At 41.7% G+C, this 115,578-nt stretch overlaps 4 protein-coding genes across 8 annotated transcripts; 2 read left to right on the top strand and 2 right to left on the bottom strand.

The window, feature by feature from the left end:
* Nucleotides 1–7,124: 7,124 nt before the first annotated feature.
* Nucleotides 7,125–24,283, bottom strand: PEX5 (peroxisomal biogenesis factor 5). Of its 4 annotated transcripts, none has more exons than XM_070938406.1 (16): nucleotides 24,259–24,283; nucleotides 22,564–22,752; nucleotides 21,453–21,488; nucleotides 21,198–21,330; nucleotides 20,862–20,996; nucleotides 18,685–18,790; nucleotides 16,410–16,500; nucleotides 14,737–14,859; nucleotides 14,410–14,502; nucleotides 14,197–14,316; nucleotides 12,958–13,101; nucleotides 11,854–11,924; nucleotides 11,340–11,555; nucleotides 11,067–11,232; nucleotides 10,220–10,377; nucleotides 7,125–8,286 (listed from the first exon to the last, which is right to left on the bottom strand). In XM_070938406.1, exons 2-16 carry the CDS (start codon nucleotides 22,711–22,713, stop codon nucleotides 8,085–8,087), a joined length of 1,944 nt encoding a protein of 647 aa, XP_070794507.1. In that variant the 5' UTR covers nucleotides 22,714–22,752; nucleotides 24,259–24,283; the 3' UTR covers nucleotides 7,125–8,084. The 4 variants fall into 4 exon arrangements, with proteins under 4 accessions (XP_070794507.1, XP_070794508.1, XP_070794509.1 ...); XM_070938407.1 differs by lacking the exon at nucleotides 24,259–24,283 and adding an exon at nucleotides 24,214–24,241; XM_070938408.1 differs by lacking the exon at nucleotides 14,737–14,859.
* A 15,550-nt stretch (nucleotides 24,284–39,833) lies between these two features.
* Nucleotides 39,834–51,041, top strand: LOC139311017 (solute carrier family 25 member 36-A-like). Its single transcript, XM_070935333.1, has 7 exons — nucleotides 39,834–40,229; nucleotides 46,571–46,747; nucleotides 47,351–47,428; nucleotides 47,657–47,757; nucleotides 47,982–48,048; nucleotides 49,236–49,519; nucleotides 49,617–51,041. The coding sequence occupies exons 1-7, from the start codon at nucleotides 40,138–40,140 to the stop codon at nucleotides 49,811–49,813; spliced, it is 996 nt and encodes a 331-aa protein (XP_070791434.1). The 5' UTR covers nucleotides 39,834–40,137; the 3' UTR covers nucleotides 49,814–51,041.
* A 3,287-nt stretch (nucleotides 51,042–54,328) lies between these two features.
* Nucleotides 54,329–93,772, bottom strand: CLSTN3 (calsyntenin 3). 2 transcript variants are annotated; one of them, XM_070938410.1, is made up of 18 exons: nucleotides 93,571–93,772; nucleotides 88,250–88,372; nucleotides 84,071–84,266; nucleotides 82,263–82,471; nucleotides 81,658–81,807; nucleotides 74,282–74,467; nucleotides 73,355–73,624; nucleotides 69,014–69,126; nucleotides 68,755–68,917; nucleotides 66,588–66,644; nucleotides 65,947–66,104; nucleotides 65,618–65,766; nucleotides 63,717–63,943; nucleotides 62,340–62,510; nucleotides 59,339–59,484; nucleotides 59,100–59,235; nucleotides 55,393–55,610; nucleotides 54,329–55,311 (listed from the first exon to the last, which is right to left on the bottom strand). In XM_070938410.1, the coding sequence occupies exons 1-18, from the start codon at nucleotides 93,656–93,658 to the stop codon at nucleotides 55,144–55,146; spliced, it is 2,928 nt and encodes a 975-aa protein (XP_070794511.1). In that variant the 5' UTR covers nucleotides 93,659–93,772; the 3' UTR covers nucleotides 54,329–55,143. The 2 variants fall into 2 exon arrangements, with proteins under 2 accessions (XP_070794511.1, XP_070794512.1); XM_070938411.1 differs by lacking the exon at nucleotides 66,588–66,644.
* Nucleotides 93,773–96,014: 2,242 nt separating this feature from the next.
* RBP5 (retinol binding protein 5) lies at nucleotides 96,015–102,225 on the top strand. Its single transcript, XM_070935334.1, has 4 exons — nucleotides 96,015–96,283; nucleotides 97,464–97,642; nucleotides 99,631–99,732; nucleotides 101,930–102,225. The coding sequence occupies exons 1-4, from the start codon at nucleotides 96,211–96,213 to the stop codon at nucleotides 101,981–101,983; spliced, it is 408 nt and encodes a 135-aa protein (XP_070791435.1). The 5' UTR covers nucleotides 96,015–96,210; the 3' UTR covers nucleotides 101,984–102,225.
* The last annotated feature ends 13,353 nt before the right edge of the window (nucleotides 102,226–115,578 follow it).

Raw genomic sequence — 115,578 nt, forward strand, 5'->3', positions numbered from 1 at the left:
CCATATTCCTAAGACAGTGTTTCTCAACCTTGGCAATTTTAAGATGTTCAGATTCAACTCCTAGAATTCCCCAGCTAATTGAAGTTCACATATCTTAAAGTTGCCAAAATTGAGAAACACTGTCGAAGAGAAAATACAGAGAGTGAAAATGTGTCCTTTATTTCTTGTCAGCCCTGGATGGTATTTCTACCCTAGCAGGCCTTTAGTGCAGGGGTCTCCAACCTTGGCAACTTTAAGCCTGGCAGACTTCAAAGCTGGCTGGGGAATTCTGGGAGTTGAAGTCCACCAGGTTTAAAGTTCCCAAGGTTGGAAACTCCTGCTTTAGTGCATCAAGAGCTTCAAATGGAGAAGAGCAGATCTAAGAAGTTGTGTGTCCCACAAATTAGAAAAATAAACAAACGAAAAGTTTAGGAAATAAGAGCATAGCACACAGCAGCACGAGGATAATAGTTGAGCTAACCAGATTCTGTTATGAATCTGGCTATAGAACCAGATTCGATTATGAAAAGCTATTAACAAAGTAAGCTAGTTAAATATAATGTAGTCATGTTTTCAAAATGTATCAATTGAATCATACTTCAATAGAAAAAAAATGCAGATAGTTTAATCTTCTGTGACTTTAGAAATGTTTTTAATGGGCAAATAAATGGCAGGTATAGTTAAATGTTACGTTTTGCCACATGTGGAATGAATGTCAGAGATTGGTCATTCTAATGTCTACAATTCCTACATTTTAAAATGTGTTTTACATACAGAAGTTGCCAAGCTGAGTTCCATAAGCTCCTATTCATACAGAAAGAACTGAGAAAGAAGCCAAGAGTAATATTAAGTCTGATTGTAATGAATTCTGATTGAATCTTCTGCTGGACCTGTATTTGCATAGCATAAGAGGGACCCCTCTTTTTCCAAAAGATCTACAGATTAATCACTTCACATTTTTCCACACACAGGAAATATAAATATAAATAAAGCAATGTTCTATGTCCATTGACAAATGCAATGGAAAGCTCCATTTGAATTGTGAGAGCATATTGCACAGTGGCTGGGTTAGTGCACTATGCTAAAGTAGGCATGCACCAAGATTTGGGCTGCAGGTACAAGGACTGCTGGTAGCTGGCATCCAATTCAGGGAACTAACTTCTTCTGGGAGCATCTGGATGGTTGAAGTCAGGTGTGGTATGTCTATGCCAAGCCCAAGCCAATTGTATTCTAGCTTAGTATGATATGTAAACTCTGCCCAATTGTACTATATTTAATTAACCCCAATGAATCAAGTCAATGCAATATGCAGCCTTATTAGCCTGCTTATCATAGATTGCAAGCAGTTGCTAAAGAGAATCAATTGTTCGAGGGGAAATGTAGATATTTCTCTATTTGTAATGCCTTTTTATGGAGTATACTCTAGTGCTTTGGAATTAACTATCCATTTATTCAGGGGTGAATGGAAGGTAATTTAGGATCTACTGAATGGTGGTGGCAGATTTGTAGTAGATTGGCAGGGATTTATGGCTTCGATTCATTGAACAAGATTTACCAGAGAATGACTGCCCCTTTCCAAAAAATGAGAGCTAAAGTGAAACCACTTGGACAAGCCATGAAAGGATTTTTGCATAGTCTACAGATGAGCTCTCACTCAGTTCTGGTACTCCAAACAAATCTCTGTGCTTGCTCAGCAGCTGCTTAGATGTCCCATGTTTGGGTGTGTATACACATGCACAGAAAGAAGAAAAACATTAATCAGATGCAAAAATTAAAGAAATAGGAAAAAAACACACACATGCAAATCAGGAAGGCATATTAGAGCAAATGTACAGTATACATAACAAGAAAACCCAATCCTTAAACAGCAAAACAACCTTGACCTATTATCATTGTTTGGACCTTCCACACATAGGTAGAAGACCTGTCCATATGTAGAAAGAAAACATATAACTATATCCAAAGTTTTATTACTTTATCCAGGACTATTATTATATAATTTTAATACTATGTCATTAATACCATGGCTTCTGGTTGGGAATAACAAGAAACAAATAAGTATACATTTGGATTTAAGTCACTAGTTAACTTACATAGTTATGAGAGACAGAAGGTCCATCAGGAACTAATGTTTTAATATCTTTGGACAAAGATATTACCTTGGATGTAAAAGGTATATATATTTTTCTGTGATTGCTTCAGTGACAATAAGAAATTTGTAGTGGATCTCCTAAGAATGCTGGTGAATAGAAGAAACTTATCATGGACTTGATTAACTCCCCAAATCTTATCATCCCGCATACCAAAAGCTGTTCTTAAAAGTCTTCAAATCCTGTCAACCGGATTTCTTCATCAAATCTAATTTAATCCTGAAGCGGCAGATTTTGAGGAAAAAGAAAATTTAGGTTATGATTTGGGAGTCTAACAAAAAAACCAAATACAAAATGGCCTTCAGTGTTATGTATATGGTAGTTAAAATGCCCCTGGATTATTTCAAGTTTCAGTGCATTCTGAAAACATTAAATAATTGATGTGAGATATAAACACATGGTTATGCTCTTTTCCCTTGAAATTTTCAGAATGCTTGTAAATATAAGCCTAGATGATGCAGACCTTACACCTCATATTGAGGCTATAGAAAGTCATAAAATTAAGCCTGTCTGTCCCTAATAGCTTAATACATAACAAGAATTTAATGTATCTTTACCAGAGCATTAAGGATTTTATTATCAAGATTATTTTGAACTGAAAGGGTCTGAAAAACCAACTTTTTGTCTGCTAGAAACCTCAGGGGGGTTTTATTTCTAAGTTTACTGATGCTGTTTTTTCCCCAGACAAATAAATCTACATTCAGATTGAATGGTTTATTTAGGGCAGAATGGCTTCCATGTGCTAGTCCTGAACTAGTCCTGGAAGCCTTTCATATTAGTCAACAGCCACCTCTCCAGCATGCATTTGAAAGCTTCCTTTGCTGTAATTCCACACAGCAAGTAAAGGTTGCCCTGGTTTGGTTCAAAATAAACAACAGGAATCCTAAGGCTGAAGACAGAAAAGCCATTTCATGTGGCTTTAAAATCTTAAAATATTCTTGTGACTTTAAAGTTGGATGAATGAAAGCAGATTGGTATCATTTGGGTTCTTCAACCAACTGTTTATGCTTGGTCATAAGGTGGATTGAGTATCCTGTTTTCTTCATCGGATGTTAGACTCACACATATACATATATACCAGTGGTGCTATTCAGCTGGTTCTATCCGGTAGCGGTGGCTGCGGGTGGCTCCACCCATCCACCCGGATGTCATCACATCTTGTTCTTGACACTATGCACATGCGCAGAAGGTCCTGCGCATGCATGGAGGTAGTGCGTGCGAATGAAGCAAGCATGAGTGCTGCCATTTGCAAACTGGTAGCAAAGGTAAGTGAATACCACTCCTGATATATACAATGTTTCCCTGAAAATAAGACCCTGTCTTATATTTTTTTGAACCCTGAAATAAGTGCTTGGCCTTATTGCCATGCGCTCAAAAGCCCAATTGGGCTTATTATCAGGGGATGTCTTATTTGGGGGGAAACAGGGTACATATAAGTACACATATCTGCTTGTTCGATGTATTATATGTTTCAGTTTTTATTCAGGAGCTCAAGAAGGTATTCATAGTATTTCATCTTCAATTCTACCCTCGCTGTCGTCCTACAAGAAAACCTAACGGGGGGTGGGGGGGGATAGTACTCTGTGAGGCTGATGACAGGACATTTGATCTTAAGAGTCTCCCCAGTTCTATTCCAGGGCTCTTAAGTACGGTATGACAGTTTGGAGAGCTTGGAGGTTTCCATTAGGAAAGCCACTGAGAAAAATTCAGAGACCATACCCCAAATGGCACTAGTGAGCTATATATGTTAGCAGTGTTCCATATACCTCCTGAATATCTTAATTACTTTGTAGATATTTAAAAATAATCTTGCAAGGCGTAAGGGCGGTAAAAGCAATTTGCAACAAGCCATAGTTTCTTTCTTGTGAATGGTGGTCATACATTTGCCACTGGGGAGAAAAATGGGCCAAACGCAGGTTTTCTTCCTGAAATGTGTGGATTTCTTTGTAAAGAAGCTGGGGGAGGTCACCTCCATCAAGGTAGTTATGAATGTTCCAAACTTGACTAACCTATTTAACATTCATTGATATCTTCATCTGTTTCTACCGAGTCACACTGCTGATAGTGGTTGTTGGACAGGAACTGAGTTTCATATCTAGCAAATGCCATCATACAAAATGATTTGTTTGCTTCCCCCACTTGCAGTTGGTGCAAATACCTTGAGCAATAATTTCTGTCTGCATGCCACTTTGCTGTACCTTCATAACAACACTAGTGATATTAGTGAATTAATTACTAAGGTCTAGCTAGACATGACATTTTAAAAGGGATTAAAAATATGTTTAGTCAATTAAGCTGCTTTTAACGTATATAAAAACGAAAAATAGTTTCCTTAGTTCTTAAGAAATTGAATAGTTTCCCTTTGATCATATCAAAGATTTATCTAAGCCATAATCCTGTTCCTCAGAGCTATCCCACAAATGCTTCTAAAAGCTAAGTATGAAAACAATATTCTATTGTTGCTTCTCCCTGGCATATGCTGTCTGGTTCGCATTTTCTAGGATAATCACATGAAATGGCTGTTAAAAATGTCTTTATGTATCTGTCTGCTCCTCTTTTAAAGTCATCTGTACACATGGCCATCATATCTTCAAATATCTCCATACATTTTAACATGTATTCTAATTTCATGTTAAAACCTGTATGGCTTTGCCATGAATGCATTCCCATCCCTTTCTTTGGTGTCATCCTGAGCTCTAATGTAAGAAAAGGAGTGATTTCTCTCTCCGCCGGTACTCATTACTGTATCTCACGTCATTTGTTCTCTAAAACAAAATTAAAAAGGGCTGCTTTGGAAGCATTGCGCACAGACAATGGAAGTTAAATTGGATTTTTCAAAGTACTCTAATGTGAAAAGAAATTTAAGAAATAATCAAGATTTTATATGCAGTCAAAGTCCAATAACTGTTCTAATTTTCAAATGTAGTATGAGGACTGAATAATAATAATAAACCCAACTTCTGGGCATCACTATAGGTTGTAAATCTACCAACATCTTGCAACTGCACACAGACAGGCAGACACACACACACACACACACACACACACACACACACACACACACACACAAGAGGGAAAGCAGTAGATGTGCAGCACACAGCACACACAGCACTCGAGAGATGTCAAAATAGGCAGCCTTAACTACACCAGCTTTATTTCTTCACAATGGCTCAATCATTCCCTTGACTCTTTTCTCTGAGCCATATAAAACGAGCTTTGTTTAAAATAAAAAAAGATCAGTATCATAAGCAGCTGTAGGTTTCTGCAACCAGCACTTGACCTTACACCACTAGGTTTGTCTGTTTTGTAATACACCACCAAGTTTCACTACTGGTTGTTTAAAGGGATGCCAAGTCTATTCTTGTATATTACAGTTAACATTTGTATTGCTTGTAATGTTTATACCATATGGCTGTGCATGTCCTCAAATCAAAGAGTACGGTTGCCTCCTGTATTTTGCAGATGTAAAATAAGCTGATAATGTGTGCCTTTTGGAGAGCTAAATAAAAGAGGACCTCTCCCAGCCTTTTAAGACTTTTTTTTTTGTACTTGCTCTTGCCTAAAAATCCTTTAAAATTAAATCATTCAGAATTACCTGTTAGAAACATGGCTAAAACTCACCCTAGAAACAAAACAGGAAACTGCAGCTAATATTAAACATAAACCATTTAATGGGGGAGGGGGAGAAACAGTGGTGGGTGGCCCCCAGTTCGCACCGGTTCTATAGAACCGATAGTAAAACCGGCGGGAGGCTCCACCTACTGACCCCAACGTCATCAGAGCTCATGCGCAGAAGAGCGCACATGCAAAGTGAGCGAGCGAGCGCGGCCCCATTGTGAACCAGTAGTAAAGGTAAGTAGAACCCACTCCTGGGGGGAAACCCTCGAAATTAAGGATGTTTAGAAAAAGCAGCTTCACTAATAACGTTCGAGTTTGAAATAAGACCTCCTTACATATATTTGGTAATTGTTAATGTCTGGAGGAGTCAATGTGCATCCTCTGAACTGTGTAATAAGAAAATCAGCATCGTTCAGCTCTGTATCTATTCTAGTATTAAAATGTTGGTGGGAAAGCAAAGGAAGCATTCAGCTTCCTCCTCATGCTGGTCCTTGCCCAGAGTCAATAAAAATAGATAGGAAGCTGAATAATATATTTTAGATACTGGCTGAGTTTATTCATCATGCAAAATCATAAATCAAAGGAAAAGAAGGCCAAAATGAAAGATAACCTAGTGGCCTTTTTCATTTTGGGGTCTGGAAAAATCCTCTAGAATATTTCTTTAATAGCCATTTCTTGAGCTTTATTCCTTTTAAAGGAGATCTCAATACAATAAAATGCATGATAAAAGCTCTGAAAGGACTGGTTTTATAAGGCATTCCAAATGAATACCTTCCAATCTCCCCTAAATGGCCTTGGGCCTGTAATTTTAGTAACTCACAGCTTTCACCACCTGTAAATACCGTGTTTCCCCGAAAATAAGACGGTGTCTTATATTTTTTTGAACCACGAAATAAGCGTTTGACCTTATTTTCGAGGTGGTCTTATTATTTTGGGGCACGTGGAGCAAGACAGGGCTCCTCTTGCCATTTTACCTGATTTCCAGCTCTGTCTCCCTAACCCTAACCAGAGGCAATGGCAGGGACTGGCTGTGTATGCAGTTAAATATTTTCAGGGAGGGCTTATTTTCATGGGAGGGCTAATTTCAGGGAGGGCGCATATGCTCAAAAACCTGATTGGGTTTATTATCCAGGGAGGTCTTATTTTGGGGGAAACGGTATTAATAAAGTTCACCTAAACCTAAGAATGACTGAGGAAGCCAATTATGTCAGAAATGAGTGAAACACCTCAGAAACCTAGCTGTAAGTTGTGCAAAAAGCGTGAATTGTAATAGAAAGGGAGATTTTTCAAATATATGCAAGTTAACAGTGATAGTGGTCAGATGATGGTCCCTGATGTTTCCTGGCAAACAATGGACAAAATGAAAACCTGACAGCGTAATTTGGCAGGTTTTATTTTTTCACTTTCTATTATACAAAATACTTTACAATTTAAAAACATTTTCCCAACAAAAATCATATACATATATTTATAAAGAGCCAATTACACCAAAGGGAAAAGCCTGATGAAGAGAAATAGCCCACCCACTTTATTTATAAGGAACCAAAATGGCAGAGGGGTAATTAAGGGAAAGTTCTTGGCCCACACTTTGTGTTTCTGATAACTGCCAAGTCTGCTGTTTCCCAGATACATTCTTACTTTAATAAATACACGGCTGCTCCTTTCCCATCTCTGGGGTGGTGACATCGGCTAGGTTGCTACTTCATAAGCAGTGCTCATTCCCTTTCTGTTGTCCTTTTAACATTAGCAGCACTTTTCAAGTCCAGAGTCCAAAATTTGTATTTTGATTCATCCTTTTGCAAAAGGGCTTTTCAACAAAATCATCTTAACCGGATGTGCAAAGAACATAAATACTCTGCATAAATATTCTGTGAGAGATTTAGCAGGCAAAACTAATATCCATCAAGGGCCACAAATCCTTTCTTTGTATCACAGAGACTGATCTATAAGAAAAAAGCCCACTACTTTTAAATCTGTGCCTAGAAGACACCACTGCAGGGAAATCTAAATACTTTTCTGCTCAAAGGGCTTTTTTTTTTTTTCCTAAACTAAATTTTGCAGGCTGGGACAGGCACACAGTAGGTACCATTCCTTGCTGGATTTGCATAGGTTAAGGAAGCTTAATTTGACAGAAATATGATCCAGCACAACATGTAAACCAGTGACCTGCCCTAAAAAGGAGACAGAAAATAGGTGTATATGTTGTTTTCAGGGACAGCTTGAGAATTAAAAGAGAAGTGTCCCTGACTCAGCCATGTTTGTCTGGGTGGGAAGAGAAAGAAGGGACTGGTATGGGGGAGGGCTCCTCCTGCATTCACAAGGGAGCCCATCAATGAGTCACTGCTGAATAGCAAAAGCCTGTAGGAGGGTAGGAAGGTCATGGGCATCTGCTGCTTCATAGAGGTTGCTGTGGCCCAGCATGGAGAGGGCCATACGGAGGGTGCTCCAGATGTTGTCAGACATGGCTCCCTGTTGGCCCCGTGGCCCGCGACTCTTCTGCTGCATCTGCAAGGCTTCCAAGAAGTGTTCTATAGCCTCTCTGTCAAGACAGCAGTATATGGTAATGAAGGGAGTTAAAGGGGATCAAGAATAGCTCACAATCAAGACTTGCCCCACAAAGATTAGCCATGGGGAGAAAGAGGGAGCAGTTCTAAGGCTTTCTTTTCCCATACACCTTAGCTTAGTCGTTCTTTGTTGATTTTGCCAACACAAATACTTAACTCTGGATCATTTTCTATTTGATTTTTACCACCACCTTTGTTATTTTAAAGGTAACTCAAAGCAGTGAACATATCGAATGCTCCTATTTACCCAACAACCACCCTGTGAGGTAAGCTGAACCGAGTGTGTGTGACTGGCCCAAAATCATCCAGTCAGCTTTCAGGCCTACAGCAGGCGCAGAGTTCATAAGGCCAGCACCTTAACCACTATCCTCAATAAATAAATGAACACATATAATGTTTTTGATTCATTTGCTTAATTGGGTTCTCTTGATCTACTTTTAGAACTTGTATGGAAAACAGATAAATAAATAAATAAATAAATAAATAAATAAATAAATAAATAAATAAATAAATAAATAAATAAATAAATAAATTTCTATACTGCCCTTCTCCCGAAGGACTCAGGGCAGTGTACAGCCAATTTAAAAACACAAGAAACAACAATGATTAAAAATTAAAATAATTAAATAAATTTGGCCAGATTAAAACCCCAAAAATTTTAAATACCACAATTAAAATTATTATGTTGATAGCCCAGCCTGGCGGAACAACAGGGTCTTCAATGCGCAACGAAACACCCGGAGGTCGGAGATCTTACGTATTTCCGGGGGCAGTTCATTCCACAGGGCTGGGGCTCCCACAGAGAAGGCCCTCCCCCTGGGTGTCGCCAGCCAACATAACTTGGCTGATGGCACCCTGAGGAGACCCTCTCTGTGGGAGCGGACTGGTCGGTGGGAGGCTATTGGTGGCAGAAGATGGTCTCGAAGGTACCCGGGTCCTATGCCATGGAGCGCTTTAAAGGTGGTAACCAACACCTTGAATCACACCCGGAAGACCACTGGGAGCCAGCGCAGCTCACACAGGAGGGGTGTCACGCGGGCACAACGGGTTGCGCCCATAACCACCCGCGCGGCCGCATTCTAGACCAGTTGGAGCCTCCGAGTGCTCTTCAAGGGGAGCCCCATGTAGAGAGCATTACAATAGTCCAGCTGGGAGGTGACAAGGGCCTGAGTGACCGTGCGCAAGGCGTCCCGGTCCAGAAAGGGCTGCAACTGGCGGATCAGGCGAATCTGATAAAAGGCCCCCCTGGCCACGGCCGTCATGTGCTCTTCTAAAGACAGCCGTGCGTCCAAGAGGACACCCAGATTGCGAGCCCTCTCTGTGGGGGGCGAAGATTCACCCCCAATAGTCAGCAATGGCACCTGCTGACTATATCGGGACGCCGGCAGCCACAGCCACTCGGTCTTGGACGGGTTGAGTCTGAGCCTGTTTCTCCCCATCCAGACCCGCACGGCCTCCAGGCAGCGAGACATCACATCAAGGGCATCGTTGGGGTGGTCTGGGGTGGAGATGTACAGCTGAGTATCATCAGCGTACAGATGACACTTCACCCCAAAACCACGGATGATCTCACCCAGCGGCTTCACATAAATGTTGAACAGAAGGGGCGAGAGGGCCGACCCCTGTGATCACGTTTTAGGTCATATTTATCCAGAAATATTGAAAAGGTTCACAAACTTTTAAGCACCACAGTAGATGAGACACACCAAAAGCCAGTGAATATGACTTTTTGAAAGAGGAGGTGAAATGAGTGAAGGCACTATGAGTCAACTGGGATGCCAATTTCTCTGGGAAATACTTTCAGAGTTGCCTGATCCAACACTCACATTATAGCTCAAGTCTATGGTGGCGTCATCTAATCAAAAGCAGCAGTAGAATCAACCTCAGCTTTAAAGCTACCCAACTCACCTATGGGCCCCTAAGTTGATACAACTAATGCCTAGGTTGTAGCGAGAACGTATATAGCCAGGCTGCAGTTCCAGTGCCTGCCGGTAAGCAGCTACAGCTTCCTCACTCCGGTTCCCGTTGGCTAAGGTAGCTCCCAACTTGTTCCAAAGGAGATGATCCTAGAAGGAACCAGGTTCAGTCAGACTTGGTAGAACAACTTTTGTTTTTCCTCCCCTCTCCTCCCCTTCCCATTCTTCTCAAACTTTCAAGACTATTTGCTTAGTCTTGATCTTTTTATCACTGTGCTTTTCTATAGTCCTCCCTCCCATATTCCCCTTCAATAAGAATCCTGTGAAGTAGATTGGACTGACAGCGATTGTCTTAGTCATTCTACATTTATCTCTTTTCCTTTCAACGGATAAAGATTGCAGGGGAAGTAGGTTAGCTAAGGGGTTGAGATAATGTCTAAAAAAAAAAACAGCTCTTGGCTCTGCCATAGCCTTTTTGGGGGTGGGGGCAGATATTTCTCTCTCACACCCATCAGTCATGGCCAAAGGAAACAGATTCACCTCCTTTGCAAGATTGTGGTAAAGGCTGCTTGAGAATGACAGAAGTGCTCTAGCTTTTGAAAGCATTCCTAAATGCTTCTCTTAGTTTTTACTGAGACGGTTGTCGCATCAAGTGACCTGCACTTCGAAATTGATGGGAAAATACCACTTTTGGTATTTTCCTATCGATTTCCATATCACTTTTGGTATGGAAGAGTCTTAAGAACCGACTCCTGCAGTCAGAAGCAGCCTCAAGCGAGAAAACAATGCCACCTTCTCCTACTACCCCTTTTCCTCTCCCCCCGCCGTGCCTTCCTTACATTTGGCCGTGAACTCAGGGCAGCAGTGAAGCAATCCACAGCTTTCTCATACTCGCCACTCAGATTGAAGAGAACACCCAGACCACACTGCACATCAGGGTCCACCACATCGGGGTTGCTACGGACAGCTGCCAAGAACAATTCCTTCACCTCGTGAAAAAGTGAGCTGAGGAAGGGAAGAGCGAAGAGACCAATGTGGTAGGAAGGGCAATTGCCAGTCCCATCTTGCTTCATTTGCCCAGTTCCCATTTATTGCTCATTCTGCAGACTCACTCAGTTAGGAGGGAACCCAGAATACGTTTGGAGGGCCCCAGACCTGGGCTAGAATTTTCCCCTTCTGGTTCTTTTCCCATCAGATGAACGTAGGCTGGTTTGTGGTGCAACCAGTCGCGCAAGGTTTCACATGCTTGCTTCTGCAGCGATTCATTGGTAAAACTGACAGCTAAAGCCATGAGTGCAGTGAGGTTTCCGGGCTGCAACTCCAGGCACCTAGGGGGAAATCATACAGGTAAAACTGTATGCATCTGCAGCTGGTGCAACCCTATCCCTTTGATTTGCCAATCCAATTCTTTCTGTGCTAAGAAAGAAACTCCTGCTGACTCCACTTCAAAGGGCCAACTGCAAACAATGGATTTAGTTTTGTTTCAGGTGAGGAGAAGATGCAAGGGTACAGTTTAAGTTCACCACACATCCTCAAACAGTCAGCATCATTGGCCTTTAGACTTTGGACTACCACACTGGAAGGTCCCAAGGCCTCACACTTCTGCTGGTCAGGAAGGCTACTCACTGTCGGAGGGCACTTATTGCAGCAAGCTCTTGTTCATTCTCAGCTTGGGTGGTTCCCAGGTACTGCCAAGCCTAACACAAAGACATGACAAAAACAAGAGTTCTGTTCAGAGCTGCATGGAAGAGTGGGGCAATGTTTGCAAACCTTCTTTTCTCCTCCCCATCTTTTTTGTTACTGCAGGGGGAAAATATTTCTGGGGAGGAGGAGACACACACTTGATAGCACATCAAAAGCAACCAGCTGGTCCAGAGCGCCAGTTGACTTCAGCATTCTCAAGCAGCTGCTCGGGGAACGATCAGAATAGATGAGAAGGATGAGGTATAAGGCAAAATTCCAATTAGTGCCTGAAGCAGCCACTTCTTTCCTTCTCATAGTTAACCCGGCTTGGGGAAAACATTCAGAAATCATGACCCAGAAGGTGGCATGCACCCAGCACTGTCCAGGAAGGAGACTGAAGAACTAAAGTCTGATCTGAAGCAACTCTGCTCCAGTTCTGCTAAAGAGGAACATGATGTCAAAACTGACTCATCTTCGTTACCTGCACCTGATTTTAGCTCACAGTTTGCCAAACAGAAACAGGAGGGTTTTTTTTGGGGGGGGGGGTAAATTCCTAGGGAGAGGGGAGGGCTAAGGAATGCATGAGAGCCTTCTGTGGCCTGAGAGGAGATACCCACCAAGGTCAAGTCCTGAAAATTTTTGAAACTGCTCAGACTGTTTTCCCAAAACAAAAGCACTGCATGTAATTGGTGGACAATCAACTGTGGGTAGACCAGGGAAGAAAAGGGAGTTTTACCTATGCCGGTTTTCGTGGGAAAACCTCAGAACTGACTTTGCTTCTGCTGTACCTTTGGATGGATCTTTTACTAAAGTTTTATTCTTGGTGAACTTTCTGGACCAGGAATTCCATTTTTAGAATGTGCCAACTGGAACGATTGACACACGAGTCCTTGGCACCCAAGTAAAGAACACCCACCTCCAGTTACAAACGTCACAAAGGAATATATCTAATTTCACACAATCAGAGTTGGTCCTTCCTGCAGCACACAGGGGCCATTTGACTGCCATTTGACATAAGCCGAGAGATGCTGGCCCTCATTCACTCACCTCCATATGGTCAGGCTTTTGTTGCACAGCAGCCTCAAAGAATAAGACAGCGTTGGGGAGATGCCCCTCCTTCAAACATTTCAGCCCCTCCTCAAAAGCATGCGGGTGGTCCCGTACAGGGTTATCTTCTTCAAACTGGTATCCCTACAAGGGAGGAAGAACAAAACATTAGTTGCTTCTAAAGGCTGCTCCCCGGGTGTAAGGAAAGAGATAGGACACATGGCTACTCCACAGCAGAGTTTGCTGTTTATTTAAGGAACAACAAGAGGAAGGACTAGTCCATCTGCTTTTCTCTTCTGCTTGCAAGCCCAGACTGGTGCATCTTTCCTTGCCAATTAATCAGCGAGTGTGGGACAGCACTGAAGAAGGTAAGTGGAGTCTTAGGTGCAGAGGGGTAAGTAAGCAGAGAGCATCCTCTATCTCTTGACACACCTTCTACCTTCTGCAGGAAAATGAGCATAGCTCTCTTGCCTCCAAAATTCTAGAAATCATATGATGAAAAACTAACACTTGTAGAGAAGACGGAAGCAGGTAACTGCATCTAGCCATCCTCAAAATGTGCCCTTTGAACACTTTGCCAATATGGCCCCACCGCCTGCCTCAGGGCCCAGCTTCTCTCTTTTGGCTCTGGGGGGGTCCGAAGTGGCAAGCCACTGAAGGATGCATTTGGATGACCACCCAGAGCCAAGATGCACTGAAATGAGAAAAATCTGGAGGGAGGCACAGTTAGCAGGAGAGGAAGAATATGGTGCAAAGAAAAAGTTACACTCTGTTTACTCCATGTTATTTTTTAAAATAAGGATCTATTTATGCTTTCTATAGACAGCATTTCAGCTTGTTAGTTCTCAACCTTATTTTTAAATAAAATTTGCTATCCACACACTAACTAGTAAGAGTTGTACAATCAAAAAGAAAAGTGATAACAGAAACAGAAGTTAGAAAGGAGGAGATATAAAAAAAGGAAATGGTAAAGTGGAGAGTTGTTAAAGAAGATGATGTTAAGTGTTAAGTATTAATGTTATTATATTATTATGTTATTATATTATCAATATGATGGTGATGAATATCACAACAAAGATGTATAATGTGATTATCTAAACATAACTGTACCCAGAACACACACAGTTTGATGAAAATTGAATGTTATATAAATAAAATAAATAAAACATATTAAAAAAAAACAAAAAGAAAAGTGAGGGACAGACAGGACAAAGCACAGCATTCCTTCTACATCAGTACCTTGTCGTAAGTGGAGCTGGCAAGATCATCATATTCTGATAGCCAAGGATGAGCTTCTGCATCTCGCTTGGCCATCTCTTCCCACTCAGCCTGCAATTTGTCCCAAAAATCCACATCTGACTAGAGAAAGGAGAGAAAGAAAATATCCAGTTTCCTCAATTAAATGCATTAAAAGTCTCCCTATGGCAGAAGAAGGAGAGCCATGCCCATTACCTCCACGGCAGTCTTGGCTTGCTCAAATTCTGGATCCAGGTCCAGCGCATTCCCAGTGTGTGCAAACTGATCTACCCAGGCTTCAGATGTATCCTAAGAAGAGAAGACAGAGAGGAAAAAATCTTCCAAAAGACAGCTAAATAATGGAAAGCAACATACAACATTCAGGCTATTTTAACAGAATTATGAAGGGAATGACTCTTGTCTTGCTCCTTGTCTACAGATGCTCTGCTCAGTTCTGGGCCCCAAAACCACTTACTGGCTATATGGAGCAAGCTGCCATGAGTTCTCCTGCTGAAAGCAGCAAGCAGCAGCCAGGAATCCTACCTGCTGCTGAATAAACTCAGTTGCCCATTGCTCTGCCTTATCCTGGTCCCTGGGATTAATGGTCACCCGATTGGCCTCGATGGATACCCTCCCATCTCCAATCTGGCGAACAAATTTTAGGAACTGCATGAAGAAAGGAGACACAGGTAGAGATCATCATTATTCATGTCCTTACACCTCCAAAATGTATCTTTTGCCTGGTTAGCCTGCATCTGGCCTGAGCAGACATTTCAAGAAAAGGCAAGAGATTTGTTCAGCTTTACTGGGCACATGGGAATCAGTGATAATTTAAAATAATTGCACAACACTAGCAATAAATCTCTAGAAAACCCTCCCAAAAGGTTACTATAAAGCCCCAAACCCAGGTTAAGTCCTGCTACAGAAGTGCCCCTTTTCACCCAGTCTCATCCAAAATTTATCTTGCACTGATAACAAGAGTAAATCTGGCCTGACAGTTCCTAAGTAATCCTTAAGAAAACGAATGCTGACCTATCATGAATGATTGCAGAGGGGAAGCAGTGTCTGTGTTACGAAAAACTCCATTATGACACTAAGGACAAGAACTACTAAGATGATCATGCCTTGTAAGGGATTCACTGATGAAAGGCAGAAGGCTGCAGCAGAGAGACGAGGTTCCAAGCATGGTTACATTTAACCCCTCATTTCCTAATGGGTTTTACTCATAATTGCCCAGCAGGTTTCATACATGAGCAAGGATTTCACTAGGAGAAATGCTAAAACTCTAGCCATTATATTACACTCTTGGCAACGAAGCACCAATCTTCTAAGACAGCCTTCCCAAATGGAGTAGTCTTCAGAACTGCTAGGTTGGCTGGAAGATGATAAATTTTGAAACCCAACGCATCCAGAGATAAGAAAGGCTATCCTTAAGAAAATCAAGAGATGTGGAATCCTTCATTTTCCATATGAGGTTACAATAGTAAATCAATCCAACGAAGCACAGAGGGTGGGAAGCCTTGGCATTTCCATTTTTCACAGGGGTGGGAAATGTGTAACCCATAACAAGCCCTCTCCCCTCATTTTGCTGCCACTGGTAACTCAACCAGTCAGAGGGTCAGCAGGCTGGAGAAAACCCAGGTGATTCATGGCAATGCACACTGAGTGCTTTAAACCAAGACATCTGGAAGAAAAGACAAGGCACAAGGAAGCAAAGAAGGGGCGGAGGGGGCTTGTCTGTATAATGCAGAGGTGGGTTTCAGCAGGTTCTGACCAGTTCTGGAGAACCGGTAGCGGAAATTTTGAGTAATTTTGACTGGCCCTGCCCCCATCTATTCTCTGCCTCCCGACTCCCAGCTGATCGGGAGGAAATGGGGATTTTGCAGTAACCTTCTCTGGAGGGAATGGAGATTTTACAGTATCCTTCCCCTGGAGTGGGGTGGGAATGGAGATTTTACAGTATCCTTCCCCTGCCACACCCATCAAGCCATGCCCACCAAGCCACACCCACAGAACAGGTAGTAAAAAATTTTTAATCCCACCACTGGTATAAGAGTACACATATGGCCCTTGAAACTGAAAATGTTGCTAGCTAGTGGTGTTCAAGTGAGTTATAGGACCAAATAAGCCGGCATGCACATACCCACAATTATTTTCTCTCCAGCCTTACAACTGTGCGTTATTCCTTTTGAAGAAAATGCCAGTCACATTTTTACCTCAGAATCATTTAGCTTGGGATCATCCACTTTTGAAAGAAAATCATTAGCTGTTTTTTTCAGATCGTCTTCAGGCTGGTATTCCTCATACCTACAACCAGAACAAACCAGGCAGAGACAGGATAAACCAAAACAATGCTATGTTCAAAAGTGATTTGACCCATCGGTTTATATGCACTAGATTTTTATTTATTATTTATCCCATGTTCCAGTTTGCAATTCAAACCCTAGTTTGAATTTTAACATAAAAACACAACATGACATTTTAACTTTAAAAAATTAACATAGATCAGGGCAGTCTACAAATACCATAAAAAATAAAATAAAAAACAAACTCCAGTCAATTTCATCTACAGAAGAAAATTAGAAGCACATAACCTCAACCCTTACAACATGACTATAACTATAACTAAAATAATTCACAAACCATAACAAAACTGTTTTGTTTCTAGGGGTAAGTAGACAAAAGTCTATGTTCCAGGCGTTCCCTAACAAGGCCCTAAAAAGATCTTAGTGTTCACACAGAGACATAATAGAACAAACAAGCTTTTTATTATCTGGAAGCTTCAAGGAGTACACAAATACACTGATTTGCATCCAGAATAAACTGGCTCCTAAAGGGTATTTTAATCTCTGAAAAAATGTGTTTCACTTATCTAGCCCAGGTAAATATAGTAGCTTAGTTCAATTGATACCTTAGTTTAAATATATGAAGTGTAGTTGAATACAACCCAAAAAGAGAATGTAGCTGGGAATCAACCAAAATGAACATGTAACACAGATACCACCTGAACATCCAAAGATAAGGCTGGATTTAATGCTACCCTGAATTGTCTACAAGGTCCTTCAAGGGATATGCAACAATTATCTCTATTTAGATGAATTTCCTACATTAACACTGCCATTTATTTGACTGAACTCACTTGATAAAACTCTATCTCATCTATTGATCTTAGTCACTGCATACATAGTCAAACCTGAATCTGAGCAGAGTTGAAATATAAACTGAATTTGATCTTACCCCAAATCCTTAGATAACATCATTCAGTATTTCAAGTGGATGCCAAATTCAGCACCACAAATACCATGAGGCACATTTTGGAAACATTTGTCTAGATATGAATATATGGGTCTCTGGAATACAGTGTACCCACTCACTGTCTGAAAGCTGCTCCTATTGGATACTTTATCAAATTGTCTTTGACATCAGCTTCTAATTCTGCTTTCTTCACAGAAGGTCGGGGCAAGCTATGAAATGAATTGCCATCAGAGTTTATGCAAGCAGCCTCATTGCTAATTCACTAGTTAAGAGGAGTGCAAGAGATAAGGCATGGCTGCATTTGAATTTGAATGTCCGACTCTGTATGTATTACAACTCCACTTTGAACATATATCACATATCACTGAAGACAAAAAAGTAAACTCCATGTGTGTTCTCCAACTTTTGGCTTTCAACTCTTCAAAATTGCTGAATCTAATCCATCTTCAGAGTATTTTATACATTTATCAAGAAAGAGACAATATACAGCCTGGATAGTCAGGCAGTCAGCAATGGAAACCCAATGTGCTTAAGAAAATGCTGTACAGGTAGTCCTCAACATATGACAGTTGAACCTCAAATTTCTGTTGTTAAATGAGACATCTATTAAGTGAATTTTGCCCCATTTTTCAACCTTTCTTGCCATAGTTGTTAAGTGAATCACTGTAGTTGGTAAGTTAGTAGTCCGGTTGTTAAGTGAATCTGGCTTCCCCATTGACTTTGCTTGTCAGAAGGTTGCAAAATGTGATCACATGACCCCGGGACACTGCAATGGTCATAAGTGTAAAACAGTTGCCATGCATCTGAATTTTGATCACATGATCATGGGGATGCTGGAAAGATCATAACTTTGAAAAATGGTCATAAGACACATTTTTCAGTGCTGTTGTAACTTTGAACAGTCACCTAATGTTGTAAATTGAGGACTACCTGTACTTCTTTCCAATGTGACAGGGCTAATACAGGACAACAATTCAGTAAACTTCAGTAAACCTCCATTGTTTAGAATATCTTTCATAAATTCTGAAATTCTGTCCCACTATTAAAAATCCTCTGAACTGAGGACTATTTGATCCCGGCACTCCTGTTGCCGCTGGATTTTCAGAAAGATAAACTACTGAATGGCAAAAATGGACCTGCCAATGTTGAACTTGGAAAGCCTTACCAGGTATCTGAATAAGACTCTGTCCAAGGGGTTCACATGTAATTATGGGAAGAAGCCACAGAGATACTCACCATTTATCAGCCGACGTCTGATCTTCTGATTCACCCAGCCATAGCTTCTCCTCCGACTGCTCCAAATACTCTTCTGCCCATTTGGCAGGAGATACGGATAATGGATCTACCGTATGTAGAAATGGGATAAGAGTAAGTTAACTGAACAGCCTGGGAGAAGGAAGAAGAGGCACTGAAAGGCAACAAGCATTATCAAGCATCATTGCACATAAATACCTACTATCCCACTCAAAATCAGCTTCAATTATCCTAGCTAATGCCCTAGAGCTAATACCCTAGCTCCGTGATGGCGAACCAATGGCATGCGTGCCACAGGTGGCACGCAGAGCCATATAAGTGGGCACGCCAGCTCAGCTCTGGGGCGCATGCACGCGCCGGCCAGCTGATTTTCGGGCCTTCTGGGCCCACCAGAAGTAGGGAAACAGGCTGTTTCCTGCCTCTGGAGGGCCGGGGGGGGGGGGGGGGGGGGGAAGGCCCATTTTTCTTTCTTACTTGGCTCCAGATCCTCTCTGTGTATCTGGGCAAAAACAGCCTTTCCCACTCCCTTGGAGGCCCTATGGAGGCTCAAAGGGCCCATTTCCCCACTCCCGGTGGGACAGGAAGTGACTTTTTTCCTGTCCCCAGCCTCCAGAGACTCCTAGAGAGGCTCCTACAGACTCCTAAAGAGGTTCTGGAGGCTGGGAACAGCAAAAAATGTCACTTCCTGTCCCACCGGGAATTGGGAAATGGGCCTTTTCAGCCTCCGTAGGGCCTCCAAGGGAGTGGGAAAGGCTGTTTTCGCCGTTCCCAGATACACAGAGAGGATCTGGAACCAGGTAAGAAAGTAAAACCAGGCCATCATGTGCCAGGAGCGGGGGCGGGGGGGAGGGGGTTGCGCACACATGTGCGTGGGCACGTGCGCGTGCAACCCTCCCCCGCCCCCCCCCTCCTGGCATGCGATGGCAAAAAGTTTAGCCATCACTGCCCTAGCTAATACCCAGAAATATGAGCTATTACATAAAATAATGCCATGGTGTTCCAGCTGGGAAATTGTTATCTTAGTCACCATCACCCATTCTAATTTGGAAAAAGTTCAGAGAAATGCAACTGGGATTGGGAAAATGATTTCAAAAACCCAGCTGAAGGGAATCAGGAAAGCACACAGATAAGACTGAAGCAGAGTCCCAGTAGCAATTCAGCCTTGTCTACCAGGGCAAAGGGAAAAAAGTGACTTGCAACATATTTAATTTGGATATAACAAGACTAGACAAAACATTTAACTACGCAAATAACAGGACAAGATTCCAAGAAAGTTTATCACACAATCTTTCTTCTCTAAGAGGCAGTACAATTGTACCTTTAAGACCGTCTTGAAAAATTACCTGTCTATTCAGAATGCCATTTATGTATTCAAAGAAGCTCTAGTTGAGCAAATCCTACGCTACAATAAACATGTATTCAGGTGGCACATGATTGTTATTTTAACTGCAACTCACCCAGAATTTATTAGATTTATATGCAATTTTTTATCTAACGCAAAGTAGGGGATCTCCCTTTTATCCCATGGCTGAGAATGGAATTAAACCTGAATCCCTTTGTTAATATGCTATACTGACCTCTCAAAATGTATTTTTCTAGAAACATATGTTTTCTAGAAAAACAAACATTTCTAGGCCTACAGACTTAGTCTTCAGAAGGCAAGACAGAAGAAAAAAAAAGAGTGCCAAAAAGAAGGTAAACAAGAATTGCATGGGGAAAAGGAGATATACTTTAGTACTGTGTTTCCCCGAAAATAAGACCCTGTCTTATATTTTTTTGAACCCCGAAATAAGCGCTCGGCTTATTTTCAAGGTGGTCTTATTATTTTGGGGCGCATGGAGCAAGATGGGGCTCCTCTTGCCATCTTACCTGATTTCCAGCTCTGTCTCCCTAATCATAACCAGAGGAAATAGCGGGGACCGGATGTGCATGTGTTTAAATATTTTCGGGGAGGGGGAGTATTTTAGAGCATGCGCTCAAAAGCCCAATTGGGCTTATTATCCGGTGAGGTCTTGATTTCAGGGAAACAGGAAACTATGCAGGAAAGATCCTTTATACTGCCAATCCTGCGCCCATTCCGTTTACAGGTGCTTTGTTTTTCCCACCCTGCTCCATTAGATGCAATAGAGATGCCCACATCTTCCCAATAGCAGCCTTACCTGTAACCTCGGCAATGAACTCCTGGGACCAATCGGCATCATCATAATCTGCGGAAACGTCAACTGCATTATCAGATGCACCAAGGAAGTCCTGTGCCCAGTTCTCCGAGAGAGCCAGCGCTGCCACCCCTGGAGCTGAGGAACAAGAATGAGTCCCAATAAGCGTCCCAATACACATACAAACACACACACCAGTCCATACAGGTGAGACCACTACCAAACTGCTTTTTTCTATAATTCACAGCACTCTCCATCTCTTTTTAGAAACAAAAGACCAGAGCCTGTCCTACTTGCCTTAGTCAAGAAGATGTTTGGCTCTTCCCTGTTCACACTTACCTCTCTGTGGGGCCTGTCGGAAATTAGATTGTTCAATTTCCTGCATCTCAGCCAACAGATCATCCATCTTGAATGTTTGTGGGCCGCGGGAGAGCATGGGACCATTCTGCTCTTGAAGGAACTCTGCCACCAGCTGTCAGAGAAAATGATATAAGAATTTTCATAGGCAAATGTACATTAGAGGAGGAAAATAAAGTCATAGAACAAGTCAAGGATGCCAAGGAAGAAAGAAACAAGACATATGGGAAGGCTTACATCATCTCCAGTGGCTCTTCCAAGAGGTTTGGGCACCTAGAAAACAGAAGAGATGAGGTTATTGTTTTAAGCTTCCTCTTCCCTCTGAAGTTCCATTTCACTTTGCTCTTGTACAACTCTTTTAGGCAATGAGAATGGTCAATTTTAAACCAGATGGAACTGTACATGGGAAAAGAAGATATAACTGTGGTTCCACTCTCTCCACCCATCCTCAAGGAAGGATCCCTGCAGGACTAAATATGGGAGATGCAGATTATTGGCAATATTTATTACCAGTTTTCAGTTCCATCCATGCACTATGAATGTGAACCTAGCTTCGTCTGAATAACATTGTGTCTACATAAAATATCTGTGGCAAATATGAGATTTGAAGCAGGAATTTTCCAGATCAACTTTTAACCAGCTCTTGAAACTACCACTGTGAAAAAATTTTTTCAAAGTCTACTGACCCTACGTATGTAGTGATAACTACCCTATAAGAAACCTAAAACCATTCAAGCCACACTATTCCACGATCTGATTCACAGCTGAATTTATATACTGTATTAAATCACATTTTTTTAATGATAATTTGTTGAATAAGCCACAATGGCTGAGTTAACTCATTGTGCTAAGCTACACAAGTTACAGTTTAGTGCAATTATAAATTCAAACATAAATGCATTTTATATCTAAAATTCCTAATTAAATGGCAGTATATGATGACTGTGACAAAGAATGAAAAAAAGAGAATACAGATATCTTCAACCTATGGATTCAGAGAGAGTTTCTAAAGGTACAGTGAATTGTTGGAGCCAACTAATAAGTCTTGGCTCAAACAAAGGTGAAATTCATACTCTTTGATGCAATAAAAAATAGATGCAATAGGAAAAAATATTCTGTACAAAACTGAGGAAAATGCAAGGCAATAGAGACAACAGACAAGATGGATGTATGGCATCAAAGTGATTAGCAGAAAGTCCAGAAATGGGACATGAATCAACATACTGAATGCTTTGTACCATCACCAGAAGTTGAATTCATTTCAGGGCCCAAAAATCCTAAATCAGCTTTATACCTTTTGCAAGACAGAGCAATAGCACCCTAAACAGTCTAAGTGTGTTAAACTTACCACATCTGCTACTGGACCAGTGGGAGGCCACACTAGGGAGCCCTGGAGTCCTTCTTGTTGCAGGCCCTTGTCCTGAGTGAAGTGGCTAGCCAGCTTCATCAGAGGATTAGAGCCCCCACACTCTGGCTCCACCAACTCCCTCATTGCCATGGTAGGTGGTAGAGAACGTGACACCCACACGACCCTCACCTGTCCAAAGAATAAACATTTGCACAGATTATATTTATTTACAGTATATATAAAATTGTCTGCATGATTAGATTATCTGGTAGGGCAACTTCAAAAAGGCTCATGGAATGCAATTGCTGCAGCAGATGGAACAGAGATGTCAATTTCCTTTCTAGAAGTAAAGAATTTTGGAGAACCATTCCTAAAATCTATCTAAGTCATATCCAAATTTATTTAAGTCATATCCATATATTTACTTACTTTATATGTGTGCTTACCTATTTACATACCGTGTTTCCCCAAAAATAAGATCCTGTCTTATATTTTTTTGAACCCTGAAATAAGCACTTGGCCTTATTGCCCTGCGCTCAAAAGCCCGATTGGGCTTATTATCAGGGGATGTCTTATTTTGGGGGGAACAGAGTAAAATATATAATATAGAGTTTTATAGTGATTAATGTTGACATTACTTAACAACAAAAGATAATCCAGGAAGTCTCAGCTAACCAACCATTATTGCGCAAAATGACAATCAATGAACTATGGTTTGTTACCTTGCCATATCAGGTATTATTAGATCAGTGAGCAGATGTCTGATCTATGGCCAGCACAAGACATGGTGCAGCTCATCATGTAATACAAAATCATAATGTCAGGGTGATTAATCCAAGCCCTCATCCCAACCCCTCCCCCCAGTAACCACAAATTGAGCTGGAGCTCAAACCCAACTGTTATTGTTAGAATGGTACTCAAACACCACTTACACTGACATTATTCCTGTTTACTGGAGTTTATATAAACCAGCAAAGCACAATGTCTGTGTTCATACAACATGCTAAGGCAAATTATGGCGATTATCGTTTGGTTTAGCATGTTGCACAACTCTTGGCTTAAAGCTCTACAATTACCAGCCACTCCAAAGTACATTTTACCTACACACCCACAAATGAATTAAGTGACTATAACAAACACATCTCACGTAAACATATTAACCCAGAAAGCCCGGCCGTAGAGAGTATTCCCTTTCCAGCCTACGTTTAATCAATGGCAAAATCTAAGCTACGTTCTCTAGTGTTACCTAGCCGCCACTGAATCATCACCAGTATACACGCATCTTGATCACTTCATATATTCCGAGAAGCGAGCTAGACTGAAAGCCAAGTTCTGGAGCTTTCCCAGGACGGTGTCAATTGAGACACCAAGAGGCTTTCTATACTATCCTAATAGACGGCACTGAAAAAACCCGAAAGCGAGAGCGCAAGCCGGACTTGATTTCAAGAACCTCCTCGACTGAATAGCCAGTCTCCGCCGCCGGAAAAGGTTTGGGGCTGAAACCAACCAGCTCGCCAGGCTTCCAAGGCCTTGCTCCTCTCTACTTCAGTGCTCGCATTTCCCAGCAGCCGTATAGAGCCCTTGCGAAGGATCTCCACCTCCTCCCCCAAGTGAGCCGGATCGGGTCAGCGAACAATCTGGGGTACGTACCGGGAATCTCCCGCTCCCCTTCCTCTTATCCAATGCAATACGTACCTGCACGTCCCCGTGCCTGCTTCGTTCCTACAACATTCGCAAAAAGAAGAAAGGAGGCGGAGACAGTTCTTAAAGGGCCAGCGCCGCAGTAACTGCAATGGGGAAGCAACGGCGACTCCGGGGCTTTTGCCACGCAAAGCCAACCACGTTGGGAATATTGACGTCCGGAGAAGATTTGGTTTTGATGCAGAACTAAACCAAAAAAAAAATATCAATAGAGTCCAATGGCATTTCTGGGTCAGATTACGATTTCAGTTTTGTTTAACCCCGAGTAAACCGGCTTAGAAATCGAATGATGATTTTGCAGTGAAGGTAACTGCCGGACACCCATGTCGCGGCTTTGAGTGTAGTGGATATTTTATCCGACTATGTTTCAGTAACTTCTTCCAATGCATTCAGAATTAAAGCTGTGCAAGAAAATATACAAGTGCAAGGTCAGTTCATCTTCTTTTGGCTCTGGTATAGGCTCTGGAAGGAATTGCTATTTTAAAGTAAAGTGTAAAGAAATGGGTGAAATAATCTTAACAGAATTAGGAACTTTTTTCTGAGTAACATCTAAAAAACCTTGATATCAAATCCAAATCACTTATAAATCTTGAGGACTTGAAACCACAGATATCATGCATAATGAGGAACTTAAAGTGTCATAAATAGAACTGGTTTTTAACTCTGATGTACTGTAACTACTACCATGCTTAACACTACACATACCAGGCTAATTTTCACAGGGAATGGAATATTTATTTATTTATTTTATTTTATTTATTTTTCAAATTTCTATACCACCCTTCTCCTTTTGGACTCAGGGCGGTGAACAGCCAAGATAAAAACATTTATACACAAAAGTTAAAAATAAATTTAAAATAATTAAATAAATTTGGCCCGTAATTTAAAACTTTTCAATTAAAATCCATATCAAATTTTAAAACCAACCATAAAATCAGGACAGCCCGGCTAACTGAAAAAAATAGGTTTTTAGGGCCCGACGAAAAATCCGGAGGTCGGAGATCACTTGTATCTCTGGGGGTAGATTGTTCCAGAGGGTAGGTGCCACCACAGAGAAGGCTCTCTCCCTGGGGGTCACCAGCCGACATAGTCTGGTCGACGGCACCCTGAGGAGGCCCTCTCTGTGGGAGCAAACTGGCTGGTCAGAGGCAATTGGTGGCAGAAGGCGGTCCCGTAAGTACCCCGGCCCTAAACCATGGAGCGCTTTAAAGGTGATCACCAACACCTTGAAGCGCACCCGGAAGTCCACCGGAAGCCAATGCAGCTCGCGCAGGAGAGGAGTCACATGGGAGCGCCCTGTCCTCCCATAATCCCCTGCGCAGCCGCCTTCTGCACCAGTTGGAGCCTCCGGGTGTACCCCAAGGGGAGCCCCATGTAGAGAGCGTTACAATAGTCCAGACGAGAAGTGACGAGTGCTTGAGTGATAGTGCGTAGGGAGTCCCGATCCAGAAAGGGGCGCAACTGGCGTATCAGGCGAACCTGATAAAAAGCCCCCCTGGCCACGGCCGTCATATGCTCTTCTAAAGACAGCCATGTGTCCAGGAGGACACCCAAGTTGCGGGCCATTTCCGTGGGGGCCAATGATTTGCCCCCAATAACCAGCGATGGCGCCAGCTGGCTATACCGGGATGCCGGCAGCCACAGCCACTCGGTCTTGGAAGGGTTGAGTCGAAGCCTGTTTCTCCCCATCCAGACCCGCACGGCCTCCAGGCACTGGGACATCACTTCCAAGGCATTGTTGGGATGGTCTGGGGTGGAGATGTACAGCTGAGTATCATCAGCGTACTGATGGAACTCCACCCCAAAACCACGGATGATCTCATCCAGCGGCTTCACATAAATGTTGAACAGGAGGGGCAAGAGGACCGACCCTTGTGGCACCCCACAAACAAGGCGCCTTGGGGTCGACCACTGCCCCCCTCTCAACACAGATTGTGACCGGTCGGAGAGATAGGAGGAGAACCACCGCAAAATGGTGCCCCCCACTCCCAATCCCTCCAGCCGGCACAACATGATACCATGGTCGATGGTATCAAAAGCCGCTGAGAGATCTAATAGGACTAGGATAGAGGAGTAACCCCTATCCCGAGCCCTCCAGAGATCATCCACCAACGCGACCAATGCCGTTTCCGTGCTGTACCCAGGTCTGAAGCCGGACTGGAGCAGATCCAAATAGACAGCTTCATCCAGGTACTGGGGAAGCTGTCGCGCCACCACACTCTCAACAACCTTTGCAATAAAATGAAGGTTGGAGACTGGACGATAGTTAGCTAAAACAGCCAGATCCAGGGATGGCTTCTTGAGGAGGGGTCTCACAACCGCCTTTTTCAAGGCGGCCGGCAGGACACCCTCACTCAAAGAAGCGTTAATAATCCCCTGGAGCCAGCCTCGTGTAACCTCCCGGGAAGCCAGCACCAACCAGGAGGGACACGGGTCCAATAAACATGTGGTCGCGTTCAGCCATCCCAAGATCCTATCCACGTCCTTGGGAGCCACAGGATCGAACTCCTCCAGATAACACTCTCAAGGCCTGCCTCAGTCATCTCATTTGAACTAACCCAGTCAGCGGCCAAGTCTTCCCGAATCTGAGTTATTTTATCATACAGATAACTGTACAAAATTCTCAGCTTGGCCCTGCAAGGGGTCATCCCACGCTCCCAGATGGAGAAGGGAGCGGGTCACCCTGAACAGGGCGGCCGGGTGGTTATCTGATGACACGATAAGAGTGGCAAAATAGCTAGATTTCGCCGCTTTTATCGCCACTAGGTAGGTCTTAATATGAGACCTTACCAGTGTCAAGTCAGATTCGGATCGGCAGCCCTCCAACCACTCTCTAGGCGTCTTTTCCGGCGCTTCATCTCCCTCAGCTCCTCAGAGAACCAAGGAGCTAAGTGAGTTCGGTGCCAGGTCAGAGGCCGCAAAGGCACGATCTGGTCCAAAGCCCCAGCGGCCGCGCTATCCCAGGCAGCCACCAGGTATTTAGCCGAGTCATGAGCTAGAGTCTCAGGAAAAGGCCCAAGCTCCATCTGGAACCTATCAGGATCCATCAGGCGCCTGGGGCGGAACCACCTGGTCGGCTCCGCCTCCCTGCGACGGGGTGCGGTGGTCAGAAAGTCAAGTCGAAAGAGCGAGTGGTCAGACCATGACAAGGGTTCAATACCTATACCCCCTGTCTCAAGGCCACTCAACCACTGACCAGAGATAAAAACTAAGTCCAGAGTGTGTCCCCCTATGTGAGTAGGGCCGTGAATTACTTGGGTCAGGTCCATGGCCGTCATGGAAGCCATGAACTCCTGAGCTACCTCAGACGTTTCACCGATAGATGGCAGGTTGAAATCCCCCATGACCACAAGTCTGGGGGTATCAGCCGCCACCTCGGCTATGATGTTGAGGAGTTCGGGCAGGGTCGTTGCCACGTGGCAGGGAGCCAGGTATGTGATCAACAAACCCATCTGCACCCCAAGACCCCACTTCACAAAAAGGGACTCACATCTGGCTATCTGAGGTACAGTGGTCTCCCTCGGATCAAGACCTTCTCTTAGAATGACCGCTACCCCCCCCCCCACCCCTGCCCTGAGCTCTCAGCTGATGAAATGCACGGAAGCCTGGTGGGCACATCTCTACGAGGGGAACCCCCCCCATGGCCCAGCCAGGTCTCCGTAATACCTGCCAGATCCGCTCCCCCCTCCTGAATAAGGTCACAAATGAGGGGGGCTTTATTTATTTATTTATTTATTTATTTATTTATTTATTTATTTATTTATTTATTTATTTATTTAATTTGTTTAAATTTCTATACCGCCCTTCTCCAGAATAGGACTCAGGGCGGTGAACAGCCAAAGTAAGAAACAATACATACAAAATTTAAAAACAATTTAAAATAATTAAATATTATTGGCCGTAAATTAAAATAACCCAATTTAAAATCAATTTAAAATTAACTCAAGCCAGCCCCGCTAGTTGAAATAAATGGGTTTTCAGGGCCCGACGAAAAATCCGGAGGTCTGTTATTGTACGTATCTCTGGGGGGAGGTTGTTCCAGAGGGTGGGCACCGCCACAGAGCAGGCTTTCCCCCTGGGGGTGGTCAGCCGACATTGTCTGGCGGACGGCACCCTGAGGAGGCCCACTCTGTGCGAGCGTACTGGCCGGTGGGAGGCTATTGGTGGCAGAAGGCGGTCTCGTAAGTACCCCGGCCCTAAGCCATGGAGCACTTTAAAGGTGGTCACCAACACCTTGAAGCGCACCCGGAAGACCACCGGGAGCCAGTGCAGCTCACGCAGGAGAGGTGTTACATGGGAGCGCCTCGTCGCCCCCATAATCCCCCGTGTGGCCGCGTTCTGGACCAGCTGGAGCCTCCGGGTGCACCCCAGGGGGAGCCCCATGTAGAGAGCATTGCAGTAGTCCAGGCGGGAAGTGACGAGTGCCTGAGTGACTGTGCGTAGGGAGTCCCGATATAGAAAGGGGCGCAACTGGCGTATCAGGCGGACCTGATAAAAAGCTCCCCTGGCCACGGCCGTCAAATGATCTTCTAACGACAGCTGTGCATCCAGGAGGACGCCCAAGTTACGAGCCCTCTTCGTGGGGGCGAGTGATTCGCCCCCAATAGCCAGCGATGGCGTCAGCTGGCTATATCGGGACGCCGGAAGCCACAGCCACTCGGTCTTGGAGGGGTTGAGTCGGAGCCTGTTTCTCCCCATCCAGGCCCGCACAGCCTCCAGGCACTGGGACATCACTTCAAGGGCATCGTTGGGGTGGCCTGGGGTGGAGATGTACAGCTGGGTGTCATCAGCGTACTGATGGAACTCCACCCCGAAGCCACGGATGATCTCACCAAGCGGCTTTACATAAATGTTGAACAGAAGGGGCGAGAGGACCGACCCTTGTGGCACCTCACAAGCAAGGTGCCTCGGGGTCGACCGCTGCCCCCCTGTCAACACAGATTGCGACCAGTCAGAGAGGTAGGCGGAGAACCACCGCAGAACGGTGCCCCCCACCCCCAACCCCGCCAACCGGTGCAACATGATACCATGGTTGATGGTATCAAAAGCCACTGAGAGGTCTAACAGGACCAGGATAGAAGAGCAACCCCTATCCCGAGCCCTCCAGAGATCATCCACCAATGCGACCAATGCCGTTTCCATGCTGTGCCCAGGCCGGAAGCCGGACTGGAGCGGGTCTAGATAGACAGCTTCATCCAGGTATCGGGGAAGCTGTTGCGCCACCACACTCTCAACAACCTTCGCAACAAAGCGAAGGTTGGAGACTGGACGATAGTTAGCCAAAACAGCCGGATCCAGAGAGGGCTTCTTGAGGAGGGGCCTCACAACCGCTTCTTTCAAAGCGGCCGGCAGGACCCCCTCACTCAAAGAAGCGTTAACAATCTTCTGGAACCAGCCTCGTGTCACCTCCCGGGAAGCCAGTACCAACCAGGAGGGGCACGGGTCCAATAAACATGTGGTTGCGTTCAGCCGTCCCAGGACCCTGTCCATGTCCTCGGGAGCCACAGGATCGAACTCCCCCCAGATAACACTCTCAAGACCTGTCTCAGTCATCCTGTCCGGACATACCCAGTCAGAGGCCAGCCCTTCCCGAATCTGAGCGATTTTGTCATACAGATACTGCACAAAGTCCTCAGCTCGGCCCTGCAAGGGGTCATCCCGCACTTCCAGATGGAGGAGGGAGCGGGTCACCCTAAACAGGGCAGCCGGGCGATTATCTGATGACGCGATAAGAGCGGCAAAATAGCTAGATTTCGCCGCTTTTATCGCCACTAGGTAGGTCTTAATATGAGACCTCACCAGTGTTTGGTCGGATTCGGAGCGGCTGGTCCTCCAACTCCATTTACTATGGACCTGGCATTACACAACATCAGCCAGAGACTTGGGTCCTGAGACTCTAAGCAACCTGGGGAACGGGAAGAGCTAAGGGGACCGGGGCATGCAATCGCTCGGAGATAGCGAGTGTGTGTCCCCACCACATGATACGGCCCCCTGTTCCCGCCATACCTGCCCCTCCCACTCAGCGTATTAATAGAGAAGCCTTCAACGGAGGGCATTCTAACAGTCCCCTTTCCCCCAGAGTCCATGCCCCCTATGGCACCATTAACTGCCAGGCCAGTCCCCATCCCCCGTGGGTTTTCCCCCAAACCCACATAACCTTCCCATCCCCCAGAACCCCTTAAAAGTCTATTTAAAAATGTCCTTTAAAAAACCCTCAATCCCCTTTTTGCGACGTGCCACCTCTCAGGGTCCCAAAACCCATCATTAAGGTGGGCCCTCGATAACATAGAGGGCCAAGCCTGCGAGAGGGGGGAGTCTCGCAGCGCAAGAAGCTTTGCCCTAGAATACATTTAAGAACACTGGAGTGATAACACAGATTTGGCCTAGACATGGCCTAGGGGTCTATAATGATGGTCTTCAATGTCCAGGAAGCAAGGCTAAGTTAATCGGAAGAATCACCACTACCCTCTCACGGTAATGGGTAGGAGTCCTCACGTTCTGTCCAACTGGGGGAACTATCCAAACCACCCTCTCACGGCGGTTGGCCATCCTAATCAAGGCAGGTTGAAAAAGTCCAAAACCACCCTCTCACAGTGGTTTGGCCCTATTGGCCCTGAAAGATGAATGTCCCATTAGCGGCGAACGTAGTATGGAACCGGCTCCATCAATCCTCCCATAACTGTCTTGTCTTCTGTACAGCCAGGAAACAGGACGAAAAACAGAGCCAGGTCCCAAAACTCTGGAAGTAAAAATGTCCACGTTGAAGTCAGTCAAAAGTGTCTTACAAAGGCAGATGGAAAACAGGTTGGGGGGAGGGGAACGTCTCCATCAAGGGTTCCATTTGCAGTCTTAGCCTCCAATGATATCAATAAGGAGGACCTCACCCCTAAAATAGGGGTGGAATTAATCTGCAAGAGTTCTTCAAAACCATGATGGAGGGCCCCACCAGCGTAGAACCCCTCGCCAACCTCGACACCTGAAACTCCGGCCGACCCGCTAGCCAACCGGGGTTCCGCTGGCGCCATCGTCATCGACACAAGACCTCCAACAGCCTCCCCACCGGGCCCCCCGTCCCACAGACGCCCCCCTCCTCCCACCAGGCGTCCGCGGTCCGCAGTCCGGCGAGGGTCAGCCCCAGCACCAGAGCAGCTAGCAGCGCCAGCGCTGCCCTGGCCTCAAGCCCACGGGCCATCCGGCCGGAACCAGGCCCACCACCATCCACCATCCGCCATCGCTCACCGCCATCCTCCACCGCAGATGCCGCCGCCCATGGTCGCCCACAGCCGCCGCCGCCACCCCTCCCACGCCACCGCTGCCGATTTAAATCACAAGAATATTTATGAAAGTTTAAATCATGTCTCAAAAGTCACTAATTCCCCATCCTATTGCAAAGAATTATTTTCTTCATTAATATGAATATTAGTATTAGAAAAGGATAAGTTGAATAAGTATTTATAAAAATATGCTGCTTTACCTTTCATCTGTTCATAATAATTATTTTCTCAAGTAGCAGCTAATCTCAGCTTTCCCCAAATTAGATTTGTTAAAACTACAAATCCTTTTACATCAACTATTCGGTTGGAGATAGCAAAAGTTGCCATCCACCATAATTAATCATTCCTTGTTATAAAGGCTATAACCTACAGCCAAAATAAAAGATGATTTTAAAAAAGAGGACAAAAAGGAAAACAGAACAAGATTCATATGTTTGGATTTGTGTGACAATTTCTTTACAATAATTACATTTTTACTCTTCTAACAAACTAAGTTTAAGTTAAATGGCTCGTGTAGAGTGATCTCCATTGAACTGTAACACTAAACCAATTTAAGGAAGTGATTTTATGCCAAATGATTCAATTTAACCAGTTTCTTAGTTTTTCCTGCACAAGTCCTTTTGCCAGATGGAAGTAGGGCTACGTACTGCTTCAGTCCAGAATGTCTCTTTAAACTTTTAACTTTTCTGTTAAAAGTTCACTGAACAATGTCCTTTAGAACAGTATAATAAAGTAAACCTGAAATGCTGCCGTAGTCAAGATGCTGATCTGTTGACTAACCTTCTCCAGAAGCATAAACTTTTTGCTGAAAAGTACTTTAGTCCACAAGTAGTTTATTCAAGTGGCCTAATTCCCTAGGTCCTACACATCCTGAACAGTAAGGTCACCACCCTGATTGGGCTTAAGACAAGCCTGTTTGTTGTACCTGCAAACTTAATAAGGCTTCCAGCATTGGTCTCAAAAATCATTTTTCAAGCAGCTTAAATGTTATGGTCACTTCTCAGACAAAGATTTAGAAGACAATAATCTGCAAACTCCTTCCTAATTAAGTGAAAAGCTCAGTTCACACCAGAGTGGTTCCACTCTTGTGAGATTGTCACGGGCACTTTTTAATGCAAAAAACAGGTCCAGAAGAAGACACCAATGTAACTCTTACACAGCTCAATCTAACAGATTCTCATGGAAACTGGGATGAGAGGCTACTTTCTGTTTGAGGTGCCCCAACAGTTATACCTATGGAGCCCTAGCATTGAGCCTCTCCAAAGCTGCAACAGAACAGAGAAATATCTTGTATAACTTTGTGGTTTTGTTATTTCAGCTGAATGGCATTTCTAATCCTGTTTTTTATGAGCTCCCATAAAGAATCAATTACTTTATGAAACAGACATTATAGGAGGAGAGTTGTGTTTGTCTATGGTACCACTTTCTAACTAACAAATTATTATTAACAGGCATAAGCTGTAAGTAAGCTACATCGGAATGGCAAGGCTGATGTAGGATTTAAATTGGGAGAAGGGGGGAGGGGTGAGGGGGTACAAAAGAAAGGGCGGGTATGCAGATGGAAGTTACATCTGAGACAGGTGAAAGTACATTATCAATTAACAATTGTTAATGTGTTAAACACCCACATTGTTTGTTGAGACCTTCTGAGATTGCCTGAAAATTCTGAGATGAGCTCAACATTTCAAGTTCAATGGTGCTATTAAAGTCCCACTTTTCGAAAGCAGTTGCTTGGTTTGTTTGTTTTTTTGTTTTTTTTGTTTTTAAATTTGAAGTCTGCTATGGAGACTTCCGGGAGGTTGAAATGCTGATAGGTTTGTCTATTTGAAGGCTCAACAAATACAGTGAGTTTTCATCTACCTCTATTATGGAGATGAATATTAGTGACCCAGAATGCCACAAACCACTTTTACCAGACCCTAACCCCAATAAGTCCCTAACCATAATCAGAATAATCACTTCTGGAAAATGAAAACTACCCCCAAGTGGCAGACATACTCTTCACCTCAGTGGAACATATTTAAGAGCATCTTACTGAATTGCAGAAAAATATCTAAAATGAAATATATAAACATTTTAAACAAATATGACATGATGGTGCAGTCTAATAAAAGGCTGTTTAGTTCTAATGCAGGTAGCAAATCTTTTTGTTATAGTTTTACAAAGAGTGCCTTATTTTGCAGTTCTTTAGGCAATAACTCTACCTGTAGAATTCAAAAAGAAGAAAACTTGAGTAGCACAATTTGACCGGAATTGCGTGGTCTATCCTTTATTGTATAAGAGGAAAAATAGCAAGGGATAAACAGAGAAGGGGGATTATTGTCTCTCTTCTGCAATTTTGAATTAGCATTATTTTCTTGTGGCTTATACCTTTCTTCCTGTTTACCATGAATGATAATCTGCATTTTAATCTTATACTACTTATGATCAAAAAGTGGTCTAGATTGTGAAAACACTAGACTTGTCCACTGGAAGATTTTCTTGATCCCATGGAAAATCCCCCTCTATGATGTTCCTTTAATCTCTGCACCTCCCTCTGGCAGTTGTGATCTGCTCTTGGCCCCGTAAGGTTGACCTTGGCCCCTTAAGACTTTCTCTCTTCCTGCTGTTTATTCCTAGTAGCCCTTACCAGTAGTCCTCAATTTACAACCACAACTGACCCCAAAATTTGTGTTATTGAGCCACTTAAGTGGGTTTGCCCCATTTTATGATTTTTCATGCCACAGTTGTTAAATGAATCACTGCGGTTGTTAAGTTAATTAGACGGTTGTTACAGTAAGTGAATCTGGCTTCCCCATTGACTTTGCTTGTCAAAAGGTTGCAAAAGGTGATCCCAATAAAGGAGAATATTTCAACCCTGGGTCCTCATGAGGGGTCCTCATTTCAACCCTGAGCTACAGGTGATCATATGAACCCAGGACACTGCAACTGTCATAAATACGAACCAGTTGCCAAGCATCTGAATTTTGATCATGTGACAATGTGGATGCTGCAATAGTCATTAAGTGTGAAAAATAGTCATAGGTCACTTTTTTTCAGTGCCGTTGTAACTTTTCAGTGCCGTTGTAACAATCACTAAAGGAATGGTTGTAAGTCAAGGAGTACCTGTATTGACCTGCTGAAATCAATGATGAACATGTGCTAAAGCCTTCCAATGGTAAAGATCTCATAAAGACTTGTCCCTTTAGGAACCCCCAGAAATCCCTGGACCCTCATTCTTTCCCTAGTTTCCTGCAGGCTTATATTGTTCTACCTGTTTTGCACATGAATATTTGAAAAGGATTATCATAACTGGCGTAGTTTGCTTAGAATTAACCCATCAGAGTTCTGGTTGCCTAAATCCATTGAAGTGCCCAGCAGTCCAACCTCATTAGAGCCTTGATCATGATACAGCTGTTAATCAGCTAGTTACCTTAAGCTGCTTTATACTACATGCCTTGAGAATGTCAGATTTGCCATACCATTTTTTTATTTTAATAAAATATTAGTATCTTTTATGCATTCTGATGTAATTTCATATACATATAGGCTATAGATAGGCCATATTATAAAGACTAATTACAATTAATCCTCACATAGTGACCAAAGTTACCATGGGGCCACCGCCACCCCATAGCTACTTACAACCTGGTCCCAGAGTTCTGATGGCCACAGCCCCCCAATCATGTGACTATATTTTGGATACTTGCCAACTGGCTGGCATTTATGACTGTCACTGTTACAATGTCCCCCAATCACATGACAACAATTTTTTGGCATCTTTTGTCAGTTTCCAGTGTTTACTTTCAGTTTTCAGAAAAAAAAAAAAAAACATTGAAGAAAATGACAAAAAAGGTCATAAAATCAGGTGTGATCATATGGGGACCCTGGGCTCAATTATAGTAGTGGGTCATGGATTACATGCGTATCATAAAGGGAACATCTTCACATTGCACTCCTGATAACTTCCTAGATAGATCCATGCCATTTTTCATGCCTTTTTTCTTTTTAGAATTTTATTAAAAGTTTATTATAAAATACACATTTTTAAAAAGATCATAAGGGAATAGAGAAAAGTGAAAGAAAGGAAAGGAGGTAAGGTTAAAAAAAAAACCAATATCTTCCACCTTTTTTCAATGCAAGAGAATAGAAAATACAGCTGCAGTCACAACTTTTTGCTTTCCATATTTAGTATTAACCATTTCTAAACACAATAATCAAAATCTAAAATGGAAGTTTCATTTTTTTTTCTGTTAAAGCATAAAGTTCAGAAGCAGTTTCCAAGTGGAAACAAACAGGATATGATCTTTTGTTTAATTAAAGCAGTTAATTTAGCCATTTCTGCCAACTCTATCACTTTTTTTATCCATTCATCCATTGTGGGAATTGACATGCCTTTCCATTTTTGCGCAGATCGGATTCTGTCAGTGGTCAATGTATATAACAACAGTCTTCCTTTTTCCCAAGTTTTTTATTTAATAATCCTAAGAGAAAAACTTTTGATTTCAACTTTATATTTAAAATTCTGAATCTTTCTTCTTTTCTTAAATGTTTTCCAAGCCTGTTTTCCTCCCTGCACTCTTTAACATGAGCATCAAGAGGAAACAGAAAGATGAGTATCCACAGAAATATTAGAGTGGTAAAATTTGCCATGCATTTGCTATATTAAGCTTTCATTCACCGATATATTGGCCACAATGTCCAGATCATAGAAGAAATTCCTATATAACCTAAAGCAGCAGTCCAGAGAACTCTGCAGTATCTGTTTCTTGACATGGGTGACCTTGAAAGGCTGAAAAAGGCTGATACAAATAGACATTCAGCTGTTCCTTTTACATTCATTTAATATACTTGTGTAATTAAACTGCTGTCATACCCAATAGTACCTTATTTGCTCTTTGAACATACGGTAATTATTTTTCACTACAGAATGCTTACTTCAAAATTTGAGGGCTTTTATTTTTATTTTATCAAAAAAAATGGAAGCATGCCAAGTGAATATTACATTTATAAAAAAATATTTTCGTGCCATTAGATTACAGATCACATATTGTTTTTGATAATAAAGAGTCTTTCTTCTGGACCTGATGTTCCAGGCACACAAAAGAAAACAGTCAGCACTGATGAAATTAGCAACTGAAATATTATTTTCACTGAAATCATTAAACAGTTGGACCCCTTTCTTCAGTTTTACATCAGCCTTTTTAACACAAACACATGCTAAAATTACTGCATCAAAGGACTAGAGACATGTTTCAGCTTATCCATATTTTTAGTTTTATTAATTTTTTTAACCTCAGGCAAGAACATTCACCATTTTCCACTGTGGGAGACTTGGCTCCTTCATTTGTTTTCCAAAAATGTATGTGAGATAAAACCTTTTCCATAAAAAAACCCTTAACGTATTCCATAAAAGGTTTGAAACAAATCATCAACAACATAGTTTTTCTTTGTGCAATAAAACTTTTTTTCTCCTGGCAAGTTTATACCTTAGTTGATAATCTACTTTTAGTATAATGTCATTTGTTTTTCACACCTTCACAATTATTTTATTAAACATATTGAGCTATCCATGAACAAATTATGACTTGTGTTTCAAAATATAATTGATAATTGACAGCCTTTATTGTGATTTAAAATAGTTCTTAGTCCTTTAAATACATAATGGATCCTTTCGACTGAAAGAGGTGAGAGAAATTTCATATTGCCTTGTTGCAACCCACCTTATATGCTAAATTGTAATGCCACAAAACTTTAATATGAATAATATATGTGGAAATATAATTTTTCACACCAAGAGCTTCAGTATCAAATGGTAAAATGGCAACTGCATTTTGAATGCTATTCTGTCCTACAATATGTGTAGGACAGAATAGCATTCAAAATACAATATGTGTGGCACAATTACAATAATTTGTTCTGATTTTCTATTTGAATCCCTTTTCTTCACATCTCGAGAATTGTATTATAATCATCAAAGCAAAAGTCTAACTTTCCCACAATAGTCATGCTTTTTGAGAATACAAAGGTGATTTGTCATTATTTTGGAGATTTCCCTCGGAAGCCACGAAGTCAATGTTTTAACATTCATGTCTGTCTGGTCTAAACAAAGGCACCCAACCATAGACACAATTTTATGTCCTTTTTGTTTTAAGCATCAACTATTAAGCAAGTTTAGATTTGCTCAACATTTCAAGTCTTTCAGAACATATACCAGTAGGTGCAATTCCAAAATAGTAACATCACATTTTGCTTAAGCAATTTAGGTGCAAAATATTTTGCTATCATTTGGAACTGGCCCCTTAACTCCACCCCTCTCCCCTTTGAATGCCTGCTAGAAGAGGCAGTTTCCTTATGGTACGAATACACAACTTGGGGGTGTTTTGTTGCAAGCCATCTACATGGAGAAGACATCTGACCTAATTTATATCTCCTTTCTACTTCTTGCAATTTTGATTTTTCAAAAGCAGAGAGGAGGAACCAAAGGACAGGAGGAAAAGGACTTTTTTTGAGTGGTTGCAAAGTAACAGAGCTTTTAGCTCTTGGCAAGGAGTCACCTCCAAACTCCCTGCATGGTAGGAGAATGGGGAGCTGCTTCCCAGATCAGGTATGTAGTTTTCCATATGTGTAATACTGCTTATAAAGTCAGCTTGAATCCAGAAAACAACCACTCTCACCCTCAGCCCAGTTATTTGGGCCTAAAGTTAGCCCACAAGTCTTGGGAAGGGAGGCTCAGTAATCAGTCTCTGCGGACATTTTAAAGTTAATATTGTAAACTTTATTAAATGTGCATTTTTGTATTAAGTTAATCTCTTTAACAGTTGAATAATGAATGTAATAAAATCAGCCTTTATGGTACAAACTGTGGATATAAAACTTATGCAGAGATAAATAGCAATTAATACTTTGAACTGTTAACATCACTTCAGCTAGGCAGCTCTCTATTTGGGGAAGTACTTTGAAAATACACCAGAGATGGTCTGTCTTTCATAAATAATTGAGTCAATTAAAGGTCTTCACTTAGGCCTTCTAATTCCTGTTTATAAATTCTGGGAGAACATGTTCAAATTTTGCAGAGTGGACACCTGCATCGAACAATAAATGTTCAATAGTAAAACTATACGATCCTCCCGAAATTCCACCTGAAACCCAATTGAAATCTTACCCCTCTCGCCTCCCAACCATAAAATTGCCTTTATATTAAAACCGTTATATATAAACTTATAATATCAAACATTATATTAAAAACTTCTGACCTCTCTCCAAAACAAATAAAAATCTCATCCTATGCCTCAAACCATTTTCACCGATTTTACATTAAATATAGCTCCTGATACTTTGGTTCTCTCCGCTCGTCCCCTTTAGGTCAAACAGGTAAGAGACCAGTCCTGTTAAAATCCCTTCTGCACTACCGGTATATTCCAGCTCAGCCACATAAAAAACAGATCCCACCAGCTTGAGTTCAGCCGCCGTAAAGCAGTTTGAGCAGACGTATGTTGCGATCAAGAGGCGGAGCTGCAGCAACAGCGGACAACAGCCGCCAATCACAATCACGCACAAAAGAGCCGGCTTCAAATAGTTTGTTCGGCCAAGCCAGCCGGACCGTACCATTTAACGGGGGGGGGAGGGTGAAAGGGAGACGGGCCACCTCGACCCCCTCCTATATTCAGCGGCAGAGTCTTGCTGTAGCAGTGGAGCCATTTTTTATGTTCGATATTGATGCTGCTTCGTCTTGCTGGGAAATCCTTGTGAGATCCAGCAGCCAGGATGCACCACGACGAGGCTAATATATATTGCACCCCAAAATATGTTGCATTTTGCTAGGCCATACGAAATAAATAAACGATGCAGTAGCATTTTTGGATTATTATGTGAGAAAGGTGCAACTAAGCACCGACAACTTCCACTTTATTTGCCTCGAATTACCTGGCGGCAAAAAGCAATTCTGCCCATTGGTGGCATTCCAAGCAGGCCTGAATCGCGGCCTTCCTTCTCCCAGTGGCTTCACCTCTCATTACTGTGGGACCCTGAGAGGCTGCCACAAAGAAGAGGCGGTCAATTTATTTTCCAAAGCACCAGAGGGCAGGACAAGAATGGATGGAAGCTAATCAAGAAAGAAGCAACCTGGAATTAAGGAGAAACTTCCTAACAGTGAGGACAATTAACCAGTGAAACGATCTGCCTTGAGAAGTTGTGGGTGCTTCACAACTGTAAGTTTTTAAGAAGAGACTGGGCAGTCATTTGTCTGAAATGGTTAGAGGGTCTCCAGCTTGAGCAGGGGGCTGGACTAGAAGACCTCCAAGGTCCCTTCCAGTCTATCCTGATTGAGTATAGAAGAAGCTGCCCAGAGGAAGTGGAGCCAAGCAATTGAAAACTCGCCGAGAGCTTCGATTTGCGCGGAGAAGGAGGCGCCGGTCCTGCGTCAGCCGGGGCAAGGCGGGACTTGTGACACTCCCTCGGCCCCAACGCGCGAGAAAGTCTGCGTTACCGGCAGTATCGGACGAGGATTCCCGCAGGCTGCAGTGACTCCAAAAAAGGAGCCGGGCCTTGTGGAGCGCAGAAAAAAGCCTGCACTGCAATCCAGGCTCCACCAGCCGTGCCGAAGAGACGGGTGGGCGGAATGAGTCTTCGGCGGGAGCCCAGCCGGGCACATTGGCGCGAGTCAAGAGGGATGGCCCGCCACAGCACGGCTCTGCATCTCGTGGCAGGCGGGTGAGTAAGCCTACGGGCTTCTGAGCAAGATCCTGCGCGTGGGGCTCCGACGCGCGCCCTCTTGGCCCAGCGGCATTTGCTGCAGCGCAGACGGCTGGGCTGGCAAGAGCAGCGTGTTCGGGCGAGACCAAAGTACGTGCTTGCCAGCTAGGTGACCTTCGCAGTCCTGGCCATCTCTTAATAAGCATGGCGGGGGTTCTGAACACCACTGCTAAAAATTGGCTGGGCTGCGTGCCGCTGTGAACCAGTGACGTATACATTTTAGTAAAGGCGCGAAAGCTGCACGAACTTTCTCTAGAAGTCTCTTTCCTTGGACAGTGTGCGAGGAGGTTCAGAATCAATTGCTTTCTTATCGGCATTGCTGCTCAGCTTTCGTTATAACTGAGTTAGGATTTGTTGCACACCAGCTTCTCTGTTGGTGAGATGAGTTAAAATGAGCCGGCAGCGACTCTGAAACACTCCCAGAAATTTCGTTTTCCCCTACTCAAGTGGCAGAGTCAGGATGAATGCTACTGGTAGGAAATCTTCCATAAGTTTTTTTTAGCCAGAGGTATCCTTTTTCACCCTGCCCTCCTAGCCGCGTTTGGAGAAAGAGACCCGGATATACTGTGAACACGTGGGCAGCTTTTCAAGTACCCATCCCTTCACTACTATTGAAATCAATAAGAGATCAATTTATTTTGCCCAACTTAGAGAAGGTTTAAAACTACACCAGTGATGGGGGTGTGACTAAGGTCTGGACAAGATTGGCTATGAAGTCAGTGTACACCTCCTCTATGCCTTCCCCTGACTCTCCCGCTTAACCTATTCTTTGCCGATGGACTGTTCCATTAGCTTCCTGAAAGCAGTCATTTATAACTCTGGCAGTTCTTCAGAACTGTTATCTTTTATTTAGAGATTTAGAAATGCTGGGAATTGCCCTGAAGGTCAAGAAAAGCTCAACTAGAGCACATGAACACTCCAAAATGCTAATGTCTTCCAAGGCACAGGGGTACCAGGCAGAAAAGTACCAGGCACAGAAACCAGAAAGAAGGCTGGGGCTCAGGTCAATGCAACTGGCTGGAAGAGAAAGTTTTGAATTATTTCCGTTTGTTTTGAAGCATTGCTTAGACTTAGAGCAATAAACAATGAAAAGTAAGTTGTGAATGCTGTAAAAATGCTGAAAAAGAGGAGTAGATGCATATTTGGAGAAAAGTTAAAAATAAATATGGGGTAGTTTGTGGATGAAGAGGCTATCTGACATGTTTAATATATGTGTGGAAATTGCATCTATGCCTGAATATTTTTAAAAAATGCCATTATTCCCCCAGTGTTTTTCAACTTAAACAACTTTAAGTTTGTGGAATCTATTCCCAGAATTCTGGGAGTTGAAGCCCCCACATGGCTTAGTAGAGGGAATATTAATTGCCATTTTTGGCAACATGAGTTCCCAGTATGACTGCTGGAAAGTTTGTAGCGGTGAGTCATGCTATTCCAGTTTTCAAGCCACTGTCACAATCTGCTCTTCTGACCCACCATATTTCTCAGGGGTCGGCAATTAATTTTCCCAAGGGGCCACATGAGAAACTGGGACTGTTATGAAGGGCTGCCAGCACTGATGTTCTGCTGGCACCTCCCACCAATGATATCTGCCCCCTGCTTCTGCCACCCACCTCCACAGGCCAAATGTAGCACAGATCTAATATTTCTGCTATTTTGGGGACAAAATCCCAAGAGGACTGAAAAGATTTGATCCCCAAAGATAAGTTACCAAGTTTTATCAGTGAAAACCAAACATAAACAGAGGGAACTCCTTGATATTTGAGCAGAAGAAAGAGGAGGTGTGGATAGGAAGAATCCGAATAACAGTATTTCAGCATTTTTCAGCAAAGAATCCTCTAAGTACAAATAATATTTTTCTGCTATAGAAATTATTCTGTCTCTTAGCATAGAAACTGTTACCATGGTGCCTATGCTCATGCACTACTGTTTCTATTCTCTTTCCAAATAAAAATAATATTGGCCTGCATGATTGGTTTCCTACTCTGATCTACCTTGGAAAGCTGACATGGTTGTTGCCTTACAATTAGAGTTCCTTTTACACTCATATCAGACTCTATTTCTTGTATTCCAGTTCTGCAGCCACATTTACTTTACATTCAGGCTGCACAAATCCTGACAATAGCTAGTTGACATCCAAGAGACATAGAAAACCCACATTCTTTGCAGTTATCTAGGTTGAAAGGCAAATGATCCTTTGGCAAAATATTGGGGGCGAGGGGGAATTGGATGGAACTTTTTGGCATAGCCCAACACATGTTTTACATGGCAATTAATGGAAGCTTTTCCTGTGGCTGATGACATTGGGCAGGACTCGAACTACTATCACTTTCCTTTGTGTCGTGCAATTCAGGTAGTCCTTGACTTACTAGCACAATTGGGATGGGAATTTCTGTCACTGTGAGGTGGTTGTTCAGCGATTGACACCTGATTTTGATATTTTTTGCCGTTATTGTCATTAAAAGAATCCTATGCTTAATCCCATTAAGCAAATCCAGTTTCCCCCATTGACTTAGTTTGTCAGAAACTGCCTGGGAAGGTTAAAAACAGTAATTACGTGACCATGCAACCAGTGTAAATCAGGGTGGATTTGATTTAAATCGAGTTGATTTAAATCACAGTTTAAATCATGATTTAAATCACTAGTAAAAAGGCTTGATTTAAATCAACTCAATTTAAATCATAATTTTTAAAGAGCAACTGTCATCTCTGCTACTCCTTTGACCCACTGTTGACTCACCAATAGTCCCAGTGTTGCAGAATATACAGCCTCATGCTACCTAACTAAGCTCCATTTCATGCTGAATAAACTAAATTATTGATGTATCTTAAATAGAAAACTATCTTACGATTGATTTTTACCCCAAAAGTTTTTTATTAAAATAAATTCGATAAAAATAAAAAAAAATCTGATTTTTTTTTTATTTTTTTAAAAAAATCATTGATTTTTATCCATCCTGGTGTGGATATATGTTGGTTACCAAGTGATATAAATATATGTTGGTTACCAAGTGCCTGAATGCTGTAGTGGTCATAAGTACAAGGACCTATTATAAATAACTTTTTTGAGCACTATTGTACCTTCAAACAGTTGCTAAACAAATTTAATTAATTTAATTTAATTAATTAAATTTATATGCCGCCCCTCTCCAAAGACTCAGGGCAGCATATGATCGTAAATTGACAACTACCCATAGAGCTCTACTGTGAATGCATATTAAGAGCATATTGTAGGGGAAGAATGGTTTATGCTGAAATGATTTCCTACAGCTCTGGAGAGGGAAGCATGGCAAAGAGATTATGTGGGAGAGTCTATTTCTCCACTAGTAGTTGATTATAGTTTTATTGAAAAGCTGCCCTGGTATCTTGCTACTCTCTGTGCTTTGCACTGGCTGGTATCTGAAAAAAACACTTCAGTGCTACATAGTTAATTATAATTTCTCAGTATAACTTTCCATTATATTGAGGAAAAGAACAAAGAAGGCCGTGAAACTTTATAGACCAATAAAGGTATGAAGGTGCTGCAGAATTCCTTTCCTGGAAGTATTTAATCAGATGCTATTGTAGATTCCATAGTACCAGAATTCTGCACTAGATAGGGTGGGACTAGATGAACTTTAAGGTCTCTTCCAACCCTTACTTTATATGATTTCTTGATGGTTTTGATGTAGTAAATTAATATACAATAGCTGCTCCTCTAGGTAGGACTTGGCACTGAATTGTTCATATTGTGTTACTATCCTGGTCAAGATTAATTTAGGTGCCTGTGACCAATTTACTTACAGGTAATCCTAAACTTAAGACCACAATTGAGCCTAAAATTTCTGTTGCTAAGTGAGACATTTGTTAAGTGAATTTTGCCCCATTTTATGACCTTGCTTGCCACATTTGTTAAGTGAATCACTGCAGTTGTTAAATTAGTAACATAGTTGTTAAGTGAATCTGGGTTCCCCATTGGCTCCTTCTCAGAAGGTTTGCAAAAGGTGACCACATGACCCGGGACACTGCAATCGTCATAAATATGAGTCAGTTGCCAAGTGCCTGAATTTTGATCATGTGACCATGGCGATGCTACAACTGTCATGAAAGTGAGAAACGGCCACTATTTTCAGTGCTGTTGTAACTTTGAATCGTCACTAAATGAACTGTTGTAAGTCAAGGACTACCTGTATTACAAATTTTAAAAAGGTTTTCCCAGGATGGGTTTTTTTCTCTTCATTCTCTATCTTTCCACAGGATCCCAAGTTGATTTTTCTGTTATCTGGCTTAGAGCTACCTTTTGGACTTGACACAATCTCTGTCCAAACTGCGGCCTTATGCAATATTCATTGTTGATGACCCTGAAAGTCAGCCCGCAGGGGGTTTTTTTGTCTTACGGTGCTATATTAAAAAGAAAAGAGTCTGTTGACACCATTTCTGGTTTCCTACATTAATTAAAATACAGATTAGGATCTTGTTCAACCAAAAATAATGAGATGGGTTACAATTTTTTCCCTTTTTTCACATGTTACTAGTTACATATATATACAGATGTGTACAATACCAAACTTGTGAATTGAATCCTCCTTAAAGTCCTTGAATCAAAGCAGGGCCCTTGGGATCTCTTTAGATTCCATAATTATGATATGGTAAGAGATCGCAATTGGTCCCGGGGAGTTATGCCACTATTGAGCCTTTTGCCCTTAACCCCTTTGTCTTCCTGGTTTCTTTCTGCCTATGGAAAGGCTTTGCTTAGATTCGATATTCTTCAGTCCAATAGCCTATTTTACCTCTTTGGCCACATCAGTGTTGTTACTTTTGGTTCTATGATTGGCCACTCATTCCTTGCTCACTAATGGAATGGTGAGAAATTGTGTAGCCCAGATTTTATTCCGTGCAATTACATTTTCTTGCCATTTCCTTTTCTCTCTGGAGCTAGTTTGCAGAGGCCAGCTTAATGGAGGCTGCTCCAATAACTGCTGTTCCTTCTTTCTGCCATTCTTCTGCTAGTATGGGGGCAGATGACTACAGAGGGGAAGGTTAAAAAGTCAGCAAGAGTTCCCCATACTGCCAGAGATATTAGAATTAGTAAGTTTTTTCTTAGAGTGTTAAAAAATATCCAGCAATTGTAGAAGCCCAAATTATAGCGAAGTAGAAAAAGAGTTGTACGAACAGGCACCAAAAAGTAATTTCTAAGCCTGATTTTTTTTTATAAACAAGCAGATGAATGTAAACCTACCCAATTGCTAGTTAACAAGGCTTTTTCTTAGCAAATCACAAGGTGAAGTTGAGTGTTATGATTAAGAAGCTGTTCTAGAAACTCTGAGATTGTGAATTATAGTTTTACTTTGGGCATGAAACACAGCTGGGTGATTTTGGCCCAGTCTTTACACCAACCTACATCACAGAGTTGTTAATTGTTGTGCAAAAAAAATAAGAGAAAAAAGCATTCTGTATACCATATTGAATTGTACAAGATAAAGTTGGGATATAAATATTTATGCATATATAAAATAGCAAAAGCTGCATTATTGCCTGAACATAGTCAATTCCATAGTACATATGGCCAAAGATTGAACAAAAAGAAGATTATTTATTGGATGACTACTGATTATTTACTGGGGTAAAGAACAGTTGCCAAAGTGCACAGTAGCAGAAATCCTGCAAGCTGTGGCAAGACATGCAGGCAGCAAAATAAAGCTTGTTGAGCAATTTCTAGAAGCAAAGTTCACAAGTTTGGGTTTTCTCCCCCCCCTTTGGCATTTGCTTGGAACCATGGAACCAAGACGTCAGCATGTTAATCAACTGCAAATCTGGAAGCTGACGCATATTAATACAGCAGAGCAGTCCATGGAGAAAATAAAAATATAGGAGAGAGATGAAAATGGTGAGAGCTCCTGTGTCAGTCCTGGTGGACATAATCACACATACGATATTCCTACTTTCCCAATCAGTTTTCTTTTGATTATCATTCTTAACTGAAATGTCTAATCTGTAGACATTTCTAAAGCATCAAAGAATAAGATGCTTTGAATACAGATGCATTAATTGAGCTTGCAGTCAGAATAAAATGAGGGATTCTTGATTCTTTTTCTCTATCTTCATCTCAAATTATCTTTGGTAACAGAAGTTTATTGTCCTTTTGGTTAATATGCCAAACAATGAATGACTAAATTTTCTACTGGACATAACAGATAGCAGGTATATTTTTGTCCCTAAATATATGCTCAATCAATTTTGACAATTTTGGGTGTGTGTGTGTGTAATACGCCCTTGATTGGTGAACCATGTTGATTGTGCATTTCTTTTCTGTACTCCCACAGGTTAGGAGGAACAGCAGGAGCCATTTTGACTTGCCCATTGGAAGTGGTGAAGACCCGCCTACAATCCTCCACCTTGGCCCCAAGACCTGTTTGCCTACCTGCAGTACAGTTGCAAGGAGTGAATGGAACATTTGTCCGCCCAGGACTCCCCAGGATTGGCTTTCTTGAACTACTAAGGTGAACAATGTGGGAGAACAGATCTGTGTTACATGCAGTGGTGCGATTCAAATAATTTAACAACTGGTTCTCTGCCCTAATGACCAGCTAGGTGGGCATGGCCATGGTGGACGTGGCCAGGGATATGACAGGCAGCACTCAGCCTCCTGCAAAAAAGGACCGCAGGGGGGGACGTGCCACACCCTGTTTTGGGCCTAGTAGGCCTCCCTGCAGCCTCCTGGGAGTGAAAACAGGTTGCAGGGGGGGGGCGCACCACACCCCCATGCCCCGTTTTGGGCCTAGTAGGCCTCTCTGCAGCCTCCTGGGAGCGAAAATGTGCTGTGGGGGGCCTACGCCGCACCCCTCTGCATCACATTATGGGCCTAGTAGACCTCCCTGCACTTACCTGGGAGCCAAAAAGGGGCACGTGGGGACTCCTGGGAGGGGAGGGGAGGGGGCCAGCCAACAATTTAACTACCAGTTCATCCAAACTGGCCCGAACTGGCTGAATCCCACCACTGGTTACATGGGGAGCCTTGCTGATGTTCTCAGAAATTTCCAACTCTCCTCTACCTTGAAAGACAGGACAGAAAGTAATGTGCTCATTTACTCCTTTCTGAACAGAATCATTCTAGAGAAGGAAGGTGTTCGCTCCCTGTTTCGAGGCTTGGGACCTAATCTTATTGGAGTTGCTCCTTCCAGGTAAGATGGTTTGATGGAACAGGTAATTTATTTCTAATGATCCAAGCATAACTTTACAGAGCTTCTTATTGTAAGCCCCTACATATTATCAGAGGGTTCAGGTCCTTTTGATGCATGGCATCAATGGACTCTAAAAAAGCCCATGGCCTTTATATTGTTTTCTTGGTTTGTCATCCAAATTCAACTTTGCTTGGATTTTGAGATGCAATTTCCCCTTTCTACTTCTAGGGCCATTTATTTTGCTGCATATTCGGGAGCTAAGGAGAGACTCAACACGGTGCTTATGCCAGAGTCCAAGAAAGTTCACATGATTTCAGCAGCCTGTGCAGGTAAATTAATATCCCATGCATACAAATATGGGTTGCCACTAATCATTAAATGCCTTACCCTTAGTGAATAATCAGTATATACATCAGTATACATCAGCCTTTCTCAACCTTTTTACCTGGGAGGAATCTTTGAAATAATGTTCAGGTCTTAAGGACTTTTATAATCAATGTTTTATGTTGGCCCCTTTGACTTTTCTTCATCTGCTGTCATCTGCTGTCTGCAGGCATCACATCCGCCACTTTGACCAATCCTATCTGGTTAGTGAAGACTAGGATGCAACTGGAGCGCAGGTAAGGGCAGTGGGAAATGCACCTGTACAGGATCCTATTTGAGTCATGATCATTTCCAGGCAACATAAAAAACATTAGTTGCTTTTAAAACAACTAATTGCAAATGTAAAAAGGGAGATTTGTCAACTGTTACAACTAATCAGAGTACAAATACAGGTAGTCCTTGACTTATGACCACAATTAGGGCCCAAAATTTCTGTTGCTAACTGAGACAGTTCTTAAGTGAATTTTGCCTCATTTTACAACCTTTCTTGCCACAGTTAAGTAACTCACTGCAGTGGTTAAGTTAGTAACACGGTTGTTAAATGAATCTGACTTCCTCATTGACTTTGCTTGTAGGAAGGCCGCAAAAGGGGATCATGTGACACTGAGACACTGCAACTGTCATAAATATGCATTAGTTGCCAAGTGTCCAAATTTTGATCACCTGACCATGCTGCAACAGTGAAAAACTGTCATAAGACCTTTTTTTTCAGTGCCGTTGTAACTTTGAACAGTCACTAAATGAACTGTTTTAAATCGAGGACTACCTGTAGATTATCCTGCGCTTAAGCACAACATTCAGAGTTCTAGGAACTCCAGCCTTTTTTTAAATTTCCCTTAGAGTTACAAATAAATGCTTGAATGCCTTGGGCATTTCAGAAGCTCGATATGCACAATATTTTCCATGGTTAAAATTTCAGTTCTTACAGAGTCCCCCCGTGTCTCCTGAAGTCTACATTATGTAAAATACCATGTTTCTCGAAAAAGAAAGCCAGGTCTTATTTTCTTTTGACCCCCCCAAAAAACAGCTAGGCCTTCTTTTTGTGGGGTTCTAGTTATTGACTCACCTCGCGGTGGTGGCACTGACAGCCCCACCCAGCAGAAGCCCGCTGCCAGCCCACTTCTTCTGCAGCCACTTGCCACCACTCACACGCATCGCCCCGGCCTCCGTTTTATCTTTAGATGCCTGCCGGAAGGCATCTGCAGCTGATAACAGAGCTCCGGATAAGTAAATAAAGGAAATCTTCCAAAACAGGTTATTTTTTAAAATTGCTTGATTTGTCTGATTTAAATAGGTTGCAGAATGTAGGTGTTTGAATTCAAGTTTTAGCTGCAGCATTAGATACCCATTTTTAATATTGAAAAAGCATAGCCAGCGACATTGACAATACGAAGCAAAATCTTTCCTTCCTTCCTTCCTTTAGAGGCAGAAACGAGAGGTGCACCAGTGGCCTTCAGTGTGCCATGCGTGTCTACTACAAAGAAGGTCTGCGTGGCTTTTACCGCGGGGTTACTGCCTCCTATGCTGGTGTCACTGAAACAGTGATTCACTTTGTGCTTTACGAGGCTTTGAAGCAGCGACTCAGGGAACATCAGCTGCTCTTGACTCCATCAGTTGTCTTATCGCTCAGTGGTCAAGACTTCTGCGGGCTGATGGCAGCAGCGGCTTTCTCCAAAACATGTGCTTCGTGCATTGCCTATCCACATGGTGAGTTGCTCTGAGCTTCATGCTCTCCATTGAACCCATCTGACCATAACGAGCTTCCTGCCATCCTTACACTCATTTTCTGTTTTACTTTCCACAGAGGTTGTTCGAACACGGCTACGTGAGGAAGGATATCGTTACCGCTCCTTTGTGCAAACTCTCCAGCTTGTGGCCAGAGAAGAAGGCCCCTTAGCTCTTTATCGTGGACTTTCAGCTCATCTTCTTCGTCAGATCCCCAATGCTGCAATTATTATGGTTACCTATGAGCTGATTATTCACTTGGCAACCAAAATGTGATTCCTTTCTATTCTTGCCAGGTGGCTTAAGCTGTTAAAGGCTTTGAAGGGCACGGTGGTTTAATGGGTGCACTTCCCCATTCCATTACAGCACATAAACCCTGTAAGAAAAGCCTAAAAAGTTAGGAGCCTTCTGTAATGGGTGGTTTTGAAGGCTTGGTAAGTGAAAGACACGTTCAGCTGCTCTTGGCCTTTATCAGGCATTTAAAGGCACGGACAAAAGAGCACATACAGATCACAAACCAGGACAGGTGTGGAATTTACTATGCAGATACGTTTAGAAGAAAACATCTCTGGGTGAATGCTTCCAAGGTCTCACAAGCCAGATGATCAATAGGCCCATCATGCAGTTTAGTGCACTGAAAGTGTTATGCTGTACTCTTCGTAGGGCTGGAACTGATCTGGTCAACTGAGTGGGAAAATAGTTTTTAAGAGAAACAGTACAAAGAAGACTGGACTTTTTATTGGAAGGAGATTAGTAGATTTGGATCTCAAATCAGCTAGTGATAAGACCTTTATAGATACAGCAATGTTTCTGTTTTGAGCCTACCAGAATAACAAGTTGTTTATCCTCTAGGCAGGAGTCCCCAACCCCTGGGCTGCAGCCCACTACCAGGCCGCGGCCCATTCAGAACTGGGCTGTGCAAGCAGCAGGTAAGTGTGTGCACGCGCACACGAAGTGTCATTTTGCATTAGTGGTGGACACCCGCCTTCATGCGCAAAGCAACATTAGCTCCAGCGGCGTGTGCGTGTGCCTGGCACTCATGCAAATGGTGCTTTATGCACTCTCACCCGCCTACAGCTCAGAACCATCCTCTTCCCCCACTGCCAGTCTGTCAAGCTGGAAAGGTTGGGGACCGCTGCTCTAAAGGTTGGTGGGGAACTTGTGCCCTCCCACTTCATGTTTTTCTCCATGTTCATAGGAAACATAGTGACATTAAGGACTGCAAAATGAGTTCCTTGAGATAATGCTGTTCATGGACTACCTTTGTGTTTAACTTCTCAGGCTTTGTTTACACTTCTTGATTTGTAGATTTTAACTTCCCTAACAGGGTAAAAAAAAAAATCAAGTGGAGAAGAAATATGTTGGCAGCTATTCAGAATTCTCCATGTGGGAGAGAGTTGTACAATGTCAGTGAAGAGAATATTCTGAAATTGGACTCTAGCACACCCTCCAGTTGAAAGCTTGTGCTGGGATTTCTGTCTGTATGAGGTTTTTAAAAATACAAAAAAAGAGTTATGAATAAAACTGCAGTTTTGAGAGTTTGTTCATACGCACTATGACATATTTTAAGAAATGAAACCAGGCTTTAAGAGAGATTGATTGGGGTTTTTATCCCACCACAATTTTGCAACTTCTAGTACTTATTTATCATAAATTAATATAAAAGAGAAATGGAAGGGAGTGACCTCCCCTTTGATTATTTCAGGTGGCATCCACAAATGGAAGCTCTGGCCTAAGAATTTCCACTTGTGAAAAATTAAAAGAATCCCATGGATTTCTCATCTCAACTCTCACACCTTTAGAATAAGCTCTTTAGCTCAGGTTTTCCAGGGTCCCCCTGAGACTTTGACTATCCTCCCTGTAGGAACCTTTCACTCCTAATAGGTGCCACCCAATTCTGGAGCAACACAGAGTCAGGATTTTCAAACTCTGTTTTCCATTGAATCCTTGGGTTCTGTAAGAAGTTGATGCTATTTCCTAAGAGACTAAAGGCAAAGAGAAAAAAGTTTACTTGAACTTCGCAAATTTACTACAGTACTAAGGCTTTCCTTCTAGATTGAGTTCTGAGTTTAAATTTTGAGAGAGAGAGGGAGATACACACAGATACAGAGATATACACACGTATATAGCTGAATATGTAGTCGTAGGTGCTGCCTGTGATGTGGGAGACTCAGGTTCAAATCCTGGGTAGTACCTATCTTACTAGTAGGGTCCTTGAACAAAGATCCTCTAAAATCTTCACTTGCCAACCTCAAAATATGACTGACATGAACTAGGAGAGTCACGTCAGCTCGGACATTGCCTGGATTAACAAAGTCCATGTCAGATGTTGAGGAACCAGGACGATCTGATAAGTGGGCTACTGAAGCAAACCATACTTTGATGAGACTCGAGAACCTGGAACTGATGGAATGCTAGTACAACAGCAGACGTAATGAAAAGGATATATGAAGCGTATGAAGAAATTATGGATATACGGAAGACCTGCATCCATACTGAGAAATTGCTAGTTATCCTATGCTTCAACACAGTGAAGAGGAAGCTGCTATTAGTTTGAAATAGGCCAGCCATACATTACATTCCAGACTCAAGAAAAGCCAGAAAAATGATGATTTGCAGCCAAACCTTGAAGCTGGAATGTCACTACTGAGTATGAGAAACTGGAGAATTGCCAGACTCTGAAGAAGGAACTGGAGAGGAAGTAGAAAGTCATGCTAAAGTGGTCCCAATGATGGTAGGAGCACTTGGGGCTGTGACACCTAAATTGGGAGAGTGGCTCCAACAGATCCAAGGAACGATGTCCAAGCTCTTCGCCCAGAAGAGTGCAGTGCTAAGAAAAGCTAAGATAATATGCAGAATCCTCAGACTCTCAAGAGTTCTGGTAGAGGGCCAGAGATTGAGGAAGACATGCACCATCCACAACTGTGAGAAGGGTCTCTCTGTGTATGTGTGTGCGTGCGTGTATACACTATAATATACAATTATATATTTCTGACATGCAAACATAGTTACATAGACACTATATATCTATACCTACGTACACATGTATATAAATATTCTGGAATATATACACCACACACACACAAAGTAACACTTCTGATTTAGGTTACCAGTTCTTTGACCAAGTAGCCTTGTCCAGCTTTTTTTTTTTTTAAATTTGATTTATATGCCACCCTTCTCCGGAGACTCAGGGCGGCTTACAATGCGCTAAGCAATAGCCTTCATCCTTTTGTATATTTTATACAAAGTCAGCTTATTGCCCCCACAAACTGGGTCCTCAATTTACCTACCTTAGAAAGGATGGAAGACTGAGTCAACCTTGAGCCTGGCGAAATTCAAACCTGCAGTAATTGCAGGCAGCTGGTCTTAATAGCAGGGTGCTTTAGACTACTGTACTACCAAGGCTTCCCTAAAAGTCTTGAGCTCTGCACATTCTACTGTTGTGCTTGCTAAATAAATCCTGCAATTCACAGACTTTAGGCAAAGGAGACTTCTGAAGTGGTCAACGGTTTTGCTCAGTGACTTCCCAGCTAGTTACCCAAGTTTAACTCTCATTCACTTTTCCATTCCATTTTCACATATTCTCTCCCTTTTCCTAACAGAAGATCCTGTGCTCTGGCCTGACCTCCTATACCTTCCAGGCTCTGTTGGTAGACCAGAGCTTCCTGTGGCTGGGAAAGGAACAGAGGGAGCAAGATCCAGCTATGATTGGGAGAAGGATCCTCACTCACACACACACACACACACACACACACACACACAAGCATACACACATTTCCCTCACTTTTCTGGGCTTTAAAAGTTGAAATTTACTGGTACTCACCTTTCCAAGCAGAGTTTGAGCTCAACACTCAAAACCCCTTCAAAACCGTTGTTCCAAATGGTCAAGGTCCAGGAAAACTCACCCACAGACTCAATGGGTCTGCTACCAGCAAGAGAGGCTTACCTGGGCCAGGTCCATTGATCAGGTTAGCTTAGAGTCCCATGTTTGGGTGCCAAATTGTTGGAAGAAATGTCCATCTGGGTTCAGTTCCAAGTGGGGAGAAAGACACTGGAAACATGGAGGCTGTTTGGAAAGATGGTTTAATGGTGGACAGGAGCACATGGTTTGAGGTCCTGGGCAACTGAGCACATGGAGAGGGAGAGGGAGGGAGGGAGAGAGAGATTGATTGATTTATACCCTCTCTTGGGCTTTGAATGTGCTTCCTATTCCTGTTGCAAGGGCATGTATTCTGATTGGTTGTCAGGCTTCCATGGGGCCATGCAGGGGTAACTTTGTAGGCTGTCTTGAGTCCCAGGCTTGGTTGAACCTTGCTGGGTGATGCAATCTTCCCAGGTGCCATGTGATGAGATGGGTAGAGGGCTAATTCTATTATGTCCTAAGGGTGAAGGTCTTTTATTTTGTAGATAAACAGGCCCAGCCTTTTGACTTGTAGATAGGTTGGTCACAGTCTTTCTGGGGCTATTAACAAAGGTGGGGGCTGCTTTCCAAAAGCATGTTTCTCCTTTTCTCATCCAAGGACGTATAATATTCTGCCTTTTTAATATTTCCTAGAATATTTCATTCTTCTAGGAGAAGGGTGGGTGCTAACTTTCTATACCTAAAAGTCTTGAGCTCTGCACATTCTACTCTTCTGCTTGCCAAATAAATCCTGCAGTTCACTTTGCCCTTGTATCCCTTTGCCCTATTTTCACTACACCAGGTAAAAGCTTTTGCAAGACAACAAAGCTTGTTTCAGAAAAAAGAGGCTCCAAAACGCAGAGTATACATTTTTAAAATCCTTTTTTATTTTAAAATGTGTTCCATTCCCTTTTCCATATCATATTTCCTTCACTTGCTTGAATATTATTGACAATTTTACAAAGCGACACAAGCTGCAGGGGTTTTTATTTTTTGTTTCTTTGCATCAAACAAGAATCTCAAACAACAACATTGAAAAAATATACAATATTATATATATATAGTATTTTGGGAATTCTGATGTAACCCTTGTGTTGTCCCTCCCTGCTCCTTTCTCATTTCTCTCTGCTTTGCTTACATAGCATGCCAATTCATTTTAGCCTTCTCAAGTGTGGTGGCAATCCTAAACTGGGAATTGAGTCAAGGGGCCCTGCCCCACCAGTCCAAGCAAAAAGCTTGTAAGTTGAGAAGAAGTAGGAATTTTAGAAGAGAGAAGGGCTCTTCTTCTGAGCCCTGCTGTTTGATTGTTTTTAATGAAGATCAACATGGATACACTTTGGGCCCAGGGAAGCACTAACCTCAAGAGGCAGAGCAGAGCCAGAGCAAAATCAGTGGCTAACATAGGATAAAATATACAGTAATGCTCTCGGCAGAGCTCCCACTTGTTTCAATGAGCTAAGGAACTTCCTTGAAGATTGACCCCCAATGGTAATTTAGAGGGAGAAGATGCCAACTACGTCTTTTGCCTCATGCACCAAAACTGTCCTCGCCAGTCCACTGTGCAAACAATGGAAAAAACAGGAGGAAGGGGAGGGGGTAAAATGTAAATAGAGAAAATGTGTAGAAACAGGCCATATCCCCAATTATTAAATATAAGCACGACCTTTTGGTGGTGGTCCGCTTTTACCCCATCCATTATATCCCTCTAGTAGCGACGAGAGGCATCATGCTTGCCCACAATGCGCCGCTCATCGATGGCATTGCTGGCTAGGCTGTCTGGTGATTCAGAATCGCTGCTGTCTTCCTCTTCAGCTGCTTCCCTGGCTTTGGATTCATTGGCCTCTGCTGCTCTTTCCTGGCAGCTCTGATATGACTGCGGAAGAGAAAGGATGCAGGGAGTGATCCAAGTTAAAACATGGCCTCTTCCCACCCATCCATCCCGTCTTTCACTCACCTCCATGGGGTTGACAATAATGGTGAGAGCAGAGTCATCCCAGAACATCTCGTTCTCCTTGGCCCTGGCACTCCCCTGGCTTCCTGCAGACTCCCCAGCGCCCTCCCGTTCACTCCCTCGCCTGTGCAAGGAATGGATGCGCAGCACACCCAGGATTACCATCAGTGCCAGGAAGCCCACGCACACCACAATGATTATAGTGGCAGCACTAGGAACCACTGCAGAATAGAAAAGAGAAGAGAGAGCCCAAATCAGTTGGGGAAATAATGTTTGGTGGGCACTTTTGAGGGGGAGGGTCATATAAAACGCATAAACAACTTTTTGCAGGAGGCAAAAATCTATTAGAGAATGAAAATGTAAGAGAGATGGCATGAATATACAAAAAGGATCCCCAAATTAGTGGTAGGTTCAAAGGCTTGATCGCTGTATTAGAATCAGAAATCATAGAAAGCAAAGGTAAGTGGAAAATATTACTAACAAAAATTGAAATAGCAGTAGAACTGTTTAAAACCTTTCAAGATGGTATAGTTGCCTGTGCTCATAAGCAGGTATGGAAAAGCAGCTGCTTGTGCCTATAAAAAATAAAGGTAAAGGAGTCCCTGCAGATTTTACTCTTCTAGTTGACTAGTGGGTGCGCTTCTCTGTTTCAAGGGCCACTGAGCCAGTGCTGTCTGAAGACATTTCTGCGGTCCTGTGGCTAGCATGATGTCACGGAGCACTATTACCTCCTCACCGAAGTGGTACCTATTTATCTACTCACATCTGCATGCTTTCGAACTGCTAGGTTGGATAGAGTGGGTATGGGACCTCACCCCATCACACAACTCAGGTCTCGAACCTGGGCTGCCAGTTTTCCAGCTGACGAGCCCAGCATCTTAACCACTGAGCCTTCACCCTGTCCTCTGTGCCTGTTAAGCAGGTGTGGGGAAAATGGTGGGCAAGGGAGGGAATCCATTTTCCTTCTCCCCGTTTTACTTAAAAGAGGAACTCAGAGGAACATTTGAGGCCAAACCACCCACACAGAATCCAGTTGCCTTCATTCTTCTTTATCTTCACCCAGGTTTACAAAAGTCAGGTTACACTGTCTTCGAAGAGACAGTGACAGGAAGTGCTACAGTAATTCTGTAATGGAGAAAATAAATGTAGCAAATAAAAAAGTTTGGTTTAGTAGTTAACTAAACCAAGTTTAGTAGTTTGTAGTGCCAGGCTACAAACCAGTGAGTTCTAGACCCATCTTAGGTATGAAGCCTGCTGGCTGATCTTCAGGCTCCCTCTCAGCCTTAGGAAGGAAACAATGGCAAACCATTTCCAAAAACTCTTGCCAAGAAAACTGCAGGGACTAGTCCAGGCAGTCACAAGGAAAAACTGACTCAAGGGCATAAAAGGAAAAGTTTTTTACCTCCCTATCTTTTGGACATGACCAGGGTCAATCTGAATTCCTTTCTTTGCTTAATTCTATCAGACCCAAACTGATCTCCTTGCAAGCCCAAATAACCAAAGAACATGAACCGTGAGTCCAAGGACAGCCCAAGTAAAGCAATTCCAACATCCCAAGCTCAATCAGCCTGATGTCCTCAACACTCCCTCTCCCTCCTGTTTCCCAACCCTGCTGCTGCTCCTGAAAGGGCAGTTTTGCCCAACAATAGAAATAACCGCAGGGACAGAGACAAGAACCTGCCTAGCTTTCCTTAAATTGCCCAGCAAATCAGAGTTTCCTTCCCCTTCTATAAAAATCTTCACTTTCTTGTTGTTCGGGGGGGGGGGGGTTGTCCCTCTTTCTATACTTCTCAAAACAGTTCAGCCTCAAGGTTATGAAGTTATTAAACTGCTAAATAAGAATTGCAAAAAAAATAACTTTGTTAATCATTTAAGTGACTATGATGCCATTAAAACAACAAATGCTTTATGGCCAAGGGTCTCTTCCCTCCAATCACCAGGACCCAAAGATTAATCATAGCAATGCAGTTTTGCTCAAATATATTCTGAATGCAATTATTGGCTGTTCGTGAAATCTGGGCAAGTGGTCTTATTTTACCTGTACATTGGGCTTAATTTATTCCTTGATGAATGTAAGACTCTCTTGAAAGATTCTTTCTCGATTTACAGACTTCCTAAGGTATTCCCTCTCCATAATTGGTCTGAATAAAATTATATGGATGAATCCATTTGAGGTCTGCTGGGTCTCATCTGTTTGGGCCCTAAAATTGTATCTGCTAACCTGCTTTCTCTTGTTATCATGTCATAGTCTGTACTTAGTATATCAACATGTTTTAATGTGATGACTTATCAAGGCAAGCATGGAAACCAATTAGGGGATATACAAGGGATAAAAAAGAAACATGAGACACCAAAACAAAATCAGCACGACCAATCTACAAAGCAGAATGAAAACCGACCAGTTGACACACAATCTGTAGAAAGGAAACCAGGATGGAAGTCAAACCCACAAAAAGAAAACAAAAAAAGAAATAGGTTGTATAAAAATAGAAATTTCTAACTCAAGCAACAGTGAAGCCAGTGACTTTAAAATATGAATAATTATGTGAAAACATAGAGGAGGCGACATATTGGTCAATATCATCCTGAGGATAGTGGCAGATCTCTGCATTGCCGTAATTTTGGGACGTGGAAAGAGCCTCAAATTGATGGATTTGAATTATCTACTTTGAAATTTCTTTTTGTGTTGATAAATATATTATAATTATCTTGAATCATAAGGCAAGAGAATCATGCTGGGGCATGCAGAAGATCCGGTTGTTACCCACTACGATGATGGAAATCAATAATCCTGATGAAACCCACAATTATTATTATATGGAATATAATTATAATGTCACTCGGGTGGTTGTTTTTACTTTTATACATATAAGAAGATATTTATTACTGATGGGGGCAGATATGATTGAAGATCTTGAATAAACTGTTGCATCAGTAAGCTATGTTACCCTATTATGGATGTTGGTTTTAACAATCCAGTGGAAAGACCTCAAAGAAGATATTATATGGACTATAAATTTAAAGTTATTGTCTTTTCTTTTTTTTTATTTAGATATAATGGAATATATATATATATATATTTAAGTAGTGTGGGCAGTGAATTAAAGATATTAAGAATTGTTGTGTATGGTAAATTTGCAGGACAGTGGGTGAATAAGCTAACTACAGACTGATTAGTTTAAGAAAAGGGATTTTTAAGTGATATATTTAGGGGAGTGGAGGAAATGGATAGAGTGGAATAAATGTTAAATTAGATTTTAAGGGGAGGCCGCTTTGAAATGTTATAGTAATATATATAGAAGATTAAATATTAAAGTAGGATTTATCGTATAGTTTTAAAGTGGAAGGTGGTTTTGAATTGTTGTAATAATATATAGATATAAAACACTATTATGTTAAATTAGAAGTTATTTTATAATAGTTATAGTATAATGTTTTTTTTTTTTTTTTTGTTCTCTTCTTTTCTGAAACGTATGGATAAAGGGGGATGTTATGATATTTATAATATTTTTAGTAAGTAAAGGTCAGTATTTTGAGGAGGGAGTAAGTAATCTGTTATGAATTAGGGGTTTTTTTTGTTACGAAGAAGTCACAGGGGGGGATGGGTGGGGAGGGGGGGTTAGGGAGGGGGAGGGAGAGGGGGGGGAAAAAGGGGGAAAAATTTGTATTTGAAAACTTTTTCAATAAAAAAAAAAAAAACATGTACATACTGGAATTACGATGAACATTAGCCAGACTGTGCCCAGAGAGCTCTGGAGGCAGATGGTGGCCTCGATGTGTGAACTGCTGGCCACTCATAATGTGGTTGGGATGAGCGCCTCGATTCATATTGTGGAGGACATTCACCTGCAGAGAGAAATTAACTAGGTTCAAATTACTTTATATCCAACTGGCTCTACTTCAGTTATTCATGACTTCTGAGTGTCACATACTCTCTTGTGAAACTTACCTCAACAGTGAACTCATTGCTGGAGTAACGCCCATTCATCTCAGTGCAAGAAAGACGAAACTTTCTTTCATAAAGGGCTGCTCCACGGCGGATGCAATAGGAGATCTGGTGAAGGATTTCTTCATACACAGCTATGCTCTCCACCCCTAGATGTGGGAAAAGAACATCAAGACTCAGGTGTGAAAAAGGATGGCAAGTGGACCATGTTCAGAATTGGCTGTTTTTCTGCTCTGTGTTTCATGAGATGTTATTATATTTTACTTTATATTAAATTTATAAACTGCCTAGGGATGGGATGGGATGGGATGGGATGGGAAGAGGAGGGGGAGGGGGAGGGAGGGAAAGGGAGGGGAAGGGAAGGGAGGGGAGGGGAGGAGATTAGAAGGCTAACTAAATTTAATTTACAAATAAAGAAAATGCCTGGTGTGAAATACTATGAAAGACATAATGGAAAAAAACAGGAAATTGGCTACTTAACCTTTACTTTGCCACTGCTTTTTCATTCCCTCCTCTGTTCATATTTCCCAGGACAGAAAAATCTAGACTGTTTATCTCACTAGCATCTAGAATCCTGCAGCAGGAAATGATCTATGCAGCCAATTTACAACTATTTTTTAACCCATCACTTAACTTTATCACAAGCTGCACATGAGGCCACCCAAACTCGTCCTTCTAGTGCCGTGATGGTGAGCCTATAGCACGCATGCAACAGGTGACACGCAGCGCCTTCTCTGTGGGCACATGAGCCATCGCCCCAGTTCAGCTCCACCATGCATGTGCGTGTGCCTCCCACCAGCCAGGTGATCATCGGGGGCGGGGCATGTGTGTGGGGGGGTCTGCATATGCAGGGGCCAGGTGCATATGCAGGGGCTGCATGTGTATTGCATTTTGGGGCTTCACACGTGCATTTTGGGCACTCGGTCTGGAAAAGGTTAGCCATCACTGTTCTAGTGGTTTTCCCTCCTCAGTGCTCCATTTCTCCCCAAGACCGATTTTATTACTGTTTTGAGTTAATTGTGACTTTTAGGTGCTGTATGGGCAGTGGGAGGCAATTTAGTGTTAGGGAAGCAACTGGAAAAACTTCCACTCAGGAAACTGAAAAGAACCTGGAAGAGACGTGGGATAAAGAGAGAAAAAGCCCTGCAGGCATGGGTGCCAGCTCAGAAATCAGTCTTATAGACAAGCCAATAAGCAAAGCAACCGTAATTGGCCACCTGGAGAAACACAGAGAAAGAGATACTGCATTGAAAAAAAGGGGTTTTGATTTGTCAAAATGGAGGACTAGATTATTTTGTCTGCAGTACAAAATCATCATGTTGCTGCAAGAGCTCTCTTCAGTCCAGTTGGGGTTGGACCAAGATAATAGCAACAGCATCCGCCTAAAGAAGTATTGGGATTTTGTGTTGTGCTAAATTGGGAGGATGGCAGCCTGGGTTATGCGAAAGATCAGTCAAGGAATTAATGTAGAGATTGAAAAGGGAAGGGGCCAAAATGCATCCCTGATGACTCCTTTTTTTAAACTTACTGAACCAAATAAAGTCCCTCGGGGGATACACCTCACTTTTAACAACGAATTGGGGCATAAATTTGTGTGAGGTAGAGGAGACGTCTAATGGTACTTTTTAATTTTTCCCAGAGGGTATTTCTGGATATTGAGTCAAAGTCTTTTTAAAGTTGAAAAAAGCCCCGAAAAAGGAAGATTTCTTTTTAGATGTTTATTTTTGTACACAGTGATAAAACATCAAAATATGATCAATTGTTCACCTCCCCTCTCTGAATCCAGCCTGCCTTCAATTATGCCCTCTGAGATTATCCAGGTTTGTAGGTTAGGTGCTCAGCATATAACTTGCTAACAACACTCAATAGACTTATGGGCCTTTGGTTACATGAGTCATTTTTATTGCCCTTTTTAGAGATTGGTACAATAATTGCCATTCCCCAGTCTCTTGGCATATAACCAGTCTGGTCTATAAAGGTGAAGAGAAATGGGGGTGCCCACCAGCTACGGCTCTTTTTAATTATTTCTAGCAGAACACAATCAGCATCAGGAGTGCATTAATAATAAACTTTTCACCAGTTGCTCCACAGAATGCCTAATATGGTCTGCAATGCATATGGCACTTAGGAAGAAATCCGAATGCCTCAAGGAGAAGAATAAGAAGTTGAAAACTTCCCTCTTATACTCCTCTGTTAGTAGAGCTTTGAGAACAGTGAAGCCTCTAGCATTGGAGCTCTCTGACTGTCAAGGCAGAACTGTTCCCCCATTTGACATTCTCAGTCATGTGAATTATACATACAGGGCCAAAGGTCCTCTCTCTGCCATTGCCAATGTCTGAGCAGAGACTAGCAGATAACTATCCAAACAAAATAAAGGGTAGTTGGGGTAGTATTTGGAATATAATGGATTTGGTTACCTCTTTCCCATTGCCTACCACCCTAAAATGGAATTTCTCTTAATAGTTTGTTTCCAAACCATTATTGTACTGGAGCTAAGCTAAGGAAAAAATAAGACTAGAGAGAGAGAGATGTTTTACACATACCACATCAATATAATTTATTTGCATTAACATTTGTAATGTGTACTATAATAAAGTGTAAAATATGAAATGTGACATGATACAATATATTATATAATATCGCTTTGTCTAGATCAGAGTTTCTGAACCTTGACAACTTTAAGATGTGTGGATTTCAATTCCCAGAATTTTCAGTCTACATGTTCTTGGGAGGCATGCTGGCTGGGGAATTCTGGAAGTTGAAGTCCAAACATCTTAAATATGCCAAAACTGAGAAACACTGGTCTAGAAGATTAGGACATATATGACTTTAAAACAAGGATGTGCTACTATTTCTGCTAGTTTGACCATGTATATGTAACAGTTGCTGGTTGACAGAACAAGAGTTTTAGTTTCTTTAGGGACTTTGAGCATTTCAGGATGTTGACACAAAGGAGATGAATAATGCCAGAAGAAAGAGAACTATTCAGGTGATGCATTCATACCTGTGACAGTGAGATAGGCTGAAGTATTCATGAGCTCCAGACCTCGCTGCTGGAGGGATGCTCCGTCCAAGACAAGATATTCTCGTTCAGGATCCAGTTCTTCTCCAATCAGGGAGATCTCACAACCATCAAGGTTGTGAACAATCTCATCTGACATTCGTGTATCTGCCACTGCCAGGAAGAAAAAATATTAAGAAAGAAAATAAAATATGTAATTGTTGTATGAAGAGAAAAAATCATTAACTTTATAAAAAGCTGAGGTGTGTAGAATTTGCACCGGAAGCCCAGGCAAATCATATTTTGGGCAAGATAAATTATTTTGAATATCAAAATAATGGCTCTAATGAGAACACAATGTTTAATTTCAAGACAATAATTAGCTGCTTTCCTGCAGTTTTGCAAGCAGAATGAGGAAAATGTTCCACTTCTGAACTCACCAAGATAATAGAATTAATGAAACCACTGCAGGCAAACAATGGCTGGTTTTATGCAAGCCATTGTTTCAAAAGTTTAATTTTCTCTTTATATGGTCATCATCATATTGTAAGGATCACTGTCATAACACTTGTAAAATGCACTATATAAACAGTAAGCACTCTTACATGTTTTGGGAAGTCTGGCTAACAATGAACATATCTATATATCAGTTTAAAACTTTTACAGTAAAACATACTTCTTTCTAATATGATGGGATCACTCAAAAGGTTTCCTATTGTTGCTGTGTTCTCTTTGCTGCTCCCCCTATCTTATCTCTATGTTTCTTAATTTAAGCACGTATTAATTTCATATCTTGCATAATCTTGCCTTGTGGCTCTCTCCTCCCTTTCCTTCTGCTGTTGGTAAACTTAACAATAAGTTCATTGTGCTTTATAACCTTTTGCTATTTTTTGCTTCCATCCGTCTTTCTTCTCTGAGAGGAAAGGAAAGGCTAGGTTTAGTTTATATATTTCATTAAACTACTGTTTGGTTAACTATGATTTATTAGACAAACCACTATTACACTAAATTAATCACAAGCATTCCAAAAACGTCATCATCCCCCAGCTATATCTTGGGGTTCTGAAAACCTTCATGATCAAACCATTAACATTTGGTGGGCCAATTTTCAACTGTACAGTGTTTAGCCCTCAAATACCTATGCTAAACTTCTGCTAGGTTTGTTTTAAGTAAAACATCATCCAAAGCAAAAACATTTCTTCCAACTCGTTCCATAGCATTGATGCTACTTATTAGCACTGCTACACTCCTAGGACCCTCCAAAGCCACCAACAGTTTGGGGTCTTTCAGCAAAATTGTTTTCTCTTTCCAATGCCTGGCTCTTCTTTGCCCTGCCGTGTCCCACAGCATCTGTGTCAGAAGACGTGTCCCTCAACTGACCTGTGCCATGCCAGCTCTCATCTTTCTTGGCCTCCACCTGGTGCGAAATGGAGCAAGAAATCTGGAGGTCGGGAAAAAGGAGGACTCCCTCCGCATCTTCAAAGTCAGAAGCAGGCCGGGCAAAGTGGGAACTGCCACGCAGTGAGATCTGTGGAGCATCTGGCTGAAGCACAACCACGTAGCCTTCCACATCTGGTATAGAGACACACGATTCTTCACTAAAGCACCTAAGAGGATAAGAAAAAATCCATGAGGTCTTCCTTGCCTCGTTCTCTGCCAAGGTGCATGCGATCTAAATTGGGTGCATGGCTGTTTATTTTAAAAGGAAGTCTGCAGTGTATCCCAGCCTTGGCATACTCCTTGGCAGTTGACAGCACTTAACATTGACAAAAATTAAATAAAAAAGAAATTCATTTTAAAAGATAAAAACAGAGAAAGACAGCAGCCTAAAAACAAAGGGACAGCTATCACAAATAGGTCGATCACACAGTTTGGCCTGCTGAAGCTTCTGACTTATTTAATTATATATTTGCTTTCGCCCTGCTTTTTAAACAATTTTTGTATACAGATGGCTTATAAACTAAGCAGATCAGGATTTCTGGAATGTAAAATGAAGTGATTATACATAAATAGGCATTTATATCTACTTTGGTCTGGGTTAATCGTTCTGAGCTGGTGATTTTCACTGACAGTTTAGCAACAGAATCTTGGCTCCCTGGCCAATGACTGAGACTAGAATGTCCTGCTCACTCCTAGGGCAATTACCATTAGCTGCTGCGCATTCTCTCTGGCAGACAAAAAGAATCACCCAATTGTGTTTGTGGTACCATTGCATATTCTTCTCCAGTAGAAAAATAGTTCTGCTGTTCTGTTTAGATTATTTGTATAAGAGCTGGAGCTATCAGTCAGAGGAGAAGGAGAAGATTTTTATTAGTCTGTCTTATCCTCTGCTTGTTCAGTGTAAATTCAATACTTTCACCTGAAAGCCTTTTTGCATTTCTAATCAAGAGAGCCAGTTTGAACTCAGGAGGCTTGTTCTTCCTTAGGCATGAAAGCCATCTGGGTGACTTTGGGGTGACTTTGGGCCAGTCAGTCACTCTGAGTTCAACCTATTACTAGACATATAAATCCTTAAGCAAAGAGCATAGAGCAAAACAAAGACAGGATAAAAATCAAATAAATAAATAAATATAAATAAAATAATCAGGAGCAAATACAATGCAGATAAGGAAACACACATAAACACATTCTTGGTTTCATTCTCATTTGTTCCATAAAACCAACAGCTAAATTTAGAGCTTTAACTGTCATCTTTTAGCTCCAAGTGGTTGTTCAAAACAACAGTTTTAGGGTTAGGAGTTAGGCCCCCATCTTTTTACCTCCTTATTTTCCCAATTCAAATCTTACCAACCTTCAAGAAAATAAGACAAAGAGAGAGGGCTAAGTCCCATCATCTGATCCCCTGCTCAGTTCTCCAGAGGCTTCGGACTGAAAACAAACTGATTTCCAGTATCTCATTATCCTGGCATATCACTAACATGTACCTAAAGTTGGGAAAATACATAGCTCACATTTTTCACAGATGATGTTCTAAGAACAAATAATCAGTTGTGAAAGACTGTGAACCTCACATGATTTCTCCTTCCACTACATAATTTTTCCACCTTCCATAAAGAAACCATTACCAAAAGATGTGTTTTCCCTTTGCCTCCATCTTTTCCCCCTACATCCCCGCCCTTTCCTTACCCTAAAAAGCCTCAGTTGCCTCTTTAAAGCACATGCACACCAAAAGCAAAGAAGTAAACTGACAATTGGGGTGACAGAATAGCACTGGCTCCGGAATATAAACAAGAGTTACAGCTGCCGGGAGGCTGTTGCATAGCTTCAGTGATCCTACTTACTTGACAGCGGTGGTCAGTTTGAGAGGCCGGACTCCAGGAGTAGCAAAGCGCAGGGAATTCATATAGGCCACATGCTGAATTGCCCGGTTGAAAGTTTCCACATCATCCCCCTCCAAAATAAGAAGGGACTGAGAGGGGTTGACATGCACCTGTGGGGAGAAGAGAAAGGTGGCTGTGAGGCAGCTTTGCTGGAAGTATTAAGGGCTGCCATCAAGAGACATGAGGAGACTCTCCGGTGGGCAGGAGCAGGCACGATCCGGGAAGCCAAGCCAAGGTGCTAACAGGGCAGGAAGGAAGATCATGCCACCAGAAGGCAGGGGAAGGTATACCTTCATCCCTTTGCCAAGGCTGTCAAAGTCGCTGTAGTCCAGCCCTTCACGACAGGCATAGAGACACTCTATCACCTCCCGGCTCTCAAGGCTGCCAGGGCGAATAGTGAAGCCAGCCAGATAACCATGGAAGAAGTGATGAATCGGCAGAGAGTCTCCTAAAGGAGGATACAGGAGGAGGGGTGGTGTGAGAGACAGGTGAAGAGACAGGAGAAAAGAGAAGAGAAAAGGAGGAAGCATGGGAAGAGCAACAGCAAGGGAGAGGGAAAGAGTCTTGGATATGCAGCCAGATGAGAAGCAGAGCAACTGCCCCATAGAAGATGGAGGGTGGCATATTGTGCAGAGCCAGTTTTCTCTTGGTGCTTTCAGAGAAGAATCGGTTCCCCAAAGATATCCCACCTCTTAACACCAACCATAGCTCAGATTCGGTGAAAATTTTAACTGTGTTCTGTCTCGGCTTCAGTCCCTCTCACAAGCTGCAAAACCACCATCCTATCCAGAAGCTGCTACACTGCTAGGTTATCATGGTGCCAAGACTTTCTTCCCAGATGTGAAGGGAAGGAAAAGATTGTGGGGAAGGGAAATCTCATGCATGAACAATGATGAGAGCCATGCTTGGTGGCACAAGGAATGTCGTGTACCTTGTCCCAAATCAGTGGAGTTCTCATTCCCTTTTATTTTTTCCTTGTTTCTCTCCTCTGCACAAGGAAAAACAAAATCAAAACACTGAATGAGAGTCATCCTGTAAGGGTTGTCTGTGACCAAGGAAGGCTTAGTATATTACTAAATCAAAAGCTAACGTTAAACACTTGAGATCTGAGAAATGAGCTTGCTGCTTCTAAACACTAAAATTATTCAGAGGCACAACTACATGGTGTGAATATGTGAGGGGTTAGTGGGGAGAGGCCACAAAATCTTTCCAGAGCTTTCTACTTCCAAGCTAGGGTTTTGGAAAGCTGAAACGTTTTTGGCTACGAAAACACAATACTGATTGTTTCCATTCCTTTACAGCCAGATACGTCACTAAATTGACTAAAACAAACTTTCTGTCTGGAATTAATCTAAACTGTGGTCAGCCAATTACAGTATTTTATGGGCTTGGGCTTGAATAATACCGTATTTTCCGGCGTATAAGACGACTTTTTAACACATGAAAATCTTCTCAAAAGTCGGGGGTCGTCTTATACGCCGGGTGTCGTTCTCCTGTAACCAGGCTCCTGTAACCAAAAGACTCTGACGAGCCTTAAATGGCTCTGGCGATCGAAGCTCTGACGATCCCAGCTTTGCTTGCTAATCAGGCAACTCAGCTGGGATGCCAGAGCCATGTTAAAGGAAAAAACTTTTTTCTTTTTACGTGGCTCTGCAAGCTCTGACGATCCCAGCTGAGTTGCCTGCCGATCAGGCAACGCAGCTGGGATCGCCAGAGCCATCGATCCAAGCTCTGACGATCCCAGCTGCGTTGCCTGCTAATCAGGCAACTCAGCTGGGATCGCCAGAGCCCAGAGCCCTGTAAAAGGAAAAGTTTTCCCCCTCCAGCTTGCTTACCTTAGCTGCTTTGCCTTGCTTCGCTTGCCTGAATCCATTCCATCAGCAAGCCACTCCCTGCCTGCAATCATGCAGGCAGGAGTTGTGGACTTCAACTCCCAGAATTCCTCAGCCAGCAAAACAAAGCTGGCTGAGGAATTCTGGGAGTTGAAGTCTACAAGTCTTAAAGTTGCCAAGGTTGGAGATCCCTGTTCTATTGGGTAAGTTTTTTTCCCCTTTGGGAGCTTTAAAAAAAATAGTCAATTGGGGTTTTTTTTAGTTCTTCTTTTTTAGACCTAGCCATTTAAAGCTTAGGAAGTTTTAAATTTAGCTTTCATATAAAAATAAAAATAAAATAAAATAAAATAAAGTAATATTTGTGCAGCTTTCTGAGATTTAGTGTGTTTCTGTAGTGTTTCACTCTAACTACACAAACACACAAAATCTCACAAAGCTGTATGTAGAATTTTGTGTGTGTAAAGTGTGAAAGTTGGTTTTTTGGGCTTTTTGTGGCTGTGTGAGGTTCCTGCTTGTTTCAGGGGCCATTTTGGGTCTAGCACAGCTGCTTTTACATTGTGGGTGAGCCAGTTGTGGTGTTGTGTTGTGTTGTGTTGTGTTGTGTTGTGTTGTGTGTGTGTAAAGTGTGAAAGTAGTTTTTTTGGGGGCTTTTTGTGGCTGTGTGAGGTTCCTGCTTGTTTCAGGGGCCATTTTGGGTCTAGCACAGCTGTTTTTACATTGTGGGTGAGCCAGTTGATGTTTTTTAATTTTTATTTGGTGTGCGTTGGAAGAGGGGCAGTCTTATACGGCGAGTATAGCCCAAACCCTATATTTTAACAGGAAAAGTCAGGGGTCGTCTTATACGCCCAGTCGTCTTATACGCCGGAAAATACGGTACTCGTATGACTATTGAAACCATTTCATTACATTATCTGGTAGAATTAAGCCTCCTTTGATTTAAGAAAAGAAAACTCCACTTGCACACCTAACCAACACCATCCCTTTATCCACTCCAGCTCTGGGAATATTTATATTGTTTTTGTAGTAAAACACCCAATAGACACATCTTCATGTAAAACTAACGGATGTGTTGATCCCTAGTGAAGCTATTCATAGTGTAATTTATGCTGTTAACTGGACAAATATACTTAAGTTTGATAATGGTTTTCTTTTTCTTTTTGCAAAAGGTTCTGTTTACTTGCTTCTTTCCTGGAAGTGTTTTTTTACTTTACATCTCTCTTTCCTTCTGGCCGCTTTTTATTTCTGCCATTAATGGACCTTACTTACCAGACCAACATGCTCCAATCATAAGGGAAGATTCACGTCGTGGTGGGTGGATGAGACCATTGTCATGGATCAGAGCAGGGTCATAGGAGACACCATCTACATAAAGTGTAACGGTGGGGAACTCCAGGTTCAGAGCATAATGGTGCCACTCATCATCACAGACCTGCGGCCAGAAAAAAGGGCACACTCCTGTGAGCCTGGTGCAAGCAAGAAAGAGAGGGACATGGAGACATCAAGATACCAGCAGCCGTCTTCTCACCTGCTCCAGTTTCCAGAGGAACTTGACGGGTCTTGCACTCTCCAGCAACGGCCAATACAGGAAAGCAATGCGACAGCCATGGACAGTTAAGGAGTAATGGGAGTACCCATCTTCTGCAGGTAGAGAGAAAGGAAACCAGGTGAATCAGCAACACTGTGATCTGCTTGTCCCAATTTATTGAGATTATTTGCAGTGTCATTGATTTTTTAGTTCTCCTTATTTACCAGGAACAAGCTGTGATATCTGCTACTTGAGCCCAAAATAACACAGATTGCTCATTTTTAGAATGGTACAGCCAGTACACCTTTTCCCTTAAGCTCTCAAAACAGCTGTATATGTCTAACTCTTCCAAACATAATTGCTTTCTCCAGTGAGACATACACTGTAACAATAAAAAAATTTCACTGCTCCCATTCAGAATGGAAATCAAGTAAGCCTTGTGTGTAAGGGCATGAGTAAAAGGAAACTAGGCCGCCAAAGAACAAGGTGGCTGGGTACCATCAAAGCTGATACTAGCCAGAGCATAGAAAAACTCAAAGAAATAGTGCAAGATTGGAAGATATGGAGAGACCTGGCACATAGAATCGCCACGAATAGGACAGGACTGAATGGATAACATCAACATCAACATCAGTGCATTTCATGTATGGTTTTACTTGTATTGACCACCAGGAGGCAGTGCATGAACATTTTGTCCTATTTGGAATTCACCAGATACACATAGCCACAGATCCTTCTATAGCAGGGATCCCAACCTGTGGGCCATAGACCATGAGGGGATTGCCACCAGGCCACATAAATGGTCTGCAACTGCGTGTGCATCCTCACTTGCATGAGCAGTGGGTGAGCATGGGCACGGGTACTTCATTTGCATGAGTGATAGGCCCACATACACGCCCGCTTGCTGGCCTATTCCCCCCCCCCCTCCGAGTCCGTAAAGCCAGAAATGTTGGGGAACTCTGTTCTATAGGATTCAAAACCTTTGGAACTCACAGGCCCTTAAACTTTAGCTATATAGTGCATTATATAGCTAAAGTTTAGCTATATAGACAGCTATTATAGAGCTGTGGTGGTGCAGTGGTTAGAATGCAGTACTGCAGGCTACTTCTGCTGCCTGCCGGCTGCCTGCAATTTGGCAGTTCAAATCTCACCAGGCTCAAGGTTGACTCAGCCTTCCATCCTTCCGAGATTGGTAAAATGAGGACCCAGATTGTTGGGGGCAATAGGCTGACCTGTAAACCTCTTAGAGAGGCCAGTAAAGCACTGTGAAGCGGTATATAAGTGCTATTGCTATTAGCTTTAAAAGTGATCCAAGCCTTGGTGCTCAGTGGTATTGTAGGAAGGCTTACTATACAGAGAGAAATTATCTTTAAGATAGTATGTATAATCCACCTTCTTTTTTCTTAAACTCTCAAACCAGAAAGATATCGCTGTTACCACATATCATGCCCTCATGAAAGGGGAGTTTCTCTATTTTTATATAATGTATATCTGTGGTGTTTCTATTTATAGTCATAATCAAGAGGCAGTATGTGACCAGTTTAATACTGTTTGGGACTGCTTCTTGTAAAATTTCATATAAAACTCTGAAGGGTAGGGGAAGTCACCTAAAACCTCATGCATGAAGGGATGACATAGTCTTTATTTCTCTGTGTACAGGGCCCCAAAGAGGATGAAAGCAGTCACATATTGCCTCCTAGTGGTCAGTGTTAGTATAGCATGACTATATTTCCATGCCACGATAAACGGAATCGAGGGAGAATTTTGGCTTTCAAACAGAAAGACCTGAATGCTAGAATTAGCTCAGTAATGACAATATATCATTCCAGTGTTTTGGCCTGCTTGTTCCAGAAGCAGAGAAAGATATTTAAGTATAAAGTACAGTAAAGAATAATCTTCAGCAGCCTATAACAGGATAAGGGAAAGCTGAAAGTGTTTATGAGCAGAAAAGCATTGTTTGCATTTCGTTTTGACCTGGGTAATGTTGAAATCTCATTTTCATGAAAGTGACACATTCATTTTCACAATATTAGGGAACATTCTCTTCCTTTTAGTTAGGTGGAGAATGAAATTGAGAGAGATGATTTCAACCTCCACTCTGCTTCCAGCACCAATTTTATTGATGTCACTCATTTGTGGTATACAACAGGTAAAAAAGCAAGCAACCAACCAGTGTATAATAAAAGTCTGTGCTTGGTTTTCAAGGAAGAATAACTGTCCAATGTTAACAAAGAAGTTAACAAGTGGCTCTTATTTTAACTTATTTCACTGTACACCTTTCACAATTACAGCTAGTCCTCGGTTTATGGCCATTTATTTGATGACCACTTGAAGTTGCAGTGGTGCTGAAGAAAGTTACTTACAACCAGTCCTCCCAGTTCCGACCATTGCAGCAACTGTGCCGTCACATGATCAAAATTAGAGCATTTGGCAATCAGCAAATATTTACAATGACTGCGGCATCCCAAGATTACATGGTAGCCATTTGCAACCGTCCCAAGGATTTCCATCAAGCAAAATCAGCTGGATTCATTTAATGACTATGTAGTTCCCTATGTAGTTCCCTACATCCTGTGTAGTGATTCTCTGAATGACTGCAGCAAAAGATTGTAAAATCAGGCATTTCTCACTTAACAACTGCATCGCTTAGCGATGGAAGGTCCAGTTTCAATTCAGGTCGTAAGTCAAGGACTCCTATATGCACTTTCACTGAGAGCCTACAGAAATTCCTCCTGAAGATCAAATGTAATTTCCTGATCCTCTTCAGTTGTCATGATTTCATATCTACATGTTGCAAACACGTTAGACATGATAGCCAAGAAATCTGAGGTGCAGAAACCCATTTTGATCCGATTTTGGCACCCCAGACAGAGAGAAGGGCTCTGGTCTCAAAAGTAGCAAAGACTTTGCCCTGTGTGGGCCTGCAAACCAAAGATGCTTTTACCCACATACCAACACACATGCTTCATTTACTCGTACACAAAGTGCAATTAGCGCTCATTGTGAGTGGAAACTATTTTAACACGCATTACATTACAGAGTTGAGAATGAATGCATTATCCCCATGCTCCTTCCTCATAGCAATCAGGTATTAAAATCCATTCACTTAGGTCAATTGAGATCATTCCAAAGCCTCACTTAGCTGCAACCTCTCTGTGGCAAGGCGAGACTCAGCAACTTGGAAGAGCTGGGGAAGAACCCACAAAGACTCCTGGGTTCCTACAGGATGCCACAATAGCAAAAGAGAAGGCATTGTGAAGCACACTGCCAATATCATCCTGAGTGCGAAAGCAGTGGGAACCAATGCCAACAGCCACAAATGGTTTTATTCAATAGCAAAGGTGAGTTTTGATGGGAGATCAGCACTTTGGGAAAAGGTGGGTTATCTAGTAGTCTCCGTCTCCCCACCCCCGTGAAATTGCCACTTCAATAAAAAGCTTTACACAACTTGAACTAATAAAGGTAGTCCTGAACATACGACCACAACTGAGCCCCAAAATTTCCACTGCTAAGCAAGCTAGTTGTGAGTTTTGCCTCATTTTATGACCTTTCTTGCTACAGTTATTGCTGTTGTTAAGTGAATCTGGTTTCCCCATTGACTTCGCTTGTCAGAAGGTGGCAAAAAGTGTCACATGACCCTGGGACACTGTAGCCGTCATAAATATATTCCAGTTGCCAAGTGTCTGATGCTTGATCACGTGACCACGGAGACCCTGCAATGGTCATAAGTATGAACAATGGTCACACGTCATATTTCTCGGTGCCATTGTAAGGCCAAATCATCATTAAACAAATGGTTGTAAGTTGAAGACTACCTGCGATGAGAGCTACAGTAATATTCAATTTAATAGACCATCTGTGACAGGGAAGTGTGTCTGTTAAATCTGGCTGTCTGTTAAAACCAAATGCCTATCTCTGACACAATTTCTACCAGTGGCTAATTGATGTTTTTATGCAAAATATGTAACTGGATGCAAATGATGTAAAATACCCATAGAATGAATTTGCACATTTCTACTATTATATCTAAACAACAACAAGATACATGTAATAAATAGTTTCATAGTATGGCCAGGTTTCATTTTTTTTCACTAAATCTGCCTATGCTGAATCTGTCAATGAGCTAGAAAGGCTGATTACTTTCTATGGCCCAGCTCTCCCAACATCTTAACTGGGTAAATGGACAAGTTAGTTTACTGTGGAAACATAAGGAAGTGTCAGCCTTAAAGTCCTCACTTCAATGGAAATACACAAATGCCCAATAGGTTTATAGCTCCTGAACTCTCTGACCTACTGGGTAATCGCTTCTGATGCTGGACTAGGTCAATAAAAGAGTCTTACCACTCCTCATGGTGCTGCAGATGACCGTCTCCTCCTCCTTCTTGCCCTTGTTTGGCATCACCCCATGTTTCACCCACAGGGACAAGGTAAAATGGTCACTCAGTCCTTCAAGAGCTCCGGTTCCACTGCCCATGGGCACCTGGGTTGCCTGGCTGCCGTTGAACCAATAGATGAGGCTGCTGTCCTGGCTGTAATGGACTGAAAGGCGTGCTGTCCAATTGGCCATGGGGCCTGGCACTGGCAGAAGGTCTACTTCACCTCGGGCAGCACCTGGAGGGACAAGAGAGGACAATCAGAATGGGGAAGGTCCATCTGATGGTGCCTTCTTTTGGGATAAAATCGATAAGAGATTTTGATGTTTAAAATGGAAAACCTATAGAGTTTCCTACCACCTCCTGCAAATTAACATGAGACAACTTTCGTTCTTAAGCAAAGATCTCCAAAATTGGCAACTTGTGGACCTCAACACCCAGATTTCTTGAGCTAGCATGGCTGGCTGAGGAATTCTAGGAGTTGAAGTCCACAAGTCTTAAAGCTGCCAAATTTGGAGAACCTTGTTCTTAAGCAACCCCTATGAAATTACAGCAGTGGCAGTGGCACAAAGAAATCTCCTTTTGCTTTGGGTTGAATTTGCACAGAGAAACTTCCCAATAGGTTGTGGTCTTCAAATCTTGTGTCTGTCACTTTTAACAATACCTCAATGTCTTTCTAATTAGCCATAGTTTAGAAACTCCATCATCAGACTTTCTGAGTGAAACATTCTAGAGACCTTGATTCATTGCCTACTCTTGAGAAGGTTGACCTAATTTAGGTAAAGATACTTTTAGAATATATTCCTATACATTCTCTCTCCCTCCCTCCCTCTCTCATACACACACACACACATATTTCTCCTCCAAAATAACTGGATAGGAAGTGAATACATACCACAGAGTTTACGCAGTGACTTCTCAGAATAATTGTCCCGATCACAACCTTTGGCCACATGATTTGTCTGTAACTCTACAGTAGCTTGGATGTTCCACAGAGGCTCATCACACGTCTCCAGATGGATGCTGGGGAAAAGGGCAAGACTGCCTGTTCCTGGGATGTACTCAATTCTCTTATTCCAACCTGTTGCAGATTAAATTATGTTAGGACATAGTGCTAGAGATTTTCCTCTGCTAGCTACTCCAGTTTAGACAAGTGTCTCAGTTTCCTTTAAAAAATAATAATCCACAATTATTCTAATTACATACAGATTATATTTTACCCACTTTTCCCTCTAGGAAGCTGAGGCAGCAGGGGTGAAGGCCTTTTCAGTTCTATTTAGAAATTAGTTCATTTGTGTATTAGAAAAAGGATGTTTCTGCTGGTAATAAAGACATACAGTAGTATTCAAGACTCAGTCTTTTGACTGAGAGTTATAAGGACATTAGGGTATAACAGTGTGCAAAGTTTGATGTCAGGTGTGAAAGATCAAGTCCACCTGTGAAGGTCCAGTTAAACTGATTTATTGCTACTCATGCCTAGGCATGGGAATATTTTCAACTAAAGCTGTTAGAAGCTAGATACTGGTCAATGGAATGTAAGGGTAGGTGGACTTAGCTGATTGTAGGCTGATCCCTCTTTTAACTCCGCCTCCAAGTTCTGCCACTCCTTCCTCTATATTTGGCATGGCAGCACAGGACTGACCTTCTCTGGGTTCAGATGCTTACAGGATTAGGGTTACTTTAGCCTCCCACTAAATTTGGGACTTGTTCTTGCAATTAACTGCTTCCAGTCCAGTTTGCCATCCAAAGCCTAACATTAATCTCATTGAATCCTATGAGGGGCAATCTTCTTATACTCGATCAGGGTGTCTGATTCTCTTCCACTAACTGTTGGACAAGTCTCCCCAACTTTGTCCAATATAAAAATCAATGGAACCTACATCAGAACCAATTGATTTGCACAATCACCCAGATAACACAATAGATGGAACAAATCCAACCACTGTTGGCTTCTGCTGCAACATGAATTTACACACACTTCTTACATAAGGCATTCTCATTGCATTCTGACACACCCAACTCTCACTTCCATATAACTAAATGGGCAGAAGTATATTCTTATAGATAACCATTTTATGCATCTTTCAACAAAAAATCATTCTTCACAAGAGATTATTTACCAACCGCTACCTTTTAACATTTATATGTCTTAGACTTCGCACATCTGTTTCTCTATCTTTAGAAAACACTCTACCAAGGAATACAGATTTCCTGTAATATTTTGCCATTTATGTATTACTTGCAATATTCCTTTCATTATCCCTATTAAGCACCACTTTATTTTCAGATTCATACTCCTTGTGGCATTATACAATTTAACAATTCCTGCAGATCATTTAGATTTTCAATCAATATTCTTGTCCCTGAGGCATGTACTTGTAATATCACCACAAGTATTTCTTACAAATATATTCATAAATGCATCAAAGGGACATCACACAGCCTTACCTGATTCCAGGCTTAGTGTTGAATCGCTTGCTAAGAATTCTTTTTATTCTCGTGTATAATTTACTTCCATCACATACCACTCATATTGCATTCAGCAATCAACTTTCAGCTCCATAAACATTTCATAATTCAAGTCTATCCATTTTCCCATACAAACAAATGAATAATTACATCAAAACATTTGTTTTACATGTTCATAGACTGCATGCTGCTACTTCTCAAATCTTACTCATTGTAGTTTCCCATTCCTCCAATTGGAATTCTGCCATGCATCTTTCCTGGCACGCTTTAATCTTGTTACCTTTCCATTTGTTTAAGGGAACAATCCTGGCATTCTTCCAATCATCAGGCAGGGATGTAGTCTTCGCCCAGAGACACCCTCCAATTATACCAATTACAAGACATTTGCAGTCTTTTCATTTTTCAACATGCTCACAGCATTTGTTACTTCTTTTTCATCATTGTTTCTTACAAACATTTACAAGATTTGTTTCAATTTCAATCTGACATATAGGTAGTCCTTGACTTATGACCACAATTCGGACCAGAATTTCCTTTGCTAAATGATGCAATTGTAAAGCATGATTGCATCACTTGGCAATGGCAATCCCTGCAGACCTGGTTGCTGTCATTAACTGAATCCCAGGGTAGTTAGGCAAGGCAGCTTCCTGCTGGCTTCCCTTAACCAAAGTCAGTGGGGAAGCTGGCAGGAAGTCACAGGCCAGCAGGCAGGTAAGTGGCTGCTGTTGAGTTGGTGGGGGGGGGGAAATGAGCTGGTGCATGGAGGGTGCAAAAGTTACTGTAGGGGTCAGGGAGGGTATGTGGCAACATATGGCAGTGCACAAGAAATATCAAGTGGGTCAGGGAGCATGTGTGGTGGTGCACAAGAGGCACTGTGTCCTGAGGAGGGTGCACAAGTGTGCATGGGATGATGTGAAGCAGTGGGTGTGTGAGGCAGCAAACAGGTTGAGGAGGGTGCATGGGAAGCACAAGAGGTGCCATGTGAATCAGGGAGGGTGCATGAGTGTGCATGGGATGGTGTGCTGGGGTACATGTGATGCATCCCACAGGCTGGAGTGGGTGCATGAGAGGTACTACATGCATCAGGGAGGGTACAAGGGTGCACAGGTCAGGGAGGGTGCACAAGAGGTGCCCTGCAAGTTGGGCAGGGTGCCCAGGAAAGAGAAAAGACACTTTTTGTCTTTTTGCAATCTTCCCTGCCCACTTCCCCATTTATGACATGACCGTGGGGATGCTAAAATGACTGTAATCCTCAGAATCACTCAAAACCAATATTAAATCAGCACCATTTTGAACAGTCACTGAACAAATGATCATAAGTCCTGGTCTACCTGTATTGCAATCATTCCCACACAATTGTTACATTTTCTGACTTTAGTTTCATCTCAAATAATGTAATTGCTTTTTATGTAATCCCATTAACTCTGCTTGAAGCTCTTTGTTAGCTATTCCCCACTTCCAAAACAAAATTGCTCTGCAGCTTCTCCACCTCGTCTTTTTCACCATTACTTCCTCTTAACAAAAACTTAATTCTCTATACATATATTATCTTCATGATTTGTACATGCATTTTCTCATCCACAATCTCTTTCACTTCATCATCCCACCAATTCTACCTTCACTAGTGCCAGGTTTACTCCCACATGTCTTTTAGCCCAGGGGTCCCCACCCCCAGGCCATGAACTGGTACCAGAGTCATGACTTGTTAGAAACTGGGCTGCACAGCTGGAGATGAGTGGCAGGCAAGCGAGTGAAACTGAACTCATCCCCCACCCCAGGTTCATGGAAAAATTGTCTTCCACGAAATTGGTCCCTGGTGCCCAAAAGGTTGGAGACTACTATTTTAACACAAAAAGGACATGTATGTTTTGTTTCCCAACACACCCAAAAGTCATGATCATATGGTTGTTATTGCTAAGTTTATTTTTATATTGCTCTTCCTCCTTTCTGATGTAGCATGATAAAAAGCCTTGATCTTTGGTCATCTCTAAGAAACAATCCTAAATTTCCTAATAAATTCCTAGTTGGGCAGTTTGTGATGAAATTAATATTTCCTTTGCTCAAGGAAGGCCCCCTTGAGAATATCTTGGTGATCTTAGAATGGCTTTTGGAGTTGCCATTCTGATGTCAGCATCAAGTTCCTTCATTCTTTTGTTTAGAGTCTGGCTGGTTTATCCAACACAATGTGTGTCCAGAGCTGACAAAGAGCATATGTCATACTGAAGAATGACATTGTGGAGGACATTATAAAGTTCTGTTTGCCAGAATAGATTTTGGGGAAAAATTGGCATCTGGGTTTATTGCTATTGGTGGCAGAAAGAAATATTGGTTCTGTATAAGGGAGATATTTTTCCCCTGGGGCAGAGTTAAGAATTAATAGAATTCTTCTAGCTTCACATTTCTTCTTTTCAATGTTCTCGGGAGATATAGTGAGGCATAAAAGCCTCTCTTTTTTACCAACCTCCCAAGACACATGGCTTTTCCTCACCTTTTGTTCTATCTCCATTTAACTTCCTTTTTGTTGACTTTTTTTAAAAAAATCTGAAATACTTCCTTTAATATGATTTGATGGCATTGTTCTATTTAATCTGTACATTTGCTGATAATGTCATCTGCTGGTATTTTAAATGTTGCACTGTTAGTTGACATACTGTATTATTAAACGCTGTGTGAATACTAGTGAATAAGAGGTGAACAGAGCAACACTCTATCCATTACTCATTAACAGACCTATTTTGTTGAGATCAGTGTGTATAGCTGGTCTGAGGTGGACCAAGGACTACTGTGAAGATATAAGCATCAATGTGAAATATAGGACAGTTTCCATTAATGTTAAACAAATCTCCTGCTGGAATGTAAATATTTATGTATGTATGTATGTATGTATGTATGTATGTATGTATGTATGTATGTATTATCTATAAAAATGACAGAGTGACTCTAGGCAGTGAACAATAAAGCCAGTAATTAAAACATTGTGCAAAAAACACTTAAAACAATTCATAGCCCTATATTGACTACCAAAGTCAAAGCACTTCACCTTCCTGATTCAATTTGATATGTTGGGAATAGCTCAGACTGGAAACAGCAGTTTTCCATAGTGGAATGTACGACCTCAAACCTCATGCCTGAAAACCACAAGTATCATTTTGGAATTCAAAAGAACAGGAATGAGATTCAGCAAAGACAAAGGTTTCAGGAAGTTGTAGGGAAATGTTTTGTTTAATTTCTACCTGTAACTAATTAAAACAATTATTCACCACAAACAAATAAGTGTTCTATTTTTAGAATGCAGGACTTACCTTGTCATGTACAGTAAACATACTCTTTTTATAAACTTTTTTTTAATAGGGATGGGATTGAATTAACAAGAAAGATTTCTTAAATAAATGCATTGAATACATTTGACCAGACTACCCACATATATTTTATAGAACTTTGACTTCAAATGCTGATTCCAAATCCAAAATTTTTAATTTAATCTTTTCTTAAAATTTTTATTTTATTTATTTATTTATTTAAATTTATATATATATATAAATTTATATAACATATAAAATGTTTCATAAGATGCTGAAACAAACTGTTGGTATCACAAAAGGTCAGCAAATAGTGAATTATTTAATTAATTATTACAGATAGTTCTCACTGGGACTGGAATATTTATTTATTAAGAGATGTGGTCATAAAGAGTGATGTCACGTGACTGCTTTGCTTAATGATAGAAATGCCGGCAGTCCCTGATGCCTTTGTTAAGTGAGGATTGCAGATTGCTAAGTGAGGAGTTCCTTGTGACTTCCTGCTGGCTTCCAACAAGCAAAGTCAATGGAAACCGACAGGAAATTGCAAGTTTCAGGCAATTTGCAAGCAGGAAGGAGGGCAGGTAAGGACTGCTGCAGTGCGACATGAGCATAACCAAGTGTGTGTGTGTGTGTGTGTGTGTGTGTGTGTGTGTGTGGAGAGGTAACTGCTGCTGGTTGCAAGAGGATGCACTGGTAGCTGCTGCAGCTCTGGGTGAATGCGGCTGGGCAGGCATACGCTAAGACTCTGTGTAGGATCTTGCTGTAGGTTGATGCATGCTGCAAAGTACAAGAAATTAGCCAGGGTCCTCAGGAGAAAAAGCATGGGAGTGAAAGCAACTCACAGGAGCAACTTGTGACCTTTTCTGAAGGTTTTCCTATTGACTTTATTTTGGAAAACCATCGTTAAGTGCAAACTGGTTACCAAGTACCCGAATCATGCAGTGATACTTTCAAAATAATTTAACTAGATTTTGATACTGCATATCTTGGTAGAGAGCCATTTACTACTCAATCTTATGTATCAAAATATTTCAGGCAGCCAATGAGATACAACAATCCTACTAAGGAGACCCAGAATCTCTTTAGTGCTAGTTATTAAGATTTTTTAAAAGAAAATCACAAGCCAAATAATTTTTAAATGCATATTCTGTGCCATTTAAACTTGAATAAATGCCTTCCCTACTGAAAACTCAAAACATATCCCTTCTTATAATCCTTTTACATGTCTCTTCTGAATAAAACAAAGAGGAAATTCATATTATTAAACAAGTGGACAAGATCTGGATTAAGAATGAAACCAAGCTGCACCACTGTTTAAAACAGGGGTCCCCAAGCCCCGGTCTGTGAACCGGCACCGGGCCAGGGCATGCCTGAAACTGGGCTGTGCAAACAAGTGAAGCCCCATCTGTGGCGTGCAGGCAGCACATGAAACCACAGCCCCTCCAGTCTTCGGAAGAACCTCACTCCACAGAACTGGTCCCTGGTGCCCAAAAGGTTGGGGGCCACTGGTTTAAAATATCTATGGTACCACCATCATCAGTAGCATCAAACAAAATATGATTAGTTTGCTAGCAAGTTACAAATACAGAGTAGTTTGGATTTTGTTTCAAAAACATTTATATCCTAAACTGAATTAAGATTGAAAAATATATAACCAATTTATTGGTTGGATTACTCAATTACTGAATTAATTATAGTTTTTAATTGATTAAAAATAGTGGGATATGATTAGGCAACAGATTTCATTAAAATTATTTTAAAAAGAATGATAAAAATGTCAACTGTTTTTATAATGTAGTTCATTATCTAAACATTTATACACACAAATGCATGTATGCACTTATGCATACAATCCTATATAAATGCATCTATGTATGATAATCTATGCCCATACTTCTGCCACCAGTAGCCTCCCACCGGCCAGTCCACTCCCACAGAGAGGGTCTCGTCAGGGTGCCGTCAGCCAAGTTATGTTGGCTGGCGACACCCAGGGGGAGGGCCTTCTCTGTGGGAGCCCCTGCCCTGTGGAATGAACTGCCCCTGGAAATGCGTAAGATCTCCGACCTCCGTGTATTTTGCTGTGCCCTCAATACCCTGTTGTTCCGCTAGGCCGCGCTATCAATGTAATGATTTTTAAATTGGGTGTTTTAAATTTTTGGGGTTTTAAATTTGAGCCAAAATTATTTAATAATTTTAATTATTTTTAACTGATGTCTGTCTTTGTGCTTTTAATAGGCTGTACACCACCCTGAGTCCTTCAGGAGAAGGGCGGTATGGAAGTAAAATTATTTATTTATTTATTTATTTATTTATTTATTTATTTATTTATTTATTTAATTATTTAATTATTTATTGAATATGAAAAAAACAGGCAGTGCACAGTGAATAATCCCCTCTAAGTAAAAAAGGAAGAAAAATTATGGCAAAGAATTCAGATGACCAGAGATGGAATCAAAAGGATAAACAGGTAATGCATATGCCTCTGAAAAGAGCTTCATACCTTGCCAACTAGGTTTACAGGTGGGTTTCACCTGAATTTCAACCTCAGCATCATCAGAGGCCCGTTTCTTGCCACAGTCATAGGCTGTCACTGTGAACTTATACAGGCGCTCTCCACTGTACTGTAGTTTCTCTGTGTTCTCAATATTCCCTGGTAGAAACAATACAGTCCCAACATTAGCAGACCAAAGAACACCACAGGAAGGCAAAAGAGAAAAAGGAAAAGGCAGATAAAGGAGCACAAAAAAGCAAGAACCATTTAAAAGAGTATAATAAAAAGAAACTTCATGTTGAAAGCAAAACAGAAAACTGTTCTTTTAAGTCATATATATATATGCATGTGAGTGGATTTAGTCTGTGGAAGTGGGGGGAGAGAGAACAGCATTATATTTGTTTTCCATTAAAAAAAACTCACAAAGATCTAAAACCTTAATGTGACCCCCAGATAACTTTAATTTCCACTTTTAAGGGGGGGGGAGGAATCCCAAGCAATTCTGTCATTCATGAGTGTTTATACTTTACATAGGCTTGTTCCACAGCTGTGCCTAAAACTGCTTTCCAACATCTGGGTCAATTCAACCTCCAGAAAGTCATTCAGGTTCTTACCATCATTGTCAATCAGGAAGGGAACATTAGGAGTCAAGATCTCATAGTAGCAGATCTGGCTGTACTGAGGGGAGCAGTCACCATCAATAGCTTCTACCCGCAGGATGCGATCATAGAGTTTCCCTTCCGTCACGGCCACGCGATAAAGCTTATCCACGAAGACTGGAGCAAACTCGTTGACATCGTTCACCCGTACGTGCACTGTGGCCCTGGGTGGAGGAAGGGGGAGTAGTAAGCAACTAGGTCCAGAGACCCTTTCTTAAAGGAGAAAAAAGCTAGGCTCTAACAATTCGTCCATCTACCTCTATACTATTAGTGTACATTGTCTCAAAGGTGTTTTTCAAAAGGCAACTGGACTTCCTTGGTTTTATTTTCCTTGAAGACATTTCACTTCTTATCCAAGATGCTTTTTCAGAGAAGTGAAAAAGCTTTTTGAATGAGAAGCAAAGCATCTTCAAGTGGGGGGGGGGAACCCCAAGAAAGTCCAGTTGCCTTTTGAAAAGCACTTGTGGGACAGCCATGATCTGGATGATTGAGAAACTCTGTAGACATATTATTGTACATTGATTTACCTGATCAGACTGTTACAAAGATCAGTAAGGCCAGATTGTGTGTGTACTATACTTCATAAGACTCCTATAAGGATGTCTCAGGAGACCCCCTATATTCTTACTATAATGCTAGTGAACATTTTTTGAGAAGACAGCTTTTAGGCCTTCCCATCAAGAGAATTACACTTCCAGCAGGATTTATATTTTTCATGCAAAGCTTTGTAAGTAGTCAAACTAAGGGAGAAATGGTCCAACTGGTCCAGAATGTGGCCGTGCGGATGGTTATGGATGCGACTCGGTACATCCACATAACACCCCTCCTGCACAAGCTGCACTGGCTCCCGATGGTCTTCCGGGTGCGATTCAAGGTGTTGGTCACCACCTTTAAAGCGCTCCATGGCTTAGGACCAGGGTATATACGAGACCGCCTTCTGCCATCAACAACCTCCCACCGGCCAATACGCTCCCACAGAGAGGGGCTCCTCAGGGTGCCGTCGGCCAAACAATGCCGACTGGTGACACCCAAGGGGAGAGCCTTCTCTGTGGGGGCACTAGCCCTCTGGAATGAGCTGCCCTTAGAGCTCCATCTTAGCCTCGACCTGCGTACTTTTCGCTGCGCCCTTAAGACCCTCTTGTTCCAGCAAGCCGGACTGACCTAATACTAATTTTATTAGGGGTGTATGTGTGTTTTAATTTGTGGGCCAATTTTATATATTGATTTTAATTTGGTTTTAAATTTTATAAATTTATGTGTTTTAATATGGCTGTACACTGCCCTGAGTCCTTCGGGAGAAGGGCGGTATAGAAATCTAGTAAACTTCAAACTTCAAATAGTCTTAGAGTGGACTTTTCAAGAAGAAAATAATAAGCATAGGAGGAATTAAACCCTTTAACTGCTAGCATCCATTCTCATTTGCAGGTCTTCCACTGCCATATTGAAATGAATGTGGAAGACATGGGCAAGACCTTTGCTTAGATGACAAGTAATTCTTCATAAGCTTTGAATTGTTTTGAGAGAAGCATTTTAAATTAAACACTAGATTCTACTGATATACACATTACGTTACACCAGCTAATGTGAGCAGCAGGAAGAAAACACAGAATTAAATACAAGAAACTCTTAAACATCTCACTGCAAGCCAAGAAGCAATTCTACCCACTTCCTGAATAAACCAGTTCTCCCACGACTAGTAGAGTCCAAGAGATTTAGCAGGTTCAGCGGGAAGTCACTGCAGCACTGAATCCAATAAGTCTTACTTGTGGGACTTCTTGGTGTTGGCACCATCAGGACCTTCACCACAGTCATAGGCCTGGATGGTGAAAGTATGTTCTTTATGAGCTTCACAATCCACCGGCTCTTTTGCCCGGATCAACCCCTCGCCTGTGGCTTTGTCAAGGATCACTGCTTCAAAAGGCACTCCTGCCCCATGGATCCGGAATCCACAGATCTCGCCTAGTGTCCCAAAAGCAAATAATACAAAGAAAAAAAAAAGAGATATTAAGAAAAAAGGAAACATAGGAAGGAAACATTATCTTTTAATTCTCTTCTGTCCTTCTCTCTTCTACCCTGTTCATTAGCATGAAATAAGCTGGCAACTTTCTCAAACAGAAAAGCTGGATAATAAAATTGGCAGAGGAAAAGACAGGGAGTTTAATCCATACCTAGTTGGATTCTTTTGAAATATTATTACGCCCAAGCCCCATTAAAACCTGGTAGCATTTTGAGTATTTCCAGGTTATTTCAGCAGCATAAGTGCTAAGAAACTTCTCAGTAGACTGTGCTTGACCTAGTGGAGAAGCACAATTAGGATTGGCTGATTTGCTTTTTATTTCCAATATCCAAATTAAAGATTCACACTGTTATCCAACATTCACCAGTTCAATAGATTGCAAGTGTTGGAAGAAGCTAACAGTGTCTTCTGAGATCGGTAGGTTTTAATAACACAGAAGTAGAATTAACAAGAGGCACCTTTACTGGGACCTGGGAATTACCTCCTTCTGTAGTGGTTATTCAGTACCATTTCCTGGGAAGCCCATTCATCTGAAGCTAATCAATATAGATTCCTTGCTGATTGAGAATGGACAGCCAATTCAATTACTGGATCTGGAGCCATGGGAGGAGAAGACAATGACCTAGATCCAGTTCACAAATCACTCTAGGACAGGTCTTTTCCAACTCTGCAGCTGGCAACATCCATCAATATTAAATGAATTTGAGCAATCTCCTACCCAGACAAAGCAGGAATGAATATTGACAGCATTTATGCTTTGCTAGGGTAAGCAAGAATAGTCCAAGCCCCCTCCAAATCATTGGGGATATTATATATATAATTATTGAGCTCATACTCTGCTAAACCAGTAACAAATTACATGTGAATCTAGACACAGTTTAAGACATAGCATGCAAACTTAATAACTGTGGCTTATTATCTGCTGTTTTTAATCTAAGATAATTAAAATATGTTGATTATTAAAATTTTGTAAGCTGCTCTGGGAAAACTGCATTTTCACTAATATATAGACATATAAAACAAAATGTTTCTCTTACAAGATCAGCATTACTGATCACTGTCGTTTATGGCCCAGTAATGGAAATATGTGGGAAACCCAATTAGAAAAAAACCTCTTGTCATTAGAATTAAAGAATGGATATATACAATAATTTCAAATACTCAAACCAAATTTGATTGTGGTCCTCTGTATGTGTGGGGCCTGAATAAATGATTCTCCTCACCCTTCACAAAAGCAATTTAATGAAATTCACTGGTTCTTGGTCCATTTCTGATCCCAAATACAAGATTTTGAATCCCTGCTGCTTCAGTATCTAGAGTGCTTTTTTTCCTTTCTTTATCCTAAAGCAGAATTTCCCAACCCTGGCAATTTCCAGACATGTGGATTATTGCCATGTGGACAGTTATAATTGCTGCTGGCTCTTCCTGGTAATTTAAGTCTAGCACCCGTTGCTATTCTGGTGTCAAATATGATTTGATTCTCTCAGGTTTTTTCATCTATTAAATGCATATTGCAATATAGGGGCATTTTTAGTTTTTTTTTTCAATGTATTTCTGACTTTTCTGCCCATTTAATATTAATCTCCATTATGGTTTACTGTTGCATTTAAATTACTTTTCTTTTTTAAAGAAAGCCATGCTAAGTATGCTTTGGAACCTGTTTGAAGATTTCCTGTTTTATGCACTTTGTAAAAGAAAAGAAATGAAACCTGTGATGAGGCAGATGCTCCGTGCTGCTCTCTTTTATGTGGAGCTATTTCCAACATAAATGGGCCTCTGGCACATCATGTCTCCCAACACAATTTATAAAGCCTGTCGAATAGTGTTAATTGGAAAGCACTATTCAAGCATTCAGAAAAGGAGAATATACTTGCTACAAACATTCCCAATCAGCTCTGCCTCAGAACATCTCTGTATACAACACAACTGTCTGCAGGAGAAATGCCTTTCTGTTTGAATGTACTGTGTTCATTTCCATTCGAGCAACAACCCTGATAATACAAGCCTTCTGCTTGTGTATAGATCAGAATGTTTACAATTGCACATGAACATCTTCTGCAAACATCCATGCTTTACAGGTATGTCCTTCTGTGGCAAACATCATTCTAAAGGACAATGAGTTTAGGATTGAGAGATAGCACTCACATACAGAACAAGCTTCTTTGACAAACGAGCAAACACAGATGTAGTCCGGAGAGGGAAATGAATTCACTGCCACCATATTTCCTATATGTCAGAAACTTCGCTCTTACTACCAACCCCTAACTTGATCAGGAACAGTTTTATGCATCCATCCATTAGGAAATGCCACTAAGTTATAATATTTGAAGACTGCTTATATTATGGAAAGTACTATAGTTTAGACCAGTAGTGGGATTCAGCCAGTTTGCACCACTTCGGGAGAACCGGTTGTTAACTTTCTGAGCAGTTTGGCAAACTGGTTGTTGGAAGAAATCATTACGGCAGAGAACCAGTTGTTAAATTACTTGAATCCCACTACTGGCTTAGACTTTACATTGGAACATTCCAACATTAAAACATTAGATTTCAGCCTGCAATATTATGTGAGAGCTTTCCTTTTAAAAAAAAATAAAAATGGAACACTTCATGAATTTGTGTTTCATCCTTGTGCATTATGTGAGATCTTTCCATGGAACATCACAATATACAACTCCTAAGGCAAGTCTCATTGTCAGATATTTCTATATATGAGAAAGTCTAATAACTTCAAAGATTTTTTTCATTCCTCGCTGCCAGGCAATTTCACTAATCCATCTTAGTCCATCATATTTATTGATTCTGCTCTGCGAGTTTAGATTATATATTGCACAAATTATCTTGAACTGCAGATTTCTCGAACTTCCTAGCAAAAGAATTAGTCATTTTTGGCAGGAAATGCAGACAACTCTGCTAACATGTTTTAGAGGAACAATAGCAGAATTGTCATAGGTTTGGAAGACCAGTGTGCAATCTTTATTAAAAGGGGGGGGGATGATAGGAAATACTCTGTTAATACACATGCTTTATTAATGCCGAGAGGAGGACCAGGTGAATTTATGCCATCCACAGACCATGAGATGCTGAAACCTTGAGAGGCAATGCTTAGAGGCTAGCTTTCTTTAATCTCTCCTTGAAGTGATATCTCGTGCTGAATTATTACCCTCATCCGTATGTATCATTGATTTCTTATATTTGTATGGATTTACTCTGTTTCATACAGAAAGAGCCATCAAAGGATACATTTCTAGATGGAGGCTATTCTTTCTTAAATAACTGGGTTAATTAGGTGGTTGGTTTGGTTTGTAAGAAAAACAGATTACAGTAGTGATACAAAAAGATGGGAAGATTACAAATGAAAAATACTTGTCTTGTTATAAAATACTTGAGGCAGGACAACTGCCAAATAAAAAAGGATGCCTGATCTGGGTGGAAAAACCTGGAACTTGGTCTAAATGAAAAGAAATGGACTCTTTGGTCCATACCTTCAATTTTAACTCCTTCTTCCAAAACCCTAACAAGGGAGGAGGGAGGTGATAGTGAAAAAAGGTTAAAATGATTGAGACCTAGCATACTTCAGGTCACAAAGACTGTGGCTTAATTCCCAGTCTGGGATGTTAATCTGGATCAGGCTTCCTTACGTCTATTCTTTAGTAAGGAGGGGAAAAATACATGCCAGCTAATTCATTATTTAATCACATTGAATTTGACCTTTCCTTATGCAACTATAGTGACTGATTGACAGAGGCTTCATCATAGCATTTTTGTTTGGCTTTGACTTGCTACATGGACCCGTACATTTGTAGACTATGGTTTAGGCTTTGGTGCAGTGTATAAAACAAGTCATTTCAAAGCCACAGTTAATCTTTGGCTATGTATTTGAATTTAGCTAATGAAAAACCTATGAGCTCTTCTGCCAGTGACATACCTGCATAGCGCAATGGTGCATCCTTGTCCAGAGCGAAGAGTGGAGGATTCAGTAGGACAGTGTTGTCATTCTCCATAACAATGCCTTGATACTCAGCTTCAATCCAAGGCTTGTGCTTGTTGGCTAAGAGCATTGGGAGTGCAAAAAGGATGATAAACACAAAAATCAATATCCTCTGAGTTCTTACCCAATGACATTTATAATGCCTCTCATTATATCTCACTGGCAAAGAGTGAATCCTCTTAATTGTTTTCTCAACTTGCATTTCATTCTGCCCCAGAATGAGCAGAGCAAACACTTGAAAAACCCACACAATCCTGCCCCTGCCAATCACCTTAGTAATAATCAAGGCTGCAAATTGTGCACAGTTCATGCAGGGAATGTGTATTGGGGCCAATATTCAGTAAGAACCATTGCAGCATGACTGTACAGGTAGTTCTCAACTTACGACCGTTCATTTAGTGACCATTCAAAGTTACAATGGCACTGAAAAAAAGAGACTTATGACTGTTTTTCACACTTAGGATCATTGCAGCATCCCAATGGTCACATAATCAAAATGCTTGGCAACCGACTCATATTTATGATGATTGCAGTGTCCTGGGGGGCTTGTGTGATTACCTTTTGTAACCTTTCGACAAGCAAAGTCAGTGGGGAAGTCACATTCACTTAATAACTATGTTATTAAGTTAACAACAGCAGTGATTCACTTAACTGTGTTAAGGAAGGTCGTAAAATGGGGCAAAATCACTTAACAGATGTCTTACTTAGCAACAGCAATTTTGGGGTCAATTGTGGTTGTGAGGCGAAGATTACTTGTCGTAGTTAGATGGGGGCCTCAGAACGGGAGAATCTACTAGTCACATACGATCAACAGAACAAGATCAACATTCTGTGCCTTATTTTTTAAGCATGTCATCTATCAGCAGGGGCTGAAGCAAATCAAGGAAAGATTTTTTCCCCCCCAAGCAACTCTGAATAGGAGCTCAAAATGCTCCTCGGTGACAATGGGCCTCTCTAGAAAGTAGCCCAGTGCTTGTGCTGACATTTAAGCTAATTCACAGGGTCTGGGTGAGGTTAAATGGAGAAGGAGGTCACACAATGCCACCCTGAGCCCCCGTGGAAAGGATTAGAAAAATGTATCATAATCCAGCCCAGAAAGGAGTGGTACATCCTGGTTACATCCTAAATCCTGCTGGTTTCCACTTGCCAGAGCAGAAAATATGGGGGATATTTACTGAGGCTTTTCAGCTCAGAGAATTGTGATAGATTGGAACAATGTCAATAGCAGATTTTCACTTGCAGAACTCTCAGTAGCGAAGGCCCCCTCCTTCTGGCAGGGTATCAAGAGAAGTATCAAAGGATTAGGAAGGTATTTTAATTCCTTAACGTGTTGCTTAAAGGGACAGATATTATTTTACAATAGCAGCTTTCTCTTTTATTTGGCTACGGTTTTTTTTATTATTATAAAGGACATTATGGCTAAAAAGCAAAGAGAATGCCTAAGAATTAGCTGATGATTTTATATGGCTGTCATCACATCAGAGTCTTTAAAAACATATTTAATAATCTTTATACAGCAAATGCTCAACACTATTCAGAATGTAGATAATTTGAAAAATATCCTTATATTTTCTTTAGTTTCATAGGGACATGCACTTACACACATATGTATACTTTCTGTCCAAATTGATTTTTTAAAAGTATAATTCAAAAGACTAAAATTAATATAATAAGATTAGTATTAATGCCTAGGTAGAAATCATAATACTCAGCGTATTTCTACACATTATAAATCTTGTAAGTTAAATCCTTTCTGATTGGTGAATATCTTGAAATATGTACATTTTAATTCAGGGTTCAGTTAAGAAAAACACACAGGGGAGATTGAATTAGAAGGTAGCTTAAAACATCACAATTTGTTTGCTCTGACATAGTAACTCTAAAAAGAGAGCTTTCAACAGACACTTTTAACAAATGAAGGCAGATATATGTGTCCCAGGATAATGTTGCAGGATCTAATCTGGGTCGGTCACCAGGAGAGAAGTTCCCTGAGGATGGGCTGCAGCACAAGTCTGAAAACTCAGGAGACTAAAGCTCTGGTCTTGGTGACTGACCCAGGTTGGATCCTGCAGACATATTTATCACCATCATTTTAAAAATCCCATCAGGATATGTACATTTGTAATCACATTCATCACAAAAAAGCCCTTTGCTCTCCAAGAATAGATTATCTGGATTTCCGTAGTAGAAAGATGTGAAGGGATGGCAGAAAAAATAAAAGAGGAAATGAAGTTACTTATATTTAGTTTTCTTTCATCATGACAAGATTAATTGAAGGCTTCAAGCAAAAAGCAGATTTCCAACATTCCCATCTAAGGGGACCCGATGGCTCAGACATCCTCACTCATGCCCTCTCTATATTCTTCCACAGTCCTTGTGTCTCTTGCTCTGTCCTGGCATATGCCATTTTCCTTCTGGCCTCACTTCATGGCCTGAAATGCTAATCTTGTTGGCTGGAGCCAGTCCAGACTCAACAGTGAGGCTGCAGCCAGCAGGAGGCTCCGAAAAATGTCACAAGCCCAGAAATAGCAAATTAATCTTCATCACACAACCTCCAGGGCAGGGAAAATGGAAGATGGAGATGAGAGAAAGAAGGGGAGAAATTGTTATAAATTAACACTCCTCCTAACTAACCAATCCCTAGTAAACTGGGTCTCTAGAATTAGATCACACTGTCCTAGTTACAACCCCCATCTCTCCACATTAAATCCTACAGATACATAGAGTTGTGTTCCATTCATTCATGACTGAGCAATCCTATGACTACTTTAGGGACATTCAGAATTTAAGGACATTTTCCACAGGAGATTATTAGGAACTTTAGATAAAGCATCCGCCTGTGCAGCAGAATCCCATCTCTGATTTGCAACTGACATTAATGACCCTCAAACAGTTGAAGGTTATTTCCATGAGAATATTTCAAGTGAAATCATTAGAAATGACCCTGTAAGGTGAGCAAACCTTCTCAGAAAAAGGACTTAAAGAGTCAAAGTGGAGGCAGATATATTGGGCACAGGTGTATAGTCATCTGCTTTGACTACCCTAAAGTTGCTATATAAGAACATGGAGGGTTTATAGGGATAATCTTCCTGGCAGGCTGGTCAGTGTTTAGCATGAAGGAAATGCCATTTGGATTTTCCAGTTCAAGTACTTTGATGTATCTCATAGTGCCCTATGCCAGTTTCAAGATTATTTGCTGCTCTTTTATCCTTGGTAATTTCTTGATGGGTTCTTTAGCCAAAAATGCAAGCAGATTCTTGCATGAGAAGTAAAGCCAAACTTTACTTTGTGATAGTATGTGTTTAGAATCAAGATCATGGACCAGCAAGGACCATGTAGTCAAAAATATATTTTGTTGAGTATTAGAACACAGCATCACAAGCACTGGTCAGAAAATGAAAACCTCTCACAGATCACAGAGAAATAATACGTAACAGATTCTGTGGTATTAATTTCAAGATAACAGTTGTGGCCATTAGCTCCAGTGGCTTTTGAACTGGCTTAGACAAATCCATTCCTATCAGCCACAATTAATGCTAAACAGCAAAGAGATGGCCTAGGAGAACAGAGGTGGAGACAAAGAACAGGTGCAAAACATCATCTTCAGGTTCTGCCTGTTCGTCTCCAGAGGCTTCCAATTAGCCAGTGTTCAAAAGGGGTTGTGGGACTAGATGGTTTAATTTAGCCAAGAAGTTCTTTTGAAGCACTTATATTCATCAGATGGTATCATAGCTGAATTGAAAAGATGCCTGAAAAGGGCTTCAGTTAGAGTCTTTAAAGCACTTTGCAGCCAACCAAGACTGGAAGAATGAAAAATAAGGTAAATCAGAACATGAGAGGTTTTTTTTAAAAATGCTATACTGCAGCAGAGAATTCTGAAGCTCTGGGGTTACGGGCGGCAGAAGAATGTAAATCGGAGTATTCATCTCGCCAGATTGTTTTCAGAGCTGCCATATTTAAACAAATAAATAATCGAGCCCAAGTTGCATTCTTGCCATGTCTCTAAGGTATCTTACTCATATGACCTGACCCTCTTTGGTACCCTTGTAACACAAAACTCTTGCCCTGCGGCCTTTGCTTCAAGGGGGATGATTGCAATGGAAGGACAATGAGCTGGTGAAAGGAGAATAAAACCTCTACTATTCCTACCAGCCACCTGAAGAGCCCTGGTTTGACTGTTTCTCAAGGAACGCAAGGCCAAGTCAACCCTCAGTGGCTACGTGCATTTAGAATTGGGTACCAGGGAGAGAGATTCCACTCTATCTGCAGAGCCAACAAGCGCACTGAATCCTAATGCTGCTGCATTGCCCTCCCCCTCCCTGATGCCAATTTTTAAGGAAGAAAGCCATGGTAATAGAAATCAAATGCTTTTTCACACTCCGTCTCTTTCCTTTGCTGCAAGCTGAAAGATGACTCAGTCTCCCCAAAATATGCAGGACCTTTAGCTTCTTCCTTTAGTTTCCATGCGATATTACTCTATTTCCCACAAGAACTCTTGTTCTTACATTAAGACCTGTAAGCCTAGATCAACCTACACATCTCTCTCATTTTCAGGCACCCAGATATGCGTGCGGATATATGTCCTGGGTTCGTGTTCAGAATACTGAAGCTTCTGTAGAGTAGCATCCCTCTCTCTGTTCAGCAGTTCACCCATTTATAAATGCAATGGTTTCCCTCTCCTTTGCTTGAAATTAGTAGATTTTGCAACCATGAACTGAACGGACTGGCAAACCCACTAAGACCCTAAGGCTGCAAGGAAGAGAAGATGGCAACTAGCCTAGAAACCGAGAGGGGGGGTAGCAAAGCAGCTTCATCACGTTTTGATCCTAAGAGACTGGAATACAGGAGCAGCCCTGGGAATTGCTGGGCGTGTGATAAAACGATAGGCAGAAAATGAACCTAGGGGAGAGATAAACAGGAGATGTAGTGGTGGGTTGGTGTGCAATCCAAGGAAGCAAAGCAAGGGAAAAGGGCTCTGATGCTACAGAAGGAAGCAAGTGAGAAGATCCAGAGGAGCAAAATAGCAAAAGCAGAGAAGCAGCGGGCAGCCCCACGGTTAGCGCCAAGCCCTATTTCTCTACCCGCTTCTCAGCGTTCCCGGGGAATGGATGGGCTGGATTAGAAGGCAGGAGAAGAGCTGCGCTCCAGCTTTGACCAGATGGGAGAGGCATGGCGGGGGCTCCAAGAGCTTCCCAGCCACACACACCCACCCAGCCCAGCCCTCTCCTTGGGGAGTCCGGGCGCCTCGACTGGCTCACCTTTGTTGCCGAGGGTGCAGGAGACAAGGAGGAGGAGGAGGAGGAGGAGGAGGCGAGAGGCGGAGGCGAGGGGCATCCCCCAGCCCATTTTAGAAAAGCCTTGAAAATACCGCTCGCTGTCCGGGATAGGCTCGGTCTCGTTCGCCGAAGGAGAGTGCCTTGACGGCTGTCGCTACGATCTGCTCCCACCCAGACCCAGGGGTCGGCTGTCGAGGCACTGCCCGGGACGGGGCGCCAGCTGGAGCTCCCGGACGCCTCCTTTCTCCGGTCCGGCCCAGCCCCTGTACTGCAGCATGATGTCAGCAGCGCCCGACGCTGATTGATGGGCCCTCGCAGCCAATACGAGGGGCGCCCCAGCCAGGTGCTGCAGGAGAAGGAGGGGACCGAGACTTAGGGGTAGGGGGGGCGTGGGAAGGCCAGAAGGGAGGTAGGATTGTCTTTTTCTGTGGGAGGGGGAGGAGGGCGGACACGTGTATGCACGCGAGCGTCCTGCCTCGTGCAGGCAAATAAACTAGGAACTTTAGAGGGACTTGCAGTTGGAAATGTGGGGGGTCTTTTTCCCCTCGCTTCCCCAACCCCGTTTTCCGTCTGATTTGCTAGCAGGGAACTCGAGGAGTCAGGGAAAAGAAATACACGCCTAGTTCGTGCACCGCAACTTGAAACCCGAAGGACGCTGCTGGAAGAAAGGTCTCCCTCCCCCCCCCCAAACTCTCTCGCGCTCGATCTACTCTAGATTGGGCTGGCCACAGAAGCATCTCTCTGCTTTAGGATCTGACAGTGGCGTGAGAAAGTTCGCAGTAAGACCTCTAGGTGTCTGCAACTATCTTGCTATGGTGGGGAATACGGAGCAAATGTTGGTTCACGCGTGAATGTTCCCAGCCTGACATCTTACCGTGCCGTGTTGGCAGATGAAAGAGTAACAGCTCCCCCCCTCCCCCGTGAAATAAACCCTCCTGCCTGTGATGATCCTTCTCACACTAACTCCCATTTGCAGTCTATCTTCCCTTCAACTGATAAACCAGATGTGTGTATCAGTGCGCAGACCACACTTCAGTTGCCTTTGGAGACGAGCCAGTCGCTCAAAGGCAAAGAGTAATTTCCCACAGGCACTTCCAAGCCGGGATGACTGGAAGATTATTGAAATTTGACTGTGAGTAATTCACAGAACTATTGTCTGCGGTAAGATGCATCCCCGTGATTCATTCACACATAAATACATCAACGGATGTGCAGATGCATGTGTAAATCAGCCTGAAGAAGGTGCTGGAGGGGGAATTGTTTTCTTGGGCAACCTAAAATAGCTGTGATTTGACCATGAGCAGAATAATTTGCTCTTGGCTGTAAATTCAATACACAGAGTTGAGCCAGTCTCTTGTTTTACCTTCACTCCCCCACAGAGATACCACCGACTGCCTTTGCTAGAGTGTATACAGGGTTACCATATACATGTGATACCTCATAACGATTTTAAAACACAATGTATAAACCTGAGACAGGCAAACCCAGTTTCAGAATTCTTTCCAAAAACGACGAAGAAATGTTCTGGTTTATACTCCGGTCTGGGAATGAGCAGAGTGCTTTTCCCTCTTCAGAACAACTTCTCCCACCGTCCTTCTAGAAGTAACCACAAAAGTTGGCGGAGTTTTTGGGGACAGCCTAGAAAACTGGGAAGCCATTTTGATGGCTTCAGTGACCAAGGCTGGACAGGGGTATCCCAAGTGAGCAACCTCTTCTCCTCATGCCTGTCATTAAACTGTCGTTAAACTCTACGCTGTGTCTTCACAATGTGCAGATGACCCATGTGGATTCAAATCAGAGATGATTGAACTGGCTGGGATCACATAGCACCATGAACTATTGCTAACTGCACTGTCAGGGTTGCCCAACAGCAAGAACGTCAACCAATAGGTGCCCTTAGGCAGACAATTCTTTGGAAAGAGGAAGTGTGCAGAATGCAACGGTGGTAACTGCTGGCGCTCCATAGAGAACTATTGAAATAGTTAGAAATTTCTGCCTGCTGATCGTAACTAGAATAGTCTTCCAGTCAAGCTCAGCTCCTAGTGATTTCAAGGAAACATCAACGCAGTTTTCTTGGGAAGAGTACGGAAACAGTTTTTGCCATTGCCTTGACCGGGATGTCCTTCAACGTACCCTTCTCCCGTAGCTTTGGGATTTACAAGTGGTCTCCTATCCACTTAGGAACCAGGCAGTGGAGCCTGATTAACTTGCGCTTTTGAAAGAGAGAGTGGAACTTTGCAAAGGTCGCCGTGTTTCTCTTGTTGTTGTTTTTCCCCCTCGTGGTTTTGGGTGATATAATGAGGAGAAGGAGAAAAGCGAGAAGAAGAAAAGGCTCCTGGCCCCCCTTCCCCCGCCCGCGCGGGCTGGAGCGGAGTGACTCTTAGGGCGGCGGGACTCGGCACTCCCGCGGCGCTACATAAAAGGCCGAGGGAGGGCTGGGAAAGAAGTCGAAGTCGAGGCGGCGGACCCAGCAAAGCTCCGGGTGCGGGCTCTTTTCAGCTGCCGCCTCTCTTCTTCCCCGTCTTTCTTTCCTTCCTTCCTTCTTTCCTTCCCTTCCTTTCTGTGAGCCTTCCTCCCGCTGCCCGTTTTCTTCCCGTGCCTTCGTCGTCCTCTTGCGCTGCGATGCCTCCCAATCTCAGCGGCTACTACCGCTTCGTGTCTCAGGACAATATGGAGAATTATCTCCGTGCCTTGGGTAAGCGAACCTTCCTCTCTCTCTCTCTCTCTGTCTCGGTTTTGTTGTTTGTTTTTTCCCCTCTCCCGGCCGCCAAATGGCTCCCGATCAGTTTGCCATGTTGGTGATGAAAGCTGGCGGGACTGGTTGGCGCCCAGAGCGCTTTCTCGCGGCTCCACATGGTTTAGGGCAGGGGTCTCCAACCTTGGCAACTTTCAGCCTGGGGGACTTCAACTTGGCTGGGGAATTCTGGGAGTTGAAGTCCCTCAGGCTGAAAGTTGCCAAGGTTGGAGACCCCTGGTTTAGGGGAACCGCCAACCCTCAGATGACAGTAATCTGGGCAAAGTTAAACTCCAGTATCTCTTTTTACTCCTAAAAGGTTGTGGTAATCTCCTCTTTCTAGGACTTTTCTTGATGGCACCAATCTAATCTACCTTGCCCGATTTCAGGAGGGCTAAGCAGAGGTGCTCCTGACCAGAACTTGGATGGCAAAGCACTAGGGAGGAGTAGAGCTGACCTTCCGACAGAATACAGGAAAGCTGAAATGCCTTGGCAAATCACTTCCCCCTTATCAAAAAAAAACTACTGGGATGAGTTTACATCATCACGAGGGGCAATGCCTGATTCATGGAACTCTTGCCCTTCCCCAACAATTTATAATCAGTATCGATTTATATCACGAACCCCCAATTCATTGTGTCTCTAGAGGACCACAGCACTTTCAAATGCAACCTTACTGCTGTATTAGAGATGGGGGAGACAAATCTGCTTGGTGGCTTCAAATTAATTCCTGGCAGAAGTGAGATTTAAATGGGGATTTCCTGATTTGTACCTCAGGGGTTTAGTCATTGCCCTGTTTTTTAGGGCGGAGAAAAGACTTGGCTATTTAAACAATTGAGTTAAAAGAATGATTTGTCTTTGATGCAGATTTGTGTCTTTTACTATGTTTGCTGCCTTGGATTGCTGAGGGGGAAGAAGGGAAGGAAGGTGTAAATTAAACTGAGATTCTTGTTTTCATCTTCCTTTATTATGTGGCCAATACATACAGGGAATACATACATACAATGCATACAGGGAAAATGGATAGCAAGGACATGGTTTTATGCATTGTTACTTGCTACTTATTCCCATTGCCTTTGGGGTACACAGACACCGTCCTTCAACATTTATTTAACTTTGGTCCTTGTAATCTCCCGGTTAGATATCAATGTGGCCCTGAGGAAGCTGGTTTGTCTCCTGAAGCCAGACAAGGAGATTGTCCACACTGGTGACCATATGACTATTCGCACTTTAACTTCTCTGAAAAACTATGTCATGGACTTTGACCTTGGGGTTGAGTTTGAAGAGGATCTGGGGCCAGTAGATGGACGCAAGTGCCAGGTAAGAGAAAAAGGCTTTGGTGAAATGCAGGGAGAAATTGGGTCAGTGCCTTTCCATAAGAAAGAGCTGCTGGGTAGAAGAAACACATTGTTTACACTCAGATTCTTGATCCGGAGTTGAACTGGATCAACAAAATTCTTCAGAGGCTGATTTTCTGCCAATTTCCAAGCAAGCAATAGGGAGTTAATTTACACATTAATTCAATCTCATTTATACAACTAACCCACTTTTATGAGTAGTCAGTTTACACCAGGACTTTTAAAACTATTTTTATGAGCAGTCTGTGTGCTGGTTGCAGAATTTCCTGCTCCCAAGACCTATAAATCTCTCATGATAAACTGCTCACGTGATGAAATAATTTGAACAAGTTTTTAATGCAAGATAGAGCTTATCCATTATGTAAAATAAGCTCCATTTTAGCTGGCAAAAATTGTGATTGGTGGTAAAATGCATGTTGTAACAGACACTTAATAATGTCTCTTTCTTTCTGCAATACCAGGCAAGCAACAAAGAAACAAATAGGAAATTTATTAAAATCCTGATAACTCTGGATTGAATTCAGACTAATGCTGAGTAGTTTTGTAGGTAGAGCCAGGCACACCACTACAGCTTAATGAATACTTTAATTTATTTTGTGAATGAATCATTTCATCCATTTTCATAAATGAAAGATGGATAAACTATTCATCAGCTAAACCAACCTGGTCTTCTTTAAAACACATGGGATTATAGTTCCCATCGTTCTCAGCCAGCTTGCTTAGATTGGGCTAAGCATACTGTACTGCCTTAAAAAAACTTTCTTGAAAGGAAGTTACAATGCAAGGGAAAGGACAATGAATAACCCCTACATACATTTTAGGGTTTAGATAAAATATCTCAAGTGCCTGGAGTTATTATGGCAATCTTCAACAACACTGGAAGTAAGCCAGTATTTCTTCAGATTGCTCATGGAGTTCAGAGAAAATGAATGGCTGAACTAAGAAATAAAATTTGGATTTAAAAAATGATTAACCCATATATGTGACTTTGAACCTTGAAAAAGTTAGCAGTGAGAATTGTGAGTATGTCTAGTATTTTCTGGTTAAGAGCTAAACTTCATACCCAGCTTTGGGTGTTTTCAAGTCAGAAGACAAAGAAAAGTCTCAGTGTTAATGGGATAAGTTGCACATCACCTGTAATCCACATTCAGCACATATTTCTCTTTCCATAGATTGGCCTTCCCCAGGCTAGGATCCCATGGCCCAGAGGGTCTACAATTTAATTGTATTGTTGTGCTGGCTCTGAATGTCAAAAGTTGTGATTTCTCACTTCTCAAGTGCATTATGTTAGAGAAGAGAGGCGTTGCTTTTATTTTGTTTTGTTTTGTTTTTCTTGGTTAAAGAATTGGGAAGAAATCCCTTGTCTTGGATTGGTCTAGAGTCCTTATTTCAAAATAAAGCTTAGGGATGAAGATGGAAGATAGGATTAGGGCTTCTCTCCCCTCCAGCTATCTGGAACAATGGCTTCCTTTTGCATTATGGGAAGTCCTGATTTTTTCTTAACAGAGTGGCTCAGTTCTGGGGAAATCGGCACGCCCTGAGGGGAAAAAAATCAGAACAGTTACGAACACAAATGTTTGGAAGCTTAAATTCTGTCATGTACATGCTTTAGTCATGAAGTAAAAAGGCAGCTTATTTGGGGTCTGCATCTATTGAGGTTTAGGCAGAATAGTTCCCATGGGGATTTGCACACATAAGATTTTTAGGCATGTCTTCACTTCCCATTTCTGTCTGTAACAAAATCAACAATGCGGTTAAGATAAGACTTTCTCCTGGCGTCCTGGAAGGCTGCTTGAACAGAGCCTGCATTACCCTGAGCTGCTGTTATTTTACGGCATGTTCTGTCTTGTTTCCAGCAGAAGGCCCTTTCCTATTTCAAGTGATGTCATTGACCCTTTCTCTTTTCTCTTCCCCCCCCCCTCTCAACTTGCTCCCTCCCGCTGCTTTCAGACAACTGTTTCCTGGGATGGAGATCAGCTGGTATGTGAACAGAAGGGAGAGAAACAGAACCGGGGTTGGAGGCACTGGCTAGAAGGGGATCAACTGCATCTGGTAAGGAGGAGTAAGCAATTTTCCTACTTCCGCCCCACATTTTTGAAAGCACAGAATGGGTCTTCTTCCCTACTCCCAGCTCAGAAAAACAAAGAAGTCAGCCAACTTCTGTGTGCTTCCTCAGGGAGGCAATGGCCTCTTAACAAAAACATCCTTCCCAAGAGTTCAAAAGTTCAGTCGGCTGAGCAAGGGAGCCACCCATCGTCCGCACTCTTCTTTGAAATTTGACCACGGCTCCTGGGGCACCAGGGAAGGAGAGGAAATCAAAGCAGAGCATCCCTGTGCCTGACACTCAGAATTTTAGCCTTGGTGCTAGTAAACAGCATGGTTTTTTTTTTTTTACAGGTAAGTGGTTCCAGGGGCAGTTTGGCAGAGATGGGCTTTTAGGCATCTTTCTGAGCTGTGTCCTCTCTATGCAGTTCATGGCCTTCCCCTCTAGCACAGGCTGCTGTGTCAAGTATGTAAGGAATGCTGACATCTGGACTGAATAAATACTCAGAAAACTTGTAAAAACCTGAATTGTGATGATTGTGCAGAGAAAAGGTGGGTTGCAATATGTTCTGAGAGATAGCCTGGTCTGACTGAAAAGTGCGCCACAAATTTCCAGCAAATATAAAATGCCTTGAAAGTCAGGGGTAATTTGATGAGAGAGTGAGAAAGAAGATTCTTGGTAGTATAAGATAAACATCCCTCTCCCCAAATCTCCCCATCCAAAAACAATCCTAAGCATTCTTTACTTTAAAAGCACTTAATGTTTTTGCATTTTTAAATAATCATACTAACTATAGTGTACTTTACAATAATGATAACTTAATTATGAAGCCACATCTCTAATAATGGAATATTAGACTAATAATAAAAGTACTAAATTAGGCATTCTCTTCAGTCTCATCCTAAACCATCTGGACAGAATACCCTAACTACAATTCTACAGTATTCTTCAGCTCACTGGCACTCCCTAAAAGCTAGAAAGTTAGAAAAGATTAAATAAATCCAAGCACAACCAACTGCAGACTTTCACCAGGGAACAGCTAGGTGAAAATTCATTTGCATTTTTCAGCATGAAATAGGTAGGTGTTTCCCCAGCCAGTCACTGGGGAATTCTGGGAGTTGAAGTCCTCATGTCTTAAAGTTGCTAAGGCTGAGAAACACTCCTCTAATGCTTCCAACTAAGAGGTGGAGTTAAGTAATTTTAGACTCTGAATTTAGTGGTTTTGCCCCTTTTGGAATATGCCAGCTCTGGTAGGTAGCGGCTACTTGCTCCAGAATCCTCCCCTGGTGGCATTCCTGATTGAAACAAGCTTTTTCTGTACTATAGTACAAATCCTTGGATCATACATTCTGAAAGAAACAGTAAAGTACTTAAGATTGTAATGGTACAAATCCATCTTGGAAGTTTTCCTTTGAAATTAAATGGGCATGAATACACTTATAAAATTTTTCTTTTCTTCAGTGAATGTTGAGCTGCTCAACTTCCTAATGGATTGTCTCTCCTGTTGATGGTGGTGGAGGGGGTGACAGGTTTGCCTTATCTAGTTGAATCAACAACCTGTAATATTTGACCAAGTAGCTACTTTCAAAAGCAAGAAGGGGCCCCAAGCAGGGTAGAAACTCATCACAAGACACATAGTACAACAGAAATGTCATTTGGTTGACTCTTTCCCTGCTCCCTTCTTTTAGGATAATTAGATTACTTTTGTAGATTTGAAAGCAGCCGGTTACTAAAAGTATCCACGAGAAATCCTTTTGTAGGCCTTTGAAGTTTGCCGTGTATCATTCCCCCTTTCCCCAGTATCTGACACAACAGCCTCATGCTTCAAAATCTTTTTTGTGAATGTGTCCATTTTTCTGAATGTATCTATTTTGAGCAATACAAACAGTTTTTGTAAATTCTTTTTTTTCTGCTGAAAAGTAGCTTGGGACATTGTTTTCAACACTTCCCTTTAATATATGCATAGAGAATTATATATCTGGAAAACTGAATTAATGAAGAAGGTTGTCTGTAGGTTTGGAAGGTACAAAGCAGAGATGTTCACACTGAGATTTCTGTTGTATTTCTATTGATGGCAATTGTTTTTGTGCTAGGTACAAATAAAAACCAAACTGAACCTATTTGTTGGCTGGCAGATGACAATTTCCTCTAGGGATTCAAGCATAACTGTATTTCCTGCTTCTTGACTGACCTTTTTTCTTCTAGCGCATGACAGCAGAGAATGAGGTTTGTGTCCAGGTTTTCCAGAAAGTGAAGTGACCTCAAACATCGTGCCTACCTTGTGTGATGTGCCAACTTCCAGATGGACCTGGTATTGGAAAGTAAACCAGATGTAGAATTAAGCAAACTATTCATATCTTTTCCTAATCTTTCATCTTTGGATTAAAACAATACAGATGACCAAATGTGTGCATTTTTTTATTGATGACTTGAGACATATAAGCAATATGCTTCCAATCATCATCTTGCTTTTCAGATTAAAACTTCTATGCTTAACTATTTCTCTCTGAAGTGGCAGACTGTATTTTGACTACGTCATTATAATTTGCAGTGGTGGGGCCTCGTGCACCTAATTATTTATCCAAACCCAAACATCTTGCAATGTAGTTGCAGGTTGATCATCTTAAGAATATGGGTTCTCCTGACAGTACAAAAAAATACCTTTGCAAATATATTGTTACAGAGCCAGACTTAGTCTTGGGAAAAGACAGCATCTCACGTAAATATGTCCAGGTAAGTGATAATGTCTTTGCAATAGGAAAAAAATTAGCAAGAAAGCATACACTGGCAACCAAACTCTTCTAGAGCTGAGAGGGCTTGTGAATAGGTTGCCGAAAGGAAAGGACTTTGTTTTTGGATTGGAGAAATTGAGCAAGCATTTAAAAAAAGGAAACTCTTTAAGAAAGAGAAATCCTTTCAGAATAAGAGTTCCGGCATCCTAAGCAGGAGAAGGAAGTGATTTATCACATCAAATTCTCTGCCTGAGAACTTTGGTAAGAGGAGATTGTTAAATAACGAATGTTGCCATGAAATCCTTTCAGTTTAGGAAGGAAATAGAGTAAAACTGATGCTCAATAAATCAGAAATGAATAGCACAATGCTACTCTGGAAGCTTCTTAAAGGTTTGCTTTGGCCAGGAACAGAAATTTTGCACATGGTTGAAGGGAAACTGAAGTTTAGCAGTTGGCATATTGGATTTGCTGCTTGCCGAAGTATGGTTCTGTGGTTTTCCAGAAGTGTATTATTCCTTGCTGCTGGTTTCAGTACTGATCGATTGTCATTCAAATGACTCTGTACATCCCAATCATTGCCTTGACTCCATTGGTCCTGCTTGGCCAGTCTCGCTTGAGTTTTTTGAAATAAAAGTTTCTTCAAGCAAATCATTCAGCAGTATTTTCCAAAAATTCTAAATGGTGGTTGCGATGGTGTGATCAAAGCCCTGTTTTGTTTTTATAAGCATTGTACAGATGGCACATCAAAACAGGTTGAGATTGGATTGTACTATTGTGGCCATTATTATTTTTTTAACCACATTCTGCAGACATCCCTGACTTTATTCCAGGCACTAACATTTGGCAATTCAACCTCCTTTTTTCTGTAACTGTTGAATCTACTTGTACAATCTACATTTACTTAATCTCCCGCCACATATGCATCATGCACCCCTGTTCACCATCATATACCCCCCTTTCCCCTCAACTCATATAAACCACAAAGAAGAATTCCATTCTAATAAATACGAATAATTCAGAAACTCTATGGAGGAACAAAAGGCATTCATCTTCATTGTTTCTTTTTTTTTTAAATGATAGCCACTTCATGTTTCTGAAATGCTATCATGCCTGATAACCAACCTTATTAAAACAATTAACAAATCATCAATTGATAACACAACCATACTCAGTGCATTCAGTGGCCAGTCCTCATTAGAACTACATCTACATGGAGGGAAGCATGCAGTGGGGTACCTCAAAGTTATGTCTTAGGCCTAGTACGTGTCAACATCTTCATAAATGATTTAGATGGGGGAATAGAAGGGGAACTCATCAACTTTGCAGAGGACACTAAGATGGGGGGAAATTGCCAACATTTTAGATGATAGGCCAAGATTCAGAAGGACTTTGACAGACTTAAACACTGGGCCTCACTCAACAAAATGCAATTAAGTGCTGAGAAAAACAAGATCCTACACATAGGCAGGAAAATCCAAATGCACAGTTACAGAATAGGTGACACCTGGCTCAACAATAGCAACTGTGAGAGGGATCTAGGTGTCCTAAGAGACCACCACTTAAGTATGAGGCAGCAGTGTGCTCCAGCTGCCAAACTGCTAATGCAATACTAGGTTGCATCAACAGAGGGATAGTGTCAAAATCATGTGAAGTGATAGTACTGCTTTGTACTGCATTGGCAAAATCACACTTGGAATACTGTGTCCAATTCTGGTCACCACAATAGAAAAAAGATGTTGAGACCTTAGAAAGAATACAGAGAAGAGCAGCAAAGATGATAAGGGCCTGGAAGCTATACCATATGGCGAACAACTGAGGGAACATCTAGTCTGATGAAGAGAAGGATTATGTGTGATATGATAGCAGTCTTTCAAGAGCTGATGGGCTATTCCAAAGAAGTAGGGGTCGACCTATTCGCCAAAGCACCTGAAGGCAGGAAAAGAAGTAATGGGTGGAAGATCATTAAAAACGGATTCAGCCTAGAACTAAAGAGAAATTTCTTGACAGTGAGAACAATTAATCAATAAAACTGTCAGGTCTGCCTCCATTCAAATCTTAAGAAAGAAAATGCCCAACTCCATAGATTTACAAAAAAAGGTACTTTTATTAGGAATGAACTGATAGCAGCAAAATCAAAGTCACCCCAAACCCTCCCTCCCGGGGTCTAGCCCATAAAGACCAATCAGCATCCAATATGATGTTATGGGAAATCTTTTCAGCAGATGCTGGATGCCTCTGGAGGCAAAGGATGGTTGGCCTTGGAAAAGTCCAAACAGCTCCACTCCATTGATGGGTAGCAATCTTCCCTTCCAATTCTCATGGGAACACGTCAAACCAGCTCACTTCCCCACCTCAAATGCCAACCCCCCTCCATCTCATTTCCGTGGCAGCCGAGGGCAAGTAAGCTGCAAACCGCATTCTGGAGATTTGGCTGACAAAAACAGCTTACCTGTGGAAGTTGTGGGTCTCCATCACTGGAGGTTTTCAAGAAGACACCGGACAGCCATTTGTCCGAATGGTATAGTCCCAAGATATTTTACAAGAAGAGTACTCAACTCCTCTGCTCGCAATAAAATTCCTTATATCACCAGGCTTGAAATTTTAGGCCTGGATAACCTTGAACTACTCCGTCTATTTTCTGACCTAAACTTAGTATACAAGATTATCTACCATAACGTCCTACCTGTTAATGACTACTTTAACTTCAACTGCAATGAAACAAGGGCTATCAATAGATACAAACTAAATGTAATTCGCTCTTGATTGCAGAAAATACGACTTCAGCAATAGAGTAGTAAATGTCTGGAACACTCTACCTGATTCTGTTGTTAGTTTCTCTAACCCCCATACCTTTTACTTTAAATTGTCAGCCATGGACTTTACACGTTTCTTAAGAGGTCCCTAAGAGGGCATGCATAAGTGCACCAGTGTGCCTACCAGGGGTGGGTTTTAAAATTTTTTACTACCAGTTCTGTGGGCGTGGCTTATTTTGTGGGTGTGGCTTGATGGTCATGTGACAATTATTTAGGATTTAGCAGAGGTACTGGTCTACCAGGTTTTTAACTGCTTGCAGAGCTGTACCGATCTACCCATTTATTTTTGCAGGCACTGATCTACTCATGCATTTTTGCAGGCACTGATCTACTCATGTATTTTTGCAGGCACTGGTCTACCCATTTATTTTTGCAGGCACCGGTCTACTCATTTGTTTTCTTTTAACACTGATCAGCTTTAGGGCGGCCCTTTGAAGCCCCGTGGCAAGATTAAACAGTTTTTTTCCCTCTAGCCATCAGCTGGGACTCAGGAGGCAGCAATAGATTGGGGGTGGGGCCAAATAAAATGTAAGAATAATGTGGGGGGGCGAGAGGGGCAGAACCGGTTCGGTGACATCATATCGTCACCACTATCGGATCGGCGGAACCAGGAGGAACCCACCACTGGTGCCTACCATCCCTGTCCTACTGTCCTCATTTATATGTAATCATTTTATGTGTTTATGGCTATGTTTTGCCTATTTGTGCCATCTTTTTAATGTGTCCATGTCTATGTGTATATTGATAGTTGTTTCCTTGTAGTTGTTGACAAACAATTAAATAAATAAATAATAAATAAATAAATATAGGGCATGGGTCTCAAACTCACTGTGTCACATTGCCGTCATGTTACATTTCGTGATGTTTTTCCTATTCCTATTCCTATTCGGAGCTGGGTGGGCGTGGCCTGCATGTGATGCATCCGGCCCACTGGCCGCCAGTTTGACACCCCTGGTATACGGTCTCCTACTTGAGCAATGGGTTAGGCTAAAAGACCTCCAAGGTTCTTTCCACCCTATTATTCTATATTCTATGATAATATTAGATTATTGGATGTAGCCCAGAGTCACTTTCTGTGACACTGTGAAATGGGCAGTCATATAAATTTTATTAATAAATAAATATTTCAGAAGCAGAAGGAATGCTGAAAAATAATTCTAATGATCAGGAAAAGAGGTCAGTCCCAAACATCATATGGTTAAAAATAAATATCTATTAATCATGTATGAAAGATTGGCTACCCTAAACTGAAAAAGCAATTTTAAAGATGAAGTTTTGTTTCACCATAAAATAAGGTCGCAATATCCTATTTTTATAAGCACCTGAGGTGAACTTGAATTTTTGTTTTGTTTTAACTCAGAATTGCTTACGATATTCAAAATATAAAATAGAACATTTTTCACAAAGCAACTACATTTGATGCTCTGCAACTCTAAGACAGCAACTTTTTCAGGCTGAGGGATGCACTTTGTACTGAGTGGCATACCTTTAAAAAATATCGTGAGAACAAAGAAACAAGCCGGGCCAAGACAAAAACTATTTTTTTCATAATTTTATTCAACTCTAAATGAGGTTAATCACAGTTGCACAGGGGCTAGTCCTATATTTAATCACAGCTTTCTTTAAGGCATTCAATGCTACAAATTTATAATGTTTGTAGTAACGTTTGGAGAGGGTGGCCCTTGGGACTGCCTACGCCTCTGAGGCTATACCTCTGCTTTAAATTATTACATTATTTTAACCTTGGAGCAACTTAGGCAGTGACTCCTATAAGGATTTGGACATCTCTGCCTACAAAAGAATAATATCCCTTGGTTAAATCTTAGATGTTGTGCATCCTTTGCATCTTTGAAAATAAGTTCATGTTCATCTTTTCTCATTTTTGCTACTGTGAGCAATGGTTCTTCCAAATCTGTGGCTGTTTTGAAACTGAACACATCGGCTGACATGTCCTACTTCCCCTCTGTTATCTCCAGCTCAGGTTTCTCCCAGCCAGGCATACAGATAAGCCCAGGAACAGTGCTACGTTAGCAAGAAACCCAGCTTCCTCATGTCACTTGCAAGATTCATAGATAATACACTTTACCAACAATGCTCATTTCCAATACCATTTGTGGCTGCTCAGCAAAAGGAGTCTGTCTGTTGTACTCATCCATGTAACAGATTACCTTAGTGAATACTTTGGAAACCAATAGACATATAATAAATGGACATAAATTTGTGAGCTGTGTGAGTTGAGTGGAAGTGGGGATGCTTTAGATATCTTTGCCTCTGGCTTATTGTTTCTCTTCTTGCGCTGTTTATAAATTCATGAAGCATTGGAAGTGGAGGAGCTATAAACTAGAATGAGAGCCATGATTACAAGGAAGGAGCTAAAAAGCTGATCTGCTGATATTCTCTACTACTTATTCATCTGCAATACATTATGATTTGTTGAAAGCACAGCTCCAGATTTGCTCCCTGAGCAAAATGCTCAAGCATTTGGTTTGCTAAAGATCGAGAACAATAAAGGGCAAAGGCACAGGGGCCATGAAGGATGCGTGTCACATGGGTTACTTGTTCAGGTAGTCCCCATTTAGTGACTGCCTTGTACAGCAACTGTTTGCAGTTACTCTGAAAAAGTAACTCTGAGATTATTCCCCACATTTACAACCTTTAGCTGAGATGGCGTAGTGGTTAGAATGCAGTACTGCAGGCTAATTCTGCTGACTGCCGGCTGCCAGCAGTTTGGCAGTTCGAGTCCCACCAGCTCAAGGTTGACTCAGCCTTCCATCCTTCCAAAGGTGGGTACAATGAGGACCCAGATTGTTGGGGGCCATATGCTGACTCTGTAAACCACTTAGAGAGGGCTGTAAAGCAGTATGAAGCAGTATATAAGTCTAAGTGCTATTGCTATTACAGGTCTGGAAAGCAAAGAAAAGCTGAAGTAAGATCATAAGCATAGCCATGGTTTCACTTAACAACTGCTTCACCTAATGATTGAGCTGCAGATCACAATTGGGGTCACTAGACAAGGGCTACCTATAATATTTCAGGGCTCATATATAGCCAAAAGATGACACACTTAGCTGAGGACTAAGAGAGAGGAATCACTGTCACAAAGGCCTTATAATTGTGTCACAAGTCATTTTACAATGATGCAAGTTGGGGCTAACCATTCAGACAACACTATTACTACTATGCACTGTAAACCCTATGCATTGTTAACTTGAAAGTAAGTTCCAATGGGTAAGAAGCCACTGAGGCTTATTTGCCAGTGTACAAATGAGACTGAGTGGTAAAGCAGCCAACTAAGTAGAGAAAGCATCTCTAAAATTAGAGATTTAGATTAGATTTCTTAAATCAGAGTCATTTTGCCCAGAGAGAAATAGTGACTTGACATTCTAGGGCTACAGCCTTTTTTCCAGCCTAGTTCCAGAACAACTAAAGTCACAGGTCATGAACAATTAGAAACATTTTTCAGATTGATCAATTTCCGGAACTTATTTATCCAAAGAACAATTTAAGCAGAATATGATTTGGTAAAACTTTTCCTGGATTTTATAATTTTAGGCTAGTGTTTCTCAACCTCAGCAGCTAAGAAATGTGGATTTTAAGAACCAGAATTCTCTAATTTAGCATGTTGAAATCCACAAATCTGAGTTACTCAGATTGAAAAACATTGCTTTAGATTCCAAGTGTGATCCACAACACAGTTATTCAGATAAAATTAGTACTGAATTTCTGTGTTTGCAAACTACTTATTATTCCAAAAGGAAGCCCAAAGTAGTTAACTGCATATCAAAATATTAAAATATCCAAACAATTTGAAAAACTGTTGAACAAGAAATATGTTATGATGATTGTCCCATCAATAACATTTCAGTTGAATAGTTGACATCGCAGGCACAGCCGTTCAGGGCAAAATTAATATATTAAACTGATAAAAACTGACGGCACGAATATTTCAATAGCTAATAAGATAAGTACTGTAAATCTTAACACATGTAATAGGTAGAATACACATTCCACAGTATACACAGAAAAGGCAGTTTACAAAGGACAAGGCTAAGCACAGACCTAACACCAGCAGCGTTTAGAAAAATTTGCCCCTTTCAGCTGGATGAAACAGCCAAGAAACAGAAAAGGGATTTTTCATCATGAGGCCGTGACATTACTGAAATTAATCTAATCCTCTTGTCTCCCTGGATATGGCTGCTACCAGCAATAGCATCTTCTCTACCTTCATAGTCTCACCCGTCATCGATAGAAGGTAGGACTAATGTATCCACGACAAACAGCATCATGCAAACACCATGATGATGCTTTAGAAACAATGTTTGATGCAAGTACAGGTAGTCCTCCACTTACAACAGTTCACTTAGTGACTGTTCAAAGTTACAACGGCACTTGAAAATGTGATTTATGACCATTTTTCACAGTTATGACCTCTGCAGCATTCCTATGGTCATGTGATCAAAATTCAGACACTTGGCAACTGGGTCATATTTATGACAGTTGCAATGTTCTGAGATCACATGATCACCTTTAGCGACCTTCTGACAAGCAAAGTCAATGGGGAAGCCAGATTCACTTAACAACCATGTGACTAACTTAACAACTGCAGTGATTCACTTAACAACTGTGGCAAGAAATGTCATAAAATGGGGTAAAATTCACTTAACAAATGTCTCACTTAACAACAGAAATTTTGGGCTCAATTGTGGTCATACGTCGAGGAGTACCTGTAGATATCTTGTGGAATTTGCATCTTGCTTATGTGTGTCACATGTCCTCCTTCCCCCCATATCATAGACATCTGAGGCTGCAGTGCCTATGCATTACCTTGATGTTCCCCCTAAGTATTTCTCAAAGAATATATTTTACCACCTAAACTACTCTGACCCAGATGGCCATCAAGACACCATTAAGTTTTCAGGACTCTCTAGACAGACAATTATCAACTTTATATGATACTTCTTTACAACAGTTGATGTGCAAACAACTTCTCCTTCTCCTTCTCCTTCTCCTTCTTCTCCTTCTCCTTCTCCTTCTCCTTCTCCTTCTCCTTCTCCTTCTCCTTCTCCTTCTCCTTCTCCTTCTCCTTCTCCTTCTTCTTCTTCTTCTTCTTCTTCTTCTTCTTCTCTTCCTCTCCTCCTCTTTTACCACTTCAGTTGTCAAGGACAGTGGTGGGATTCAGCCAGTTCGCACCACTTCGGGAGAACCAGTTGTTAACTTTCTGAGCAGTTTGGCAAACTGGTTGTTGGAAGAAATCATTAGGGCAGAGAACCGGTTGTTAAATTACTTAAATCCACCACTGGTCAAGGGAGATACAAAGTTCTGGTTCTTGCTCTTCTGGAGGCCTCAACCATTGTTAATTGATGTTGTTGTAGTGTATTTTTGATGTTGTCTTTCCATCTTCTTCTGGGTCTGCCTCATATTCTTTGACCTTCTCCCCTTTTCGTATATGTATATTAGATAAACTTTATCTAATGCACAAAACAGCCACAGATGAGATTACTGCAGTGTTATTATGTTTCAGCCCATAATCTGTTCCCTCTTTCATCTAGAATCAGTTTTAAACAGAGAAACACTCAAATTTATTATTTATTTAGTTCCCTTTGCAGCCTTTGGCATATTAATATCCTTGGTCTATAATAACTATAGACCATAAAAACTTAAGTTAAAAACCTAATTTGGCATCATATCCTAACTCCTCTTCCTTTCATCCCTTAGAATTAAATAAAATGCAGCCAGACCTTTTTAACTAAGAGAGGAGAAGTTTACCAAAAAAGCTAATGCTGTCCTAGGCTGCATCAACAGGATAGTTTCAAGATCACATGAAGTGAGAATACCACTTTATATTACACTGGTAAGACCACACTTGGAATATTGCATCCGGTTCTGGTTATCACAATACAAAAAAGATGTTAAGACTCTGGAAAGAATGCAGAGAATGGCAAATCACAAAGTTGATTAGGGAGATGGAGGCTGAAACATATGAAGAATGGTTGCAGGAACTGGTTATGTCTAGACTAATGAGGAGAAGGACTAGGGACGACATGATTGCTGTCTTCCAGTAGATTGTCACAAAGAGGGAGGCAACCGATTCTACAAAGCACATGAGGACAAGACAAGAAGTAATGGATGGAAACTAATCAAGGAGAGATCCAATCTAGAACTAAGAAGAAATTTCCAGACAGTGAGAACAATTAATAAGTGGAAAGGCTTGCCTCTGGAATTTGTGGGTGCTCCATCATTGGAGATTTTCAAGAAGAGATTCGAAAGCCATTTGCCTGGAATAATATACTGTATCCTGCTTGAGTATGTGTTGGACTAAAAGACCTTCAAAGTCCCTTCTGACCCTATTATTCTATGTTCTAACTATCAGTTGATTCCCAGCATTCCATATTTAACCAAGTTGGTAGAGAATATGGTAGCATTATAATTTCAGGAATCTTAGAGGCAATGGATTATCAATATTATTTCCAGTCTGGGAACAGGCCCAATTTCAGCACAGATATGAATTATCTGTCCCAGGAGACAGATGGGAGAGTGCAAACTTATTGACCTTCATGGATCTCTCGGTGGCTTTTGGTACCATTGACAATAACATCTTGTTGAAGCACTTGAAGAGTTGAGTTGGAAGACAATACCGTATGATAATTTGCCCTTATCTCTCAAGGCGCTCTGAGTGCTTTTTTAAAATTTGTAAAATTTTTAAGGGTTTTTTGTAAAAAATAAGAAAAGGGAGAAATGATGATTTATGGACTTAATGATAGAAAAGGGTGAGAATTAAGAGGGCGAAGAGATTTCTGGAATAGTTAAGAAGAAAGAGAGATGATGGGTTTGTTAATAACTGTTGAAAAGAAACTTAGAAGTTATCTGCTTTTCTTAAGTTATTTCTCTCTCTCCTTTGAGCTTTTCCTCTTCTTTTTTTTCTTTATTAGATTTATTTTTATTGATAAAAATTAATAAAAAAGTATTATTGCTTTCAATCAATCAGAATAGAACTGGAAGGGACCTTGGAGGTTTTCTAGTCTAACCCCCTGATCAAGCAGGAGACCCTACCATTTCAGACAGGTGGCTATCCTGTCTTTTCTTAAAAACCTCCAGTGATGAAGCCCCTATGACTTCTGAAGGCAAGCTGTTCCACTGGTTAATTGTCCTTACTCTTAGGAAGTTTCTCCTTAATTCCAGGTTGCTTCTCTCTGTGAGTAGTTTCTTCTCATCCATTGTTTCTTTTCTTGCCTTCTGGTGCTGTAGAAAATAAGTTGACCCCCTCTTCTTTATGGCAGTCCCTGAAAGCTTTCAAAAAGAGAATGGACTTTCATCTGTCAGAAATGGTGTAGGGTCTCTTGCTTGGTTGGAGAGTTGGACTAGATGACCTAAAAGGTCACATCCAACTCTGTTATTCTGTTAAATACTGAAATACTGATATCATGTCTCCCCTTAGTCCTTCTTTTCTCCAGATTAGCCAGACCCAAATCCTGCAACCATTCTTCATATGTTTTTGTCTCCAGAGCCTTAATCATCTTATTTGTTCTTCTTTGGACTTTTTTCAAAGCCTCAACGTTTTTTGTTTGTTTGTTTGTTTGTTTGTTTTTTTGGGTAATGTGATGACGAAAACTAGATTCAGTATTCCAAATGTGGTCTTACTAAGGTTTTATAAAGTGGTACTAATACTTCCCGTGATTTTGATTCTATGCTCTGTTTATACAACCAAGGATTGTATTAGCATTTTTGGCTTCTGCCACACACTGTTGGCTCATATTTAAGTGATCGTTCACTAGGACTCCAAGGTCCCTCTCACAGTTACTGTTTTTAAGCCAAGTTTCGCCTAATGTGTACTTGTACCTTTGGTTTTTCCTGCACAGGTGTAAAACCTTGTTTTTCTCCACATCAAATTTCTTGCTGTTAGATCAGGCCCATTGTTCAAGTCTGTCAAGATCTGTTTGGATCCTGGGCTTGTCTTCTGAGCTTGTCTTCTGAGGTGTTAGCTATTCCTGCCAGTTTAGTGTCATCTGCAAATCTGATGAGTTCCCCTTCTATTCCCTCAACTAAGTCATTTATGAAGATATTGAAGAGTACTGGGCCTAAGACAGAACCTTGTGGTACCCCATTGCTTTCTTCCCTCCATGTAGATATAGTACCATTAAGGACTACTTGTTGAGTATGGTTTGTTAGCCAGTTACAATTCCATCTGGTGGTGATGCTATCTATCCCACATTTTTTTAGTTTACCAAGATATAGGTTTTGGTCTAATTTGTCGAAAGCTATACTGAAATCTGAGTATACTATGGCCACAGCATTTTTTAAAGCATTTTTTTAAAAAAAAAATTGTCCTCGGAGGTTCTTGAAAGGTTGCAATTTATTTCCCATTTTATTTAAGATTTATATGAAACTGTTGGAAGAATCACGGATAGGTTCAAACTCAACAGTTACTAGTACACTGATGGTAGCCAGTTATATTTCTCCTTTTCTTTGAACTCAAGTCATTAAAGTCTCTGCATATCTCTTCATGAAGAACTGGATGTAGAAAAATAAATTAAACTTGAATTTGGACGAGAAAGTTGTTGTTGCTGCTTCAATGAAGTTGGACATCAGAGTATGAAAAATATCAGATATGGACACGATCATCTTAGAGACCAGATTTGCAGCTTTAAGTTCTGCTTGAATTCAGTGCTGCTGCTTGCTTAGCCACATTATACTGGTGAGAATGAGATTTTTCATCAACTTCAGGTGTGTCATTCCTAAGTAGAGATACCTGAGGAATCTCAAGGTGGAAATACTGCAACATGTGCAGTATAGATAGTCTCGAAGACAATCCAAAATTGCACCTGGTAGCATGGGGGGGGGGGGTGAGTGGTGCTTCCAAAAAGTGCCACATAATTCAGTGTTGAAAGAATTACACTGACTACCAGTGGCTTTCTGGATTCTATTCAGAATGATTTACCTATACATGTTGTTCCACGTTTTTAGGTTTTCCATGAGGTATCTTTTGCAAGTCCCAACATAGTTACATATAACTGAAGCACCTAATTTTATCTCTACTAAGGGGAGATATGAGTCACCTTTCCATTGTCAGTGAGGCTGGCCCTCTCTTTGTTATACCATAGTTAAGAAGGTATTGATTAAAAATTCTTTTCAACCAGGGCTTTTAGCATTTTCTGAATCCTTTAGATGCCATGTCAGGTCTCCATCATATGGTTTTAGATGTTTTTTGAGGATGAAGGATCAGATGATGAGGCCCTGGAGGAAGGGTCACATGTGGAGAGAGGACCCAGATGTGGATGGAATGGACATGAGAGTGAGGAATATGAATTCTGATAAAATATTTTCTCTTGTCTACATTTCTTTGCCTTAGAACAAACAGTTAAGCAGCTTTGCTCTTTCCTGTTTTCTCTCACTGAAGAAGGAAGCAGGGGTCGCGGGGGGGGGGGGGAGTGAGGGATGCTGCCTCAGACAAAACTGTTTGTTCTTTTATTCTGCTCTGCAATAGGAGGGGGGCTGCACATTCGTAGCAAGACAGAAGTTAGCACCTTATCTGTTAGAAAACCACTAGCCAGAATATTAGATAAACTCACGTATAAGAAAAACCCCAAAAACCACATAGCTGGCAAGGAAGCCCATGACTTGGGTGAACAAAAGGTGATGTGATTTTAGCTATTAGCATAAGAAGCGTAGGACGTTTAGGGGGTTGTAAACCAATTAACCAATCAATATTATCTGTTATGCATGCATTATTAGGGGAAGGGCAAAGGGGTGTATGGGACCACCCTTCGACTATAAGAATTATTGTATGACCTTGCTAACCAAGCCCTTGGTTAGCTTTTCAAACCAGGGTCCTTATATCTTGGTACCAAAATAAAAGTATAATTTTGTATCACACCTTGTGTCCAGTGACTTATCGGCTTCAACACCAAGCAAAAGCCCAGTTTTGGGGACAGCAAGGATAACATTAAAAATCCTTTGCTTTTGGCAGACCTATGTAGGGATTCTTCATTTTTCACCCTGGAATCCCAAAGGCAGATCTAGGGCCAAAAGAAAATTAATCCCAGCCTATCTAATGAAGCCACAATGTCATTTGATGGTCTCCTGTGGCCTTGAGAAGACAAAAGATTGAGTTTTGGTCCCCAATCCCTCAAATGTTTCCCAGGCCAATCTAGGTACACAAACAGAAGAGGATAATACAGTATACCAATTTTAAAGTTAAATAAACAAGGAAACAATTATAAATTGCTTTCTGTTAGATTGGCGCAGAGAAAAGAATACGCGAGCAGTGAGTGGTCCGTTCAGCACTTTATTAGAGAGAATCAGAACAGCCGAC

The sequence above is a fragment of the Pituophis catenifer genome, unplaced genomic scaffold (assembly GCF_029215685.1).
Source record: "Pituophis catenifer annectens isolate HBS135680 unplaced genomic scaffold, rPitCat1.0.hap2 SCAF_2, whole genome shotgun sequence".
Taxonomy (NCBI): domain Eukaryota; kingdom Metazoa; phylum Chordata; class Lepidosauria; order Squamata; family Colubridae; genus Pituophis; species Pituophis catenifer.

What these genes read in the sequence shown, in the direction of transcription:
- PEX5 (XM_070938406.1), bottom strand. Translation starts at nt 22,713, where the DNA reads ATGGCAATGAGGGAGTTGGTGGAGCCAGAGTGTGGGGGCTCTAATCCT. An exon ending in CTGGTCCAGTAGCAGATGTG is followed by an intron (nt 21,489 to 22,563) that starts GTAAGTTTAACA and finishes TCTGTTTTCTAG; the next exon opens with GTGCCCAAACCTCTTGGAAG. An exon ending in GAAGAGCCACTGGAGATGAT is followed by an intron (nt 21,331 to 21,452) that starts GTAAGCCTTCCC and finishes TTTCTCTGACAG; the next exon opens with CTGGTGGCAGAGTTCCTTCA.
- CLSTN3 (XM_070938410.1), bottom strand. Translation starts at nt 93,658, where the DNA reads ATGGGCTGGGGGATGCCCCTCGCCTCCGCCTCTCGCCTCCTCCTCCTC. An exon ending in CTTCCTGATTGACAATGATG is followed by an intron (nt 81,808 to 82,262) that starts GTAAGAACCTGA and finishes TGTTTCTACCAG; the next exon opens with GGAATATTGAGAACACAGAG. An exon ending in GTCACTGCGTAAACTCTGTG is followed by an intron (nt 73,625 to 74,281) that starts GTATGTATTCAC and finishes TTGTCCCTCCAG; the next exon opens with GTGCTGCCCGAGGTGAAGTA.
- RBP5 (XM_070935334.1), top strand. Translation starts at nt 96,211, where the DNA reads ATGCCTCCCAATCTCAGCGGCTACTACCGCTTCGTGTCTCAGGACAAT. An exon ending in GAATTATCTCCGTGCCTTGG is followed by an intron (nt 96,284 to 97,463) that starts GTAAGCGAACCT and finishes TCTCCCGGTTAG; the next exon opens with ATATCAATGTGGCCCTGAGG. An exon ending in AAGGGGATCAACTGCATCTG is followed by an intron (nt 99,733 to 101,929) that starts GTAAGGAGGAGT and finishes TTTTTCTTCTAG; the next exon opens with CGCATGACAGCAGAGAATGA.
- LOC139311017 (XM_070935333.1), top strand. Translation starts at nt 40,138, where the DNA reads ATGAGTCTTCGGCGGGAGCCCAGCCGGGCACATTGGCGCGAGTCAAGA. An exon ending in ATTGGAGTTGCTCCTTCCAG is followed by an intron (nt 47,429 to 47,656) that starts GTAAGATGGTTT and finishes TTCTACTTCTAG; the next exon opens with GGCCATTTATTTTGCTGCAT. An exon ending in GATTTCAGCAGCCTGTGCAG is followed by an intron (nt 47,758 to 47,981) that starts GTAAATTAATAT and finishes TGCTGTCTGCAG; the next exon opens with GCATCACATCCGCCACTTTG.